Source organism: Psittacula echo, assembly GCF_963264785.1.
Source record: "Psittacula echo genome assembly, chromosome: 1".
NCBI classification, from domain to species: Eukaryota; Metazoa; Chordata; class Aves; order Psittaciformes; family Psittacidae; genus Psittacula; species Psittacula echo.
The window spans coordinates 57,705,310-57,842,965 of NC_137735.1; the positions used below are offsets into that span (position 1 = coordinate 57,705,310).

The following is a 137,656-nucleotide window of genomic DNA, read 5'->3' on the forward strand; positions in this document are numbered from 1 at the left end:
ACCACTGTCCCTTGTGTGCCTGACCTTACTGCCCCTTCCCTATACATATGCCTGCCTGCAGCCTAGTCACCTGCCAGGACAACCACTGAATTCAGTGCCTGCATGCCGGGGTACACCTGCAATGTGTCTTGAGGAGGTCACTCTGGCTGGATTCTGTGCAGGAGCCGCAAAAAGGAAGGTGGCCATTGCCCGCCTCTCCCTGGCTGGTGAGGTGCTCTTCATATGATGGAGCAGCACTGGGAACAGTGCAATGGTGCCCGCAAGGGCTTTGGAAGGATGGGGTAAGAGTGGTGTATCCCTGCTCTGCTGAAGTCAGCATCGGCGTTGCCAGAATTGCGATCCAGCATGCACAGGTGTGCTTTTCCCCTTATGTAACTCAGGAAAACAGCATACTAAACATGGCAGGTTGTTTGCAACCCATCCTGTCTTCTGCCTGTGTTAAACTTGGGAGCAAGGAGTCCTTGCCTTGCGTGGTGTTACTTCATATTGATAAAGTTTAGGGGGTTTCAAATCATTAGCCATAAGCCTCAAATTAGCCTGAGATGTGTGTGGTTCCTTCCCTCCTGCTCAGGTAAAGGCAATCAGACACAGTGGCTCTGTTCACAGCAGAGCAAAATCTCCACCGACTTCACAGGGTCCAAGATTTCTGCTCCAGCTTCAGCTCCAGATGCCAGGACACTTCCAACCCCTCTTGCTTTATTTAAGAGACCTAAGACACACAGGACTGAGGGTCTAAATGGCACGATGGTGAGCTTCTACTAACACTTCTCATCGAATTGCAGTTGACTTTAATTTTGCCTTTTCCACTCTCAACTGGTCTTAAGCTGCTTCTTAGCCAGGGCAAAACTAAGCATGAGGAAAAAGGCTTATTCAGCATTATAATTATCTACTCCCAAGCTGTATAACAAAATGGTTTGCACATTTAAGGTTTTGTCTAATGTTTCCACGTATACAGTAGTCCTATTAATGAGTATCATAGCTTCATTACTGCATATCACATTTTGCTATTTGTTGTGTACCATAAAATAACATCAGCACATCAATAACTTAAATAACACAAATGTAAACTCATTTTCTGCTTGTTATAATTATGATTTTAGCCTCCAAAGGCTTTTTGATTTGTTAGACCATTCACATAACATGGAATGTAGCTTTATTTGTTTTTCTTTTGTATATAATGAGACACCAAAAGCCCTTGTCATTTCTTAACAGGATACTAAAGCAGCTCTGTTTCATGAATGACAGCACAATTAAAGCTAAAAATCATAATAAAAAAAAAAATCTTTGTACTGTACAATCTCAAATTAAAGCAAGAAAGATAATGACAATCTTTTGCATTAGCCAGGAAATGTGATTCTCTGCCACTGGGCTTTTTTTTCTTGTTGACAATTCACAGAATGTGTATATGGGTGTAGTTATAGGTGTGTGTATATTCTATGCGGAACAGCAGCCCCTATTTTGTTGATCTAGTTCTTCTAATTGTTTAGTTAAACTACCTAACTGATACAATTTAGAATACTACATTAACACATTTAACATCAAGTTTACATACTTGCGTCTTTGAAATACTAGGAACTTTTACACATTTTATTTGGCTTTTTAAGGACTGGAATATCACAGATAATGCAATCTACTTGTCTTTGACAGAATATGGCTGTTCTCAACTAACTCTCTAAGGTCCAGAGTGAAATACGCTTCTCCTTATATCTGTAGCTGACTTCAGAGAAGAAAGAGCATCTTCTGAAGTGGTCAGTCTGATGTTACAGCACAGATTCTGCAGGGAGATGTACTTAATGAAGGGTAATTCTCTCTGGACTTTAGAGTTAAGCTGTTGCAGCAAAATTACTCCGTTTTGACTATTTTTTTCTCTACACAAATCTCAAGAAAACCCTATTCCAAGTATGTTTTGCAGTAGTATCTCCACATGACCAGAGGAGGGCACTTTGAACATCTTTGCACTGCCCAGGAGGCAGATGCAGAAGCACAGTGTTTCCCAATGTCGCACAGTCCTGACACCTCTTCCCACCCAGGCAGGTATCCTTGTGTCCACAGAATTACAGAATCCGTATTGTACCACAGGGCATTGTTCTGAAAACAGTGGGCAGATACATCACTCTCTTCCCGCTAACTAGGATTTCTTCCGATTTCACCCATTTAATTCAGTGTTGCTGCGGGTTAAATGGAAATTAACAGGTAGTTTCTAAAAATCACGAGGACAGTTGCCTCCCCCTCCTTCCTGAACATCCCTCTGCTATTAGCCCCTGGTAATTTAGCAAATATTGATTGATTTAACCCTGTATGACTTATCCTGCTGTAAAAACTCCTTGCTTTTAAGTGAAAAATGCACTTGGAAAATGAACTCTCTGAGATATGTATTGCAACAGTGCATCTTTTCACATTAAACTCTTGTAAAAGTACTGCTCCTTTCTGCCTTCTGAGGGAGACAACTCTGTATCCCAGATCTGCTCCCCTGGCAGAGTACATAGTGGAGAAATCAATCTCTTTTCTTTTCCATACATGACCACAGCGTGGAGTTCAGCCACCTTCCATGCAGAAAACCACCTTTTGGGTTTCATTTTGGCTAAAGGTATCAACCCTACATGGAAAAGATTTTAATTCTGCAATCACGCTGTTATCACAGGCAGATTTGTTTTTCTTTTTGTAACCTCTCTGCTTTGTTTTGTTCAAGTTTAATGCTGAAAAAATATCAGAAAGGATTTAGAAACTTTCTTTTAAATAAAAGTCTTTCCTCCACCCTGGGAAAACACTATGCTTGTTTAATGTTAACCTTTTTCCCCTCATTTCTTTTCTCTTCTTTTCTTTCCTTTTTCCTTTTCTTTTTTTTTTTTTTTTTATTCTTCTTTCTTTTCTCCTTTTTTTTCTAGAGCAGACAGGTACAAGAAGGAAGCTGTCTTTCACCAGCAGTCCTTTGAGATACAGTAGAATTCAGTGAGTTCTCACCATGATAGGATCATAAACTTACTGGGTTAAACCAAGCTAACTTTCCCTAAGCTGCCAAGTTTTAGCTGCACCATACATATATGTGTTTCCTTGTGCCATTTTCTTTTCTTATAATTTTGTTTTTCTTGATGACCCTGAGCTATGGCTTCTCGTTTCTACTACTAGTCAACCTTCCTTTCTTTTCTGGTTTTGCCAATATAGGCCTCAAAGAAAAAATGGCAGAAGAGCACAAAGTAGCTGAGGTACATGAGAGAGGACCAGATGATGTTCTGCACGTGGGAATGGCACTGGCCATGCTGCATCCAGGAGAAGACCAGGTAATTGATCACGCAACCGATCAACATCTGAGTGATCTGCGACAAGGTGATAAACATGGCAAACTTGCGTGAAACTCTGAAGCCAGCAGCCCGCAAGGCATAGTAAGAGTACATAACAGCGTGTACTCCATAGTTCATGGTCATGAACCAGCCACCGCCAGCCACCATGTCCTTGTAGGAATACCAAGAATAAAGTAACACAGTAATGTGATGGTACCAGTGTAAGAAGATGAGCTTCTGTTTCCTAAGAATAATGAATATTGTGTCACCTGTAACAAAACACAAAAAAAAGGAAAAAAAAAAGGAAGGAAATGAGAAACATATCGAACAATCCTGTAATTACCACAGTGCTCTCTTCCTTTTGCTGATGTTGGAGTACACACTATTTTGGAGCCACCACTTCACCTCCAGATCTGAGATCAGATCTGTCTGACCTCAGATCTGTCTGATCTGAGTGCTAGCTTGGCTCCTAATCTCTATGCAATCTTCGGAAAACCAAAATATACACATTTTCCTGTGTGGATAACCCATTTGAAAACTCCATAGGTTTACTTGTTAGCATTTTACTTGTAGTTTCATCATCTGTCGAAGTCTGAGGTGAGGCAGATGGATGCACTTGTATCGACTCTGACTGGGAGATAGTCCATTAGATACTGTGACTAGAAGAGAAATGCAGCTCAACAGGAAGCAGCACAGCACCTGAAGTCCTCAGATTCAAATGCCCACCTGCAAACTGAACCTAGTTAAATGCAGTAGATCTTTCTGAGCTACTATGCAAAAAGTTATTGCATATGCAACCTCCAGTACCAAAAGGTATGCAATTACCAGAAAAAATGCTTCTAGAAAGAAATTTGGCTTATGTTGAAATGCACATCCTTTTCTGCAAATTCATGCTGCTACTGTAGAAAAGTAAACTTTATTCTTTGTTCCTGCTTTTTCCTTCCTTCTAGTTCTCATTATTGCACTGAGCATCTCAATTACATATGTGTATATATACATGCTATTTGTTTTCTATTGTTATAGACACAGTGTTTCCAAAAAGATCCCTGAGATTTGAATCTGGAAACTTATTTCTACATGTATCTGTCCCAGGAAATCCATGTAATGAATACTAGTGATGGGTGGAACCAAAACTGCACTGTCTGCACAAGGTCAGTAATAAGCCGTAATGCTACTGTTTACTTCATTAGCTTCAAGATGTTGACTCACATTTTAATAAATAATCATATGTTCAATTTATTGGTGCTGTGCAGTTCTAGCTGATGTTTTCCAGTTTTAATAAGTAGATTTCTGTGGTTTTGCAGTAATTTAAACAGCATGAAACCAAGAGATTCTGACACAGCAAGGCAAATAGTGCCTTGCTTCTCTCCAGTTTTTATGCTGATGTATTGGTGTCCTTGTAATTTGCTGAATCAAATTCGCTGCTGAAAGGTAAAGACTTATTTTTGCTGTACACCTGAACACAGTGAGTGCTACAGCCCTTTGAGGTTTCATAAGGGCATCCTCCAAAACGAAAGCTGGGGGGCTGCTAAATTGATGGCTCCTCCTTCCCAAAACAATCCTTTCTGACACTAATAAGCCATGAGATGAGAACATATGCAGACTTCCTATTAAGTTGGCTTTGGCATGTATATCGTAAGTATTCTTAAAAAAAAAAAGAAAAAGCTGGAGAGACAGGAGTTTATAAGAATCAGGACTGGAAGAGCTAGGGATATTAAAGGAAATTGGTTTCTATTTGGAGGAAGCAGACAGCCACAGCTTTCAGTGTTTAGGGAGGAAGCACATTACTGTTCATAACTGTACGCCTCCATGTGTGTTTAAGGATGAATGCTGCATAATGGAGGCAGAACCTAACTCAAAGCTTCTTCCTGACACAGGTGCTGTTGCCCACCCTTCACTTCTGTACCCACGGGGTTAGTGACACCAGTTATGCTACTCAGATTTGCCTGCAAGTAGCTGAGGAAAAAGTATGGACTGAATTGCTCCTACCTCTTGACTGCCCTGTTACGTATAATCACTGCAATTTATTCCTTGGCTGGGAATAGGCTTTTTCAACTGCATATTGCTCTAACTTCAGCCAAGCTTAATCTCTAGAGACTAAAACATGCAGAGTTTGAGGCTGGTTTTGTTTGCTCAGTTTTTCTAAGACTAAAACAAGCTTCTGACAACACTGAGACCCTTCTTGAGCTTCCTGCACAGCCATTTCTGCTTTAAATATGAATAGCGAGAGAAAGGGAGAGAGGGTACTTACCTAGTTCGGGTGCTTTGCTTAGCACAAATGCATATGCCCAGAATTTGCTGACAGGTCCAATGTAAAAACTCTGATCACACACTGACTGCTTCAGGCCTTTGGTCATCAAAATGTACAGCATATAAGCACCAGTTCGAACAGCACCAAATATACTTCAAAACAAAAAGAGAAAATGAAGAAAGTTGAGTGGACACTTGAAATCTACATGCCATCAGTTCAAATCATTATGAGAAAAAGGCTGAAATGTGCTGAAATAATAAGTTTGAGAGAGCCTGATGCTGGAGCAACTCTGTTAGCTTCTAGGGAGTTATTCAGAGCTCAGATTTGTAAACTGGGCTGCAGCTGTATCCCCTGGTGAAAGTCTGGAATGGTAATGTCAGTGTTTTTTATTTCATTACTACAGGAATGATCCTTCACTTTTCAGGAGCAGTGGGAGACATCTACTTCAGCAGAAAACAACATGCAGAGTTTTAATGCTGACAGCTGGGAGACTACGAGAAATGAGTTGATAAAGAGCTGTTATCAACATAATCAGGATCAATTCCCTCTTCTGATTTCCTCAGCATTTTCTTGTCTTGCCTTGTGTTCTTCACATGCACAGGAGCTCTGAGCACAGACAAACCCAGGTAGGGTGCATAGATTTTGATGGTGGGTGTCAGTCAGGGTTGGTGCATGTGCTACCTTCATCTCTTAACAGGTCACTGCTAACAGAGGAATTGACTAGCTGAATCAAGTTGTAAATAGCAGATTCACTCACATCTCATCAAAGTGAGGTGTAAGGTAACAGTGTTCTGTAAATGAGAAACATTAAGAGATTTGCAATGGTATTAATTAGTGCAATCAAAGAGGAGATAGGTTCAGATAACAAAAGATATTCAGCTGATGTAAGGAACAAAGGCTTCTGTCTCAGCAGCAAGGAGCTCTGCAGAAGGAATTGCCTCGCTGTTTTACAGCAAGGACATGCTTGCCTATTGTCTACCATTGTCACTTGTTGGCCCTTCAGAAGTTGATGAATACTGGGTGAAACAAGCAGCTTTCAGAAAAATGGAGCAAAGAAAAACCCAATCTCATTTGGGGTTGAGTATGTCTTATTTTATGCCTACATCATATGCCCTTTGCCACTACCCTGCCTGATCTTATCTCCCCTTTAACTTCTTTGTGGCCTTGTCCTACTCATGAATCCTCTGGTTCCTGCTCTGCCTTGGTGTCTTTTGTGACTATCACACAGCAGCAAACCAAGCCACCTAAAACTTATGTGTAGACACATGTGGGCAATGCAAGCTACCATTTATGCAAAGTGTGTGAAATAAGGAACAGTTCATCCAAGTTACAGATTATCTGCTACTTGTCTTGTGAAGTCAGCATTCTTTTAAAAAGGTGTTTTAGAATTATCAAGGCGGACTCAAAAAGTGAGTCTGTGGCAGTTCTTACAGCACTTGATCAGAGTTGATCATGGTTTAAGTAAGCCTGCCGAGCACAAAAGCTGTTGATTTAAGTTTATATATTTTTTTGCACAAAGTAATTAGCTTTCCAAATCTGTGGCACTGATATACTCAGTCAAACCCACCTGCTGCTAAGGAGCAATGTACCTTGCTCTCTGCTGTCCCCAGCACTCTTCAACCAAGTGGAGTACCATGCTGCATGGTGTTCTTAATACTCTGTCAGATGCAGCTCAGATGGAGAGGTGTTAAGATCCTGACTCCCACACCATTACATTTCAATGTCTGAGATTTCACTGTGCCATCAGGAAGTTCAGACTACAGTGAGCACTTAAGAAGCTACTAGTATTATCTGCTACTTGTATCGTGACAGTTGCTCATGGTCTCTACTGCCAGAGGAGTTCTCTTGTGCTATGTGCAAATAAAAAACCATTCTGCTGTAGTATTGGTGTACTGAAGGAATTTAGCCAAGTTCAGCTTTCCCATTAGCACAGCCCAAAGCAATGCACACGTTCCCAGGCTTAGGCAAGATAGCTGTTGCAGTCTCTCAAGTTCATCCATGGCTGCATGCAAAAAAGTGCAGTATTCTTATCAAGTATGCAACCTGTAGTACTTGCTCTCTGTGTAGGGTTGCTCACCCCCAGAGATGCTTTCTCAACATGCTTTTCTCATGTCTTTTGGAGATTGGTCCTTTTAACTCGGCAGAGAGTGCTAAAGCCTGCAGGAGGAGTTTTGAAATGAGGTACAACTTGTTCTGTGTCTTCTCTCTAGTGTTTAACACATGCCTTTGGTTCCTTTTTCTCAGGAGTTACATTTCTCATTCCCGAGAAGAGAGAAGATCCTGACAGAGATGTGATCTCATCACTTCCTGAGGCAGTGAACTCCTCAAGCTAGACAGGCTGCTGCTTGTTCCAGTGTTTTGGGTGGTGGCAAAAACTGGGTGGAGGAAGCTCATTCAGAATATCTAATGATACATTGGTTCTCCAATTAGCAAATACCTCTGACATTAAAGTGGGGAAAAAAGGAAATTCTAAATTATGAAATCAAATAGCTGCAAGAAATATAGCTTTCTTTGTGCAGAAACTGTACTGCTTTTCTAAAATATCACTCGTTATTAAAGTTTTAAAACCAAAGACAATTTTGTGCCATGAACACAAACTCAGATGAGAAGGCTGCTTGTTTGAAAAACAGGCAAATGTTGACCTAACCATAAGTGACTGAGTATGGAAACTCAGGGATTTAATCCAGACTGGTAACAGAGCAAAATAGTATTTGCCCTGTGGGGATTACAGAGTTTCACTTTGCTGTCCTTGAGATTATACCAATGTAATTAATTCTTCCTGACTTTCTGTTTAGCAGCTACTGCAGAGCTCTCCTTGGAGTGCACTCACGCACTCACGCTCCCACACTTACTTTCTGTAATTACACAGGACGGTGGCTTCCTCTAGTTCCATGACTCCAGAAGAAGTGACTCCAGCTACTGCTCTACATGGTGTGAGTCAGAGTAATCCGCATTTTTAATCAGTAAAAAACAAGTTGCAAATAATTCACAAGGGAAGGCTTCATAAGTAAGGGGGATGGCAAAATGATTCAATTACCTAAATAGATGCCATGAGCAGGTAGCTATTTATGAGATGCGCTGCATGCCAAAACACTACCTTGCCAACAAGCACAGGCCACTGGAGACAGAAAAAAAATCTAATGCATGCCTGCAAATGTTCCTTGGACCCAGACAGCCAGGACTGCTTTTTGTGCCTCTGCCACTTAATCTTGTTTGCTCTCTAAGGTAAGATCAACCAACAAATTTCTATCTTGCAAAGACATGATGTGCAGCAGTGATGACACTGCTTGCTCAGTAATCACTTCTGCTTCATTTTGTCCTCGCCCTGCTCTGTGCTGTAGCTTTTGTGAGGTATTGAAATGAACTGCTTACCAAAGCAGTTTGTCTGGTGGGAATCATTTGCAGTGATTTCAGAAATCAGGTAGCAGTAAATTACTGTACAATTACAGCCTTTTGCAACTAGAGAGACTGATCAGAAATGAACTGCACCAGCTAATGCAGCTTTCTCATCTATTCAGACTCAAAATGTCCTACATCCTCCTGCCTTCAGGCAGTGACTTCTCTGGTAGATTAACAAATGCCCAATTGCCCAACTGATATTTTACTACCCATAATATGACCAAAATGTACCCACGAGTAAAATAAAAACTCATACTTTTCCTTCGCAAATCTGTTTACAATTGAGGCTGTGGTAGGCTGACACTGGCTGGACACCAGGTGTCCACCAAAGCCACTCTATCACTGTGGGTCAAGGTAAGGACAGGGACAATTACTGTCACGGGTTAAACAGACTCAACTTGAGGAGATTAGTTTGATTTATTATCAATCAAATCAGAGGATAATGAGAAATAAAACCTAAATCTTAAAACACCTTCCCCCAACCCTTCCCTTCTTCGCAGGCTTAACGTTACTCCCAAATTCTGTACCTCCTCCCCACCAGCAGCACAGAGGGACAGGGAATGGAGGTTGATGGTCACGTCATCACATGTTGTCTCTGCTGCTCCTTCCTCCTCAGGGGAGGGCTCCTCAGACTCTTCCCCTGTCCCAGCATGGGCTCCTTTCTCCACAGGGCTACAGGTCCTGCCAGGAGCCTGCTCCATCAGCGGCTTCCCACAGGGTCACGGCCTCCTTTGGGTAGCCCCCTGCTCCTGTGTGGGATCCTCCATGGGCTGCAGGTGGGTACCTGCTCTAACACGGACCTCCATGTGCTGCAGGGGGACAAAGCCTCACCATGGGCTGCACCATGGGCTGCAGGGGAATTTCTGCTCCGGTGCCTGGATCACCTCCTGCCTTCCTTCCTCACTGACCTTGGTGTCTGCAGAGCTGCTTCTCCCACATGTTCTCACTCCTCTCTCTGGCTGCAGTTGTGCAGGGTTTTCCCCACCATCTTAACTATGTTATTCCAGAGGCATTTACCACCATTGCTGATGGGCTTGGACAGTGATAGGTCCATTTTGGAGCCAGCTGGCATTGGCTCTATCAGACATCGGGGCGCTTCCAGCAGCTTCTCACAGAAGCCTCTCCTGTATCCCCACTGCTACCAGAACATTGCCAAGAAAAACTGAGGGCCTTAAAATGCATCCCATGCGTGGGTTAGGTGCAGCATGAAGGAAGGAAATTGAGGGCTGGGGAGCTAGCTGATGGGAAGACAAAGGCGTTAGTGGCCAAAGCCTATTAGGGCTTTCTGTTCCTTCCATCCCACTTACCAGGAGGGACTGAGGTACTTCTTTCTCAAAAGCCTGACAGGGCAGCAGTTCAACCCCAGCTGCTGCTGTAGCAGGCTCAGCTCCTCCTCGCAGTAAGAAGGACAATGCCTGTTTTTGCTAGAGTGGTTTTCTGTGTGGACCCTTCACTGCACTTGTCTCCTGACACCTCTGGACATCCCAGCCCAGGACCAACACTGCAGAATTCACCAGGGAATGTGACTCCACACTAAAAAAAATAAAAAGTTCAGCACAGAACATAGCAGCATTTCCTAAATGATTTTAGTGCTGTGATAATCACAGAGCCAAAATTCTCTGCTCTCATTTGCATCTTAACAAAACAACTTCAACTAACCAAACACCCCATGAAAATTCTATCTGCAGAACAAGGCAAAGATGGCATTGAAGGGGATAGAGGTCTTGACTATGGCTAAGGTGAACATAAAATATGTCAGCTACAAGGTACATGTCAAAAGTGGAGTTATCTATGCTCGAAAGCATGCCATCCTGCATACATAGCACCAGCAGAGAGCAGCAGGGAGCCCAGAGACAGCAAGACCCAGCTGTGCTGCACAAAATGAAGAGCTGGTAGGGACTTCAAGCAATGCCCTCCTTACCCAGACCCACATGCTGTTCAACACCCAGGCCCAGAACCCAGCTGGTTTAACCAGTCTCCCAGGTGTCAGACTATCCTCTGCCATGGGTGTGGGTCTGGGTCCAGCTCCCAGCCTGGGGCCTGGCTGGAGGAGAGAGGAAATCTTAATTCTGCCCCGACCTGCTTACATGGCAACTCACAGGAGCCCCAGCAGGTGAGTCTGTGCCCCAGGAGGGGTGGTGGAGAGCACGTGGTCCTCCTTGCCACATCGAACAGTGCTCCTGAGAGAGCAGCCACGATCACCTTATATGTGCAATCACAGCCCTCAGACTGCAGCCTGCTTGTACTGTTAACACTGAGAAAAAAATAGGAAGCAGGTTCTTTGGATGGGTTTTGTTGTGTTTTGGGGGCTTTTTTACAGAGGAAGCAGTCTGAATTCAAGAGATGTTTAAAGGTCAGCAGGTGAAGAATGCGGAGCTTCTTACACCTTCCTTCGTGACAAATCAAACCACCTTCACCTTTCTGTTCTGTTGAGCAGGAGCATTTCAGCGCCCATATCAAGTTTTGCTTCTGCCGCTGAAGAGCTGGTTTCTTAACACAATAAAATGGCCTTTCTGTGCCCTTCTGATTTAAAACCTGCTGTCCTCAGAAAAGAGAAACAAGTTGTGCTGCTAATGCTGTGGCACAGGAGCATAGGATGCACAGTGACCCCTCAATCTGACTGGTCAGGGCGGCAGCGAAGTCCAAGAGCAAGCCTAGAGAAAGCATTTAATGTAAAAGGGCAGCAGAATATTTATGTGCTTAGCCAAGCAACAGAAAACATGTAAAATACGAACTGATACTGGGAAAAAGCACAGAGAAAACTGCTATTAGAGAAACAACTCTCTGAACTAAGTTTCTTGAGAAGAAATGCAGCTGAAGCCACCTTCATCAGACAGCTCTGAACTCCCCCATAGGGCAGTTACCCCCAAATCAGTAAAGAAACCCAGAAACTCCTGGTATTATCAAGCGGCATGTACCGAGGTGGGCGCATCTCCATGTGAAGGAACATCTCACAGCTGTCGGCCATTTACTCCCTGTGCTCTTTGATTAGTTCCTAAAAGTAAGTTCGTAACAAAGCAATTTTGCAACACAACTGGTAGGTTTGCTTTCTAATTCTCTGGAAGTATTTACAGAGCTTTTCTTCACCTGATAAGGGTGAGCTGCTTTCAAATCACTCTTACCTTCTTCAGTCTCACGAAACGTAGTCCCAGAGCACCAGTACATCAACGATACGCACCAAGCCGATGACACAGCAGGGACAGGGCTAGGTGACAGCCTTCTTAAGAAACTGATGGATTTTGCTGCTGGAAATGAAACTGTTCATAGGAGATTTCTATCTGTCTCCTATAAAACCCTGCTTCAGCCACTTTGGCTGACTCAAAAGACAGTGAGGCACTTCCAGAGGATGCAAGCATTGAAGGGGCCGCTTGCCTTGCAAACCAGCAAAGAGAATGTTTTTTCCCAGCTTAGCATAGAATTATTTTTTCCTAGGTGACTTCAGATAAAGTTGGCAGACCAGCACTGGGAAATGGCCCTTTCCACTGAGGAAACACATGAGGACAGGTCCTACCTAGCAGACAGTGCAGGAGTTCCGAGAACATGCCTTTGTATGGTGACCGCATGCTATATACACTGCGGTATTATAAGAAGATATACATAAACTATTATCTGTATAGACAGGTGAAGAAGTCAGATCACAGCGTGCTTGCTGCTTTGCTAATGCTGTGGTGATTATACTATCAAACCAGTGGGAAAGATGAAAGATTTAATGAACTGCTGGCCTGCTCCCAAACTAAAATCTGTGCTTACATTTTGTGGTGGCTTCAGGCCACGCAGCAGCAGAGCACTCTGGGAAATTGCTAACCTTTATGCCAAAAAGAGAAGACTGTCAAACAAAATTTTGTTAATTAAATAAGGAGATTTTATGGGAGTCTGCCCTCATAATCTGTAAAAATAAAACCCCAAACATATGAAACTGCATTTTCTCCAGTTCTCCCAGGATATGGCTGTAATGATGGTAATTTCTTTATAAAGTTGAGCCAAAATGAAAGGGAATGTCCAGGTGAAACTGGCCATCTGGGTGGTGTCAAATGAGGAAAGCATATTAGGGTATGGTCTGTGCTTACCAGAATTATGGACCAACAGCGTACTGACTTTTACTGGTGCCTGGTGCTTATTTAAAGCCTACTGAGCCAAAATCATTCTGTGGGTAGACATGTAGCGTGTTTCAAGGCTAGGAGAAGAATTAAAACCCCAAGAGCCTGCCTGACAGACACGACATTCATTCCTCCATGAGGAGAGGATTGGCAAGACCTTCTGTCACACACCAACCTTCCAGTATATGGAAGCAAAGGGCAAGTGAGGAATACATTTCCTGGCTTATGACGGGCACATGCTCACGGAGTATAACAGAAAGCAAACGTGGGTCCTGCGGGCAATTCACAATTGCTTTGTTCTGCTTTCCAACACCCAAGCTGCTCTTGGGTGCCTGTGGACTGGCTAGATCTCTTAATTTATTGATTTATGTATTAATTATTTAAATGAATCACCTCTTAACTCTTTTTGTGGTTTGGTTTTTTTTTGTTCCAGTGGTGTGCACCTTCACGCACATCTGGCCAGCTTTGCTGGGGAAGGGAGGAGCAGCACTACCTTCACTGGGCAATGTGCAGTACGCGATGGCGCGATATTAAAAAAGTTGGGTTTTCCAGATGGATTAAATTCTCCAAAAGAGTAAAGGAATTAATTAAGCCTATGAAAATTTTAATATACAGTTTCAATAAAAGATTGACAAACTACCTAACACATGAGATGTGACTCCTGTCTTAGTTTGCCTTGACTGTATTCAAATGCAGTTCCATAAAACCATGGACCTTCTTGTAATTAAACAGGTGTAGAAACCATAAGGTTGCTTTAGGCTTATCTGTGATTGCAAAATCATGGTACTTTCACTGTACAGTGAGAAACCATACATTAAGAAACTGATCATTAAGTAGAAATGAAATGTGGGCAATGACTGAAAGAGATCATCTGGCTGTTTTTCAGTGACCTACATGGCATTAATGACTTTTATTTTGGTCTCAAAGAGTTAATGAGAGCTGTGCCTAAGTCAATGCAATATGACATGTCTTCTAATCTCACAGAAAAGCAGTCTAGAAAAGGATCTGACACCATCATCCTAAATGGTCAATGCGACACAAAGACAGCCGATATGAAATATTCATAACTGATAACTGACCAGAAGAACCAGCTTTGTAAGTCTGCACCCGGTTACCAAAAATATTTTGTTAGGTTTGTGGAACTGAGGGTTTCATCTTCCAAAATAAATTTATCAGTCTCCTGGTCAGTGAAGCAACACAGTATTCATCTAAGCAAGTGATAAAAAAGTTTGAAAACAAATAGTAGTGACCATGGATTTGGTTTCTCTTAATTCTAAATGTAATGTTTATGAGGCTTTTTACAAGCATTTAAAAGAGTGGACTTCTTAATAGTGAGTTACCTTGAAATCCTAGAGACGTTTGTTCAAATTACAACTGATGAACTTAGCCCAACTGTTATTTTTCTACGAAATGCCTAAGAAAATAATGTAGTTATGCTGTTGTTTCATCATCTTTCAACATTACTGAAGTGCTTTCAAGCATCACCAAGGTTAGTGATGGAGAGAAGACCCAATCCTGCAGAAAGACTGTTCTTATAAAACACTTGCAAAGCACTTCTCTATCTTACCTCCCAGAACTGATCCAAGTACCTCTCCAGAAGGCCCTGTCATCCAATCCACTTGTGATGAAAAGGACATCTTCATTCTCTCCGCAGAGCAGACCTTCCTGTTGCCATACCAGAATTTTGGTCTTGTCTGCTTTCCAACAGCCAAGTGACCCAGCAGCTCCAGCTTGGGCTGTCCCAGAATTACCAACACCTCAACAATATTCAGGCCAGCAACTGCTTTAGGTCAGATGTCCCTGTGTGACAAACTGCTAAGTACAAAGCTGTTCATAAGTTGAAGGTCTCTTCAAGTTCAGACTTAACTTCTTTCAGACTTCCTATGTCCGTGTTGGCATCTCCAAAACTCAGCATTGTACTAACCAATATTTAATACACCAATAGTGTGTTCATCACATACTGGATGTGTTCACCAAACAGTGAATATTCACCAATAGTGAATATTTCACAGTCCTTAATGGCCTTTACTCTTGTGATAGCCCAGTAAGGTGGCTAACCATAAGATCCATTTCAAAGACAGACAGGTGAGGCACACTGAAATAAGTGCCCCGTCAAAAATCTGTGCCTGAGCCAGAATGGGAAATGATGCGCAACATCATGAGTTGTGGTCCAGTGTCCTATCCATGCAGTCCGTTTGAGGTAACCAGAAAGAGGTCTGACCTCACTGGGCATCAGTGAAAACAGTATTATTGAATTAACAGTAAGGACAAATTTTCTACAGAGAGTCCTTCGACCTGCTATAGATTTTCTTTTCACTGTTGAAAGTTATTCTCTAAACTTCCAAGTCCCAAACTCTCCATCTTAATCACCCAAGGTACACCTATATCCTTAAAGATAAATCATTTTTAGACATAAAAAGTTGCTGTTACACCTCTCAACATCACATTTTCATTGTCGGCACATCTGACGTTTTGGCAGCATGCTTTCAAGACCTAAAAATACAGTGATGCCCAGAGAAATACAGTGCAAGTTTACAAAGCTGTGCTGCCCTAGAAACACAAATAGCTGAAAACTTCCTGACCTAGCCAGAAGACCAGACGTGCCTTACACAGACTCAGTCAAGACTACGACTTTCCCTCTGTTTTCCCTTGACATATTAGGCAACTACCTCCCCAGAAAAATAGGGATGATTTGGCCTGTCACAGCTGGACACAAACCACAGAGAATGAGTTTTGGAATGAGTTTTAAGAGCATCCCTGCTTCTATCTCTCCCTCACTGTCCTTCCCCTTGAATTTGCGTAGGACCAGACCCCTGCAGCTGACCTTGCCACAGGAGGAAATATTTGGATTCTTCTGCCTTAATAGGGAGAATTTTGCTGTTGTTCTAACTACTGTAGTTGTTTTGTATTAATACTCCCTGCTGATCTACTTACTTGCACCAGTGAACTCGGGCAGAAAATCAGGTATGGATCAGAATCCACACTGGGGGATGCCTAACTCCTTGTAACATAGGCAGGTACAAAAACCATGCTAGTGAGGTGGAAAATTCAGTGCCAATACTCTTTAAAACATCCTGGTTTTCTTTACTATTTCCCTCTGTTGATAGAACTACAAAAATGTAGGTTTTAGTCCCATTCAGCAGCAGCTGATTCTGTAGGAAGTTCATTTTAAAAGGCTTCTATTTACCCTTTGTCTATGAAGGAAAGTCTGTGAAAGAAAAGCCTGAAGACATAACCAGTGAGTCAACCACAGAGAAAAACAGAACACTGAACTGTCACTGTAAAATGAAAAAATCTCATTATTTCAAAGTCAGTCTTGCAGAAGACTGCAATGCTCACTTTTTGTGTGTTTGGGGCTTGAGACTATCATGCCATTACTGTGCACCTCAGCTGAACTCCTTTCTGCTCTATATTGCTTGCACTTTGCTGAGGGGAAAAGAAATATCACACTGGCAACCATATTTTCCTCTAACAAAACTAACTTTGGGCACAGATGCGAAAATATGTTACCAATTCTCCTCTGGTGCTGACGAACCACGGTGACACGCTCATTCTGTCTATGGCAATTTTAGTGTAAATACAAATTTTAGTGTAGAACTGTAAAATCAGAGAAGGAGGTCTGTGCTACCATATTTTACCCCTTTGTAACTGTGTTTAGACAACCACGTGCTCATTTACCCCAATTCAGTTGCTAACAGATAATTCAAAGCACAGAAACTCCCTTGTTCTCCAAGGCCTAGCCTACTGATAAAATCATTTGGGACCATTGTTTATTTTCTTACAATGGGCAGAAACAAGACAAAAATATGAAAACCCCACCTTGTTCTCATGATACATCTCCCTATGGTAACTGAACACCTTTAAAAGCACGTTTGCAAAAATTAACAAAGTAGTTATTTAAGAGCACTTATTAATCTCATCCTTTAAAAAGAACACAGAACTCTTTAGCTCATGTGTCTGAAAGGCCATAAGGTATCTATATCCTTCATAATGACTGTGCTATTGTAATTAAAAGCACAATTTTCAAAACTGTTTTAGATCAAAAGATGGCTTTAGCTTCCTAAACTCCCTGAAAGCTTGAAATGGCTAACACTGTAGTTCCCACTTGCAATTCTACTTCTCCAGGTGAGGGAATGCATTGCTTAATAATGTCCATTTTCTTCAAGGAGCTGTATGCAATAACTAGTGGTGTGCAGTCTGTGTGGCTCTTCCCTGCTTTGAGCTCCTGTGTCTGTACTGAGTGGTCCTCCTGCACGGGAGCTACTCCATGGCTCGCTCTACAGTCAGACTGCTGCCTCCACTTCCCTGCTGCCTGCCTGCTCAGTGATGCTGATTTGGCTGGTTGCATGGCCACGCTGATTTAACTGGACCGGTGAATGACACAACTAAGACAGCTTCTCCTCTACTTTTCTTTTTAATGACATGATTTCATTGCTGTCAATCACAGGAGGGAAAACAAAGACTGGGGAAGGCAGGAGTCCTTCCAGATAGCTTTAGTACTACAGAGTTCAAAATGTGGCACCATACTCTGTGCAGCTACTCTGCTCCGGGAAGCCACTGAAAACACATTTCAGATGCTGGATTGCATCTCTCTGCCGTATCTTGTTTACGATATGGTTCCTTTAGAGAGTGACAGAAAATCCCAGGACTGACTCAAAAGCTTGGAAATACACTTAGGCTATAGTCGGAGAATGCAGCAGGAACCGTATGAATGCTGTGTTAAGTACCATGCCTGTTATATATGCCTGCTATGTATTCTCTCTATATAATCCACTGCTCTGAGTAACGGAATTGGGTGCCTCCAAAACATACTTCCACAAATAGTTACCATCTCTGCAAGGTCATTAAACCACCAAGAATTTAACAAGTAAGTCCCAACAGCAAAACATTTCTTCTAACATCTTGCTGCCCATCTTCTGACTGGGAAGGAGAACACATAGGTCTTGCAGCTCACACACAAAGTCCTCCCTTGTTCTTCTTGAAGGTGATGGAGTCTCATTCAGGGAGCAGTCCAAGCCACAATATTGTTGAAAAAAAAAAGGGTAAGAAAAGTGGGAAATGAGGAATAACATATGGTTTTTTCAGTGTGGCGCCCACCCTAAAATCTGGTGGTCAGCAGTAGTAGAAGCTCTAGCTCTCTGTGCCACATGTGTCAGTAAAAGTTGTGCTGATCTTCACAGTTTTTATCACTCGTTTTGGCAGAAGACTTTTCCCTGGATAAATTCATTCTCGCTTTGAGGTTTGGGTTCAGTCCTATCAAAATCCCAAAGCAAAATTTGACTGAATTCCCCTTCCATCTCTAAAAAAGACCCCCATCACTGAAGCAAGCACACAAGCCTTGCCTTTCAGACCTTCTACTGTATCTGATCCAGATGTCTTTTTAATAGGCCTTTCAATGCAAATCAAGCGGCTTTTTTTTCCATTGGGACCAAAAACCTGAAGCCAGGCCAGCTCAGAGTGATTTTAAAATTGTGCAAATATTTTACATGGCTCTAAGAAATAATATATCATTTGTGCAGGTTTATATATCCATAAGCATATGCATACATGCCTGGGTGGTTATTAGTTTCCCATGTGATAAATTCTGGGGAGGGAAATGAGATATTAAAGTGACAGCTCGCTCTGTGGCTTTCAAGTGAGAGCAGATACTGTGCTCCTTGCATGAGTCCTTTTTTTAGTCCTCAGCAATAAATCATTCAATGTGGGGCCACTCCCTTCAGCCCTTCCCTCTTGTTGGCAGTTTTCCTCGTCACAACTCACCTTGCTCCCAAAACCACTTCTTTGTCCTTTTCATTGACAAAACTGGAAAGAAACCAGACTCAACTTACTTCCTTCCCTCTCCAGGGACCTCATTAAGCATACCCAAACAGTGACATCTCTGCAGGGCTCTGGATCAATGGACACTGTCATCTGGAGATTTTAATCACATTAACACCACAGCAGAGTAAAATCCATCTGATTTTCCCTTGCTAAAGTGGTAAGCTCAACAATTCTGCCAATTGCTGCAACTACTATTCAGAAGGCTTATTTATATGTGTGGATAAAAATCAATCTAATCTACCACAGCTACTGCCTTCCAGTCCCTCCTCACAGAGCCTGAATTCCCTCTCCAGGAAATGCAATTTGATCCCCCATAGCTGCCTTTTTTCTGTTTGGGTTTAGCTATATTCAGACAATCCAGAGGAGCAGAGTACAAAAATAATCAATAAAGCAAAGCTCTGTGGTCCAGTGGAAGAACTTGCACTGCTTACAAAGCATAGCAGAAAAACAAATGCCAGGGCTACATTCCCACAAGTGGTCTTTGCAACAGAGAAGAAGATAATTGGCAGAGGTAAAAAGGGTTATACTTGCACAGAGTCCTACAGAGAGCACTCGGTGGCTAAACAAGGGCCACCGGTTTTGGTAGAGATAAGCAAGGAGCAGTGGTCAGGCTGAAGGGCAGTTGCACTCCATCATTACCCTAGGAACATGAGAATAGCATAAATTGCTTACTAGGACACCCAGGTAACCATACACTGCTGAAAAACATGTCCCTGTGTTCTTTCAATGAATAAAAAGTAATTTTTCAGCTCTACCCACACCTCCCTGTGCCTCATCTGACTTCCAAAGAGAGAGTTACAAGCTAATCAATAGTAATTACCTATCATCCAGCCTAGCCCTCCTCAGTGTGCTGTTACCCAATGCTGCTCCCTGATTATCTGACACATGGAGGGTAAGAACTTGCAGGAACAATATTTCTTGATGAAAGCTGTTACTTCTGAAGCTATAACTCATTCTTCCATCGCTAAACGATAATTGGACTTTTGTTGCAGCTGAAGATCCCTGGCACCCTGTGAAGGCTGTATACTCACTGAAATGTTTTTCTCTCATGAAACGGTTCCCAGTTCTTAGATAGTTATTCCAGCAAGTTTGGACGTGGCTAAATTACTTAAAAGGAGGGGAAAAAAATCGATTTTCAACTTCAGTCCTGCATTTGGTGCGAAATCTCATGAGAATTAAGGAATCCATCTCAGGATTTCTAAAGTAGCCCATGAGGATTCATAAGCACAGTGTACCTCTTAAGCAATCCTTAATGAATGCTTCAGGGGCATTTGCACTTGTTCCTGTGTCATTACTGGAATTATTCTCAGTATCCAACATTATCTCAAGAAAATTTTAGAACAACTGTAATTTATTGCAGTGATTTAAATGATAATCTGAAAAAAGGGGCACATCTATTTCTGTTGGATAAAGTAAAGATACTTACAGGATCAAATGTATCAAGTTGGTATAGTAACTGTCATGTATAGCATTTAAATGTATGTATTCAGGAGTTTGAAATTATCCTAGGCAAACAAAGCCAAAAAGTAATAAAGTAAAAGATTTACCAGAGAATCAGGGCAACCAATGGCAATAGTCGTCACTAAAGCTGTAAAACAGGCAGATAACAAAGTAAGCAAAAATCTAAGCTACAGGAAAGGGCTAGCATTTGACAGAATACAGAAGGCTTAAAGAAGCTAAAAGTTATAATGAGCTGCTCAGATACACAAATTTAATGGCAATTACAGGCCTGGAGCCATTGATCTTCCTTTTCACTTTGTCCTCACCAAGGCAGTACTCCTGCAAGCACCTAGAGAAGTTCAGATCTCAGGGATTTGCCTACAGTCAGTAAATAATAAATATGAATTTTATCTATTTAGCAACCCAGGGAAGATGCGGAATGGTAGAGGCATGAGGATGCATATTTGTTTAGAATAAGTTAAACCTGTCACAAAACGGACACTCCGCTTGACACCCATGTGCAGCCCTGTATGTGAACACTGCTCTGTTCACTGCTCTTTACAGTGGTTGTTAACACACTCGTCTGCAGATGCAATATTGGATTTGATGGGTCATGCAAGTTAACACCTCTTGGTGTTTTATTCCCACTGTCTCAAGCAAGCACAAGCTGTTGTGGACTTACTCAGAAGAAAATACATGAAGATTTCTATTCCCCAGGGATTTCTGCATGGGGGAGAACCTTTTACCAGGCACATGAATCAAGTACCAAGGCTCAGTAAAATGCAGAAGTGCTGCCACAGGAGGACAGATGGGCGGTTTATTTTTTTTTGGAATGAATTACCTACTTTCTCTCCAGTACAATTCCCTTCTTAAGCAACCAGACAGATGTTCTGTTTTCCTCAAATACACTTTTCAGTCTGCTCCCCATTTAAAATGGAGAGGGAAAGTCTCACTCCCAGAGGACTCTGCTTTGAGTACTACATTCAAGTTGTGTGGTGGTGGGTGAGGGCTTCTGTCAGCTGGAACAGGGTGATCTCATGAGAAAGATACAATTCAGACAAACTGAGTTATCAACACTCACTGATTGTGAGAGTGAGGGGCAAAACAAGCACAACAGCTGCTTTCCAAATATCATATTGAATTCACTTTTCTAAGTTCAGTTTTCCAGCAATAAAGGCAAACAAGCAAGCAAGCAGAGAAAAAAGTTTTTAAAGGAAGGAGGCCCATCTTAGCACTGAAAAAAAGAGATCCTATCCGTATCTCCTGTAGAGCAGCATTAGCCAGGCCTCACAGTGGATCCTTAGTTTACTTTTAAATAGGCCTGATTAGGTAAAAATAGTAAAACCAGTTTACATTCAAAATTACTTTGATGGACACAACAGAGTCCACAGCAGTAGCAGCAGAGTGAATGAAGAGGTGAGATTTCACAATTGGACGGGCACAGCATTTTGTCATGTGGCATCAATTACGATTCTGGGAACAGAGATATTTGTCATGGGATGATCTTCTTATAATAAATAAAGCCCATACTGGAGATACATCTTTTTGACAGTACTTTGCTGCTTTTGGTCTATATATTTTTATCACCCCTACACTGCTTTTTAATGCCAGCTAGCATTTGTTTTGTATTGTATGAATTCACCCAACATAGCACTGTTTGCATTTCCCTATTGGGATTACAGTACAGCTTACAGAAAATAGATTTTCCTTCTTAAACTGGTAAGACTCATCCAATGGATTTTTGTCTTCTCAACAATCATTTTGAATGCCTACTGTTCACCCAACTTTCAACTTTTGCTCTGAAGTGGTAATGAAAAGATCTTTCCAATATCTGTTATATAAGAAAGTCATGTAAGTACATAAGGATGAACATAGTAATATAGAAATAAATTATTAAGTTGGTATAAATTACTTATTTGACTAATTTGGATCCTGAGATATGTCCTACTGAGAATATACCTTAACACTTTACAAATATAGGGACTGCTTCACATGGAATTCACTTGGTTTTGGATTTATATGAGAAGATTATTAATTCACCTTAAATGCTGCTTATTAATTGTAATGTTATTTGGAAAATATTGCCCTTTTCAGTAATTAGTTTTCTCTTTGAATCTACTGTCAGGACCTTTATAAAAGTTCAGAGTATTTCAGGACTTTCATGGGTTGCTCATCAACATATGAAATTAAGTTGTGTTTTAATCTCCATGGCAAGTGTATGTGAATGGCAGCTCTTGAGACAGACATAAATTTGAAGCATTTTTCATCAATTTTCCCACTTACAATCATGATAACTAGCACGCATTTCAGAGTCATATATCCAACCAATTGAAATCCTTTCTTTAAACTCATGTTTAGTCTTTTCCATTCAGTTCAGCTTAGGATTGAGTGCCTCACATAAAGATGTGCTTTGGACTGCCTTGTCACGAACTGTCTGCGGAACAAGCACAAACCCTTCTATAAAATGCTGCTCTGCTTGCAGTATCAAATCAATCTCCTATCAGTCTCATAAAAGTAAAGTGAGTCACTTTCTTCCAGAGAGCCTGTTTGGTTTTACATTTCAAATATAAGACCTGTTGGAATACTTTACTTTTGAGGCTCTGCTTAGCTTTGTGGTAGGCAGCTAGTGACCTTTCAGCTACATTTGATACCATTCCTACTACTCTGAGAGAAACTGTTTCCCAGGAAGACAGACATCTGGAAAGCCTATATTGAGATCAATAGATTTTCACCACTGCTACACAGCGTAGCTGAATTTAGGTTAGAATCTATGTAATATCAGGTGATGATAATAGCAGTATGGCTGTGTAGTTTGGCTAGACAAAGAGAAATCCCTCCCCTCGCTGCACCAACCATAGTTGGGCTTAGCCTCTGCTACAAATGATTGCATCACGTTGGATGTTTTAGCTTCTTTGACTCCCGTATTGACCTGACAGTGTTCCCTGGAGAAGACAACCTTTTACTATTATTAGTTAGTGCCTTGACCCTGAGACAGCTGTTGGCAGCCTCTTAAGGGTGGAGAGCAAGTGAAAATGGTGCCATGCTGCTGCCTTGTGTGAAGATGAGGTGATCAAATACATGTTTAAGCTCCTTGATAGTGATGCTACCCATACAGAGACTCCACAGACTATAAAAGGAATTACAAAAATCCAGCTGAGATGTAATGAAAACATGAAATAATGACTTTTATCCTTCTGTGAGAGTCCTGGTCTCAGCTTTGCTGATTCCTAGAGATGCCAGCATGACACTTTTGATAGGCTCCAAGTAAAAAATTCAATGAGTGACCCTAACTTTATGTTCAAAGTGGCATGATTATAAAAGCAACAACTCAGATTCAATGTGTTTTTGCAGATTTTTAACGCCAGTAATTACTCAGAAATACAGGGCTGACTGTCGCTTTCATGTAGAGGTGAATCAGCAACAGTTTCCTTGGTGTCTTATGGGACTGAAAAATGAACTTTCGTGTCAGCTTCCTAACAGCAGGTTCCCATTGACACAGAGCAGCACAGAGCTGCTCCCTCAGGACCTCGGTAGATAACCAGGCTGGGCAAAACCACTTAATTCAAGTGCAGAAAACAGAACAAAAGACTGAAAACATTTCAGGCAACAATAAACTTTGAATGCTTGAAGCAAGTCAACAAACCTGGTAGGGAGAAAAGAACATCCAACCCAACAACCCAAGGAAAATATCCCAAACTAATTTATCTGCTGAAGATTTCAGAAGATCATGTTTTCACAGTAGTTTCCAAGTGAAAAGAAAGATTTACTGTCATTGCTCCTACAGAAATTTTCACTGAGGAGTGATAACCTTTTTCCAGAGACAAAATGTTCAAAACTTGTCAACACTTCCAATGGGAAATAAAGCTGCTTTTCTGCCTCAGAAATCCTGCTGGCTGCTGGTGTTGACACAAAAGTCACTCTTGACCAAGCTCCTGAATGCTCAACAAGCTCAGTAGGGTGGTGTAGTTCTTTTGTTTATTTATAAGTGTGGCAAGTTTCCTACTGTAGCTGCTACCACATTTAAATGATCTTGGCAAGAGCAAAGTGTAAAGGATACATTCTGAAGAGGGATCGTGTCATTGCCTGGCAGGCAATTTTCTTTGTTTTGTTTTTCTTTTAAACCCAAACCACATCTTTCCAGCCTCTGCTAAGTGTTACTATTTCTGACCATTTTTGAAGCAGGTATAATGGTAGGAGTGTGAGAAGGGAGATAAACAAGACTCCAGAAAAAAGCCTCACACTGACCTTGGGGCATAAAATTGAGGGCTGTCCAAGCTGGCTTTTCTTCCTCAGCACAACCACTTAAGGCAGACAAATACATTACTTACAATTTCTGAAAGGTATCATAAAAGTAATAGCATTTCAGCATCCCAGAAAGCCAAAGAGGAAGTCCTTTTGAAGTTAAGGAACATTTTTCTGCATCCATAGTAAGCCTACAGGCAGAACGCTGCCATCTAAATCTACCTTCACCAACCTTAAGAGGAAGCAGGAACGTCCTTCAGGACAAGCATATGTAAATGAAACAGACAGTTATGCCAGGAGCCAGAAAAAAAAAAAAAGACCAAGTTACTTGGAATGTTTACAGCATTCAAAGTCTACTGCAGCTTGCTCAGAGAGTCAGTAAGGCTGGAAGTGACCAATGGCCCTAGAAAGGACACTATGGTAAAATACCAGGAAATGGATGCTCTAAATAATACTTTTTATAAGTCTTCACCTCAGGTTTTAATGAATATTCCGCATTTCCTCTGTTTTCTGGGCAAGAAGTCGAGAGGTTTTGTGTTTGGGTTGGTTTTGTATGGGATTACTAGATCATTTTTCCCCTTCCCTACTTCACTTTTCTGCATACTACTCAGCGCTTCAGAAGAGCAAAGCTTTCGAAGCACAGCCATGTAATTTTCATAATCAACTCGTCCCTGCTAGCAAATCCAGAAGTTTAAATGCTCAATACTTCTGTGTACTCCAAACCTATCACACTCCTGTTCAGCCCTTCTTTCTCTATCCTGCTGCCTCATTTCCCAATGTGCAGAGGAAAGGGTATGTTCCACAGTGCTTGGGGAACACTTGTCCCTGAATTGTGTTATTGGAGCTGATACAGAAAGCAAACCCTGCAGTGGTGAACTCCTCTCAAACTGTGCCCTTCTGGCCACTGCTTCTTGTCTGCACAAACAGAGCTCACCTCAAATGCCTACACTGTGCGGCACAGCAAGAGGGGGTCCCTCTGGCAGGTTCAGCCTGGCAGCTTGTGGCTCCAAAAAACATGAAGTCCACGTTAGATTTCACCCAGCATCACTCAGCAGCTCATGCTGCCCATGCTTTAGCTATTTCATATGATCATGATGGGAAACTCCAACTCGTAACTAATGAACATGTCTATTTCAAAGTCCCTCTAGACAGCAGTTTCACAATGTAGTGTGTATTCTTGCTAGGTTATGATTTCAGGAGGAACTTAATTAGTGCAATTGCTTACAAATCCAACATTGTGAATGCCAGTCAAAGACCCATCTCAAAATAATGTGATTTTAAAACTCATCCTAGACACCTTCTGCAGAGGATGGTTCTGCAATAATGCTTCTTCCCCTTGGATTCAAATTTAAACTACAAAAGCTTTGTGTTAAGTCAGCTGTTTCTTCGTGTCTACATTCAGTAAGAAAGTGTTACTGGAATACGCATTTTGGGATCCTGCTGCCCACAAATCACTTTACAAACTGATCCACAAATGACACGCCATCTAGGAACCAGTTCAACAGCTGCTGAAATTCAGCCATTTCTGGAACAAACGGCGACAATTGCTTACAGGACCCTAACAGCAAAACTGCATTAGACACACAGCCAGAAGTACAGCATCAAATGTAACCAGATGAAAATTAGAAATCTTCACAGCAGTTTTTGTCTGCACCTGGATATATTTTTTTAAAGGTATTGACGAACTATTAAAATCAAGCCAACATACACTTCTGCTGTTAGCATGTCCCAGCTGGATGAGACAACTTAGAAATAATTTATTTTCCCCTTCCAGAGTTTTAGAAAGTGTCAATGTGATAAACCAATTTTGGATGAAAAAAGGAACAGCCACGAAAGAAAGCAAACTTCTCCATTCATGCTTAACTTTAATCCGTAGAAACTCAGCTCAAACTATTCCCAGGCTGTGAAAAATTATGCACCATTCACAGCTGCGCAGTAAGCAAACCTGTTTTATGCACTTTTGAACTAATATAATTGGCAATTGCTATATTGGTATTTGAAAAAGATGCAGGTATCGGTGTTAATGGTTTGCAGACGGTTTCTATGCAGTTGAGTGAACTATGATTTATATTTCCAATAGGCACCGAAATGAAAGATAATCCTCAGGTCTTCTGTGTACCGTTATTAGTAAGTTGTACCACAAGTTCGTGTGTTTTTAAGGGCTATTTTATGAGCATTTGTTCATTGTTCATTTATCTTCAGTCTCTCTAAAAATTACCATATTAAGCAGATAAAGTGGAATTCAGTTTTACTCCTGACTTCAGCAACTATCAAGAATCTGAACCTGACTTTCCCCATACTTGATGATAGGGTCAACACACAGCTAGACATGTTCATCACTGAAAATTGCCTGTTGCCATGAAACCACCCTTCTGCTACATTCACAAGCTCTTTGTGATAGAATAACCAGAAGCCAAATTCTGATTACAGTAACCTAATTTATGCGTCATCAAAAGCAGCAACTTTAGGTTTACATCACTCTAATGGAGATTACAGTCTTGACTAAATGTTCCATATATGCACCCATGTAAACGCAATAATAACTGGTAAGTGAAAACAAGAGTAATATCTTAACATGCTTATTTTCCTTTGTAACTTGCATGGTAAATTTATTGCAATGTAAGTGCTTTTTCTTATGTCCTCACTTCATTGTCATCTTTGTTCTTCAAGAAGGTTATTGATTTCTCTCCTCTTCAAATGCTGTGTGATCTGGCAAGTCAAAGGGGATCATTTCAGTGATAGGAATAGATCAGGACATAACCCTGACTAGCAAAACTAAAGAAATGCCACTTCTGGGTGAGCTTGTTGTCACATTAGCAGTGCTGCTGTATGTGAAGAACCCCAAACCCTCATCATGGACTACTGTCAAAGGCAGTTGGTGTGAAGAAATGCCTACCTGAAGACGGCAAGGCTCAGGGACCAGAGCACTAATGGCTTCCTCAGTTCAAATTTTGCTCGTTTGTTCATTAGGTGCCGACCACCAAATATAAAGGCAGCATACAGAGCTGAAAACAGGAATGATTTCTTCCTGCAAAACAAAACCAAAAAACACCTGTCAAGTATTTAATTACATTAGATAGACAAGAGAGTTACATCTGGATATAACTGCCAAGGGCTTGTGTGTTTCCTTGAAAGGAAACTCTCTCAATGACCCTCCTGCAGCTCAGCTGAGGTTACTGTTAGTGTATGAACCTACATGCCTGCACATAGGGCCAGGTCCAAGTGCAGGCAAAATTGATGCTGGGGAAGTTCTGAAAAAAGACAGCCAGTTTTGGCTCCCATTCTTCCCTGGTTTCTGAAAACTGAACTTCTGTGAGGTACATAACAGATATTGCAGAGCCGACATACTTCTGCGAGCACAACACAGTTGATACGTGAACCAGCTGATCACATTTTGTGGTTCATTTATCTTTTTCATATCAATTTCTGTTTCCTGCAGGCTCCTTACTACCTGGACATTTAGTTTCCCATTGTTGCCTCCACGAAGGCACTTAACCGCATCACAACATGAAGAGCCCCATGAAAAGCGGAGAACCACAAGATATCAATAGCCCCATCAAGCAGTGACCATGCTGGGTGGCCCTGCCCTGCTGCACAAGGCCTGCGTGTGAGCACCAGTTCAGGAAACCCAGTGAATGTGCTGAAAGGCCAAGCAGGGCTCTCTTAAGGAACTTCAATGATACTCCTAGAATTGCAAGTTTTATTTTTAAAACTGCCTGATAGTAGTCCAGCTCAGCAATAATCAGCAAACGCTTGAACTCTGCTATGGTAACTCATTGTAAAACAACCATTAAAAGTCAAAAATAGACTCAGATTAGGATTCCTTCCCACACAGCACAATAATACACTAAGACCTAATGATCTACAACATTAATGGTGGCCTAACTGTATGGGTATACATTTAGGAATGGATTTTTCTCTAAAAAATCTATAATTATATTCACAAGTATCAGTGGACTATGGCTTTGAACCAAGAGATGCTGGTTCTTTTTGAACCCCCAAAAAGAAACACAAACATTCTCAAAGGTTTAACTACTTCATTAATATCCCAGACAAGGTGGCAGCGAGCTACAAGATCTTATGTTCCTTATGACACTGGAAACCCAAGATGACGCAGCATCAGACCAACCTTTGATCAGGGCATGGCATGCTGCCCACACTGCGTGTCAGGGGCAAGGTTCACCTGCATTGTGTTCTGTATAGGATTTTCAATTGGATATTTCTATGAAAGTATGTTGCTTCACCTCAGGATAAAGACAACACTGTGCTTGTGGTGCCTGATAGTGCCAAGTAGGTGCCACCTCCAAGCTCTTCCATTATGATTAGCCAGCTGGGGGTACCCCATGTCAAGGGTTACGGACAGGACAGGACGGTCCTGAAGGCCAAGCAGTATGTGCAGCACAGTACGGCACAGCATAGTGCATGCCTGCACCTGTTCAAGGCAACTGGTGCATGGATCACAAGCTTCTCAGCAGACAAAGGTCCTCCCATGAGGTCCACGAAACCTAAGAAAAGATGTAGAAGCACATCTGATTGGAAGTATGAAGAAAGCACATGCAGCCTTCACTGGAAACAGTGATTTTATGTGAGTTTGAGAGCTAAATAGAAGCAAAGTCCAAAGAGACAGAGGCATATCAGTATACATGCAGCAGCATGCCATTTTCTGTCTACTTAGAAACTCCTCTGTTTCTACTGACATATTTATAGCTCTGTGTTGCAAAACACAGGTAACTGCATGAAAATCCGACTGCTCAGTGCTCTGCACTGAGAAATGAAGACCTAGTGCCTGTGGTCCCCTGGGTGAGTTTTAGCATCCATGCTGGCTACAAGCCCCAGGGTAACTACCAAGTGAGTGCCCTCTCACCTTGTGCATTGAGATGGTCTAATTGCATGGCACTATTTATAACAACCGTGTTTTGAAAACGATAAAGCATAGGCCCTTACTCATATCATAATAAAGAAAAAAACATTCATTTTCACTTCTATGTTCTTGATTTTCAGTCAGGAAAGGGGCAGAATTACCACATTTATCAAATCTGACTGAAGTTTAGCTTGGCTGGAAATCAGTAAATATTTGTTAACCAGTTTGGGTAGTGATGAACCAACTCAAACTTGCTCATACCAAGCTGCCTAACTGTTAAGACAGGATTTATGGGATATGGGACAGGAACAAGCTGTCAGTGTGAAGTTGGACTGCATTCCCACCTCCTTCCCTCTGCAGCCTCTTCAGCAGCAGCCTGCAGAGCAGCCCACTGCCAACCTGGGCATGAGCGAGGGAAGGCAGAGGGAGTGTGGTGGGCTGTACCACAGGCTGCAGTGCTGTCCTGGTTGCCCCACGGCATCAGGAGGGACATCCTCTCTGCATGTTCCTGCCCCTTCAGTCCCATGGAATCTGGGCTTACAGTGCTCAGTGCAGACAGATGGCAATGCACACGACGAGGTATGGAGATACTTGTACACAATATATACCTATGGCCATTCGAGCGAGGTCATGTGCAGGGACCCCAGAAGAGGGATCCTGTAACCCCATACCACAGGGTGGGTGCAAACCCCACACCTCATGGCACTGCAGTGGGAAACCCTCATGCCAGAGGCAGGGAAGGTCTGTGTTGCACTGGTCCATGCATGGAGCTCCAAAGCAACCAAAACCACTGCAGGATGGTGCAGGGGAAAAGACTGCAACACAGTGCTGCCACGCAGCTGCCAACAGGATGTGGGGCTGTGCAGGCTGGCACAGGAGGAGGTCAGGATTTAAGAGCAGTAGCTAAAAGATTCTTTGTGGGAAGGCAGGCAGGTATGAAGCTGTTCAGTTCTGGATCAAATACAGCCAAGACTTCAAAGTAATGGTTCGACTTCAGTTCCAATTCAAGAAAAAAAGACCAGTCTGAATGAGTTAGCAGCTCAGGACTGTGCTCTGTTTGACTCCCTTCTTCCTGGGTAAGATACCCTACATCTTCCTGAGCAAGATACCCTATTTTTCGTGAGTTCAGTCTATTGAGGTCAATAGTTCCATTATACTAATTAAAACAGACAGATTTTAGGTCAATTTTAACAGCTTTGTAATGAGTTCAGCATTATTTGCAATGATGATAAATGGTATTCCCTCAGCATACAGCTGTCTTGGTGGTGGCAGACACAGGAAGATTTGACTGCACGTATGATGAGAACTGCAGAGAGCCGCTGTAAGCTGTTTCAGACAAGCAGAGATGCAGTAGTATCATCTCCTATCAGAGGTAAGCACAATACTGAATTACTGAGTAGGCTGATTTTGAAATTATCTCTCTGTTTTGACACCTGCTGACAACTTCTCATAACTTTCTGCATCCAAAAGACTTTGAATCTTCCCCTCTGCAGCATAATAATGGTTAAAGAACTGGCAGTCCAGGTGATGTAGTTACAAAGGGGTTGCAGAGCTACGTACTCTTAAGATAATCTGTTTAATAGCATTAGACTGGTATTAACCAGCTTCTTACCAATGTTTTTATGATGGATTTTCCTGAAAGGTTCATGCCTACAGTCTGGTTCCTGGGCTGGTGATGCAAAGCAATGGCAATCTGACAGTACAGTTACATTTGGTAAGGTTTTAGCCAAAGGCATCTAATACCAAATGAGCCTTTTTAAAGACAGAGTTTTGGAGTTGTTCTGGAGCACTGTAACTTTTCATTACTATTTTCTGAAGAGAAACTAAATAGAGCAGAATGATGACAAAAAAAATAACCTTGAAACTAAAAAAAGAAAAAAAATCCCCCAAAGCAATTCAGTAGCAAGACTCGCATCCAGTAACTTCAATGTTAGCACATTCGTATGTTTGTCTTCAGTTCTGTTCTGCAGGATAACATGTAGACATAAAGACAGGGCTGCCAAATCCTCCACATTTTTCTGGCATTTCTGTTTCTCACAGTTGTCTCCCACCTTCCTACATTTTCAGACTTCAGGAACTAAGTACTCTCTCTACTGAATACAACTCCATGTTTCCCTGTCAAAAGTTGCCAGCTCCTTCCCCCAAAAGGGAATTTTCTGGAGAACCTATAAATGCTCTGCTTGGGCTAGCGGTAACTACAAGAAAGAAAGGCAAGAGTTTGGGCTACAGGATGAAGATGTGAGGCTGATCTTCCAGGATGCTAGCACAGAGGTGGCTGTATCATGAGGCAATGGGACAGGCAGAAGCAGCTGACATGATGACAGAAACAGAAGAGAAAGGGTCAATGGTAAGCATGGAAGCAATTGAGAGGGGCTGGGGTCAAGAGATGGATGTGAAGCTGGGACAGCATGGTAAAGAAGGAGGCTCGTAGTCCCTTCTCTGCTGAAGCCCCTGGAGTAATGCTTCTTGCACCCATGTGCACACCAACAGGCTCAGGCTACCCACACTGAACACAGAGCTTTGGTCACTCTCCTGCAAAAATCCTACAACAGGGGCAGGTAGTATTATCCCCTGGACCACAGCCCGTGGGCTCTGCTTGTTCCTCTGCACTGTGTAAAGGCAGCTGATGTGTTTTATCGAGGATGGATGAAGGTTTGGGCGCTCTCAGAACCTGAAATCCTTTACTAGATCTTCCCCATGGTAGAACAGAGACACAAAAGAAGAAAAGATAATTAAGCAGAGCGAGGCAGAACCTGGGGCTGATAAAGGAACACAGAGGAAATCCACCCCACCAGGAACACAGCTTCTCCTTGTTCACAGCCAGGGAGTCCTACCCAGGGAAGCCCTCTCAGGCACCAAGGAGTGACAGGCAGAGATCAACCATCCAGCCTCAGGCAGGAAAACACAACATAGAAAGAAATAGCAACAGTAAGCAGACAGCTAAGGAGTAAGAAATCCTGACTCCCCCAGAAGTACGTTATTTATAAAATGCTTCAAGTGTACGAATTGCCACAGCATTCTAAACTAAGGGGCCAAAGCCTGAGGGTGAGCCTCAGGTGCAGTAGCATGAGACATACCAGTGTCTCTGATGCAAAGTGAAACGGCCTTGAATATTGCAGTGCTGCTGAAGGAGGTGGTGTCAGCCCAGACGCACTGTTGTAATTTTTTTTCCCTGAAAATAGAAGCCTGAGTCATTATTGTAGAGTTCTCTGATGTTAATGAGCAAACTGAAACAGAGATATGTGCTAATAAATGTAATATTTCCATAGGATTTTCTTTAATGGTTAAGGAAAACCTTTGCAGAAATGCACAAAGGACAACCTTATCATACATCTTTTAACTATCCTCTAACATGTAATACAGGATTATCCTCATAACAGCATTCATTAGGGGAGTAGTAAAGTGAATCAGTGTTAGCCCCCTCTATTTACATCCTATAGGGATTTTAGATGATTTTTCTTTTTATCAAGATGCATTTACTTTGCACAGGCAGAGCTTGTTCTAAAGCTCATTACCACTTCTTCACATGCTGGAAAGAGAGCACAAGAGGTAAAAAAAAACCTAAACCAATACAGTTGCCAGAGCAGAGTGCTTCTGGCAAGTAAACAGGCAATTTCAGGCTCCCAATGTTTTCTTTTGGCCTTCTTCATCATCATTTTTTTGACTTAAGAAAACAGATTTTACTGCGGGGAAAAAAAAAAGAGAAAAGGATACTCAGTAAGATGGAAGATAAGGGACTTTTCTTACCAGTTTCTCTCAGCTTTCAACAGAAAACAACAGCAACCACTTGTGTTTATAACTGAAACTCCTAACCTGAGAATCTAATTAAAGTGGGTTAACCTGACCAGTGTAAATCACACAGCATACCCATGTCCATAGCTTACAAGCAGTGACTGATAGCCTTGGCAAAGTTACTTTCTCTCTGGTGCTTATTTAAAAATCACACACTCTGCATGTATAAAAAAGGGTGTGAAAACGCTTCTCAGTCTCTCAGTGTTTCTACCTCTGAAATACTGTCAAAACAAACCTTTCCCTTGCTCTTCCCAGATATAATTTTGACAGAACCAGCAAAAAGAGATCTAATATGTGGCTATATAATATATGATAATATATCATATAATATGTGACTATCCCAGATCTGCATATGAAAATATAGCCTGCACTCCTAGCTTTGAGTTTCTGCAGCTGTTTCCTGTTGACCATACCAGCCTTAATAACAGAGAGAGAAAGAAGGACATGCATAAAAGCAAGACCTGTCTGATACACACAAGCCAATGCAGCCTGATTTATTCCTACAGCTCAGTATCCTTTGACATTTATATTTAGAGCAGTAACGACGACAGTCACACACACGGGTGACTCACCGATGATGGTCTTTGACGTAACAGGCCATCAGAGAATAAACAAGGATGTATCTCATACCAATCTGATCCCTTGATTTCTAAAACCTGCCTCCCAAAAGACCATTTTGGTCTCCTCATGACAGGTACTGTTGGATACATAGGTCTGTCTGTGCTCCCCACAAGGCACCCTGGAGAAGAAGAGTCAGGGCCCTGGGAGCACATCCCAGGCAGGGACTGCTATTCCCCCACATCTGCCTTTTCTCTGGGGTCCTGTTCCCATCACCCAATTCATGTCATTACTGACAGACAGTACCTGTACCTGTCCAACTCCTTAACCCACAGAAAGTAAGGAAACACAGGATTGGGAGGCTGCTAGATGGACTGCTGCAGGAACTGTCCCAGGCTCAACTTGGCCAAGAAGGATTTGCATGTGTACCTCATGCCCCGTAAGTGCTAATAGCAGAGCTAAGGCATAGATGCCCAGGCCCCCTGTTGCCCAGGTCAAAGAGGGAAAGGTGAGACCTACCAGGTCAGATAACTCTGAAGAGTAGAGAAACTGAGGCTGTTTATGGTTTATCACGAGGTCACAGCCTGCTGTGGTCCAGCTGGAGGGCCGGCTGGAGACAGCCCCAGTTCCCAACCAACCAACCTGCATGGGCATCTTTCCCAGGGAGCAAGGGGCTGTGCCCAACCAAGCCTCCCCCACATCACATTAATCAGACCCAGGAGCAGGAAAGCACTCCCAGGGCATGCCATTAGCAGGGCAGGTAAAAGCCCTAAAATTACAGAGAGGAGAAACAAGGGCACAACAGTGTGGAGGCACTGGGGAAGATGGCTCATGTCCTGCACCTCCCTGATGGTTGCATTTGTTCTGTTGAAATGTGTTTGCCAGTAGTTTGTCATACTCATGCTCGTAGAATATACATGTTACAGAGTACTGTCTGTAAACTAAAATGTGTGCAGCTAGGGATGAAAACAGCAGCAGCAAATTTTGCTTGCTGTTCCTTTGCAATGGGAAAAATGTAAGAGAAGCTTAAGGGTGAGAAACTGAAGTTAAAATTTAGGGACAATTTATTTTTATTTGTTTTCTTCCACACAGAAGTGGCAAACTCCATTCTGAAGTACATGAAGTCCTTTGTTCTTTCTAAGCCTCATATTGCCTTAATCAAACAAACCATAAACTCTTAAAAATCCGTAAGCTACAATTCCAAATATAAGCAACGTCACAAGAGAAAATTACCCCTCAAATGGAAAGGGCTTCCGAAAAGAAACTAAAACAACCCCCAAAACTTTGGGACTTGAAACCAGTTTGCCAAGATTTTGTTATCACTGAAGGCAAATTAGCTTCCTCCCTAGCTCTGCCCCAGGTTTCCTTTACTTTTAAGTTATGCTTTGAATGGTGACCCAATCAGTGCAGATGGCAACTGACGGTGTATTCACAGTGATGACAGCCATCTTCCAGTTTCCAGCTCACACGAACAGCAGTGCAAGTTGCAACCCAGCGGGCTGGATTGCTGGGGTGAGCCCCATTGTACCCTTCTACCCAGCTAACACCATTCAACCTGTGCCAAAGCCTGCATCACCCCATGCTCAATGGCTCCACTCCTCCCCAGGGATGGGCCAGCATCTGACCTACTGTTACTGACACTGATCATAAGTAACAACTGTTTTTGCACAAGCCCCCCAAGATTTGTGTCACCAGAGCTAAGAATTGACAGTGGCCCCAGAAGAATCAAGGAGCCTACTGGCAAAACAACGACTATCCCTGTCCCTGTTAGCAATCTTCATAGCAGGTCAGTGTAGTCAAAGAAACTCCTCCTGTACTGGAAGCCTCTCCTATATCCATCTGTATCACTCTGACAACATACCTAGTTCTTAATACATAGACTTGATGACAAAGCAAGGTGTCTCAGTGTCCCCCTGGACCCACCGTGGGTTTCTCCAGGCTTTGCTGGGTCCTTCAGGCAGTCGGTAAAGAGACAGCAGAGAGCAGGGAAACTAATGTAGGTCATGGGCACTGCAGTTCTGATGAAAAGCTACAGTACTTTCACTTTTAATTCCATCAATGTAAATTTAAACCTCTGGCCTCCACAGTGAAGACCTGGAGCTAGTAAACACAACTGCAACTGAACTTGGGTCTACTAACCTACATGTCTACCAGTTGAAGGCACTCTGTCTGTATGCACATCTCACCTGAAAGTGATTAATGAAGATGCTAGTGGAGGTACGTCATAGAGACATAGCATGCAAATAACTCGATCTCCATAATGCCTTACTCATTTGATGTGCTTTATCTGATCAAATCAATCAATGGTTACGACAGCTAGTAAGTTTACACTTACACTTACATCAGTGTAAGGCCTTCAGATCTGGAAAGATCCCTGAAGCAACTAACATATGTTATTTATATAGACAAGTGCTGCTTTTCTCACTGCTCAGACAGACATTTATTTAACAGGACACAACAAGTTAACACATCAATACAAATACATTATTAAAGCTACCTTTGCCCCTGCCTCTGCAGGAAAGCCTATGCACCACAGTGGTATGATCAGCTCTCTCCACCTTTGCAAATGCAACTTATAAATAGTCTTGGAAATAATGTTCGTTGGACCTAATAAAATATTTAAGTAGGAAAAAAGCAGTAATTCAAAATAAAACATGGAAAAGGCAGGGATTACAAGCGGTGTGTTGTTTTTCTCCCTATCCACTCTAAAAGACATTCCAGTGGACATTGCTCCCTTCCAGCCTTCTGCAATGTAACTTCAGAAAATGATGTTGCTACAACTGCCAGCAGATTGCAAAACACAAACAAAAACTGTTCTAATTTTCCTGAGAGCACTCCCAGCCAAAAAAGACATGCAAGATTCTCCTGTGGAACAGAACACAACCTTAGAAACAGGGCAGCCAGAAGTAATGTACAAATAAGCCTTTATGGCTAGGGTTTGGTGACCACCTTATGGAAAGGATCACATAACTCTCTCAGTGCTGGAAAATACTAAATTATCCCAGAGGAAACCAAACTAAGGGGATGACTGAAAAGCATAATGAATTAGAATATACACTTACATTTCTGCTCCCCATCTAGAAACCTAAAACAATATGGACAGATCAGAGCAAGCCAGCTACACCATTCTGTGGCCTAGATCTGATTAAAAGGGGATACCAGTCCCAGTGACATTGCAGTAATGGAACTCTGGAATAAAATGTCTTGCTCTCAAACCCGGTAAAGTGTCGCATGCCCTGTGGAAGAGAAGGGGGCGAATGGAGCTCATAAAAAATGGCATTTTGGCAGAGAAGCAAATGGAAGAATATTTTTCAGCATCCCTGCATGAAAAAAAATCAGGTAATCTGAAGAGCAACTGCCTGCTCTGACTAGTTCTGCAGTACTTTTTGATACATGATGTCCACGACTGCTTGATATACCAAATAAAACCTTCAAGGACATCTGACCCTTGTCTAAGCGCTGGGAGATCAAGTGACAAAGGATGCTAATGGAAACACTGCCACTAACCTGGACCTAACTCCTGACTGATAGGAAACCAGCAAAATCCAGGAGAAAAATCGGGCAATTTGGCCATAATCTTTTCAACCCCCTCTCTAAAACAAAGAGCCCTGATAAACAGCCATTTCCCTTCTTAGTCACCTGGGAAGCAGGTCAGGACAAATACAAAGGTGTTTCAGCAAGTGCTCGAAACTTGCAAGAGGGGGCAATTCAGAGTAGCTAGGAGGCAGGTTTACACGCTGCTACCTCCTCAGAACACAATGCTTTGCAGCTTGCCCAACACGTCCACCAGCAGAGAAGCCAGCTATGCATTAGCTCGCTACCTTATCATTACCAAATGGCATTTCCACGAACTAAACCTTGCCACTACTTATGTAAGGGCTTCATGATTAAATGGTATTTCAATGAACTGAACCTCGCCACTACCTAAGCAAGAATTTTATGCTTTCCATTCCCAGTGGAGGCTTCAGTCCCTAAACTAATCTGCTAATAAATTTCCCAGTACTTTCAATCCATTATGATTCCCATGTTATTGACCATGACCTATAGCTTCTTCATCAAATCCAGAATCACTTTACTTGAAATCAGTGAAGGCAGTACCTTTAAAGCAGACTCTTTCAAAGATAAAGGAAGAGGAAAACTGGCCTGGATCCAATTAAAATTATTTGAGGAGAGAACATAAAATACCATGAGAAACACTGCAAGTGTGATTAACCAGTAGAAGGAATTTTCCAGTTACTGAGGTTTCAGGATCTGATGCAGACAAAATTTAGAAGGCAGAATGACATTCCTAAACCTGCAGTGGAAACAAAGATGGGCTAGAGGAACATAAGCAAACACTCTACAATCACCAGCACCCATTCCTCAACTAAATGTCACAGGCCAGTTGGTTTTTGGGTGTCTCCTGCAGACATCCCACTGGTAGTCCTGAAACAACTGGAACAAACCAGCAGGAGTGGCACAGTGCAGTACAAAGTACACAGCACTAATATAGCTTATCTCTATCCTGTCAGCAGTATGCTTCTGACAGCTTGTTCGGGCTTTCCACCTCTGCCTACACCTTCACACTTGGCACGGGCACCCTTGCCTCTCTCTCGAGGTGGCAGGACCCACCAGCTCTCCCAGCTAAAGAGTATGGATCTCTCTTTTTGCTTTCAGCTGTGAGGGCTTGGCTGACTGCATCCTGCCCTCAGCCACCCCCTCACCTAATTAGATGGTATACTAAACTGCTTAGCAGTATTTCACTTTCCATCGTGGTATAAAGAGTACAGGTTACTAAAGGATTAGCAAGTATAGCATTAAAGTGTTATATATACACAGAGAGTTTTCTGTTCTAGCTCCTGCTAAATCTTGGTCACAGGGAATCTGTTAAAAGATAGCAGATGCCAAAAGGCAAGAAACCACAGACAAACAAGGTGATGAATCTGGACTACAGTAGCAGTGGCTGCATGCATGACACCGTGAGAAAGAAACGGAGCATTACCAGGAGTGAGCAGTAATTGACATTCAGCATTTCTGGCCAGGCAGACAAATGGAGCAAAGCAAGGGAATAGGAATATGTTTTTAAACAATTCGAATACAACAGTACTCTGAATTTAATGGCCATGATTGTTGAAGGGCAGAAGGGAGGACCAGATTACTGCAAATGGATAGCAAAGCTTGTTAGCATGTCAGTGATACTGTTTCAGATTTTTTTTTTTTAAACAAAAAGTAGCCACCCATGAAGGTAAAGAAATTAAATAAACGTCTGACCTTTGTTTTTGCCTAAAGCTCACATAGCCAAAATTTGTTTAAACATCTCCAAACATATCCCTTTTGCTATTCTTTTTCTTAATTGAATTTTCTACCACTGATTACCTCCATAACTTGTGGACTCTGCTCAACCTTCTCTCCATGGCAGGTTTGCTAAGTTATGGCTGGCCTATAAACAGACCTTTCATTTGCAAAGGGAATACAGGAGTCCTTTGGCACCTGTGCGCAGGATCTGATGGGCAACAGATAGGGGGAATAAAGTGATCTTCCCAAAGATACCATTTTCCCTGAGAATGCCCTGAGGTGCTTCAGAGCTTTGCAGTGCTCCCACCACAGCCTGTGCCTGCAGCTGAACTAAAGAAATGCCCAGGCACCAGTCACCCTTGCTGCCCCTGCACCAGCCAGCCCCACCACACAACTCACACACCCTGAGAATGGGCATCTCAAAGCCTTCTTACTAAACCAGAGGGATTCGAGCACCTACCAGAGACTCCATGGGCTGGGCACTCCAGTTTCTGGGCATTAAGTACACATTAACAATCGCTTGCTTTTACAAGCCTCTAGTCTTGGGAAAGGCAAATGCTATCTCTTTGAGGTTGGTAATGACCAACACAACTGCATATTTGCCACCAGGCTAACCTAAGTGTTCAGAGAAAAAGTTGCAACTCTGTGTATTCAACAAGTTTTTCCACTTTCATGATACCCTAGAGCAAATGGCAGTTGGCTACTGTTCACTGCTTTCAGTTTCGGCTGTTGGCTTTTTTCCCTTTAGCTATAGCCTGCTTTAAGATTCATGAATGTAAGCACACTATAAATACGTATCAGAGAGTTTCACAATTACACTGCGTCTGAACTGACATTTCACTCCAGCAAAGGGCAGCCAGTGTTGGAATTCAAAACACCAAGGGGAAAACATTTACTCATGTTTTAAGGACCTATGCCAGTGAATCCCCTCCCAGCCAATTGCCAAGTTTTTTCTACTTTATTTTAATTTCTCTAGCTCGCTGTGACTCTGTCCCACTGAAAACAAAAATACTTTGGAGACCTTGACCTGCAGCAGCAATGACTGAAAACACAGAAAAGTGCCCCTGTGTTTGCCTGCATCCGGGACACAGTACTGCTGTCTTGGGGCCAACTCATACCTGCACTGCAAGTCAGAGGTAATGGTCTTGGGCACTACCTCTGTTTTGGTGCTCTGGGGCGCTGAGCTGCTCTCTTCACATGGTAAGCACAGTGCAGGGGTGCAATGGCTCACATGGAGATTGCCAGCACAACCCTCCATTTCGCTCCTTCTCACTAGCCTGAATCACTGAGGTGACTGCGTGTACAGAGGGACAAGCAGCAGAAAACGCCTCTGATGAAAAGTATTCGAGTCCTCCGTCTTTTACCAAGAAGGCACAAAGTCCATGTTCAAAGTGCCTTTTGGTTCAGCAGTTTCAGCCCCGTCAGCAGCACAGCATCCTGCCGGGCAGAGCCCAGTGTGCTGCCCCAATGCCCCAACCAGCAATCCCAGCAGAACTCCTACATCCCTCACCCAAGCACAAGCTAGCAAGCATGATAGGTTGGGCCAAGCAAAAACACATTCAGTTTTGTGATTCACTGCAAATTATTTGTTTTCAGCCTACAGTTTAAGTTTCAATCCCTCTAGCTACCTAGTGTATCAGCAAAAAGAATCAGCATCTCCCTGCCTTAGATGTTCAGCAATCTCACACGATACTGATGACTTGTTCAAAGTCGTATCAAACCTGCAGTTGCAAAAGTTTGTTCTTTTGTGGTCTGAATTCTTATAAATACAGCTTTGAGCTTGGGTCCACACGTCTCAAAAATGCTGGATCCATGCTACAGCACCACTCCACCCATCCCGCCCCACTCCTGGCAGCTTTTGCCCTAAATAAAACAAGGGTGTTACGTGACTACAAACCCGATGATGAACCCCACCAGTCTTCAGTCACAAGAGTACCAGTCCTTATTACTTAAATCAGCTTGTGCTTCTTTCTTCTTCTGTCTGTGCATTTAAATATTGTGCTGATACAAACCAAACTCCCTATAGAACTGTAGGATATTTTATCCATGTCTTAAATGTGCTCTTGTTTGCTTGGATGGTGGGAAGAATAAATACCACTTCTGCTTCCCACTCACACTTGTTAAATAATACCAATACTGCAGATAAAACCCAAATAATACTGTTAATACTAATACCAGTAACATGCTAAATGGATCTGTTAAATAATAATTAAAGTAAATAGGCTCACTCACCAAACAGGTAAGTAAGCAAGAATGAGGCCCCATATAATTGAACCTTAACCCAACTGCACTGCTACATTTGCATTCACAGAAAGACTGTAACCTTTGAGTAAAAGTATATTCAAGTGATTTGGCTAAATTTGGTGCTCACAGCCTGTGCTAGACTGACACCTTTCTGAGAAGGCTTAAGAAAATGAATTGATTCTATTAGACTTCCTAAACCCTGTGGATGACCGGAGGTGTTAATAAGGAAGAGTTTGAGAGCTCCTGGAAACCAAGAAAAAGCTGCCCATCTGAATTTAGTGGCTGCAGTTATCCAACAAAGCAACGGATAAATGTTCTCAAGCAGCTGCTTCTCTTTCTCACCGTGGTATGCTGAGGCATTTTAAATAACCACAGAGTGGCTTAAACCATAGGGGTGGCATATTAAGCAACCTTCTGGCATATGTCCTGCAGCCAAAACTAAAATATGAAGTCCTGGTATGAAACTAAATCAACCTAACAAAACTAAAAAGTGGCACAATACAGGCTTGATGTCCTGAGAGCTGCTGGCATGGCTTATTCCTGTATACTAGTCCATTTTGGACAGCATGAACAGTCCTACAAAACTCCCCACATGCGGGGCTCCTTGAATCCAACAGTACTAGGGCTCCTCCATACAAGGAGAGATCCTTCACTGTTTAGTTGGTTCCCCAGCAAAACTCATGAGCTCTCCAAACAGCCTCTCTGGGGGCATGATTTTAGACCAAAAGCTGTAGCTCTTTCCTCATGCATGTCAAAGCTGCGTGAGATGTTTCAGCACCTTCATGTCAGCCTCCTGCAAGGGCAGCTTCCTCCAGCACTGCCTGAATGCTCCAACCCTCACTGCCTCTTAATGCGTCTGGGAAAAAAAAAGAAAAGGAAGTATCTCTCCTTCCACCAAATTAAGCATTTTACAAAATAGTAAATTGGGCTGGGGAAATAGATGGCTCTGGTGGGTCTGAGGAAGAGGATGGCAGCAAGAACGCTGGGATATTAAAGTCCCTGAAGCCAGCTGCCAGTAACGGGCACTGACCACTGCTCCTGGTACTGCAAGTGTATGTCGCATGAAATAAGCCCATACCTTACACTTAAGTTTCTAAATTGTTGTTTTCATGGTGTGCCCAGAGGCAAAATACAGGGCTCTGCTGTCCTTCCCGAAGCTGTCAGGACTGGACTAAAGAAAATGGAGAAAAACAAAGAAATAAAAATCTGAAGGAAACTAAATTCAGGTCATGGCTGTGAGTTGGGTCAACCAGCTACACAGTGAAGGCAGATCCTTTTCTTTCTTTCTTTCTCCCTCCCCTTCAATGCCAGACTTGTTTAACTAGATTCTCCTTGGTGAATTTTCTTTTATAATTAACAAATGAAAAGGAAACATGCTTCTCTGCATTTAAAAAAACACCCCAGCAGCCTTACGCAAGCCAATTCCATTTTTAAGACTGGGTAAAGACTTTGCTGCCTCTGCTTAAATACAGTCTTAGCTTTCAGCCTTGTTAAATTTGGGATGGAGAGGGGGCACGAGGCAGTGTCTTAAACGATTGATGATTTCTGCATTCATATGAAATTATAAACTCTAACAAGAAAACAGTAAGAAACAATCTCTCGCACACAGGCCGGGGCAAATCTACCACAACAAACACAGCAGGTGGTTGATCTCACAAGGTTTGAAAGACCGTCTTGATCCTCAGTGTGCGCTAGCCACACAAGCTTTAAATTAAAAGATCTGATGCCTTAGACAGGCTCACACAACTCTTCCCTGCTACACGTCTGTTAAAAAAAAACCTGGCAGGTTGAGTCTGCTCTCATGCAAAGGGGAAGGTGAGGAATGTATATAATCTTTCCACTTTTCTTGGCACCACAACAAACCCGCAGACGCCAGCCACTGCTATGCGTAGGCAGGAAGATGACTCCCAACCATTAGGATATCCAAACTCTGGGAGACTCTGCTTTCCAAGTGTAAAAAGGTTTGCCTGTGTCAAAGATGGGGCTTAACAGATTTGGGGGAAAAAAATCATTAAAGACCAGGTGAAGGGCTGCATGACCCTGCAGGTCCTTTACAGAATAGAACTGGGCTTTGGCACTCCTGCCTGCACTCCATCACTTCCAGGATGACTGTACTGAAAGCGGTCACTGGGAACACAGACCCAGGAGAAGAAAGGCTCAACGGTGCTTTGTATGGTTGGGTGTGATGCAAGGAGGTGGCAGGGAAGTCTCACCCCTTGCATGCAAAGGTGCATGTAAACCTGGCACCTTTAATTTGCAAAAGCTTCTCCCTTTCGCTCCCTTGCAGCGCCAACACAAACCTCCTGAGGCTGCAAGGCTGGGACTTGTTGAGCAAGATGTACAGTGTCATTCAAATAAGGTCCCTGATGAGGCTGGAGCAGCTGCAGCTGGCTCTGGCAGTTCAGGCAGCAGGGATCCCAAAGTGGCCCCTGACACTCTGCTAAGCCTGCCTCTAGCACAGTGCTCTATAAACCCAGGGGCTTTGGCTGCATGGTTAAATGCTGTTAGTTTAACGCAAACCAAATAAATTAAAATTAACATTCCTTTGGGGCTGACTCATAGAAGAAGTGTAGTCTTTTCATTGGCCTGCACTTCCCATCCTCCACGTGCTTGTCTCTCTCGCTGGCAGAACAAGGAAGCATTGCAGTTTACCAGAGACCATGCTCTCACACAGCCCCGAGCCAGGCCCAACTTTGCTCAGCACTCTGCATCCCTGTAGCTACACACACAGTTTAAAGGGCTTTGGTTCGAAAGGCAACCCAAAGCAAAATGTTTAAACACCTCACTCGGAAAACCTCACCAAGGAGCACCCATGCATGGATTCTTCTTTATTTTCATTTATTTGGCTGAAATGTGTTGCTGCATCAATGCACCGATTCAGCTGTATTTCTGGGAACTAAACAGTAAACAGTTTGCTAGCTCATTTCTAGTAAACATGTCACTTGTTAAAAAAACACAGCGTGTTTTTCTTTGGCTTGGTTTGGATCAGTGGCATGAGTTCATTATGTATCACCACAGAGTAAGAAGAGGGTAAAGACTTCACAGTTTGGTCCTGAATTGTGTACGCAGAAAGGAAAGAGAAAGGGAGCCTGACTCTTACAGATAACAGTATGTATCTGAGCTGGAAGCCCTGGTAATTAGAAGTTTTTACCAGCTGATGCTGACAAGTCTTTAGTAGTCTCAATCGCCTTCCCAGGAGACTTCATAAAGGACAGCACTGCACTGATGGCACTTGGCAGCCTCAGCCATCGCTGCAGCAGCCACTAAAAGAGCTGAAGAGGAATTAACTGAGTCACACTCTCACTCCAGGTCAGGTCAGCCCAGGTCACGGCTGAGGTGGTACGGACAGACCTGCACAGATCAACCTTAAATGGAAGGCAAAAGAGCTGTCAAGCTGGTGTTTGCTCCCAGTTGCAAAATTCACACACAAAAGCAGCACACTATGCTTTTCCATATAATTCTCTAGCTGTGACCATACATGTATCAAGAAAAAAAGAAGGAATCATAAAATTGTAAGATCATTAAGGTTGGAAAAGACCTTTTAAGATCATCAAGTCTGACCATTAACTTGGCACTGCCAAATTCACCACTAAACCAGCACCATATCTACATGTCCTTTAAATACTTCACTGGGAAGCTTGTTCCAATGCTTGACAGCCCTCTCAATGAAGACATTTTTGCTAATATCCAATCTAAACCTCTCCTGGTGCAAATTCAGGCCATTTCCTCTTGTCCTATCACTTGTTACTTGAGAGAAGAGACTGACAGCCAACTCACTACAACCTCCTTTCAGGTAGCTGTAGAGAGCTATAAGGTCTCTCTTCAGCCTCCTTTTCTCCAGGCTAAACATCCCCAGTTCTCTCAGCTCTTCCTTTTAAGACTTGTGCTCCAGACCCTTCACCAGCTGCGTTGCCCTTTTGGACATGCTCATAGGTTACTGCAACTTATTGGGCAGGGAGGGGAGAGAACAACCCTTGCTTAGGGCATGATCTGGGCAGAAAGCATCTATTTAGAAACCTGGGAAATACAGCTCAGCAACTCCAAGCCAAGCATAAATGCAGCAGGCAAAGCTCATCTACTGCCTGTCAAATAATAAACACATTTGTATCCTGTCCTCTTTATCTGCACTGGCCCAGTGGGAAATAACACAGCAAGAAGGCCAAACGCTGCTAAAATATGTGGTAAAACTGCACAGATGCTAGGCAAGACTGCATCTCTCTCTTACTGCCAGAGAAACGCTTAGGTCTGGTCTGGAGCTCAGGTGCATTAATATAGAATCCCCTACAGTTTCAGAGCACTTTGGAAAAGTTGCATGTTAGCTGGTAGATACCAGTTTCGTCATTTGCCATCCCTAACACAGACAGCAGAACTTGACAACTTTAACAATCTTACTTTATTTACTTCCGCAAGTCCCTCAGCCAATTCTTTTTCTTGATTAATCATAGAATCATAGAATTTGGGTTGGAAAGGGCCTTAAAGACCATCCAGTTCCAACCCCCCTGCATAGGCAGGGACACCTTCCACTAGACCAGGTTGCTCAAAGCCACGTCCAACCTGGCGCAGAACACTGCCAGGGATGGGGCAGCCACAACTTGTTGATTAAACAACCTTTCTTACAGGACAGATCAGCTTTCAGTAATCTCTCCTTCTGTGTGACCTCTTCATGGGTAGAGGTACGTTGAACATCTGTTCCACTTCCCTGGGGTACCTTGCGGTACCTCTAAAGTGTTTAGTGCTGTTCTTTGCCGAGTCGCTTTTGAAAAAACTATTTGAAAAAGCTATTCCCCATCCAAAAAATTCACATGGCACAGCTTCCCAAAGTGAGTTAAACAAAGGTATCTGAAGAGAAGAACTACATATCTGACGATGTTCCAGCTTTGGTCAACTGCCAGAGTCAATCCCAGCCATTTCCAACCTCTGCATTCTTAGCACAGTCAGCTGGAAGCAAGAAGGGGACAGGTATCACTGCAGGCTTGCCTTCCTACTTCCCGGAGATCATGCTATGTGACTCCTACTCACTGCGTGGAGGAGGCATCACCCCTGGTCCCACTATGGCTTAGCTTCCTCTAGAGACAAGCTGAGAAGATCCCAGGAGGAATGCTCCACACAAAATTAAGAGCAAGGCGCTCTCTATTAAAGAAAAAAAAACACAGTTTGTCTCTTTCTAGTAATTTTTGGCCTCTCCAACACAGCTGAACCCATTACAGTTCATTTCATTGGCATTTGTGGCAATACTATAAGACCATATTTGCACTGGTGCCAGGTGGTCTGTGTTGTGAATCTGCACTAACTCCTTCACTGCAGTTACTCTACAGCAGGTTTCTCTACAGTACAGTATTTCTGAAGAACAGAAATAAAACCAGAACTTACTACGAGCAAAAGTAACTGAGCTTCATCTTTGGTTTACAACAGCTCAGTGGATACAGTGTGTATGATACGTATGGAAGTGCCACCTCCTTAACTTCACTGTAGGTCACTTTAAGTATCTCGGTTTAGTTGCCCAGATATAAAACAAATACACAGTGATATTTCCAATGTCTGCATTGCAGTCTTTAACTTTGGAGGGACTCCACCTCCTGTAATGTCTCCCTAACACAGCTGTGTTTGCTAGAGCCTTTAAACACTACAAAAATAATAGGTAGTAAAGCCAAGAGGGACATGCCTGTGCAGAATGCCACAGCACTGAGACTCATAAAGACATATTAATATGGATAGATTCACAGTCATAACTAGCAGTTACTTTTACTTTATACTCATACAGTACTTTTCCTAACAGTGGGCTGTTTGTAAATGCAGCTGACTTCAGGCTGTAATTGCGATACAAACTGGTTCATCTACCTTAAATACCTGCATAACCTTGCTACTGCTCACGCCATTTGATGTTTTTACTTCTCTCCAGAAAAGCACAGTACCATTTTACAGACAGGAGGCTGTGGTACAAAAAAGATCTGGCCACATTCCTATCTCTGCTTTTGAGTCCCTTCTGTAGGGGAACGCTCTCCAATGGTGAGGATTAGCAGAAACAGATTTATGATTTCTTGCCCTTTCTCCTCCTCAATTTGCTTACCCTAGAAGAGAGATAAACATATCTTAGACTGCAGAGCAACTAATTTCTCATAGGGTCTAAGATTATAAATACCATGCTCTTGGATAATCCTGAGCAAAGAACTCTCTTTGTGGTCAATCCAGACAACTCTCTATCTGTGACTGCAGGGGAACAGCTTAATGGTTTGGATACCCATGAGACATGTCTACAAATTACTTTTAGCCTGCACCTATTCCTGGGTCTCACATGGAGAGTCTCCCCCATCTACCTGCACACGGGGAGGAACAGGCTGTTTCAGTAGCCCCAGTGAACAACTCTTGGACCATAAATGACCACATACTGAGGACAACTTTGTTTTTCATTCTTAAAGGCAGCAGTTACTTCCAAGTGTGTGTCTTTGTGGTGTCTGCAGAGCACAGGCATGTTCAGGAAGACATGGGAAACGAAGGATGACAGCAACAGCAAATAACAGTCCTCCTACCTGCACTGGGACCAGACCTGACCTGACCTACTATACTAGGTACGGGAATGATGTGGTGGAGAAATTCACACACTCTCAGCAAATTGGAGTCACTGCAGTGCTGGGCTTCTGGATTAATGCTCAGGAAACTAGGGCTGCTCTATCACAACCTTTCCTGTGATCTTGAGCAAAGAAAATTTGATGATTGTCCTTAACCACAATCAGATGCCAAATTTCCATGAAAATCACTTGAATAGACACTTTGAGGGCTCTGGTCAGATCTCCCCAGTATATCTAGGTTTCATTTCTACATATCCAAATTAATCTTGATACTGGGTTGAGTCTGACTTTATCCAAGTCAATGACAACCCTCCTGTCCCCCAACCTTTCTTCTCCTGCAGAATTTTTAGTGTCTATGGGAAGAAATGAAGTACAAATATTGCCCAAGACCCTTCCTCTACTCAAACACACCTCTGACTATTCATTTCATTAATTGATTGCACTAGGGAACTGCAGCACCAAGCATATCACATTTAGGACACATCTGCATTCTCCTTTTTAATACCTCTTCATTATTTGCAATGTATTTCTCTCAGTTAGAGGCAGAATAACATTTCCTAACGCAGACAGAATTTATTCAGAAGCACAGAAGTCAGTTGCCTGTACTAGTGACAGATGCACTTCAATGTAATTAGTTTCATGACTATTAATGAAATAACTCATTTGAACTTTCACCACTAAAATGTTAATGAGTAAGACTGGATAGTGGTTTGGTAATGGGATACAGGTCATTTTACAGTTTGCTTGTTTAGTTCAGATCTGGCCCATGTCCACCATGACCAAAGGTCATTACTACCTGAAGACTATTTGATAGCTATGCAAGACAAGTTGGCAGTGTTAAGCCCATGCTTAGCAAGAACTAGCAGAAAAGCAAAGCGGAGAAAGGTCGCTGCAGTGTGCTACTTTCACATAGCTGAGGTCAGAAAAGTTCAGTTGTTAGGATTATTCACCCATCACCTTTCACCAGCAGTGAATTCAATGAAGGCAAAAAGAGAAATAATTTGAGTTGGAAAAGTTGAGGATTTTTTTGTGTTAACTACAGTTAGCCTCTCTGACTCACTGTGCAGATTGTTTGCTTTTAGCACAATTCTAAAGAGAACTGGAAAAACAAATAAATACTAAACCCATGAAAGATCATACTTGCTATTTCTAAGTTTTAACCAGTCACTCATAAAATTCAGAAAAGCATGTAAGAGGTGAACCATGTTATTCCTGGTATATTGTACCCTATCACCACTCTAGCAAACCAAAAGCTTACACACAGAATCATAGAATAGTTAGGGTTGGAAAGGACCTTAAGATCAGCTAGTTCCAATCCCCCTGACTTGGACAGGGACACGTCACACTAGACCATGTTGCCCAAGGTTCTGTCCAACTTGGCCTTTAACACTGCCAGGGATGGAGCATTTACAACTTCTTTGTGCAACCTGTTCCAGTGCCTCACCACCCTCACAGTAGAGAACTACTTCCTTATATCTAACCTGAACTTCATCTGTTTAAGTTTAAACCCATTACCACTTGCCCTACCACTACAGTCCCTAATGAAGAGTCTCTCTCCAGCATCCTTGTAGGCCCCCTTCAGATACTGGAAGGCTGCTATGAGGTCTCCACACAGCCTTCTCTTCTCCAGGCTGAACAGCCCCAACTTTCTCAGCCTGTCTTCATACGGGAGGTGCTCCAGTCCCCTGATCATCCTCATGGCCCTCCTCTGGACTTGCTCCAACAGCTCCATGTCCTTCTTATGTTGAGAACACCAGAACCACACACAGGACCTTCAACAGTGGCAACACATACTGCATCCACTCTTTTAAAAAATGACACTCTTCTGTTTGGGTAGTGATGTAATTCAGCCCATACAGAACCATAGCCCAAAATTAATAAATTCACATTGACAGCACACAAGCGCAAGCCTTACAAATTACTGCTACCTCTTCACAGACAGTAAAATGTGACATGCAACAAAATTATTTGCTCAAGGACTTAGAGGAACTGGAACCGATTGAGTTTTTACAGGGAACTTTCGGAAGGGTAGGCACAACGTAATTACTCAAAAAGAAATTCAAAGACTGCACTCAAGCTGGCGATCCTTCTCTTATAATTCTACATTGGCTTGACCAAGGTTATGTGTCAATACCTCCAGCACCATATTCCTTCACACTGCCATCTGACTCCCGCCATTATGCTGAGTCACAACACAGCCATGTAAAAAATCCCAAACAAGCCTCCTCCTGAAGCACGTATTTTGAAACAAATAGCCAATATATGCAATAAATGCAGTAAATATAGGCAAACTTATCTTGGTTTTCCCCTTCTTTAGTGTCCTAAGAATATAGTTTTATTTGGATTAGATTATCTTCTGCAAGAGATCACCCATGAGAGATCTCACAAACCTTCACCATTCTTCTTGGCCATGGCAAATGAAATTAGAGCTGCTGAGTTTCACCCAGGCCTGTGCAGATATGACACGATGATGGAAGCACTCTTTCAAATGTAATTATGGGTTATCAATCACTCATCTAACTGAGCAGCTGTCATACATTTATGCACACATACAATATACATGGCTGGGCATCAGCAATTGACAATACAAGAAACAGCAAAGAATAATTTACTGACCAGTGTTGTTTCACATTTCACAGGGGACAGTGACTGCACCTGCCTGTGGTTTTCAGATGGCAAGATCTTTGCTGCAAGTCTGGCTTTTAAAGCGGTGCTGCTCAGCACATTTTGCAAACCAAACTCTCATAAGGTGTTTCTGACTAGGAACCTACTGGGGAGGTATTATAACCATTAGACAATTTGGAAATCTTGAGACAGCAGTAGATACGCAAAGTTGGGGGTTGGAACTAGATGACCTTAAGGTCCTTTCCAACCCTAACTATTCTGTGATTCTAAGTTAAGCATCTCACTTCATGCACATTTCAAAGGGAAACTTTCACATTACATCCTGTAGCCTTAATTCCATAGTTAGTGGCTCATGCAGGAGCAGTCTTTTTCCTCTGCTTTCACACAAATATGTGTGATATTTATTACCCTGCTGCATGTAAGATCCAAACTATTCATTACTCAGTTAAGAACCCTCCAAACTCCACACCAACAAAATCAAATGTAGTTTTCCCCATGTTACGCATGCAGCCTTCAGTAACATCCCAGCTGCTCCACTCTTTCACTAGACATCTCCAGTTGGGATACAGAGTCACCTTGCAGCCCTTGAGCAAAACCCTGATTGCACCCAGCCTGAGACAGCCTCTCTTGGTAAAACCCCTAATTTGAGCTAAAAAAGGCTCAAATCAAAAAACCCTTTGAATAACTACTACATCTTGATGAGCGGCTAGTACTTTTATCTACGAAGCCATGCTGTCAGACAGTGTTTTCATCTTAAGTAGAACCGCATTCAAATTATTTGTTTACTGACTCTAATATTTAATCCAAACAGACTGGATTGCGGCTTCTGAAACATGTTGATATTACAAGGCAAAGGTGCCAGAAGGATTATCTTGATGTAGCAAAACTGAATCTGTCTGAATTCAGAGACTCGACAGAGGAAAAGTGCACTTTTAATAGCACTGCTTGAATATTATGCTTTGATTCTCGAGAAATGGGATGTTTTATTCTGTATTTATATTTTTCCTCAAACAGCACACTATGGCACTGTTTTCCTACTGACACATCTTTTTACTGAGATGATTTCTTTTCTCTCTTTTTTTTTTTATTTCTTCAAAAGGGGGATCTTCTGCACTTCACAGTGACATTCCTGAAATAACTTTGAAGAAATAATGACCCTCCCTTTACTTTACAGGTTCTTTAATACAACATAAGCAGCTTTACAAGGCTTAGCTAGTCTCTGCTGACCTAACGGCATACTTTACTCCTACAATAAACTAAAATAAGCAGCCCGCTTCCACAACAATTGACTAATTAACACAGTGATTTTGTTGTTTCTTACTAAAAAATAATCCTATTCTTTCAAAAATCAGACATATCAAATAACAGTGGATGAGATTACTAGAAAGAGAGATGCAGACATCTTCTCAATAAGCAAATCAGTGTTGTGCTAAGGTTGTTGTGTGTCTGGTTTTTGTTTTGTTGGGTTTTTTTCAATTCCCAGCAATTTAGGGTTGGTTCTTTTTTCTTGCCTCTGATTCACTTTCTCAAGTGCAGACACTGTGTTCAAATCCCCACTGGCTGCTGTGTTTGACCGCTTGCCAATCAGAACTACAGTGTTTATAGGGGATCTGTCTGCTACTGAGTCACTGCATCCCTGCAGAGAGCATGAGGTCACTTGCTGCTAGACCAGAGCACCAGCAGGGATGGCCCGGAGCTGAGCAGGACTGTGGAAACATCTTTTACATAAGAGGCTCCTCTCTTCTGCCTGCCATAAACTTTCCTGCTTTGCTCCAGAAGAGGCCAATAATGGGCTTTTTACTGAAAGACAAAAGATAAGCTTGCAGAATTCACTATCTGGACCTATCACAACTATATGTGTTGCACTGTGTGAAAGGGAAACATACACTGTATGTATGCTGATATTAGGAAGTACTGGAGGAAGATGGCATTTAATTGGGAAAAAACAGAAAACTGTTTCCTCGGACTCAGCTTATCACTCTTGTGACAGCAGACAGCATTCAGATGTGATGCCCCCAGCCTACTTCTTTTGTGTTTGCCCACAAAGGAATCAGCAAAGATGCCTTTAAATTGCTATCATTAAACTTCAAAACTGGTGCCTTATGGAAAAGAAACTAGGCAGCACTTAATTCAGTTCAAGCTATCAGGCAGAAAATTGCATGTTGATGCAAACTTACTTCACAAGGGTTTAAGCATTTTCTTTTCAATGATCTAGTTCTATCTTAGCTGAAAATTTGGTTTCTGAAACCCAAGTGGCAGCTTTGATGAGCAGTATTTGATCAAAACCATGCCATTCTTTTGCTTCACCCATTGCCAACACTTTTTGCTTTCAGAAAAAATAAACGATTTGCTATTCATAATTGAAGCTCAATTTTTTTTTTAAATTCCTCATTTTCAGAGCTTCATCCTCTGGCTGATCAACTTGGGCACAGATTTAAGTAAATGAACATGACAATCCAGTGGGAAATGCAAGGCAATATTATCCCTAAGTACTGCTACATACATAGTATGCAATAAAACTAAGTAGTTAACAGATTAAGCATACACTCAAACTGATCCTGTGAACAACAGTGAGCAAGAGCAAAGAAAGTGAAGCAGCTTGTCTCCAGCAGATGTTTATGTGGCAATGAGCCCTATCTCCCTCCCAGGAACATCACCATCAATGCTGATAATGCATGAAACACTACGAATAAAAACCTGTATATGCAGTTAGATTAATATATTTTTACCCTGTTTCGCTGAAGAAATTCTGGAAACTCAACATGAAAGGCTTCTAGGTAGCAACTTAGAAGAATACAAGATTTTTCTGAAGATGTGACCATCTCATGAACAACTGATAGGAAACACTGATGAAAAGGGCAAAATCTCCCAAGGTGCCAAAGCATTTTACAGCGCTCTCATTCTGTAGCTTTCCATGTGTTTACTAAACCAGTTGGTGTATGTTTATATTAGTGTGATCGAGACAACACTTCAGGTTCAAAATTGGTCATTCATTCACAGCTTATAGGCCAGAAAGGACCATCGTCTAATTTGACCTTCTGAGTATCTCAAGCCCTCACATTTAATCAAGGAACTAATCACAATCACTGTGCATAGAACTTCACCTCTCAGGCACAGACCATTGTTACGCCACCCTTTTCAAGCTCTTCAGTGCTATGGATTTTCTTTCCTTTCCAGTGCTAGCATGCTGATTTTGGATAAACACACTTCTCTTCATAGAGCACTTCCAGTGCCCCTTAAAACATCTGCAAGTTCTTTCTCAGCTTCTCCAATCTCCCCAGTAACATTCTCAATGCTGGAAATATGCATAATTTTTTTTAATATACAAACTAATTTTTTGCCTTTCTTTCATGTTTGCCTCTTTGGACATCGATTTCAGCATGTTCTGTGGAAGGAAAACCTGACCTGCCTAAAACAGCAAGAGTTGATGCACAGGCACATCCTCCAAAAACGCTCTCTGAAATCACAGGACCTCCAAGCACCCTTGTATGTACCATTAAAGCCCATAAACACTGCGTGCTTGCTTTCTCTACAAAGCACTTTACCAAAGATGAAAAATGTCAAGAAAAGCTGGGATTTCTTCTGCCTTGGCTATAAATAAGAAATACCAAAGCACTCACAGGCTGAGCAGCACCAGACAAACTGTGACATCGTCAAACTACCCACAAATGTTTGACTGGAGGTCATTCTCAGCCCTTGGGAAGAAATATCAAAGAAGAAAAACTTAGGATGGCTACAACTAAAAGCACAACCTAAGACTTTAATCATTGCCCCATTGCAAGCAAGCACCAAGGCCCACAAGGGCTCCAGACAAACTGCAGCTCAGCATCTGCTTAACACATCTTTTACGTATGCTTCTCAGGTAGGATGGATGAGGAATCGAAGGAAATGCCGTGCAAACAACTCATTACGCAATTCCGAGGTGAAATTTTAATTGCATAAAAATAAAGGCCTTTGGCTTTATCATTACAAAACCAATTTTATCTTTGTCCTCTTGCATGTTTAAATTGTTCTTGATTGTGCAAGCGAAGACATCACCTGGTTGGGCAATCTCCAGCAAGGTGACATTCATTCAGCAAACACAGGTAAGAAACTGAGCTTCTAAAATGTTAGATGCACAAATGTAATTGTTTACTTTCCTGCTATTATTCGAGACTGTAAAATAAATACCATCCCTTCAATACAGCTATGTAAAAAGATGAATTCTGCACCACATACATAGATCTGAAAGGCATCTTCTTCTGTAGCGGTGGATCCAATCTCATAATTCCCATCAGGTTATCATAAAACAAGTTTTAATGAAAATTTATGGGCAGCAGCAAAGTGGCACTTCACATAGAAATTTCTAAGCCCAATCACAATATCTTCACACATGCATCTCAGTACTACTTAGAAGAACCACTTGCCAAAGAGTGCACATATCACCAGCTACACAAAAAGAAAAATATGTTTTGAGGCATTTACTTGAGTATTTATTTGTTCTTTCCCTTTCTGTGGCTTATAAAGCATTTTTTGGTAGTAAACCCTGTACTGTGTTATTTCCCCCCTTCTCCATAAAAATTGCCTTTCAGAAATGTAAATTCATCCATCCATACATCACAGCTACCTATGCTGAATAATCCAAATGAATAATCCAGCAAGTATTACAAAAACCTACAGTCTTTAATTGCAGACTTTCAGGAGGACTTAGAGAACCAGGGAACATGGTTCTCTTAGCCCTCAAGAGACACAGAGAACCACTGCCTTTGTCTTATTCTGAATTAGCACTACACAGTTCTAGAAAGATCTAAGTCCTCTTGGGCAATTCCAGAAGCTTTCTAGCTCCTGTATATGCAGTCAAATTCATCTATCAGATGCGTCAGAGTTAATGGATCTCTCAGGCCAAATGGAAGTAAGATACAATTCTGAGATCTTTGCCAGTGGCAAAACTTACCAGTGGCATCATGAGTAGAGTTGGGTAGCATTTACACCTGCCTTTGGTCTCGCTTCTTCTCAGTTAAGAAAATGGACATATCAAGCAGTTGCCAAAAGAAAGCTGAGACTGATGTTCACCTGCTGCTCTGCTTTGGTTACTGCTATTAATTATGCACAAATTCCTTGAACTTTCAAGGGTTTATGGGTATCTTGATGTCCTAGCTTCATTCTGCTGGCATCTATTAAACTTTCAAAGAACCTGCCTGCCTCAGGTGGTCTTTTCTTCTGATTTGGAGCTACATCATTACTACTGCAACACTGCAACAAACAGGGAGCCCCAAGGCAAGCAGAGCAGCTCATCCCACAGAGCTCAGAAGATTAAACATGATAATGTTTACTTGTGCAACACACACAACATCCTGTGAAACGAAAGGGCTGGGATGGGTAGCTCCGGTTCCCCAACCACGCAGTGTGAATACCTGCAGCCAGCACAAACCATAATCTCATCGATGCTTCTCTGGGAATGCCTGCAAGGAGGATGGGGCTGAGCCCATATCTGCCATCTCCCTTTCGCACATGGAAAGATGGGCACAATCTCTCTGCAACAACTCTTGCGTAACCAAGCAGTGAATCCAGCTCTCAGTATCTTCAGATTGCAAACTGAGCTGAAATACCTCTCATTACATAAGGTGGGTTGCCTGAATCAGTTCCAAGCAGGTGGGGGAAGGGGGACATAACATAAAATCAATCAACACGCCTTACACAACCTAGGGTGCAATTAAGGGGAAAATTCCTGAATGGCTCAGCCCACAGTTTTGCACAGGAAATGCAATGGAAATAGAGCACCACACTTCTTCTCTAATTGTTTGCTGTTTACATGAAACCCGACATTGAAGGTTCCCTATAAAGGAAAACTCCATAGCTGCATATAAAGGAAAACCCCAAGAGCTGCCCAGGCTAATGAGGTCTGCAAAGAGAGGTTCATACTGCGCCTTAAAGACTGTCCTCTTCTACCCTTTTCAATTCTCTCTGTCCTGGACTCAGAGGAAAAGGTTTCAATATACAAGGCCCTTTTCTATTGACCATTAAGCACATTTAGGTTTAACCATCTTTATACTTGGGAGCAATGAAGAGTGATCCGGAAAGATTAGCCAGAATACAGTGAATTCCTCCTGGCCTTGCAGGACATGGCAGCTTGAAATCCCCTGCAAAGAAGATAATTTTCTAAGCCTTTGAGATGTTGAACAGGAGGGTTTGGTCACTTTTTTTTCCCCTGGACTCATTCTCCAGTCTTCTTGCTTATTTCCCAGCTATTTTAACTGCCTAAACTATATTGAACTGAATTAAATCTAATGTAGAGTTATGTCATCATCCTAACAAATACAAGTACAGAGCCAGCCGATTCATCCATTATCATCTTGTAAAATGACTTTGAAATTTGCCTTTTGTGATAACAGTGATTGACCCTAAAAACATCACAAACCTGTGATTTTTCTCTCCCCACATAGACAATGAAATACAGAAAGAACAGATGTATCTCTGGTCAGTTCTGCAAGCATGGTACTGTAGAAAGAGCACCCAGTGTCTACAAGAGTTTGCAGCTGGGATTATCCATTGTTCTTCTACTAATAGATAGTAAAGAACAGTTACTGTAATTCTGTATTGGGTACAGAACCCGTACAGGTTACTGCATTGCCTGTTGTAACTGAAATAGCTGGGATAGCTTATGTAAAAGCAAAGATATGATTTTATCACCTTCTAAAAGTTTACCATTTAAATACAGAGCTAAGTCTGTCTCCACACTTAATTCTCATGCAAAGTCCCATGCAGAGCATCCATATTCCCACATTATGCATTGATGTTTCAATGCCCTCAGGAACTTGTCTATCTGACTTTACCTTATTTGATCTGCAGGAAAAACTTTGCTTTGGGAAAAGGCTACTGTACCTATATTTACTCTGCTATGTCTATTATTTGTTTAGGACAGCTATTCTGGTGGGCTCCATGGACAGCAATAAGCACAAGGAATGAAAAACAGAAGAAAGCCTAGTGTCTCAAGTAAAATGATTATTTTGTAACTGAACAGCAACTGTATTAGAGATCAGCTCTAAGTAAAGAAAGTACACACAGAATAACTTAAAGACAACAGTGATCTTTCTTTGGAAAGCTTTTCCTGCAAGGTGAGAACATTTCACATCTCGTTAATACCTGAAATGGTCTTGTGCTTTTTGCGTCTGGAAATCTGTACTTTATGCTTCACTTCCTACCTATTGATTCAAAACTCGGTCGTGACTGAGGAGAAGGATTAAAGTGAAATGCTGAAAGTTTTGCTACTATATTCCAGCCCACATCGCTATAATGGCACAAGTTTAAGAATTGTTTCAAGTCTCCCAAATTAACCTCATAGCATGCTTACCCAAGTGACACCAAAAATGTACTGTCTTAACACATCGCTAGAGAAGTTACAGAAAAGAACAGTAATAGTGGTTGTTCTACATTTCACTTGGAAAGAGCAACCCTGAAAGGTTTGAAACCTTTGCTGAATTCAATGAAATGAACTTAACTGAATTCAGAATGCACAGCATGTTGAGATTTTAGATCTAGTTCACATCCACTGTAAGAGAAGAGTAAGAATCAAAATCAAAGACCTTCAATATTCAAAAACCCTAATGTAGTTAAAACCAGAGCCTGAATCTTTCAGTTTGTGCATGCAGATTTGTTAGATCTTCATCCTGAGGTGAACTGCAAGCAGCTCCCAAACTCAAGAGAAATGGTACCACCTCAAGCATGACCATAGTCCAGGCTGGTATCAAATAAAATGCGATGCTGTAAAACACACAGTACACTCAACTCACAGCAAAGTGGAAATGGGGGTTTAACCCCATGCACCAGTGCCTGTGGGTGCAGTAACCCTCTATAAAGTAATGCTTGTTACATTTGCTTCTGAGCAGTGCCATAAAATTGATACAGAGCCTGGTGCTACATGAGGATGGTACCATTTTCTACTCAAGCGTGTTAAATCAGTATTTGTCATTAGCATGACTGCAGCCTACTTGATAACACACTAACCTTTGGTGAGAAGTCAAAATTCAAACATAGTTATTTACCTAACCTGGGTTAGAAATAGGATTACCATTTAAATACATTTCAAGGTCTACTGGGATAAGCTATTTCACAAAACAGTTAATGGCACACCTCCCTCCACAAAGTGTGGACACTTTACAGAAGTGTTTACTGCCTTTGTTTACAAGCCAAAGATCAAAAGATATTTTAAGCTAAACAGATCATAACCTGAAAAAGGTGAGGAGCAAGCCAAGAACGTCAGATGGACAGAGCACTGACCCGACACCAGGAACCGAAGACTCCAGCTTTGGTTAGATAGCTTAGCCTTAACCATTGAATTGATCCAGTGAAAATGCTGCAGCCCTTTATGAACTAGTAAACTGCCAGGAAGAATTTAGAGGCATACTAATTATGGTATACTAATTAAAAAAAAAAAAAAGATTGTGTTAATATTTGCAGAAGAACAGGTTTAAGTGCAACTTCTGCAAAAACTGCATGGAAAATAGCCAAACTAGTGCTTCCACTTGGCCCAAAAGTATTTTGTCATAGCTGGGGAGGAGCTAATGAACAGTATCTGTCATGTGCAGTACATCCGTGGGGTATGCACATCAGCACCTCTTTAGACTCAAGCAAATTTAAACAGAGAGGTATTTACTCATAAATAAGCCAAATATCTAAATTCCAGGATGTGCACAAATTACCTCAAGTTATTAGATGATGAAAGCTGATCCAAGGAAGGTCAGCAGGCATTAGTGTCAATGTACACTAAGGAAAATAACAGACAGAAACACTTGATAAAATATTTAGGAAAATCATGTAAGGATTATCTCTGTAAGAGAATCAGGTCTTTATCTGGCTTTGAATCTCCTCTTTTTAAGTTAGCATTCTTAACCAGCTGCTCACGGTAAAGATGAAAACTTGTCCTATGGCATTAGTGGAAGCTTTGCCTCAGCAAAGCATGGCAGAGCCAGGTTTGCTTCCTGAAACACAATAGCAAAATCGTAGCACCACAGGTAGAGACTTAAAAGCTCCTTCTGTACATGTTTCTGATACCAACCACAAAAGATACCCCTCCAAAGTCAATTGGAACAGTCAATTGGAAGATGCTTTCCAATTGTTTAGCTGCAGTGATACACCTGAAATTCTGAGTAGACCAGAGAATCATGAATAATCTTTACTTTAAAAATGAAACACTGATTCTATTTTATAATTAAAGCAGATGTACATGTAACGTGCATTTAGTTTAAAACCTGACTTACAAGATCAAAATGCCTGAATCCTGAAGTACCACCAAATCCTAGCTAGATTAATTTTTAATCACTGCAAATCAGGATAGAAATTGCCAGCTAGTAGAGAGCAGATTAAAGGTTAATGTAGCCCAGAAATTTCATTGCTGGAGAAGCACTCTCATCCTAAAATCAAGTATATTCAAACAGCACAGAAAGAAATGGTGGCTCATACTTTTTCTGCAGTGCTGTAACCAGCAGGATGTTTCTCCCTGTGAATCTGAAGAGGGCTGGAAGCATCCCTAACTAAGCTTCATTTCAGCGAACAAGGTCGTACAGTCTGTTGGGCAGCTTCTCAGACCTCCTTGGCTGGTACAATGTTTTACAGTTCATTTGAACCAAACCAAATCTGTTTCTCTCTCCATCAGCTTTCCACCCATTGCCTCTGCTGCGCAGACACATACAGGCACCCTTTTCAAAGTCAGCCCATGATGCTGCTTCCAACTAAAGCATCAGGCTCCCTTCTGTAGATAGTTTCAAATTTTAGTCCAAATGTAGAGCTACATTGGTTAACAACAGCAGAAAGAAATTCATCCAAATATCTGGGAAATACAAGTACTCTTTCAGAAAGCTGCCAAGTCTGAAGCTTTAAAACGTATCAACATACCGTGTAGGCCAATAAATAGTACTAGATTAAACATAAATGCTAAAGGCCTATTAAAGTCATTAAAATTAACTTAACAACGTAGACTTAATACCTCTAACTGCATTAAGATGCCTCAGCATGCTTGTAAAATAAACAGCTGGAAAATCTGGCCTAACTATCCATATAACTAATATAGGGATATTTCCTTGACTCTGCCCACAGCTCAAAGCCTCTTCCATAGATACAAATCTTTTCCCTCATCTTAAACAAAAAGCCAAGCGGTCAGCTTTGGGCTGGGGATGGGATATGGCACAAAGCTGTAGGATCAGAAGTTCTGGGACCCAAGCAGTGTGGGAGCAGACATCCAGTTTCCAGCCTGCAAGTGTTCTCTAGTAAGGCAACAAAGCCCCCTCCTTGACTCTCAAGAGAGTATTTTAAAGTTCGGTGGCAAAGTCCTGGTTTCCATTTTAAACTCTGCACAGAAGCAGCTACTCATCCCAGAAATTCCTCATTCAGTTGCATAAGGGGACACAAAAATGTCACCAGGAGCAGGTGCTGCAGTCTGGAGCTGGAATAGAGTTTATTTTCTCCAGCATCACTGCCCACCCCGTTCTGTGACAGAGCGCTATGCTGAAGAAAAGCTTATTGCTCAGCTTAGGCAACAGAAATGAAGAAATATCTCAGCAGAGCAGATCCCAACAGAGTACACGCTACCACTTCCTGATAAAGATAAGGCATCTTTTTAAAAGCTCTCGTATTATTGTCTATTCTAGGCCTGGTTTCTGTTTACTTGGGTAAAATAAATCTGAAGTTATGATTTACAAATAGATGATGCCAGATGCTCTTTGCCAGTAAATATAACACAAATTCAAACAAGGCTGGGATACAGAAGGAGTAATTTAATCATAGAATGGTTTGGGTTGGTTTAAGGGACCTTAAAGCTCATGTGCCATGGGCAGGGACACCATCCACTAGACCAGGTTGCTCAAAGCCTTATCCAACCTGGCCTTGAACACTGCCAGGGATGGGGCAGCCACAGGTTCTCTGGGCAACCTTTGCCACTGCCTCACCATTCTCACAGGGAAGAATTTCTTCTTAGCATCTCATCTAAATCTACCCCCTTTCAGCTTAAAGCCATTCCCCTTGTCCTGTCACTACACACCCTTGTAACAAGCCCCTCTCTATTTCCATTTTCTTTAGGTACTAGAAGGCTGCTATAAGGAAGCCTTCTTTTCTCCAGGCTGAACAAGCCCAGGTCTCTCAGCCTGTCTTCATAGGAGAGGTGCTCCAGCCCTCAGAGCATCTTCATGGTCCTCTTGTGGACTTGCTTGAGCAGGTCCATATCCTTCTTGTGTTGGAGGCCCCAGAGATGAATACAGTACTGCAGGTGGGGTCTCACAAGAGCAGAGGGGCAGGATCACCTCCCTTGACCTGCTGGTCACACTCCTTCTGATGCAGCCCAGGATACGGTTGGTTTCTGGGCTGCGAGCACACGCTGCCGGCTCATGTTGAGCTTCTCATCAACCAACACCCCCAAGTCCTTTTCCGCAGGCCTGCTCTCAGTCCATTCTCTGCTCAGCCTGTAGCTGTGCCTGGGATTACTCCAACCAACCTGCAGGACCTTGCATTTAGCCTTCAACTTATGAGGCTGGCAATCGCCCACCTCTCAAGACCATCAGGGTCTCTCTGGATGGCATCCCTTCCCTCCAGCGTATCAACCACACCACACAGCTTGGTGTCATCAGCAAACTTGCTGAGAGTGCACTCAATCCCACTGTCCATGTCGCTGACAAAGATGTGAAATGTAAAACAACAGCTCTGCTCATCATTTAGTTCTCACTGTATGGGCCCAAGGTGCTGAGCACTGCTTTTGAGAATCAGTAAAAGTAAGTGTGAGAGTACAAGCACACACCCTCCTGGTATTGTTTGCTTATGTATTTGGTTCAATACGTATTCGGTCCAATATGTATTCAGAATCAATGACAAAAATGTAAATCCAAAGTGAGTAAAGCTGGTCACACCATTCCTTAGCTTTGCCACCGAAATGCCTGGGGGCTTTTCAGGGGTTGGTTCGAGAAGCTGACAGTGATTTCCACCATGAAGAAACAGCTAACAGAAGACACCAGAGAAGCTGCATGTTTAATGGCCTCCAGCACTTACAAAAGTCACAATCAAAAATGCCAAGATTTTCAAAGTTAGAATTTCTGTTTATAAATGCTAAATATCACTGATCTCACTGAACCTGGAATACTGAAACCTGCAATAAGAAATGCCATAAATAGTTTGGCTTGAGAAAAGCAATCATGCCTAAAAAGAACCAGAAATGCAGCCCTTTCCAGGTTGAAGTTCCTTAAAGCAAAACTACCATGTCTGGGCACTCAGAAGGGTGCCTCTGTTCAGCTGCTGCTATGCAGAACCAGCACATAGGGGCTGTAGCTTCAATGCAGAGAGGATTTCGAAGGCACCGTCAGTGCTAGATTCTGCTTCGTGACACTGGGGAGTGCCATCTGCTCTCAGTCTGACACAAAACTGATGAGCAGGAACCGGCACGGAGGGAAAAAGCATGCTTCATTCGCAGCAATGCAGCTGCAAGGTGATGCTGTGTGGTACAATCTCCTGGGAATGCTTAGATAATGCTCTTTGAACCATGAGGGAAGAAGCTGTTTGCCAATTAGTTCCCTGGTAATTGGCCATGCAATGTCATTCTTTGCATGAGGATTGCTGGGAAAAACATGGGACACCATCTGATTAAAACAAGGGAAAAGAGCATTATGTGATGGCAACCTAATGAGATGGGATTCAAACTAGCCCTTAGCAAGCTGGACAAGAAAAATAAATGGTGGCCTGTTCAGAAGAGAGTAAGAAGACAGGATAGTTGTAACCATCTGGGATATCCGTAGACAAAGCCTAGGAACCTAGTCTGTAAAGGGGAAAACCCTGAAGCTGTCATTTTCCTTGCATGCTAACCTGGATCCTCAAACATTTTAGGAGTGTCGCTTAAGACCACTGGTATTTGAGAAGACATGCAGGAAACGAGCCATACCTGCAGAAGTACATAGGCATTGCACATTAAGAACAGACATCCTTTGAAGTGGCAAGAGACACCGACATTTAATGGCTCCAGGTGAAAGATCAAAGCAGGAAAGCAAGCAGGGCTCTGATGATGAAGGGCTGCTGCAGCTCACCCAGACAGGAGCCAGATGAAGCTCTTCCAGGAGCACCCTATGTCCAGGGCGGATGGTGAGCAGGGGGTTGATCACCCACATCCTCCAGGAAAAGCAGGGCAGTAGGGAACCAGCAGCTCTGCTGCAGTTATCAGCCATGGCCATGTATGGCTCCCACCCTGAAACGACTTTCAGACACAGGCTGCCTGTATTAGCATTCTCTACAGGTGAAAGCATGAGGCTGAATTTAATAGGTCAAAACACTGCTGAGGAGTAGGACCTGAAGAGGCAGTAAGGCTGAATGGAGCAAAGTCCCAGGCAGTGATGCTGGGGATGGCTCTGCCTCAAGAGCTGCATTTCACAGCCTTCCCACCCATGCTGGGGCAGGGGTGGTCAGGCCCCTGTATTCTGTTGCTATTATTCACTTACTGGCGAATTATATTAACATTTGTATCCAAATGTAGACGCCTCCTACCTCCACGGAAGCCAAACACAAACACACTTATTATACAGTGTCTGGGACACAGCCCTAGTAACAGAGATAAAAATCAACACATCCAGGGAACAAGAAAGAAAAGGCAGTGCAAGAGTGAGTCAGCAAATGTAAGCAATATGTTAGTCAGGCAAGCATTTCTGAATGCACCGCAAGGCTGTTCTCAGCGAAGTTACATCCCCGATAACCTGGACAACACATCACCCCCATGTGAGGGCCCCCCTCCCTTTTGCCAAGGGGCCTCTGCATTTTCATACTGGTATGGCAATGGCTTTAATGCCGATTTCTCCCATTGCCCTCCCCCCATTCTTAGGTCTGGGAAGTGAAAAAAATCTGTGCCATGTTTAGAAAGATAGAGACACGAGCACGGGAATCTGGTAAAGCAAAGGAGGCTGGCTGCGCTGCTGCGTCAGGTGTCATGATAAAGGCTGCAGGATTAGCCTGGTCATTTTGCAGGCCATGAAATGCTCCACTGAGCCTGTTTACAAATTAGCCTGTGGTCTGGCTCATCCTCCTGACAGCCCACAGCTCTCTGCAAAACAAGTGACTTAGTGCCACAGTGACCACCACAACCTGCCCCATCAGCGGGTGGACCTGCCCCTCTGCAGTGAGCCATTGGACAGCAGGTCTGAACCTCTCCTCTCTCGAGTCACGCACATCACAAATGATCACACCACGTTCAATGGACACAGCCGCAGAAAGCGGTGAGTGGGAAGAAAAAGCCGGTACAAGGCCAGGAGGTTTTACAAAAGTCACTGGATTTTAAGTCACCAGCAAAATTTTTTGCAATTTTTCTGATCTAAATTTTGGTTTTCTACCACTTTGAAAATGCAGACTAATTAACTCATATCCTCATACACTCTGGCGCTCTGAAGAGGATACTTGCTTTTGCAAATTATATTTATAAAGCAAAAGCTATTTAATACCTGCTTAACATATATCCATAACCTTCAAAATGTCTCCTGTGAGTCAACACATCCTGACTTGAACTGACATTTCTTTCCCCCTTCTGTTCTGCAAGGCTTTCTCCAGCATACAGTCGCTACCCCAGAGCATGGCAGAAAGCAGCCTAAGCCCCTGCTTGCATTAACTGGTTCAACACCGGAGATGGCTAGTTTTATTCTGGAAGAGGAGCAATTGCACAGGGAGGACTGCACATAAGCCAATCTCTCAGAAACAAGCCCTCTTCAGTTTAATCTTCATGCTTTCTAGTGATCCCCCACATACTACCATTGATTCCACAGCCACATCCTGCATTTACATACAAATCACAGGCATTACTGCAGGATGGCAGCTTATTCTGACTTCAGCAACACCCATATCTCTCTCTGAATCAAAGCTACAGCTAATACCAGGGCCACCTTATGTACTCATGCACAGAAATTTACATCCTTTTCCCATTCAAGTCACAGTCTCTCACTGACTTGGATGACTCCCAGACCCCAATTGTAATAGTGAAAGCCACTAGTCCCTGAAGCCTGTAGTTCTCTGGATGGATGCTTTACCCACTCTCCGAATGAAGCAGGTTGAGCAGGCTAGCCTAGGGACCAGATCACAGAGTGTTATCATGGCAGACTTGAGATCCAGCCTCAGAGGGATGTTTGTCTAATTCATAATTCAGAGTATTTGTCCCCACTTATGCAGCTAGAAGGAAGCCACTCAAGACTGCATGGGTGCAACATTTTGGGCACATGAGCCATGAACACCTCACTGTACATGTTGTCATATCAAAGGATACATCATTCCCACGTCATGCTGTCTCTGGAACTACTTTCAGGAAGGCCATGCAGGTAACCTCCAGGCAAGGCAGCTGGAGCAGTGTGGCACAGGCAGCCAATTCACCTAACTGTAGCACTGGCTGCATCTGCATGGCATGGGGAAAAGTTACCCTGGGAAGCTACTCCAGCACCAGTAAACCCAAGGCAACCCACCCTGACATCACCCTCTCATGCAATCTGGGTGACAGGAAGGCTGTCCCTGTTGCCTCACAGGCTGGCTGACATTCAAGGGGCAGAATTTCATCCAGCAGCCGGGGAAAACACATGATCGTACCATCATGTACCATCATGTTTGATGTGCTTTGCTTACTGTACATGCAATGGAACTCTCTCAAAAGTGCTGGAAACCAAAGTCTTGCTTTCTTTTAATGTCATATAGTACCTGGGAGCTAAGAGGAGAGAACTGGGATGAAAGTTAGTGGAATTGGTCATTCTAATCTGGCAAGACTTCTGCTGCTGAAAACTGTTCCAGCAGTGGCTTTGGGCACTCTCAGAGCAGCCCTCGAGGCTGTGCAGATCCACCACTTCCAAGGGATCCCTCCTGTTGTTAGAAATGTTACATTATAGAGCTTTCTGTCATTAAAGTATCTAACTTAACCAAGAATGTGACTGCGATATTCAGTAGAGACCTTAGATGCTAAATACCATAACCCTCCATGGCAATACACTGAACACAACTGTCCCTCTTTCCAGATACACAGCTATTTTAACAACACAAGAGCTACTTGAAATTCCACCAAGTCAAGACTCATTCTTGAAATTTTAAACAAGGCAAATGGGTTAAAGATGTCTGAAGCCAAACTCACTTCCCCTGTAAACAGATGCAATACGATCTAATTTAATGGAAAGGGCCCTAACTCACTGCCAGCAATAAATACGGACTGTAAGTAAGGCCATCAGGACACAGCCTATGCAGACAAAATGCTGAAATTTAATTGTAAAAGTGTAGGCAAGATACTTGTGGTCTGTCAAAAGCCTCTCCCAGTCATATATGCCATTTTAATTGATGCAAGTCAAAACTGCTCACAGTACTTCCAGGACTTCATCAAGATATACCAAAGGACCACTCTCGGTATATTACATACTTTGCATGCCTATCCTGAAGCCACCAGTGTTTCATTAAGGAATCTGCATTCCCAGCTTTAACGCCATAACACGATAGATGCTAACAAATCCTTTTTTTTGTTATCCTAGCCCATTTTTTGTCTCAATCAAGCACATGCTACTACAGAAAGCACAGGGAGGAGCTCTGCTTGTTTGCCACACAGTAAAAAGCTGTGACAGCTCTTATCGTTACTATTTCTCTCTAATCTCTGGATTGCCCATATTATCAGCCCGGTGTGTAGTTTTTCCTAAATGTAGACACAATCTCTTCATACCCTTCTAGCATCTTTTCCAATTATTTCATTTATAGTAATGACCATTTCAAAATATGCGAACTGTCATAATCATTCTACATACCAGATGCTACATTACATTTAGCCAACATATACAAGTTTAGGAACTAAACCTCTTGCATTGAAGCCAACAGAAGTTTTATTATAGACTTTATTTAGGGTTTTTCCAGCTAGTGACTGGAAAGTGGCTTTTAAAAGAGGCTCCTTTTATACCAGCATATAACATATAACAGCATATTCTAGAAACCAAGTAACAAGTGACTTCATCAGAAGATGGTAGTGGACTACCCCAATGTAGTATTTCTTGCTGTTCATCCAAAGACAACTCAGGACCAGGTCCGCACTGCCCAGCTCCATCAGCCCAGCTCCAAAACACACACCAGCAGTTTCACACCGCATGGGCTATTTTATGTGAGCACAGAGGCCTTCTCCATCCACCCGATTTGACTGTTCCTAAAGCACTGCCAGTTTGACTGTTCCTAAAAAGATGTACAGAAAATGAAAGAGGGAGGGGGAAAGGGTGATATAAAGGAAAAATCAAGTAGATAGCTGGACAAAGAAGAAAATGCATGGTAGGAAAGAAAGGAAGAAGGATGTTTGGAAATGGCTGTGGTCCAGTTAGCTCATAGGAGTCTCTTCATATTCAGTGCAGAGAAGGGAATCGTTTTAGGATGAAACTTATTTCTCTTAGCTCCCTATTTCAGGATGAGATGACTCAGGCACTTTACATAGCAGGTGACTATGTGTGGTCAGACAGATCCCATCACCGGTACCTGCAGGGTGCTCAAATGACTGAATGAGTGAACAGTAATACAAACTGCCTGTAATCACCAAATATCAGGATCTCAGACATGCAAACCTCTTGAGCAGGATCAAAAGACATATGTGGAGGAATCTGGGAAAGGCATGCACTGTAACTACCATCTTTATACAGGGCTACCATGACACAAAGACCACCTCTCATGAACATCTTGGGCCAGGTTTTGAAAATGTTTCTTTCAGTAAAACATTTTCTTTCATTTCCTAACAAGCATGAGCATCCTGCATACAACAGCCTTGCGACAATCTGGCTCTAAATGTTGCAACAGGAACACCTGTGTTGATCCTATCTTCCAAACTAAATTTTGAAATTCGTCCATGATGTGAGCGCTGATGTAGGAGGGAAGCTCTTGGAAAATGCTGGAAAGCTTATGAGAAATTCTTAAAAATAAACCAAAAAAACCAACCCCAAACCCATCACATGTGATACTAAAAGTCAGTGAACAGGGACACATTAACTCAGGACTCCAAGGACTCCTCTCAGAGCTATAACATTATTTTTACCCATGGTGTAGGCTGTCTGGAGCTGTCCTCACTCCAATGGGACATCTGCAAAACTACTCACATTACAGAGATGGTGGCAAGGTAGCTGCACAGATCTGGCTCTGACAGCCCAAGCAATAAGTTGTCTAAGCCTTTCCAAAAATAATTAGTTTTGTCTGCCTGGGGTACTACTAGTCTTAAACTAACCCACCAAGATGCTAGGGGTAAGACGAGAGTTTTTCATAGCATCCTTGGCCAGTGTCTTGCACACGGGGAATTTCTGCCTAGCATCAGAAGCCCAGAAATGCTGCAATATGTTAGATCACTGGGCATTTTCATCATGAAGTGCCAATCCAACTGAGATTTAACTCCACAATATTTACAGAGTTCTGAAACAACAGATAATGATTTAACAAAATAAACTGATGGTCTGTGTACACAAAGCCACTGCAAGAGGGAATGTCACTTCCAGACAGCTCTGTTGTGACTGGTACCAAAAATAGTATTTTCTTTATCAGACATGTGATCAAGAAAGGGTACTAAAGCACACAGAATTGATCACGTCCGATCAAAGGTTGAATCAGACCAGTATCTTGTTTCAGATAGTGGCCAACAGTAGCATCTTATGAAAAAATGTAATGGGGAAATGCCCTCAAAAATAATGTAAAGACAACATTATGCATCTCAAATACTTCTACATGTTAAACAGTTTCATCAGGGGTCTGCAATCAATGCTATGCATTCTTTTCATCCATTCCACTTAGCTCAACCTCATAGCTTCTCTTTTTACCTACAGAACGCAGTGAAATCACCAGCAGGTTTTGCCGGGCTTGAGTCAGTCACCCAAAGCATGGCGATGCCTGTGTACAAGGGCCAGGTTCTCATCGACACCCTGAAGAGGGGCTGAGGTCTAACTTGGGCCCTGGCAGCCGTCAGTCCCAGAGCTGCCATGTCAACAGAGCAAAAGGCTTTGTAAAAGTGAAGGCAGCTAATGAAGACAAGAGGATCATCATGGTGTACAAAATAGCTTGGAGTTTTCTGCTTGGCTGTCAAGCCGAGAAGGATGAAGAAACAAGAAGTAAGGAATTGAAATATAAGATGTCCACAGAATTTGCTGCTAATAACCAACATCTCTCTTGGTTGTGACCTCCAAACACATGGAAAAGGAGTTGGACAGCCAGCCCCTCCAGAGAGAAAGAACAAAAAGGAAGAAAACACAGGACTTTCAGCCACATGGACATTCATATAATGGAAATCACAAAATTCCCATTACTGTTTACACAGGACCTGCATTCAGCAGATGCACAACAGGAGACCTAGAGGGAAAACTCCCAGTTAAAGCTAAAAGGATAATTACATAAGGAAAAAGCCAGACTTTGAAAACATTTGTTAATAAACCCACTACATAAATGGGAGAGTGCAACAACTGTGGCATCCTGCTTTTGTTTATGCTTGGGGGATTTTACTATCAACTTAAGTACCTTTTAAGGGTTCTAAATAAAAAGAATAAAATAAGAAAAATAAAAAAAGGAAAAATAAAAAATCAGACTATTACTCCTCAATGATATCATTCTGGTATAAATGGGGAAAATACTTGTCCTTAATAATGCTCTTGACTGACCTTAAGTTTTATGTCCAGGGATAACTGAAACCATCAGATAGCAAAACCAACACATTCAATTTGAGAAGCTCATAATCAATCATAGATAATGTCCAACTCATTTTTCCCTCACTTTGCAGGTGATTTGATACTGAAATCAAATATTACAGCACCTCTTTTGAGTCCTCAGTTACCACAATCAAGGAGAAAAACTTCGCACAACATCCTTGGCAAGAATAAAGCATTCTTCAGTGCTAGTACAAGTGTACAGCTGCACAGTAATGCTGTAAGACCATCATGTTCTCTGTACTGTTTTAATGTAATTACTCATACAGGTCTTACAACCTCAGGATCACCTTTGTGACACGGTAAAAAAACGACTTTGAATATCCCCAGGAAGGAACTGTTTCCCATTTTACACCTTTGACACCGAAGCACAACCAGCAATTTCCAGGGACAGCACGGGTCCTGGGTTTCTATTGAAACTGGGGGACTTGGGCACCTTTTGAAGAACTGCGTCTGATTGACCAATGCCTAACTTGTACACGGTGGCTACAGCGGCATTCAGTGTGTAGTCAGGCTCCCCATGTCATCAGAAATGTACTGATCATCATTCCCCTGCATGCCTCACAGTGCATAAACCACTCTATGTACTCTGCAAAGCCCCAGGTCCCCTGGCATGAGGTAAATCTTTGACTTTCATGACACCCTCTTCTTCCCAACTCCGAATACCAGCTCTTCCCAACAGAGGTCAAGGACTGTTCAGCAGATGCAAGATCTACCCATTTCATCATTTCATCATTTCATGGCATGTCAGCTCTGCAGGATCTGGGTCCCTTCTCTAACTAAACCAAGGTCATGATGGTTTTGGAGTCCTTCCACATTGCTTCCAGTCCCTAAGTAAGCCAGGGACAGTACACTGCTGTGCCAGGTGCTGTGTAGCCATAGAGTAAATACAAACCCCTTCTACTCTAACCTGAGACAAGGTTCAAGAGGGCTGACAAAATAGCTGGCAAGAAAAAAAGTACTGGGTAGCAGTATGCAGGTAACGCGGTTACACAAATAGCTCACATCTTGATAGAATCTGAGACAGTGGAAAGTTTATTTTACATTCTAGCTGACACTAATTTACATTTTAAAATAATGTTTTAACCTCTGCCCATTTCCATTAAAATAAGAAAGCATCTAAACTCTCTCGTGATTAGACTTTCCAAAACGTGTTCTACATCATCTTGCCTTCTACAGTCCCAATAGACCCAGTACTACAAAATCATTCTCAAAACTGTGGAAACCTCCATAAACTCCCTTAAAGCAAAAAAAGAAACGTCAGCTCTGTACCCTCCAATGTCTCCAGCTCTGTACTGATAATGCCTTCGCAGAGAAGGGTATCTGCATTCCCCATCCATTTGCCCCACCTCCCTGGACCCCAGCACACCAGGGTACCAGCCTGCCAGTGCTAACAGTCCTGAAGACAGAAATACTACAGCCTTTCCCTTACAAATTTTTCCACTTTTTTATCTCTATATTGGTCACTAAGAGTCAGCAGATCAAAGTCAGCTGAAAAGGGCTTGGGACAGACTCTTGAACAAGGGGCAGAGACTGTGCAATGACATAAAGGAGGAAAAAAGTACAAACCATCCTTTTATTCCCAGTACCATTATAGATGGCTGTGGAGAAGAGACCAATGGAAAACACAGCACATAAATTTGAGAGTTAAATACTCTGCCAGACCCTTCCCTGCTGAGACCAATGGGAACATGACCATGTTTGACTTTTTAAGGAGCAGCAGATGTAGTGAACGTGAATGCTCACTGCGTTTTCAGCAAGGAGGTCAGGGGAAAGGCCACTTATGTTAGGCATTGCAGAAAGTGGAGTAATCAAGAGCCCTAATCACACAATGAGTTACATGCAACGATCTCCTGGTTACCCTGAGCCCCATTAACAAGCAACACCTACCAGCACGGAGTTCATTAAAAGACCAGGATCTAACAAATCATTGTAGCCTGTCTAGAGTGCTACTTTTACCAATTAGGGACAACCAGATTGTGTCCGTTTGAGGGAGGAGGAGAAAATGGATGTCCCCATGTAAATTTTACTCACTGCTTTTGGACAGTTTTTAATATTTCTAGGTTGCAAGGGATACGCACATAAGAGTGTCTGCCTCCTAACAGGAAGACAAAATGCACCAAGGTAAAAACCAGTGGCTTGTCATGAAGGTATGATTAAAAACTGGCATTCAGGAAAGGAATGCCACTGTGGTGACCAGGAGGAGCCCACAAACATTTGCGACCTGACAGCAAAGCAGCCAACAGCAGTTCATGTGCCATCATAAAAAACTGCTGTCCTCTCGACATGGGGCAATGACCTTGGCCAAAGATGCTCTTTGTGCTCAGGCTGCCTTCGCCTGTGGTGCAGAAGAGCCTGTGGAGGTTGATTGCAGGTTGTACTTTTGCCAGGACTGATGAAGCAGGGATGCTACCATGTAACAGAAAGGATAGTTGCCTGGTGCCACTCCAACGGCCTTAACAACACATCCCTGTGAAGCTACAGCTCGGCAGGCTAGAAAGCTGTACCAGCACACGGGGTGCCTCCCGCCACTGATTTCACATGGATTTAACCAGCAAAGGAAGTTGTCTCTCTCTGCATGGGAGTCTGTATCCACAAGCTAGCAGAAATAGCCACAGAGGTGAAAAGACTGTCTGCCAGGGGAAAAACTCCCTGTGGTTCAGGGTCAGGCCATTTAGAGGAGAAAGGAGATACCTGGGCACCCTGCACCCTAGTCCCAGGGCAAATCAGCTTCTCCCCATCACTCCTTTGCCTGTCCACATAAAGCACCCTGAATCTAGGGATTTGTGCCACCCCTTGCTATGCAGCCCATGCCTGCATACCCTTGTGCAAAGTGTATGCAACCCATACCCTTGTGCTTTCACGGTGTACGCCTACTTGACGATATGAGCTACTTTTTCAAAAGTGCCAAGACGCACCATGCCACATCTCATCCCAAACCGAAACACTCCTGAATGCTGAGTGCATTCACTCGTGGAAACGGCAAGCTCCTGAATTACTTCTTGTTCCATTCTTACAAGTTCATTATTCCCACAGGCACATGGTGTTTGACAAAGTGGAAGAGATGTTTTCACTCTCAGAGGCTTAAAAATTAGTGAAGCAACATGATGACAGATGTGTTCACACTCTAGGGATAGAGTAAGCAAAAGGCCAATGCCTACATTTCAGTGGTAGGCTGAACCCAGAAAACACCCATGTATTTATCTTCAGGATGACATTTCTGTGCCACAGTCTTTTTCCTTCTCCCCCCGCCCCCCCGACAGAAAATACCTGAACTCTGAAATGACATGTACTGTTATTCCTCATAGACTCTGTCCTTGCATTTTCAGCGAGCCAAAGCCCTGTTATACTCCATTGTATTAGCCTTTTGCTCAGAAAGGCCTGAGGGATGGAGGAAAGGAAAAGAAGCGGTATCCTCTAATCTCTGCAGCTCCAAAGCTACCGTGCACTGATTGTCTTGTCAACTTTATGGACAGTTTGCACAAGAGAACAGAAAAAAGCCCCTCTGGGGGATGAAATGTGGAGGTAGGCGCAGTTCTTGCGCTCGCTGAATTTTGCTCAAGTACAACAGTCTCTCTGTGGTAAAGAGCAACTAGTACACCTTCCCTTTGAGTCCTTGCTGCAGCACAGAGAGAAGGACAGGGTGACTGTTGTGTCCCCTCCACATCCTTCCCTGGCATTTAGCAAGAGCTCAGGAGAAGGTAAAAAAACAAAGTAATTTACATCAGTTTTTGGCTGCCATGCACGTATGCCTGGAGAGATACGTGCACAGCCTCTCACTCTTGATTTCTGCATGAGGTAAGAGTAGCTTAAGTGGATGAGGGAAGCTTGTTCTGCATTTAGGAAACAAATCTGTCTAGGACGATGGTGCTTCCGTGAATTATTAAAAGGCAAGTGTGTTTCAAATCCAAATTAGCTGACTCGCTGCTCCGCAACATCTATTTCCAGTTTTGACTGGAAAGAAAATCACACCAAAGGATAAATTTCTCTCAGTATTGGCTGTACTTGCTGCCCTGCCACATTAACATTTTTGCTAACAAAAGGTTAAAAATAACTCTCCGCACCTGGATGTTTGTTTTCAATACACAGACATTTACACTCACCTAAGGTTCGCACAGTCAATTTCAGAGTCAAGTTTGAGTTGCCACAGCCCTTTAAAACTAAAAAATGCCTGGCTGCCTTTACACAGTGCTTCTCTCTTTACTGGAAGCTCATAAATGAAAACAGACGGTTTCTGCAGCAGAGCCCCACAGCACCTTTGGGGAATAACCAGCTCTGCTGCCATCCTGCTCATCCTCCTCTGCTCCAACTCAGCTCCTGCTACTACCTGTGAGCATGGTGCTGGCTGCCAAGAGTTAAACCTTGGCTTTTCAAGGAGAAAAACAGGTGTGGGAAAAGCCAGGAGGGGCACACAAAAGGAGGAGGGGGGCAGCCTTCGGAGGGCAGGAGAGCAGGGATGGCTGGAGCTCTGCAGCAGCAGAGGAAAAGTTTCTGTGATTTTAGGCAAGCCCTGATGTGACGTCATCTCGCCCAGATAATCTCGGCGCAGTCAGCACAGGCCTCCTGCCTCCCCATTGGCGAGCCCCTCGTCAGCAGACATCTGAAGATAATTATTATTGGCCAGACAATTATAACAGGAACAACTGTCACTTCGTGCTGATGCCCGAACCTGGCGCTCTGCAGCACGATGGGAAGGACCTCGGCGGTCACTGCTCCGTTCGTGCGTTGCTGTCACTATCTGCTTTTCCAAGCACCAGCCAGTTCTTGCTGCCTCGCTGCCTGCAACCGGGAATCGGGATTCCAGTGCTGCAGCCCTTTTTGCTGCATGTCTGACTGAACTATGAATGTTCTGCACAAATACTAATGTATTTATGCACAAGAGATAAAGGACTAGAGCTACATTAATTCTCACGCAGCAGTTTAAGGCGGGGGGAAATCCCCTGCATATTATTTATTTCATCCCCCTCCCCTCTCTGAAGAAGTTTGTGAGGAGATGCTGGGAGAGTCTGATTTGAGAAATAATTGTAAGTAATTCTCTTAATAAACATTTGACTTATTCCTGATTATACTGAAATCAAACCTCCCATAGTCTGAGTACAGTAAGATAGTGCATCTTAAATTGATACTGCATCACATATTAAAAGCTACCTGGTGGCACTACATGTAAAGGTACATCCACAACAGCGTTCCCACAATATGGGAAAGTTTAACTAATTTCATGAGACTAAATGGACCCCTTAGTTCTTCAACCTCCTGAAAACCCACCATCGCTTGTTTAGGAAAGACAACTAATAGGGTGGCTCTCACCCTCAGACCAGCAGTGTGCAGGTCTGCCTTTGCAGCCTGCAACCCTGCTCTGCCCTTCATGCCTCTCTTCAGGAGAACCAGGCAATCTGGGGGCTATACCATAAGGGCAACATATAAATAAAGCTATGCATTGAGGAGGGCACGAAACATATCAGCTTGTAAGTGGCAGGGAACAGACTATTCATTTTTCTTCTATGTCAAAACAGTAGCCTCTTTACAGCACTACTCACTGGGGCCCAGGCTCTAAAGAGGTCCCAGCGCAATGCACACTGCAGGATGGGGGCCTCTCTAAAGTGAAGCAGGAACATCTGAAATGAAGCAAGAAGGACCTCATTCACTGCCATTAGATCAACTCACTGTCAGACAGGCTCCATTCGTGTCAGCCTCAGAGGGCTGATCTCCAGGGGCAGATGCAGTGAGGAAATAAACAGTAGGATGGGGCTGTGCTGAAGAAAAACCTGGGTGCCAGTGACCAGTGAGTGCAGAGGACGAGCACTTGTCCCAGGGAGCAATGGACCTTGGGACAGGCTTGGAGGACAGAGGCAAAAGAGGCACAAGCTTTGGCCGAACAGAACCAGCCACCATGATCCATCAGACCAATCAAACCAGTACCCAGGGGTAATGCCGCTACCCCTGGGCTTTGCGTTCAAGCCTTTCCAGGTTTAGGCTTGCACAGTTATAATTAAAAGGGCTTGTCAGTGCTTTAACCAGCTCAGAACCCAGAGGGTATGTAAAGGGATCCACGTCCTTCCTTAAACTGGCCTACATCTTCATATGTGACCCAGTCAGAATCCAAAGACTCTTCTCAAAATCCAAAAGACACGGTCAACTCCTTAGAGCCACTTCACCCCTCAGCACTACACAGCCTAGTTTTTATGGCCTTGTACAGTATCGAGAAAGATTTCTAAAGTTAAGCAAAATGACAAATGCCACACCTACAGAATGTGTTTACCTCCGTGTTAGACATGGTAATAGTATGGCATCCTAATTTAAGTAGAGATTACAGTATAAAATCCTACTAGCTTTTCCTGAAGCAAGCCCACTTAGTCCACCTTCCTCCCCAAAGAACGAACAACTGTGCTCATCCGTACAAACTACTACTCAACAACCTCATCTTAGAATGCTCTTACATTAATGACGCGTATGTTAAGGCTATACCTACAAAGTCAAGAAGCCACGTACTGCTATCAGTGCCTGCATAAGCAAACCTATGGTGTCACCCTGATATGAAGAAGAAAACCCTTCTTGTATGGCCCTTAGCTGATGCATTTTACCAGTTAAGTTCCCCAACAAAATTCAAGCGCTGGTACAGCAGCTTTCATAAAGCAAGTGAATAACCTGAAGATAAAGCCACATAATTTAACCTAAAACTCCAAAGGGTCTTCAGCAGCATTTTCAGGACAAGTCTGCCATGACAGTGGGCACAGTTCCATTTTGTTTCCAGAAACACTCCCAGGCCACAAGCAGATTGCCCTCCTTCACTTTCACATGAATCAAATGTAATAATTCACCAGCTCCCTTAGAGAAGGCAAAACTAGACTGAAAAGCGTGTGCACACAGACCATTGTGCCTCTTTAGCTGTACAGCAGCAACATAAAACTGTTGGTCTCTTCCTTTGAAGCTGGGAAGAAAAAGCCTGGTGTTACAGGAGTCCCAGCTGGAGACTCTGCAGCACATGAGACTGCCAGGGAGATTTTAACAACACTGCTTAGCATTTATATAGTACCTGACATCTTCAAGTCACTCGGCAAACGTTACCGAAGTCATCAAAGCACCTCATGAGAGCATTTCAGCGTTATTACTCCCTACCCCTCTGGTCTTTCCCTGCTGGAGAAACTGAGGCCTAGGAGAGGTTATGTAATAATGTTCCCAAGGTCATGCCACAAAGCGCAGCAGAGCCAAGAAGATGACACAGGAATACCGGCTCCTAGTCATGTTCTTTAATCTAAACCGCATCTCTCCTGAGTTATTTGGCTATAAAATACACTCGGGTATCCCCCCCCTCCATCCTCTTTTACCAGTTTGTCCTCTTCTGATGTCATTTTTTTTCTGGAACATGGACAAAATGGGAAGCATCCAACACTCCCAGCCCAAGAGTATCTCTGTGGTCTCCTTTTTCCTGAAACATGAGTGACGCTAGGTAACCCTCAAGAGCTAATGAGTTCACTTGCAGGTGAACGGAGACACATACACACTTAAAGGGTCATTTTAATAAACTGCATTTAGAAGCCCCCAGAAGAGTCATTGGAGGATTCTAGCAAGTCCCTGGCTGAGATCCACCTAGGATCTGGGCCCATTCTACCTTGCAAACATAGGCACCAAAGCTTGGACCCAGAGACAGTCTTATCCTGCCATCATCACCTGAGGGTAGCACTGGGAAGCTCCTCACTTGAGAGATCCAGGGATTGAAGGAACCTGAGAGGGCAGGCAGCACTGCTGAGGGAGGGCATGTGGGCAATGGGAAAGCAGGGGGCAAGCTGGGGAGAGACACCACGGGAGCAGCAAACAGGGTGAGACTGGACACCAGGTCGGGGTGGCTGGGGACAACGCAGCAGCAAAGCACGAGTGAGCACAGGCAAGGTATGAACATAAGACCCGTGCAGACAGCCAATGCCAGAAACAAGGTGTCGGGCACGTGTGATGGAGAGGAAGATCCCGGCCCGAGGGCTGCCCGGAGTACGACGCAGGAGACGGCAGTGGCAGCCGGGGAGCTCCCTCCACGTTGCCAGCCGAGGCCCGGGGAGCAGCGTGGACCGCGCCCGGGACTAGGGATGCCGCCGGGGCAGTGTGGGGCACCAAGCAGGCTACCGGCACAGCGCTCCCGTTCGGCGAGCAAGGCTGTGTGCGTGCATGTGTCCGTTTGCGTGTGCCTGTGCGCGTGTGTCCGTACGGCTCCATCTCGTCGCAGCCCGGGCAACCCCGCGGAGTCTCTGCGCAGCTCCCAGCACGGCGGATCCCGCCGCGGCTCAACTCGCCCCAGCTCCCTACACACGCCGGGAAAGTTAATAGCCGCATGGCTCCAAATGAAGTTTTATTAGGAGCTGGGGGAGGGAGTTGGAAGGAAAGGGGCTCTGCGGGGAGCACTGGCAAACGCGCAACTTATTTTAACGAGCGGGGAGCGGGAGGGACAGGCAGGGATGGAGGTACGGCAGGCCGAGAGCAGAGCCTGGGCACGTGTGCGGCTCTGCGCCGCCGGGCCACCCGGAGGCCGGGGCACAGCAGGAGGCGGCGGCGGGAGGTCCGGGCCCGCATCGCAGCACACCGAGCCGCATCGCGCCGCCGGCGGGATGCCCTGGCCTTGCGTAACCCGGCGAGGCGGCCCCGTGCACGGATGCGCAGGTAGCGCCAGCAGTAGCGCCCGCCCGTGTGCCCGCGCACGGTGGCGCGGAGCCGCACCGCGCCGCCAGGCGCACATAGCGCACACCCGGATGGGCTCAGCGCCTCCCCGCCGATCGGCGGGGCCAGGAGGCGGCACTCACCAGTTCTCCTGCATCCACTGGATGGCCGCATGCTCGTTGAACTGCTTCTCGAATTCGTATTCCTGCAAAGTCAAGCCTGACATGTTCATTGGCCCGGTGGCTGCGGAGCCGCTCTCCGCTCCGAAATGCTGCCTGCCGCCGCCTCGGGAGCCGGGCCCCTGCGCGCCCGCCTCCGGAGAGCCCCCGCCTGTGGCCTGGCCCGCCCCGCCTCAGCGGTATCCCGGGTTTAACATAGCTCCGCTCCCCTCCGCGCCTCTCCTCCCGGGCCCGCCGGTCTCCTCCTCTTCTGCGGCCGCCGCGCAGCGCCCGGGGGCGGTGCGGTCTTAGTGCCCGCCCGCCGCCACCGCCCGGGACACCCGCCCACTCTCGCGTACCCGCCGCCGTTGCCCGGTGGACGACGCCGGTCCGTACCGGGACTGCGCTCCTGGCGGGCTCGGAGGGTACCCCGCACACATACACACCTCCAGGCCCTCCAAAATAACTACAGAAATCGGAAGCCCCCATCCCTGTGTTGAATCGCTACCGCAGCGCCCTGCTCGCTCTTCCCGGCCAGCCGGGAAATAAAGAGGCACAAGCTGAGGTGTAGCCAGAAAAGCAGACGCGCACACTGCCCCCCAAAAGCCTACACCCCGCGCCCTGTTTGCGTTTGAATTCAATGTTATGCACCTGCCGTGACTGCCGCACCCCGCGGCGCTGGGCTGTCTGCCCCCTGCCCAGCCAGGCCTGGGGTGCTGCAGGAAAGGAGGTGCTGGTGGGTGTCCCCAGCTGGTCACTGTCTTGCAGAGCCCCAGGCTCCCGTCTGTGCACAGATATGTTTGGGATGTTGCCCCGTGGCTGGGGCAGCATGGGGTAGGGACCCCGGGTGTAACTACCATCTGCTCAGCTCCCCTGGCAGCTAAGGTACACGGTGTTTATGGATCCTTAATTTTGCCTTCCCGTCTCATCTACCACATGCTGATGTCTCCAGCTGAGTTCCTCTGGCTCCGTCAAGCACCCGGGACGTGCTTTACACTGCGAGCTGGGCTAAAACGGCTGTCCCAGCTCCCACCGAGCTTGCAGTTTGAAGGCAGGAGGAGAACAGCTTTTGTGTCAAGAAAGCCAGCAGATGTCAAGTGAGCAGATCCAGCACGGGTCAGCATGCTCTTGTCTCTTGTGGACTTCAGTTCTCATTAACATGGAAGTGTTTAATGTCATTAAACCCAAGCACTGGGGAGGAGAAAGAGAAGCAAAGAGAGAGCCCTCACGTTGTGGGACATCAACAGCCAACTAGTCAGATGTTCCTGCTTGCATTTGACTAGTGTGACTTCAGAGTCATGTTCTTCAGTTTTTCTCTCCTTTTTTCCCTGACAATTAGAACTTTTCTTTTTCCCTAACGAGGGCTGAGTTTCTCATGTTGTCACCTGACAGGGAGTTTTGAGCAAAACACCAAACCTCACGCTGCGCACACTGAAACTGCAAGGTGGTGCTAAATTATTATTTATTACTATCATACCCAAAGGCCTTCAACAGATCAAGGTCCTTCAGTCCTTTTCTCAAAATGATTACTGTCTGTACAGACAGGATGAAGGGGAAGAGCAATAGTGCTAGCTTTGCTTTCCAGATGAGAGGCTCTGAGAGCTGCAGGGATTTTCAAAACTGCCTGACATCAGCTTTCAGTGGCTACTGAACTTGCTGGTGGAGTGGTGTTTGGGCAAAGCTGACTTCATATGCACTCCTGCTCCAAAGGATGTGCCCCTAAAAGTCCAAATCTCCACTGGCAGGCAGTTTTTGTGGATGGGGACCAGAAGGCAGATGGATGAAGACATCTGGGGAGATCTCCAGCACCGCCACACATGACATTGGGTGGTTTGATGAAGCACAGGCTAAAGGGCTCCTCACAGCTACAGAGCTCTAGGTCTGCTAGAGCCATGGGACTGCTCCTTGCCATCATGCTGGAGGTTAAATGCTGCCCATGGCAGATATTGGCCCACATCACCTGCTCCTCTGCTAGATATAATTCCTAACATGGATGTGTCAGCTCCAGATGTCCTCACCACAGTGTGCATCAGCACTTGATCCATTAAAAGCTTCAGGTGATACGCTCATCCATTTGAACAATATCTTTGATACAGAGAGATGGAGAAATTAATGTGTGATACAACAAATGCTGTTGTACGTCAATGCTCTTTGCTTGAAAATGACTAGGAAATAAACAAGTAAATTTGGGCTCCAATTTTGTGAGAACATTTGTTGTGTCTGGTTATATTTACTCCCACAATTGGCAAGATATTTTTTTTCTGTCTTAAAAGTGGAGTTGTTACAGAGAGACCATTACCAGAAATCTTAATTTTTGGGGGAAAAAAATATCAGTATCCCTTTTTCTGCAACTCCAAACTATTTTGGATTAGAAACTTGTGTGGCTTAAGGGCTTATCTCATCTGATTATTTCATGAGTATCTGGTGCATTGAAGTTTATGGTCTGGGAGTTTCCTTCTGACAGAAAACAGTTGTTCAAAACGGAACTGCCCCAGATGCAGTTTCCAGAGTGTGTGGATGGACTTTAGAAATCCTGAAGTGACAGATTAGCCAGAGGGCATGACACCTGCTCCCTCACAAGTGGCAGCTTCCTAAAATCGGTGCCAAAGCTGGTGCAGAGCACAGGATGGAGCTGAAGGTTATGAAATGCTATGGCAAGGGCTCCTCTAGGGTTTAGATGGCCACAGGGCTTCAGATAAGGTTGACTGTTGCCCCCAGGGTTTCTGTTTGAAAATATCTATCTTAGGACTCAGCTGCCATCCAGACTCAAAGCATTTATGTGGCATTCGGTACTCATTCAGGAGTGCTGACTCTGCAAGGCATCATGTAGAAGCAAGTCCCAGCAATGCTTGAAAATCAGCTGTAACAGTTTCAGGAAATATATTAACAGCTTCAAAATGCTAAACCCCACTGGGGTTTATATGCATCTCGAAAGCTCACCACGGACTTCTCCGTTTTTTTTGATAGCTCACAGGACTTCTGCATAGGTTAAACAATTTGCAGTGAATACTCCTTTTCTTCCTGTCCTGGCCTCATGAGGGCTACCTGAAAACTCCCCCTAGCATGTGACTATCTCTCTGTAAGTTAATACCAAAGCTCAGGGTCACTTACAAAACCTGTGCGGACAATGGAAGAATGCATAAAATCTTCTGGGCCTTGAGGAGTTTCTGAGCCCTGCTTCTGGTTGCTTATACCAACTGCAGTCAAGAGCAGTCAACAGAAAAAATATAGTCTATTTTAAGGGGAAATAACTTTTATGTAATCATTCTTGAAGTAATGCATTTAATTCTCACATAAAAGCAGGAACTTGAAGTGAAAGTTGTAAATACCTTTCACAAGGAAGGATATGGGGAGAATGATGTGGTTTCAAGAGACAGGGAATACAACCTAAGTCTCTCTGCACACATACATGTGCATACCTTTTTTTTTCCTATGGGGTGCCCATCTCAATCAGTAAATAGATAGTTATTGAGCATTACTTTTTATTTCCCTCATTTAGTATGTCTTCTAAAGCTGTATAGAAGACATAGCAACTAAATGCTGCATTTTCTACCAGGTACATGTTAATGCCATTTCCATTTTAGCCAGGACCCTTTGGCTGAGTAATGCAAGCAGGTTCTTTCAGGATTTACAAAGAACTGTCTGATCAGGTTAGGCACTTGACCATTATCATTCCTGTTACTAAGCAAATACTTCTTCTTCCCTGTCACAGTGTTAATATATTGCAAAACTGATTAGGTTTCTATTGCTGTAAGGAGTAATTTTGAATAGTTTGTCGTACTGATGTATAGCTAAGTCTTGACTAAACTCTTAGCAGCTGCTGGGAAATGGGATGCTATGTTGCTGACAAGTCAACATAAGATATAGTAAGTGGCAATGTGAGTTGACACTGTGGTTTAAACATAACATCAATTACTAAAACAAACAGAACTTTAAGGAGGCCTGTGTGCTTGAAAGGTGGGGTTTTTTTTCAGCTGTATCAATTAATGCATTAAAGGATTCAATCTCTCTGTCTTCAATTTTGCCATATTTGAAAACAGAGCAACACAGAAATAATGGAAGCCATGGAAAACTGGCTTCTCCTATACGCCGCATAATAGGGAAACAATTAGGTGGTGCCATTGGATAAGAAAATAGGAATTGATATCAAGAATTAATAAAGGACCTCCTTAGGGTTATTAGCTGGTCCTGATTGGTCCTAACAAAAAAAAAGTTTCAGAAAGTGCCAAGGAATAAACAAAAAATGGCCAAGGGATGTTTATGGGCAGCCCAAGTTTACCTGGCAAGCCAGGCCTGCAAATTGGGTTAGTCTGTGCTGCTACATTATTCCTGGACTCAATCACAGACAGCTGGGAAGCTGCTTGGATGGATGCCGTGCTAAGCCTAAGCAAACCCTATGAACAAACCATTTCACTCAGGAAGTGTCATCTCATCATAAATCAACAGTAAGTACTAATCAACATCAAAATGTGATAAGGGAATTTAAAGCATAATTATTGTGTGTTCTCTCAGGTCTATAAAATAACCTATGGCTCAACATACTCCCATTCCTTCGTGCTATAGTACCCAGCTTGATCATGTACTTAAACCACCCCTGTGCTCTGTAACCACCTAGATCTAAGCTGTTCTACAATATTTTTAATGCAGCTCATGCCAGTTACAACAGAAAAGATGATGGGCAGGAGCAATCTGCAGAGCACACCGCAGGGGCCAGGCAGTAACTCCAGCGTGCAGCCCTTGTGGGTAGCTTGGACAGCAATCTGCTCCTCCTCATTGTCAGTGCTATGGCTTAGATTGGCCAGATAAAAGCTCACTGTGGTTGTTAGTGGGGTAATTATATCTTTGTCTTCACATGGTTCACGTCCTCAGCCCCTCTCAGTATTTTCTTCACAGCCATAAGAAGCAGGAGCATTTTTCAATTTGTGCTGAAGCTCTAGGCCGTGGTTTGTGGCAAGAAGTGGAAAATCTCTGCGGTTTCAAAGCACATGAAGTCTTGTGCATAAAATGCAATCCAACCACCAGACCTGCCTCATTATAGCCATTTCCATATAAATCACAGAATTTGAATTTTCCATCTTTGCATTCACTAGTAGCAGTTCTAAGCATATCCCAGATGGTATTCATTCATAAGCAAAAGACATAAGGTTTTTTCTACATTATCTGCTATACATCTGCAGACCTGTAGATTGCTTCACCCCTACAAGCCAGGGAGATCATGACACCAACAGTGTACTTACTTCCCTACAACTGTGGGTTAAAAAATATCAGTAAACCTGAGAGAAAATAATTTGACTTTCATTGCTGAGAGGTCAGCAAAAATAATCTGTTTTGTAAGGGAAGGAGGCGAGATGGAGAAGCGAAAGGCAAAAAGTTCAGACATAGGCAGGTCAATTTGGAGCTGGATGACTACACTGAACCACCTAAGTCTGCATGCTGAGGTCATGCTAAATGTATATCTTAGAGGTTTTTGATGTTAATCTATATATTTGCTTGACTTTCCTATATACGACTTTCTATTTGAATTAAAAATTGAAAAGGTGGTTGAAATACTGGAGTCTGTGCAATCACATTCTAAAGACTAATTTAATTTTAGGTTGCCATACAAAAGAGCCACAGAAGGAGAAAGCACTGCTTCAAGTGATTAGTGATGTTATTATAGGTGCCTATTTATGTGTGGGTTTGTGTATATTTTCACTGACGAGTGGAGCGATACAAAGATAACGACACGTGTGTGAACTTCAACCTTAACTCTCTGTAATTTTTCATACTTTGACGTTTTTTTAAAGCCTGTTTCTGAATATTTCACAATCTTGGAAATGAGCAAAAAGCTGACGGGCACTTTGATGAAGTAGCTGCAGAGCAAAATACTGGGCACCCTGAAAATCCTGTGGTGAAGCTTTTTTCTTCGCAGTTTCAGCCTCTAGCATGGCGCTTGCTTGCCAACTGCAATTAGGAAAGTGTCATTAAGCAAGCCTGGACTTTTCACCTGCTTCTGCTCTGTGCAGGTTTAGCTGCTCCCAGAACCAGCACAACTGATAGTGTTATCTGTCCGTTCACTCCCTTCCTTAAAAAAAACCTGATAATGCAACAGTGGTATTGCCAAATGTCTCTCAGGCTCTATCCCAACTGTCACAGCTTGCAGTACATGCAGATCATGACTCTGCTACAGGGTTCCAGTGCCCTGGAAAGTCCTGCTGACCTCAGCAGGGAGAAGATGTGGTGGCACACTTGCTGTCTGAGGCAGTGGAGCCTCCAGTGGGATTTGGAAATAGTGCTCAGCCCACTCACTGCCCATTGGAAGATGAACACCATCACTTGGTCTCCTTTAGCAGGAAAGCAATAACAGGATTAATTCCTGTTAATTATTGCTTAATTAGTCCAGTTAAGATTATTATTACTTACCACTGTTATCAAATGTGAATGTGCTACAGAAATCCCATGCAGAGATTGCCAAAATGAAGGACAGGACTCAGTCATCAGTTATGCTGCCTAATCTCCCTGTTGCTGCTGAGATCATATGGGTATGCACAAAGGCTCACTGATTTCAAAGGGGAAAAAGAAGATCTCATTCTTCCATGCAACATTGTGACATTTAAGTCTACAAATATTGATTGTATATATTTTAAGGAATTACAAAAAAAAAAAAAAAAAAAAAAAAAAAAAAAAAAAAAGAAATCACCACAAACGAAAAAAAAAAGATGCTTAGGCTGATTCTTCAAAACTGAAAATGGGAAAGTATTTCTCTTGGGGTTTTTTCTCAATTAATCAGATGGACTAAACCCTGCAGTCAGTAATGAAGGGGGTGCAAAAGCTGGGTAAATCTTTATAGTCACCTCCTCTAAAATCTTTCTCTTTACATAGCAAAGTCACTTGTTCTGTGCCATCTGGAATCTGAAAAAATAGTCTATAGAATAACTTTACTTTGCAATTTAGAGTTGCATGCACTTTAGAGTACAAGAAAGAAAAGTCCTACATAAAAGTGGTTGCACAGTTGTGCGGAGAATCTGTTTCTAAAAAGCTGCCTTTAATTTTTAAATATATTTTTGAACATCTTTGGGACTGCACAGGTATTTTCTGGCCTCAGAAGTGCTTTTTGTTGGCATGAAAAAGTGCTCTATGTTTGTATTAGATTGAATACGCGAAGAAATATGATTTTTGTAGGAATTCAATAGGGTCAAGGGAGAGCTTTTGTACTGTATCTTCAGCCTGCTGTTGCTATTTCAGAGGTATGGGGAAGTCTGTGGGCAGGCTCTGCCACTGCTACTCAAGCCTCTACTCAAGCTACTCAAGGAATACCCCTTCTCCCAGGCAATGTTCTATCAGTGTAGCTGGAGATATGTTTTGTCATTGATGAGGACTCTAATGTCAGTGACTTCAATCTCAACGCATTTTCAGGGAGACAGGTGCCTGGTACTGCCATTTGAGGAGTCCTCCAGTATTCCTTCTGGCCTCCAGCAGCTATTCCCATAAATCCCATGTCCTATCTGCTGGCCCCAAGGATGTGCTGGATATCCTAGCCCACCCACCTGTGGAAGCAGACACCTTCAGTTGGGTACGTGACCATGCCTGAGTGCCACAAGCTGTTTGCATTCCAAGAGACAAGCCACAGGAATGACTCTTTTGGCGTCTTCCAGTCATTTGGAGGATGAGTGCTATTTGGGAAGTGTTCCAAAATAACAAGTCATCCTGCTCTCTGCACTCCAACTGATTGCCACACTATCAGGCAGAGACTGCTTGGGTGGAAGGGTTGAGCTAGCTGGTTGCCACAGAAGGGGAGTTTCTGCTCCCTGCTCTCCAGCTGGTCATGCACTCATCCTGCTTCCCCAGCCCTGGCAATCCTCTCATCCCTCTATCAGCTGATTCAGCTCACTATAGTGGGTGGGTTCATGACCTAAAAAAAGCCCCAAACAAACAAAAGATCAGAAAGAAAATAAATATCTTGTGTAGTGAATTGCATTGGGTCCTTGAAGGGTCAGGTCTGTCTTGTGGAAGGGGAAAGTAGTGTGGCTCATGGTGGAGCTGGAGTTGGGATGTCACCTTGTGCTCTCTCAAAGGGGCAAAGTGAGCCAGTGGGTTGCAACAGAGTGCTTGGCCTAGAGGCCGTAGGATGGGCAGTGGAAGAAAAACCACCTGCTAAGTATGGCAAGGGTGCTAAAATGTGAAGTGCTAATTCTCTTTGGGTTTATGTATTCCTGAGCAGACAGACGGTTTCTCAGTTTCAGCTATCTGCTTGGTTTTATCTTGTTTTACTGCTCCAGTTGTCACCTGTCCATCAGTCTGTAAATTGTGGAATGTGTGTTGCTACAGCCAGGTATTGACCAAGGATAAGCCTGCAGCAGGGCAAGCTTACAGCAGGAACAACTTCTCACTAATAGGAGCCGAGTGCATGAAACAGGTTAGTCCTAGGCTGACTATGTTGACCAGAAGGAGGCAAGTTCTGGTTTGCTCAGCTTGGCTAACTTGCACTCAATGTAGGAGAGGGCTCCATTTGAAATTATTCCAGTTTGGAAATTGGGGGATTCAGAGTTCTGGTATTAGGGGTTAAGCCATAAGTTGTCACATGGACATAAGGTAGTACGTGAATATATCTGTTTAAGTATTACTCAACGTGAAAAAAGGTGTGATAAAATGTGAAGCTATGAGTTTCTTCAGCATTTTTAAGGGTCAGATATCAGGAAAGATCTTTCCAAGGATAAAAATTGCCTTTCCATAGGAAGAAACAGAAATATACCAATGTCTTTGATCCCATACTCCTTTTTACAGTCATTTCCCTCTCCCCTTTCCAGGATAATCCCGAGAAGAGAGGTGAGTTTTCTGGCATGCCCATATGATTATCAAACAAAGGTTTGAATATGTGAAGGTCACATATGACCACTGATCACCATGAGGACCGGACCAACTGAAGATTCTTTGCTTTTCCATCCAGGCCTCTTCACTAGTTTCCTTCAGAAGGACAGTGAATTAATGCATTGCTTATCTGAGAACCTCATCTGTTCAAACCAACACCCAGAAGACAGGAAATTTCATCACTTGCTCTATATGTGTATAACTTGGATCACCAGAAAGTCGTGTCTTGGGCTCTAAGGGTCAAAGTGCCTATTCTTAATTACAGGAATCAGCAGAATATTTATTAGATGTGAGTCAGTCCCCACAAACAGACATACATAAATACCATTCACAATTACACTCCAAAACTGTGAACTTAAAGATTTTTATTCATTTAGCCTAAATGGGTCAATGGCAGTTTCCAAGACACTTCTGACAAGTCCCTGCTCTGCTGCAGTTTTAATCTGAAGAGCAAAACTGAGAACTCTTCCATCACAGCAGATACAGCCAGACTAAATTCACTATTGAGTGTTAAAAATTCGAAGAGACTTAGAAGGGAAGTGTTATTTTACATACAAAGCATAATTACTATTTTGCTTATCTGCTACATACATTGTCCACAAAACTAAAATGTGCTGTATTCTTACTGTTAGTAGTAGAAATGCTTGTCTTTGACTTGTGGTCATCAGTTAAGAAAGACCTAGATGCCATAGAGCTGTAGCTACGTGTTAATTACTGGCATGTTGTATAATACAACGCTTGTGCTTGCCATGATGATCTACTGAGACAAATAGAGAAAACTCAAGTGTGCTTTTAATAACGCCACAGAGGGAGAGCCTTAATGAGATAATGCAGCTCTAAAGTGAGCATTGGGAGGCATCATAGAAAGAAGGGCTCCTTGAGCTCTTCCTTGCACAAGGAAGGTGCATCTCCTGATTTATACCTCCTTGAAGGGTGTGTATCAGTTTCCCTGCACATGCTGGCTCTAAAGAAAGAGGGATGCCCTTGCTCTTCTTTGTCCCCTTAGAAATGCTGCACAGGCTAATGGAGGGCAAAGGGGACAGAGCTGCCCCAGGTCAGACAGTAAAGGTCTTCATACCTTCCCCTCAGTCCCCCAGCTCACAAGTAGACTAGGGACAACCGCTACAAAAAATCATCATCTTACAAGTTAGAGCTTGTGGGGTTTTTTTCTGCTTCTTCCAACACAATAAAATTAATCATTGAAGCACAGTGGTCACTGGGTAACTATTGAATAAGTGGAAGGCTTTTGCAAATAAAGAACAAGGGTCAAATTCTGATCTGAGTCATAAATCATGACCTCACATCAGCTACTCCAGGTTCTAGTACTGTATCAGTTGGAAGAAGTGGTAACCCTCAGTTGCTACCTCAGGAAGCCTGCCTGGTGCACACATCCAAAATAAGGTCAAAAGTAAGTAAAAATCACTGAAAAAAAGTGATGTTCAGGCTGTGTTATCTTCCTTTCACCTGCCCTGCCCAGGTGATCGATCATGTGCTCTGATGCCAAAAGCAGATGCTGGGCTACTTTTGAAAGTAGCAGGGGCAGTGTGTTTTTAAAGGAAAACCCCAGTTCCTTTTAGAATGCAGCTGGGATCGGCAGGAGCCAGCCCTTCGAGCTATTGAGGTATCTCTGCTCCCAGGAGCATCCTCCTGATGCTGCTGTCTCCGCTCCTGCCACAGCTCCCCACTCCTGCTGGGTGGCTGTGCCCTCTGGTGGAGCCTGTATTTTGGACGTTGTTGGGTAAGGACCAGCCCCAAAACCAGGCTTGGGCAAAGGTGCCAGCAAGTGCTAAAGTCCAAGTAAGCCACCCACAGCACCCTTGCCCTCCCACCAGTGTCTGTGCCTGAGAGCCGGGTAGGCTGTGCCTTCCCAGGCTGCTGCTTCAGGGATGGGTCCGGTAGCAGCTCTACCACGCAGGACTTAAGTCCCTGTTGGTTTCAACAGTTTCACTGAATAAAGCCCTAAGCAGTCCTAGGGGAGAGCACCCGAGCTCTGGCAACGTCTCCCAGGTGGATTCTAGGCACAGAGTGCAGAAACACTCTCTGTTGCTCCCTCTCTTTTCCAGTGGGGTTTAATTCCTGCAGTCTGTACAGCAATTTCCAGCATGCTTTCTTGCCTGGTGCCCACTCCAAATCTCTCCTGTGCTAAATAGAAGGAAAGCAAGTGCAAGTCTTGGGAGTGGGAAACCCCAACCACAATAAGTTGGCCCTACTGCCAAGCTAGCTCCTAGTGTTGCTTCCTCCTCAATTTGGCAGGAAGAACCAAGGCTGTTGCACCAAGACATAATTTGGAGTTTGGCTCTGTAAGATGTGGACTGTGGAAGGCTTTTGTCAATGCTTCACTGGATGTTTGAGCTGTGCTGAGTTCGTTACTCAGTACCATCTTTCGTACTGTCCTGAATGTTGTTAGGTACTTGCAAGTTATTTGTTTTTGTGCAGGGAAACACAGCTCTGACAGAGTTAAACGAAGCAGATAGAGCAAATACAATGCTCTGCCTAGGCGACTTATTATTTATAAACCTTAGGGGAATGAACCTAGTGAAATTAATTGTACTGAAGGATGTCCTGCTCTGGAAAATGGTTAGGTAGGATGAGGGGCACAAGATGGATAAAGGTACTTCATGAAACTCATTTGCTAATAAAAGACAGATTTGGGTAAGAGCCAGAATTACTGGGTCATTTTTTTACTGAGGGTCAACCACTTCAGCTGTGTGGAAGCCAGTGGAGGTCGGGCAATTTACATCAGCTGGTCTAAGTCTGGTATGAACTCCATCACAGCTTTTCCTCTGCTGACAGCAATGTAGGGAAGGACTCTATTTCACCTTCACGTCCAGTGCAAACATCTTATATCATGTTTTCATTAAATGGTTTTATGAAGACCTCCTAGAGACTAAAACGAATAAGACGTGTCACTGACTTATTCTCGCTGAGATGCATTTATTGATGCACGTGATCTGCATTTTGGGTATAGTTTCTGCTCTCACACACAAGAAGGGGTGTGGGATCACCTTGAATTTACCTTAGAATAGCTAAGCATTCCCAAGGGGAGACTCCTTGGTAGGGAAACTGTGCTCCATGATAGTTAATATTCATGTACACAATTACTATGGTCTACACGTAGTGATGGGAGAGATTTTGATCCACTTGCAGAGTGATACTGGAAAATCCTCCCATAATAATAGCATTCTGGCATCTATAAATTAAAGCTTCTAGACTGGCTTGCCATGGGCAGTCTGAAGTGTTCCCCCAGGAGCCCTGAAGCCGATGCTGTATGTGTCCATGCTGTGGCTAGTACCTAGATAAACAGCTCTTGCAGCATATCAGACCCACAGCTTATGTAGGTCACAGTCACTGTTTCACTCAAATAAATAGGAAGCACAGATATTTTTTTTCCATATTTGTTCTTCAGCCCTCTTGTAATAGCAGTCTTTAGGGTTTTTTCCTGGTGCTTTTCTTCTACAGACTTTCCAGTTAAACTTCATTTCCCAATGTAGTGGTCTGAAACCTGTCACCTCTCAATTCACCCGACATTAGTAAGCCTTGATTTTTGAATAGTTGAGGGAATAAAGATGACAAACAGAATAGAAATAGTATAGGATAAAATATTACTACAAAAATCTAACAAAATAAAAAAACAAATATCAAACAAAGCAGAAAGAAATCACATCTTTCTACCCATCTGCACACACATACTCCAGAACCTTTCAACCACGCTTGGCATTTTGTATTTCTACACCACAAATTTTTCTAAGCACATTGGCCTAAATGCATCTTTGCTGTAACTTCAGTGACATTAATGACTGGCTTTCACAAGGGCTACATTTAACCTCAGCAGCCCGATGCACTTGTTGGAATCAGCACTGCTCAAAGGAAATCATCATTTTCGGTCTCAGGCAAAGTGGTCAAACTGACTGTGAGACTGTACTTTTGATTTGTACCACCTGGGAAGACGCTTGGAAATTTCCTGTGAAACTCTGCACCTGAGTGCATTTAGAATAAAGCCCTGCATTTCCATAAATGCTCCTAGGCTTTTTCTTTCAGCCCTTTCTCTTTTGTGATGGCCAGGAAGATGATCTGGAGTCAAATCAAGCCCTTTTTGAAAACACTGGCAAACTCTTCTCATCTGTTTTTTCCTTAGAAGAGCCTATGCTCTGAAGTAGAAGGCAAAGAGCAGGGACAAAAACTACAGAGGGTCTGTGGAGAGAGGAGAGAAAGGAAACCAAAGGAAACAAAAGGAAAAGGGAAACCATCCTTGGGAGAGTGTTAAACAACTGTATTAATTGAACTTTGTCACCACTAATATTTTGCCAAGAAATACTTTATGAAAAAATAAATTTCTTTTCTATGCCTGTTTTAAACAACCATAAACCTCACTTTACCTTACTAAAGATAAACAACATTTACCTTTAATGTCAAATATCTGCTAAGTACTTTGTAAAATACAGGACATGTGATAAAGTAGTATTTTGTATATTGCAAACAGTTAATAATACTGAAATGAAGTAGGACCAGAGATCGATTCAGTGCTGTATATTATATATATCATGACTGTCATAGACATGCCTTGTATTTTTGACAGCTGAAACTAAGGGCAGTTTTCCTACTGCCTTTGGAAAAGCATTCATCTACAATTTCAGCCTGGAAGGTCGCCATCTTCTTTTTATAACAGGAGAAACCATCTTTACAAAAAGCTGTGTGGTAGCTCGAACTGCAGGGACGACTCAGCCAGTCTTCTACTGCTGAAGATGGAAATGCAGGATTTGGTCTTCTATAGCGTATCTGTAGCCCCTGTCCTTCTGCTAGTCATAATGACTGCCTTGCTCCAGCATCTGTTTCTTCACTCTTCTCACTTCATTTTCAGAGCCAGGATGACAAATGGCGACCTCAGTCAGATGTTAGGAAACTGAGGCCATCATCTGTTGGTTGATATCTCAGTAATTCAAATAATTCATAAATAGAACTGGCATAAAGATCTTAACTGCAGAAGACAAATCAAGTGCAAATTTATGAGAAGTAATGTTAAAGCCAGGCATAGACATGTAGGATCTATCTAGATTACAGCATGAGCACAGCTGTATCATAAACTTTAATTATTGAAAAACAACAAGAACAAAAAAGAACAAGGCTGGATGAAATTTTGTTAGCAAACACAGCAAAGTCTAATAGAGAATTCTGTCTCAGATGTTCACACATGAATTCAGCTGATTAGGTTGGATCTGCACTCCCCTCTGTCCCTAATAACATATCCAGACTTTCGTCCAACACCTTTGAAATGTACAGCTTTTAAAAGACCATTGCAGACCAGCTTCAAGGTTCTGTTCCTAGAGTCTCTCTGGCCCCACATGCCTGCCCTGGGCTCCCCCCTGCACTTCTCTCTGTCCTGCCCCATCCTCCCTGCATGTCTCAGGCCCCTGCTACTACTGTGGATCCTTCAGCCTGCACTGCAGATATGATAATGGGAAGCACTGACTAGCTTTAACTGTAGGTTTCCTTTCTGGGTTTTTTCTGCCCATTCTTGTGAAAAGGAGTCCTTTTACTCTTTCTTTCCACGTCAGAGTGCTGGAAATAGGTACTGCCAGAGCCAGCTTCAGCTCCCCTGTATGTGAACGTACCTAATTAAACCTGCATGCAGGTACAGTTGTAATTTGTGAGGTGTGCACTGAAGCATGCAGGCAATGATCTCGGTGTCGTACTTGACAAGCAGAACAATAAGGTGCTCTCCTGTGCAGCTCGGCTGCCGACAACTTTCTCAGCCCTGCCAGAAAGGCAGCAACCCAGATTTTACAAAGCAGGGTTTTGCTGACGAAGGTGCCAGGCTTTTAAGAGCTACATGAAAGCACCTGGGTACTGGCAGAGTTGGTACTGATATATTCCTACTGCGTTATTATGGGGTACTCAGTCTGTAAGGGTTATGGTTATAAGGAGCCATAAAGTTAAAAGGTCACGGGGAAAAACATGTTTTTCTCCACTGAAGATAGCGGTTGAAGCAAGTATTAACTTCAATGGGCACTTAAATTCTTCTTAAGATCTGAGGGAAGCAAATATATTTTCCATTTCATTCAATAATAGGTGGATCCTGTGGAATTGCTCAGTATTTTCTGAATTTCCACTTTTAAGATAAAATGCCAACTGGCATTTGAATTTTGGCACAGAAAGCGTGTTTTCACTCATTCCACAAAGGCCTGTGGGTATTATTTTTTCATAGCCAGCTTTCTTGCACACTTGCAAATGAATTGGATTCCTGTTGCACTGGCAAGTCCCCTTCAGCAAGGCACTAAGGAGTCCTTGAGAGCCTTGGGCTTCAGGACTGAAGGTAAATCATCTTGCTCCAAAAAAGGAATAGCAAAAGCAGCATGCATGATCATACTGGCCTCCAGAAGTTGAAAGGCAGATCAGTTTCCAGCTACAACCCTTCTTTGCAAGTGAAGGTGAAGCCAGGGATCTCTGGGATCAGGATGTTCATCTCACCAGAGCCAGGCTGCCAGTGTCAGCCATATATGCCAGCAGGCTGCTGTCAGTGATGTGTTCTGGTCACTAGCGACTGGGATTATATTTAAATTAACAACCTATAATGGAAAGATTTTTTCCTTCTGCTGATCCCTAAAATGACCTGAGAAACCTGAAGTTATTAAGGCTCATCAATGGTAAAGTTGAGACAAGCACCTTCAGTAATTAGCTTTTTATTCCTTAATGGAATCTGATCACTGTCCTAAACCCTCCCTCCTCTGTGCTTTGCACTGTGCGTTAATTGTTGTGTGTGACTTTGTGAGGGACAATCAGCATGTTGCTGAAATGCTCATTTTGTTTATAATTTCATTAAGGTATTATGGAAACATTTCCAGTCTATTTTCTGTATCTGTTATCTTTGCATTCCCAGGTAATTTAGTTAACAGCAACGTCACTGAGAAGAAAAGGATCAACCCTTTGATCTCAGTTTCTTTTATCAGACTCAGAAATACATATGCTTTCTACTCTACGTCTAAGCACAAAATAGTAACAATTAAAGGCCTAGGTAGAAGTCACAATCTGAAACATCCTCTGTCCCACCTTCTGCCCAGTGGGAAAGGAGGAGGTCTGCAAACCACAGTTGCCATTTCAGTACCATTCACACTGCTACATACTGGTTTTAGCAACAGAAACAAAACAAAAAGCATAGAATTCCTATTATACAATACAGTATCCACATAACTGGTGATAAAATGATCAAGCCTAGCATATACTCTTTATGCTAATTACGTCTGATCCCTTATAAATAACCTAAGTTGAAGTCTGCTGCCTCATAGGTATAGAATATTATCCTTCTCAGGGAGAATTTTGTACTTCTTAACGTACCAAAGTCTCAACATGTGAGTGACTACTATATCTACCTGACAGCGCAAGAAAGAAATTGGGTCTGCACTTTTAGGCAAAACCAGGATTTTGCTTCTTCCTGAATTCAGTCTGTCCCAGGTCTAGTAAACAGCTGAATGGAAAATTGATTGGCAAAGGAGGATATCCACCAAGAAATGTGGAAGACAGAAGCACTGTTAGGATTGTAAAAGTCCATGTTCTAGTATCAGTATCTCTGAATTTTGCCTAATCCCAACTTGTGCCTTTAATTACTACACTTAAAAAGCAAGCTAACAAGATGCATTGAGCAATGGTAGCTGTAATTGTGCAGGAACAATTTATGCGCTTATGCATTTGCAAAACCTTTCAGTGACTCTGACAGGAGAACAGACGCTTCGGTTCTGTAATGAGGTGGTGGCTGATGAATACTTATTTTTCCTTTGGTACCTATCTTGTCTGCTTTAATTGGCTGCTTGGGAATGCACTTGGAATCCTGGCAGCAGAGCACTGACACACCGTCTCCTTCACCACGGCACTCTGAAGTGCGGGTGGATGCCATCAAAAACATTTTCTTTTTAAACCTGAGTGGCAGTGGGCGAATGTTGGAAGCTGTCCATTAAGGACCGATAAGGCCGATACATACGATCCTATGCAAGAACTTCAGTTTCTCTTCCTCTCCTTTCTCTGCCTTTGTCTGCCGGCAATCTACCTTCTTTGAGGTAGGGAGTACTTTTTCTTAGGTCATATATTACCTGGCATAGTGGGACTGCCATACAGAATTAAGGGAAATAATAATAATAATAATGATAATAATAATAGTCACTATCATCATTATGATTATTATTATTATAACAAGAACAATTACAACACAAGACTGTCCTAGAAAAAAATGCTGACCTCTAGGGAACCTGAGTTCTTCTGCAATAAATACATTTACTTCCTTCAGAACGGAATTTGGCCTATTTTGGAAGATATTGAAACAGGAAAATAACCTAATTTCTTGGAATATGAACATTCCAGTGGGAAAGTTTGTCGTCACTACCTTTTAAAAATTGGGCTATGAATTTTTCTCTTTGACGTTTTCCAATGAAAGCTGATAATCAGTAATTTTAGCCATCTTCTGGTAAGATTAGAACCCTCAGGGGGAGGGCAGAACAGAGAGGACTCTCTTTTCATTACAAGTTGCTGAATTAACTGAACCTGAAATGCTTTGCAAATGTGTGCCCATGCCAGTGAAATTTAGAAAGCAAGCAAGCAAAATCTCTTCAGCAGGTTTCTTGCCTGTCCCATTTCCTAGTCACTTGGCAGCAATCTTCCCTGGGGAAAAGATGCCAGGGAACCTAATCTGCCTGGCATACAGATCCCCAGCAGGCAAAAATTTTGGGGACTTCCATGACTGAAGGCTCTAGCAGAGTCTGCTAAGCAGATGACACTAGTCAAAGCTAAGAATGCCTTCAGTGCTGTCATGGGGGACTCCAAATGTTTTGGTTTTCCACTTGAATTAGGGCAAAATCAGACTGAACTCTCCAAATCCTCAAAGGTATAGAATTATATTTCTCTGCATAGATTTTTGGTTTTGAACAAGTCAGTTGTTACATTAGTAAGGTATTTCTGAGTGACGGTCAGAAAGTCAATTAGAAATATTCTCCAATGGTAAAAGCTTGGCTTTCACTATAAAAGGTTCCCCTGCCTGTCAGCAAATCCCAGTGTTCAGCACATTGTACTTAAAAGCATAGGGTGCTTCTATAGGCCTGATTTCCCCCTCTCTCCCTTCCCCTTTAAAGGTTAATCAACCATAGCAAAACAGAATTTCCCCTCCATAACAAAGGCAACAAGATGAAAAAATAATTTAATTTTCCCTTGTTTTCTTCTAGTGGCAAAGCTGTTAGCACTGCCTGGACAATAAAATACCAGGATTTATTAACCTAATACTAACAAAACCTAGTAGTTACAGGAAAATTGCTGAATGAGTAGCAAGACTATGCAAATATGGTCCTAATGGAATATTCTAGCTGCTGCAGAATTTAAGAAAATAGAGGTATGATTGCTTTATACTGCCTCTGGGCAACTGCTAATTGCACACTGTAGTTATGTCTCCTTAGCTATTCCAGAGGGTAGGTACAAAATGAGAGTGAATCATAATGTTAACTCAGTGCAACAAGTATGCCACATCTTTTTATTACAAGGACACTTACAACTTGCAGGTGTCCAGTCAACAGCTGCATAAAGTGTCTGCTACTAGTCCAGAATCAGTGCAGATGCATCCACCTGCTTCAGCAGCTGCAGGCAATCTAGGGGCAGCACAGAGGCCTGGGTAGCTATGGATATTGCCATGCTATGGCTGAATCCGTGGATAATAGATACTAAATCTGCATGTGGCAGATATGAAAACTGATGAAATTGTGACTGATGATGTGATAGAAGTTACTGCTATGATATGAAGGGAGCAGCAATTTGGCATTGTGGTCCCATAACATGTTTGTGGCCTCATCAATATGTAAGGCAAAGCAGCTGCTGTAATTGCAAATGACGGCTTGGGGTTTATGGGTTCCTGAGGTGTCTGAGAAGACTTCTAATTCATAGACTGACCTCGTTTCCTCTTGTACCAGAAAGGAGGATTTCATACACCAGTGTTTGCCTCAGCAATAGGAGGGAATATCAATCCTGAAGCCCCCTAAGTGATGAAGAAACTTCTCCCAATCACTGCTTACCCCAACCAGGACTTGTGATAGCAATGTTGAATGTTCTGAAAGGTGAGGAAGAGCCTGGGCTGTGCACTGTGCTGATGGGGGTCATATTTGTACCAAACCAGCATAGGAAGCCTGTCTGTGGCCTCTTAAAGGAGGAAACAATGCTTCTCCATGCAATGACCATCCTCATATCACACATTCTCCTGTTTTTCCTTCCCCTGTATAATATAATTCTTTTTAACGATTAAACATTTTGGATAATTTGAAAATATCTACTTCATTTGTTTTTCAAAGCACCTGCTGCATTTTCTCACGTATATTAGACAAGCATTAGGTGGCAGTATGGATTGGACACTTTAGCATGGAGCAATGGGCAAGATAATTTGTATTCCTTATTCAGTTGTAACATGAAAAGATGCTCTAAACTTTCTTTTCTGTCTGAAAAATGGAAGTGTAAGTAATGATCCACTGACATCCTATGAGGATTAATTAGCTGGTCTAGCTGGTGCTCTGTGGATGAAAAATGCATTCCATGAGTAGAGAGATGGTCAAGTAGAGAATTTTTCTTTGACATCAGTTTAGTGTCACAGATTTTGTCCTTGGTGCCTGCAGTGACACATTTGATCCATAATTCAGCCCATACATTCTCAACTGTTCTATTTTTAGATTTTTGGGAGACTGAGATTGGAATTTATATCTGAATCTAACTTCCCAAACCACAGGCTGACAGGACTGATCAGAGCTAAGTGCACAATAGTTAGTGAAGAGCTGACAAAGGACTTTCATAAAGTCATTCCGAGTTAAAGATGGAAAAAGTCTAGTGGGTCATCTAATTCATCTCCCTGACTCTAGAAGGTTTTTCTTTATTGCGCAATTTTGCTTGTGCTGTGTATAAGCTGGCAAAAATGCTGTTAAAATTTTTCTAGGAAAATTCCCTGTCTGACAACCAAGGAAGGCCCAGATTTCCAGATCAGTTTAAGCCTCATTTTCAGCTCATAACTTTCAGCAACATGCCTTAATTCAATCCACATCACTTTTCAGTGTGCAAAGGGATGTTTGGCTAAAGCCAGTAAAATATCAAAATACTCCAGCTAAATTCTAATTTGAACGTATTTCGACCCACATCTGGGTTCTACTTGAACTCATTTCAATGACTCCAAAATTGCCATGTATTATTGATATTTCAAGGTGCAGAGGGGTATTTGTGTTCCCAAGGAAGCGGAACATTAATAGGTCAGCTTCACCTGATGCTGTGCCTGGGAACTTGCAGCAGACTTCCTACAGGAGAAAGCCTGTAGGAGCTTAGACTCTAAACTTGTGTTTTTACACCTGTAATACAGAGCTAATGCCATCTTTTATGCCAACATATCACACTGCAGACTCATTTCACTGGCTCTGTGCTCCCACCTTTGCATATTTCTTATCTTTCTGCATAGCTGGTCTGTACAATTTTTCCTTCCTTTGGATTATTTCCATCTTTTCCTCTGCCTGAAGGATTTCATTTGCATATTTTCACCCCAAATCTCACACTGTTATTCTATGTCTGTGTTGTTATCATATGCAGCTTTTTTTATGTCTCTTCTATTTCCTCTAGGGCACTTAGTTATACTTTCACATCATCTGCAGTTTCCCTTACTCTTACATTAATGAGGACACTTGCATAAAAAGCGAACCTAACACAGATCCCTACCTTATCCATTTTCCTTTTAGGATTCATTTCACCCTCATGTGTTTCTATGAAACCCCACTCTTCCCAGACCTCCTTGCATGGCAGAAAGTTACTTGGCTTCTCTGCTACTACTATTGCTGCATGTCTTACTCATGTTATTTGCCCAACCAACCCTTTTCACTTCCAATATTGGATTCCTTTCCATTTTAGCCTCAAACACTGGAATGTTCCTGTATCTCTCATGACAGCCAGTGTGCTGCAAGATGCCTGTTTTCTATGTACATGTGACCAGGCTAGAAAATTTTCTTAACATTCAAAGCCATGTAAAGAACTGATCTAGACCCTGACCCCATGCTTGTATTTATGAGTGTGCAATTTTAACTCAAGCATTTTGTTTGAGATACTCTCAGTAGTTTTCTCAGATTCATAGCTCCCAAGGCCAACAGGGGTGACTCTTGAGCAGCAAACCCCCATGTTAACTCTCATGTAGGTGTAGCTGTAAGGAAAAAAAAACAACTAAAAATAAAGTTTTAAAAATTGCTACCATAAATTTTAATGACAGCCTCACTGTTAAATCCTGTGTCTTATTTCTAGTCCCATTTTTCTGGCTTCAAGACTGCAAAGAGCCATCACCAAAACATTTCGCAATTGTAAACTCTTATGGATTGCAAATAAGTCACCCTTTAACTTTCTTTTATAATAGATGCTACCTCCTAGATCCAGGATTTTCTGTCTATAATAAATATTTTCCAGCTTCTTAATTGTGTTCATAACTCTTCTCTGCCAATATTCTTCTTGAATTGTGAATGACAGAACTGGTCACAGTATTCCATTAGTGCTCTCTCCACTGCCAAACACAAATATCATCACTTTGTTGTTATTTGAGCTACCTCTGTTTATACATCTAAGGACTGCATTAGACACTGCCCAGTCAAAGAGAAGCTTATTACTTAAGCAGCTCAAATTACTCTTCCAATCCTTTACAGAGACTTTGCTTTCTGGGTTGCAGGAATCTTTCTTCCCCTCATCTTTATTCTAAATTGCACCCAGATTGTGTATCTGTATGATAAACTTCAGGTTAAGACCTACATTGTTTAGTTTATTCTCAATTTACCCAGACAACCATGTTGTTCTGTATGGCTTTTAAGCCCCACGTTGCTGTCATTCTGAACTTTATTGGTTACTAGCAGTTAGTCAGTGGCCAAGAAGCAGTTATCAGCTGACCGCTCTAGGAGGACATGTGCTTGCTCATGGTTACCTGCTTGTAGCCGTGACTGAAGACCTGTCTTCTATCTTACTTTTAAGACATCCTATGATAATTTTTTAGCATTTGTATTTATTATTCAAAAATTATATAAGATCTAGAAAGAGTCTTAACACGTTTCAGTACATTATATACCAATGCCATCTAAATTTATCCTATCTTTATGTAGCAATCTAGTTCAAATATGAAAGTACCCATTTAAGCTATTTAATAAATAGTAGTAAGTATTAATTATAAACCCATTCATTCTCCCTTTATTTTTTTCTTTTATCCCATTTAAAATATTTCACCCAGAATCAATGTCAGAATGAGAACTAGCAGTCGAAAGCATCTGGGTCATGCCATCTTCTCATTACAAACATTGGCATAGTGCTGGAGCTTCCTCTTTGTCTAAAAAGCTAATTAAAATTCATTCTAGAAATACTGAAGTTCTCAACCAGCTCATTTAAAACTCCTGGGTGTTGAGAAAGCAAAATAGTGCCTTTCTCTCATTTTCATGGAGATTTTTAACAAAGTTTTTACTAAGAAATGTCAGACTTGTTTGGGAGCACAATGAAATTGTCCAACAAAACTGTCAGTGGTGGCTGTATGGTTCAGGTAGGTGCCCTCAAGATGTCTCCCAGCTGCCACCTACCCGTGGAAGCAGTAGTATCCCCATTGCTTGTGTACTTCTCTTTCTGGGACTAAGCTCCTCTGAACAAACTGGTAATTTTGCTTGCGTATCATACTTGCAAAACCAGCTCTCGCAGGTGTCCTCTGAATGAACATGTCAAGCATCTCCCAATAGCCTCTTTAGTCTGGGCCTTGCACAAAGCCCTCCATTCATCATTTCTAGGGAGGTGCCCAGGCAAAGGCACACACTGCTGGAGCTTTTTAGTTTGATTTGGTGAGACAGGAGCTAGTTGTGATCCTTATCTCTGGGGGATGTTCTTACTCGAAGTGTTCCAACTGGATTCCCACAAGCCTAGATTTAAAATGAAGTGAAAGCTTCAAGCCACGCTCCCTAAAGCATCCATCCCCACAGCTGAGGCCAAGGCCAAGCAAGGACTTCCCACTGCTTATGGCTCAGTTCTCTGTGTGGTCATGGATGCTCAGGGCCTGGTGGTTAGCATGTTCCAGGCACATCCGTAAAACACTTCCTGGGAATTCAGTCTCAAGGGAGGGTGCATTTCCCTACCTGAACTGCCTCAAATCATCTTTCCTGATGGGAAACACAGGAAAGAATAAAAGAGATATATAAGACTTCAGAGTTGATTTAAGACTAAAGTAAAAGTAAAAATAGAAATAAAGGTTTAAATCCTGTTCATACATGACCTGGCCTCTGTCTTTATTCAGCAACCTCTGTGTCAAGAAAATGATCAACAGGCAGCAGAAGGGGAGAAGAGGGTGAGGAGCTTAAAGCCTTACAGAAAGGGTGGATGAGAATAAATTATATAAAAATAATCCACCTAAAAAATAAGCAGAAAAATAATGCTAATCCTATTTAGATGTGGTAATTCTCACTATATGTTTTATTTAGGAACTGTAATCCTAGAACAGTAAATAGTGCTATTCTTTACCCTCCCGTGAAGATAATGTGGTAGAAAGAAAGTTATGCAGCATGAAAAAAAATGCACACTAAAGGAAGAAATTGATCATGTAATTAAAAGAGATTTTTTTCATGGAGCTTAAGAGTGTTTTCAAACAGTCTTATGTAATGGAGATTTATAAGGGTTTGCTTTCACAAAATGTATAGTACACTAAAACTGAGGAAAAAATTACCCATACATGCTATGTTTCAACTATTGACATTGCACAAACAGCCTTTGTCAACTGTAAAACCAGATGGTTTCATCTGAGACTTGTTAACAGGAACAACTGCCGCTACTGCAACTGAGATAGGCCTGTGTATGCCTCTGTGAACGTGAGCCACACAAACTCCTCATTTGCTGCTCAACTCTTTCTGCACTAGTTCCAAAGGACTATTTAGCAGTCCTGGTGGCCCAGAAAGGCCCTTGTGGTTTCCACGCTCAGCTAAATGCTGTCCTGTGGGGTCCAAGTCTCTGCCCATTATATGCTAACTGAGACTTGGCTTGGGGAAGGAAAAGAAATGAGGAGAACTGTGGCTGGGATTAAAATCAAAGGTAAAAATTCCTAGCTGGCCAAAAATCTGAATGAGCTATGTCCTGATATTGTGCCAAAACAGGGCTCTAAGTTAAGCTGTAAAAAACCATAAATACCTACTACGGTTTTGATCTGTCACCTAGCAAAAAGCAAGTGATTGTTTTACACAGTGAAAAGACCCTGTTCTTGGGTTTATTCACCCAAAGCTTGATCACACCCTACAGGGCAACAATTAGACACAATTACATACAGAATTAAGCAGATCTGACCTATGAATTCAGCCGTTGCAATAGCTCCTGCTCAGGACTCACACTTTTATTCATTTAATAGTCAGGATTTGGGTTTGACATCTCAATATGTGTGATAAAGTATACTATAAAAACACCTTTTCTCATGAGATATACCACAACCCTCTCCTTTGTTGTGATGGTGGCATTCTGAGAGCAGAATGCACAGATTTCTTACTCTCCTGGTTCTGCAGAAGACCACTGGTGGCATAGCCATCTGCTCCCATTTTCTTTGGGAGGTATATTCAATGAAATCATCACCCAAGACTGCCTTGCTAGACCATGACTTGTAGCTTTCTGCATGCACATAAACTCCACTGCTCACTGGATCTGCAACTACCTGAAGTCCTGTGTCAAAGGTATAATGCTTTAATCTACTCCTGCACCTGCAAAATTGAAATTCCTCCCTCCCATGGAATGGCAAATCTCCCCATCCAGGATGCTGTGCAAAACAGCTCTGCTTTAGCTTGGTCCCTACGGCTTGACAATTTAATTTTCTGAATCTTGAGTAGTTTCCACAGCTATCACAAATGCCAGCTAATTCTGAGCAAAGCATTTGATGCTTTTGTTATCCATTTTCTAAAGTGTATTAAGGAATTCAGCAAAGCAGTGTATAATTTAGGAAACAGCATTATTGCAGTCTACAGAGATTGAAAATGCAGGACTGAAAGTCACAGAAGTGTGTAACAATGCAGAAATAGATATGCCTTGATGCGAACATATGCACATGTTCATGAGTAGTGCTACTCATTCGCGCTTTGTGTGAAGTGGCATATTTCTAGCAAGAAATGCAGTGATTTACTTCAATGGAAGATATGACCCATGGTTATAGGACATGCAAGAGCATTTTACAAGTCTCTGTTGATGGTGAAAGGCAAAATTCATCAGTATTTTGGTCTGACTTTTCCTTGAATCTGGAAGAGAGCTGAAGACTATTCTTGCCATCTAATTTGAAGCTGATAATTGGATCTAACTTATTAGTGGTTTTTCAAGTCTGCACTTTGCTGTGAATCTCTGAAGGCTTTAGGGTAACTGCTAACTCATCTGCACCAAGAAAAAAGACAGAGAAGGACAGTTCTGGGTACTTTAAGTACCCTCCTCTTTTCACCTCATCTGCTGAATGAGCACAACCAGAAATCCAGAAATGCCATGTCTCTTCCCCAGCAGCCCCCTGTGTGACGCAAACACTGAGTTGCAAGCATCCTTTGCCTCACCTAGAATGAGGAAGAAAGAAATAGCCCTTGAGCAAATGGAAAGATGAAATAGCACACTTATTCATTCAGGGTACCTGGCACTGCTATGGGAGGCAGTACTGCACACTCACATACATACACATGCAGACTGATGACCTTGAGCTGCAGCAGAGGCAAAAGTGAGATGGGAGCAGAGAAGGATTTAGGATCCTGAGGGGACTTGTGGGCAGAGGAGTACAAGCTCATTCTAGGAAAGGCAATTTCTAACCGTAGTTTCTAACCACCCGGAAATGCTTTTCAGCTTCCAGTTCCCAGACACAACTCCTTCCAGTGCAATCCTGCTGTGTACATTACACACACAGCTGAGGTGAAGGCTGAGCTGTAGCATCATTATCATTGCCAATGCTGAAGGCTGCACAGCTCAGTGATTAGCTTCCTGATAGCGACTTAGATGAGCTAGGGTTTATGCCTTTTGGGCAGGCACCACTGCCACAACAGAATAGTGCAGATGCACCTGAGTTAGAAACTGTTTAGGTGAGCTAGTGCTGCTAAAGCCGTATCAGTTTTACCACTGCAGCATAAAACTAAATGTCGAAGTAACCACTCTGCTACTCATTCAGCTTCTCCAACCTGTTTTGCAGCACATTCAGCACTTCATGATGTTGTGAGTACAACACACAGATGTTATCTGCTGTGCTGCAAACTAAGCCCTCCTGAGCCAGCTGGAGACACCACTACCCTGCAGTGCCTGTTGGAAGTGAATGGAGAACCTGTGTGCCTAACAATTCACATCTCTAGTCTGCTTCTGTGCAAGAAGGATACTGAGAATTGTTGCTCACCTTTGTAGTGCTTTAAGGATAATAACATAAGCAATTTTCTACCCATCAATTACATTATGCCTTAGGAAATCGGTTAGTGCACAGTGAATCTGATTATGCAGGACTGGAAACAGTGTCTACCCACAAATCAGAAATAAAAATCTTGACCTTATCTTCTTGCTTCTGCAAAGGCCATCTGGTGGTCAGCTGGGCATTGGTTATGCAAGTGATGATGTGCACACACCACAGAGAGGCTTTACAGAAGAGCACAGCACTGCAGCAGAGCTCCTCCAGTCCCTGCTTCACATCTTCCAAAAGAGTGGAGCAAAAGTCTGCTCTTCAGACAGCAGTCATGTGGACACTTGGCAGTATTTACAAACCATCACTATTTTCTCAGTGCCCTTGCACAAATACATGTGAACTTTTGTCAGCCATTTTCCAAAATTATCTGTTCTATTACTTTGAAAACCTGTACTTCTGTAGAGGCCAAAATACTGCCAGCAGTCATTAATAATGACTGCAAGAAGAAAGGGGAAGGACTGAGACTTGCTCCTAGATGGGCCATAGGATACCTGCTGCTTGAAGAGAGAGGGCTGTCCAAATTAAAAGCAGAAAACCTCTTGGTTTTTGGGTGGGTTTTGTTTGGGGTTTTTTTAGAATATAATTGAAAAAACCTCTGTTCTTGAATTCGAAGCAATCCCAGTTGCTGTGCAATTATACCTTATTGCAACCAGCCATTTATATGCAGGATAACAATCTGCAAACAGCACTAAACTATCAGAGAAATTTTGATATTCTTGAGTAACATGGAAAAATTAGGCTGCTGTTCAGTTTTCAGTCTGAAAAAAACAGCAATCCATCCTGCACTAGGGGAATTTAGATTGCATGAGGCATGTGCTGGCTACTTTTGAACTACTGCACATTTCAGTATAGAAGCCCCGTCAGCACTTTACATTGTCAGTGGGATGCCTGGCTAAGAATTAATTCCTGAATTAGATGGCTCTTTCATATGATTACATGGCAATCAACTCCTCTGCTCATGGCCAGTGATGACACCGGTATCAGTCCCTGCCAGTAAAACCTCTTCTTCCCTTTCTGCACACTGGCCTGTAGCTCCTGGCAGGAGCTCTGCACTGCAAAACAGGCACTAAAAATCATTTTGCTGGAAACTGGGTGGCTCAGGGAAATGTCAATGAGCGGCTGCCTTTGCTTTTCAAGCACTAGCAAGACTCCAGCTGGTCCCTTCGTATCCTAGTTAAAGGCAACTGAAAGCAGCTACCATCTGCTTGCAAAATGTTTCTCTCTGAAGACTTGATATTACCAGTCAGTCATAAATGCCTGTGTCCGTACAGACTACGTATTTCATTTTCAGCAGGCAGTTTAACCAATCTAAGGGGCACAAAGATACCTGAGTTACAGATTTAGTCTGTGAATAAGACACGACTTTGCCTTGTCATTACCTGTATGAAAAAATCATGGTGCGAGTTATACAACGTAACTAACAGCACTCCAGCTTCTGTGTAAGAAGACAGGAAGAGACGACTGTTGTCTAGGCAGAAGACTGCCTGTACCAACAAGCTGAATTTGTCTTTTTGGCCATCTAGGCACAGGGAGAATAATACTTTGAATGTACCAAGGACTTGTCCTGGCTTTCTAACAGAGCAAGGAAACCGAGTCATGGAGCCTCCGTCTATGCCTTGCCAAGAACAACATGCCAGAGGAGATCCCAGCCCCTTCTTACCTGCTCTTGAGATAGTATCTTGTAAGCACATGTCATTGGCTATTTAGAAATTTATATTCCCAGCACTTTACACTTCCATTTACAGCAACTTCTTAAACAAAAACCTGATTTTTGCTGTTATTGGCTCAGTTCCATTCCCATTTCCAGAAAAAAATATGAAGTGACTATCACAGGGTAGATGTTCTGCTCCAACTTGTACTCGAAAATAAGCTTTTTTCACAGTTAAAGCAGACAACTGAATGGAACAGTCAGAACTGGGGCTGAAATTGCATTAGCTGCTCTTGTAGGACAGTGCCCATAGCTGTCCCTGAAAGCAGTAGTACAGATCATCCCTGGGTGATCCCAAATAAGTAATGGTTGGAACTCACATTTCTGCTAATTACAGATAGACATTTTAATAGAATACAATCATAGAACTGTTAAGGTTGGAAAAGATATTTAACATCATCAAGTCTGACCATTAACCCCGCACTGACAACTCCACCACAAATCCATGTCCCTAAGCACCAAATCTTCACAATCCTTTTTGTGAAGACATTTTTCCTAATATCCAATCAAACCTTCCCTGGTGCAACGTAAGGCCATTTCCTCTTGTCCTGTCTCTTGTTACCTGGCAGAAGAGCAGTCTCTCCTCACTGCAACCTCCTTTCAAATAGTTGTAGAGAGCGAGAAGGTCTCCCTCCCCTGAGCATCATTTGCTCCAGACTAAACAATCACAGGTCCCTCAGCCATTCCTCATCACACTTGTGCTCCAGGCCCTTCACCAGCACCACTGCCCTTCTCTGGACCCACTCCAGCACCTCAATGTCTGTCTTGTAGTGAGGGGCCCAGAACTGAACACAGGATTTGAGGTGTGGCCTCACTAGTGCCTAGTACACCGGGATGCTCACTGCCCTGGCCCTGCCGGCCACACTATTGCTGATACAGGCCAGGATGCTGTTGGCCTTCTTGGCTGCCTGGGCACAAGATGGCTCATATTCAGCTGGCTGTTGATCAACATCCCCAGGTCCTTTCCCACCAGCCAGATTTCCAGGCACTTTTCCTCAAGCCTGTAGCGTTAAATGGGGTTGTTATGACCCAAGTGCAGGACCCAGCACTGAGATCTGTTAAACCTCATACAATTGCCCTCAAACCACCATTCTGCCTGTCCAGATCCCTCTACCCTCCAGCAGATCAACACCCAGCTTAGTGTTATTTGCAAACTCACTTGATCCCCTTGTACAAGTAATTGATAAAGAGATTAAACAGAACTGGTCACAGTACTGAGCTCTGGGGAACACCAGTTGTGACCAGCTGCCAACTTGATTTAATTCCATTCATCACCACTCTTTGGGTCCAACCATCCAGCTGGATTTTTAGAATCATAAAATCATAGGATAGTTTGGGTGGTAAGGGACCTTCAAAGGCCATCTAGTCCAACCTACCTGCAATGAGCAGGGACACTTTCAACTAGATCAGGTTGCCCAGAACCACATTCAACCTGGACTTGAATGTCTCCAGGGGTGGCACATCTACCACCTCTCTGGGCAACCCTTTACTGTTTACCTTTCACTGCTGTATTGTATCTCCAGGAGACATCTAGATATTATGGAGATGAACCCAACACTTGCTTGTGTGTTTAAGACGGAATAGGATAGCAACTGAAGAAAAAGATGAAAAGATCAAGTAATGAAAGCGAAATTACATTTCTGGAATTGCTGCCCAGTTTTCTCCTCACAAATTGCACACTGAAATTAAAAAAACCCCAACAACCTAATATACAGCTGGATACTATATATAGCTGAAGGGTATTATATTAAATCACTGTATACTAGGTACAGCTAAATGCTGTGTCATTCCAGTATCTCCTACAGTGTTTTAAGTGGAATATAATTAACTGTTAACTATTGGTTAGTTAAATAGTTTAGTTGAAATTAAATCAATGACACTTTCCTTCTTTTTCCAGAATGAACATGCTCTGCAGTATGAACGAGTACCTTCTTTGCTTTAGGCCAATTGGATATTTACATCTTGCTTCAAGCATGCGAAGATCACTTTTGCTGCCATAACTCCTACTGCACTGTCCTGACAAAACCACATCCTGACTGCTATTATATAGTCCCAGTGGGGAAGGTGGATTTTGCCCATGTGCACAGCACTGTCAATTAAGGAATAAACTAGCAATAATTTGGAAATTATGGTATCTCCTACTTCCACTACAGAACTTGGCATCGAAGCTGGTCTGGCTCAGCAAGCTTTTTCCATTTAAAAGTTCACTATTAATCCTTCTTAAAAATAAAATAAAATAAATTGAGAGATGTTTATCATACCATTTTATCCATAGTCAGTAAGAAGGTGCATTTTCTTTTCCCAGGACATAAAGATATTTGTAGCTAAGCAACTTCCAGGTTTTATTACACAAAAAAGCCTGCAAAGTATGATGGACATTTGAACCAGGGTTAATTCCTTGCACACTTCCATCAGTGTGAATGACAGGAAGCTTGGGAGGTCAATGGCCTCAAACAAATGCAAGCACCTCATGTCTTCTGCTTGGTATGGCTGCTTGTTTCAAAAGCTTATCTAAGAAACAAACACTTCTGCAGTGGCAGAAATTAATGGGATTAAAAATAAAATCAAATTAATTTTGTGTTCAAAGCTCCTTGACCAGCAGTCTGGGAGAGTCACTGGAAATGCACAAACTTCCTCCCACATTTCCCCATAAATATGCCTCAACACTTGACAGACTGCATTAGTAAATGGTGGATTTGTGACCTTGAATATCTCAGCTTTAAATCAGTGCCTAGCCGTACTAACAAGCTTGCTTTATATAATCAGATAACAATAGATGGCAAATTCTATTTGCTATCAGACAACTAAATGCAAAAGAGTTACATCTGGTCTACTCTGATTCCTTGAACAGTTTTATAGCACTGGCTAAATGCATGGCATTTATAGCAACTGTACTATAGCAAACCTATGGAGACCTATTATAAAGCAATGAAAAATACTGTAGCAAAATATTTGGCTTTGTTTCTTTTTGCCTTGCTTGTATCTCTGCTAGCACAAACCCACAGCCCTCCCTTGCGACCAAAATTGTGCCACTGTCTGGATAGAAGCACAATATAAATTGAAAGATTGTTTTCTGATCAAAACTGCAGGGCTGTGTCTGGAATATTTAAATTATGGGGATTGCATTTCTTCACAGCAGCATCTCATGACTACTAGCTAACTTACTGCTTTTTCCAGTTGCTGAAGCTTCTCATGAGATCGTCTCCCACTTGAAAACCCAACTTAAAACAGAAAGGTATTATTTTGCTGCTAAAAATTGAAATAGAGAAGTAGCAAAGACGTGGTACAATCACCGGGCACAATATGCACGAGCGGTCTGAAATGTATGAATTTACTGAAGTGAAACAGGAAGGTAGCATAAGGGACCTATGGAAGCATTGTCATTCCAGGTTCTGCAATCCTGCTGAACGTTTCAAAACCAACTTGGCAATTTCTTCTATTGTACTCACCTGACAGACATGCTGCCTTTCTGACAATTCAGTGGAAGGAGGAGGATAGCATTTACGATACCACCATCTGCGTGCAATTCTGGCATCCGAGAGACAGAGAAAAAATGGAATGACCTAAAATAAACCATTTTCCCCAGTGAAGCAACTTAATAAAAAAGGGACTAGTAATAGGCTGTCTCTAGACTTTTTTGTTTGTATTTCTTTAGATTTTTTTCCTACAGCCTGCCTATAAACCTTGCCAGAGTATCTGGACTCCCTTTTTATTTGGCAACAGATACGGCAGAGAGGCCCTTACATCTAATATAGCTTAGAGATAAGAGGTGATAATGCATCTAAATGAAAGTGTTGTAGCTGAAGTTTGCTTAGCTGCCCTGACTCCCTCCGAAGCTCCAGATGTCTCTAACAGGCCCATGGTGGGGCACACCAGAAGCAAATGATAAGGGACACTCACTTCTGCAAAGCAGGCAGAACAGAGCGGGTAGGAGGAGCAGGAGCTGACTGACCTGCTCTAGGAAGGCCCCAGAGCTGGCCAGCAGGAGCTGCTCTGGTCACCTCCTCTCCCACCAGTGTCTGACATGCTATGCCAGCCTTTGCGGAGCATACAAAAGACCCTGATATGTGTTTTGATTATCTGCTGTCTGGCACTTGCCTTGAATCTTTGATGCTAACACTTGAAAAATAGCTGCAAGTCTGCTAAAAAAAGTAATGTTTTGACAGTGCTGAAATTCAAACCATACGCTATTAACTTTTACTACTACTTTGTAAATAAGAAGAAAGCTCTGAGAATGACAAAGTTAATCACATACTGCAGCACCAGCTCTTCTCTTGGATGCTCTTTGAAAACCCAGAGAGTTTTGTTATCCAAAAATAGTGAGAGTCTCAGGAGTTGACATAATAGTTGTTTCCTGCAATGACCTATTTTCACCAGAAGCTTAAAATCCCCAAGCAACCAAACCCCCCCCCCCAACAACTGAAAAACACCTGTATGAGCCTGGTGAAAATAAGGAGAAAGTAACTTTGCACTCAGTGAAAGGGATGCCCCTCGGTCCAGTGCACACAGGGTCACTCAGTTGTCATTGCACAGCTCCTTTTGCTAGCCTTGAGAATGAAACACAGCAGCACCTCTTTGCCACTGAGGCAGCTGCCACTGCCAGCTGGACTGTCCCAGCAGCAAGTGTAAATCAGTACTGTAAGGAAGGATGCATGACAGTTTTTCTGCTTTCTCCCTTGTGTCTTTGAAGGCCACTGATGATGCCAGTAGCAGGCTGTGTTTCACAGCTTGAACACATTTTTCTCAAGCTGCTCTAATAGTCAGGTGATTTGGTGGAACCTCTTTCCCTTCTTTTGCTGCTGCTTAACTCACTTTTCTCTACTGTCTCCTTTCAACTTTACTCTTTTTTCCTTCAGCTTTCTGCTCCTATGTCACTTCTCTTTACCTTGCTGAGCCCTCTTAATAAGGAAACAATTTAAATAGTTGTAAGTTTCAAAGGTAGTCCAGAACATTATATATCCTTGTCAAATGCATTACAAATTTAAAGTTGTGGATTAATTAGTTAGCAATTAATAAGGTAGCAATTCCTTCTCTGTTTTATTAAAGTTTAATTCCCACTAGTTTTAAAAAAAAATCCACTGTTTTTCTCAGCTTGTGTTCTCACAGTAAACTATATTTTCAGGTATAGTTTTAGTCTATGTGCAGAAATCCCAAATCTCTTTATCTTTGTCCAAAAGAATCCAGCTTAGAATGCAGCTTAAGTTCCTTTTGCAAATATGCACAACACTGTCATATTTTAAGACCAAAAGAGCTGTTCTTTATGGACAAAAGCACAGTCAATATCTTCGGGGTACTTTAATGAGATCTAGTCCCAGCTGAATAAATTAAAATTCAAGAGATAAAATTAAATTAAGACTCATGACACCAGGCTCAGTGGTGTGGTTGACATGCCTGAAGAAAGGACTGCCATCCAAAGGGACCTCGACAAGCTCAAGAAGTGGGCCCATGTGAACCTCATGAAGTTCAACAAGGCCAAGTGCAAGGTCCTGCACCTGGGTCGGGGCAGTCCTGAACAGAACTAAAGACTGGGGGATGAAGGGATTGAGACTAGCCCTGAGGAGGATTCGGGGGTACTGACGGATGATAAGCGGAACATGACCCAGCAGAGTGCGTTCACAGTCCAGAAAGTGAACTGTACCCTAAATTGTATCTAAAGAAGTGTGATCAGCAGGTTGAGAGAGGTGATTCTGCCACTCTGCTCTCGTGAGACCCCACCAGGAGTACTGCATCCATCTCTGGAGTCTTCAATACAGGAAAGACATGGACCCGTTGGAGAAGATCCAGAGGAGGGCCACCTCCCTTGCAGGTGGGAGTCGCAGCATGTCCCATAAGGTCCCAGGTTCAGACACTCTGCAGGATCTGCCTACCCCATGGTACCATCTCAACCAACACATCCTAAAGAAAGTTTCACAGGTAGGATCTGCAGAACGGGCAGCTATAGCCCAGACAGTGACATCTTAGTTTTGGCTGATTTGTATTCCATTTAGAGAGGTTTTGAGTGATTCCTGAGGTCTTAGGGGCACTTAGCCATGGGAGCAACTGAGAGGGAGAAGGTCATTGCTCTTGTGCACAAGAACATGGTTTGAAATGGCCTCTCACATGGTTTGGTTTGTTCTCAGCTTCTTTTTCTTTGGAATTCCTTTTTTTTGTTTTTTTTTTTTTGCCTGTTCCAGATAGATGACTAGAGCCAGAGGAGTGATCACACTGTGCAGATACTACAGAAAACACAGAATAAGTAATACTTAACACCTACACACAGCTTTTGTCTGCAATGTACATTGCAAAGTCTGACCTTTTGCTTTGTAGTGAGCCTCCCGTAGGCAGACCCCCACAAAACTGAAGAGAAATTAATGCAAGAAAGCAACTATCAACAAAATACAGACAATCACTGTGCTTTAGCTATTCCCAGAAACACAGCTATTCACAAAAAGGGAAACACACAAGGCTAAAGGAAGCAGTTTGAGATCCTGCCTCAATCCTGCACATACAAAATGACTACAAGGTTGTATTTAACTCCCGTTTATCTGACTGAGAGTTACTGTTTTAGCAAACAAATAGTACTGCTGAAAGAAAGATCTGTGCCTCGAGATACTGTAGTGGAAGTGGCAATTAAGAGTAGATAGCACATTGCCCTCTTTATGATAAACACAATTATGTAACATTATTATGCAGTGATATTTTTCACAGCCTGCTTTTCCATATATGCCATTTTAGAAACACAAATAACTGGAGGTGTTCTTCCAGATAGATTGGACTGCCTGAGGTTATTCACATACCAGAGATTCAATGCTCAGAAAGCTTTAAATAAACTGAGCTCAAAGAAAAGCACAGAAGTCGAATGCACCATTAAAGAAACACAAGAAGATTTATTTTCTCAAGATAGTACTCTATAGAAGTAAGCACAAAATGAAAACAGTGGCTTCCATGATAAAGGATGCTGCTATATGGGAACAACTAACAGTGAGCTACATGCAAATTGCTTTCCACCTGCTTCTCTTTTGTTCACCAAGCAAAAAGGGGCAGGTTTTCTTATCAGTTCTCCTCAGTCTCACAATCCTTTTTCTTTTTTGTGCTAAGGACAGAAACAAGGACAATGGAATGTAACATGTAATAATCACCTGCACTGAATTTTTTCCCCTCAGCTGTGTTGTGCTATCTGACAGCAGAAAAACAAAGGGTGGAGGATACACTGAAAAGGGCAATTTTTTAGTTTTGATGTAGGAATAGGGAGAATAATTCTGACAACTATTAATGAAAGTCTGCTGCTTGATTTGTAAACTAAGAAAAGGATGAAAAGTCTTGAAAAGCTCAGAAAAGAACTCAGACTGTGTAGGTCTAGTTAACTGTACTAAATCAAAACAAGTGTAGAACTTCACAGAGAAAGGGAAGTATATGAGTAGTGCCTTCAAAATAGACATTTACAGTCAGGATATTTGAGATAGATCTTTTTTAACCTCCTTCAATAAATTCTTAGGTTCTTCATCTGTATGACTCTATTCTGAGAGTTTAGACTATGAACACCATCAGTTTTCAGGAAACTGAGTGCCATTTTTACAAGCTCTAAAGCAGTATTTCTCAAACCTTTTGCAGATGGATCTCTTTTTGTGGTGCCTTCCTTTCTAAATGTTTACAAAAGCCAGGAGAAAAGCTGCTTTTAACTGCTGACAGAACATCAGTCACACCAAGGTGGATATTAGACACAATTATAAAGATCCCAGACTCCTCCTCTTTGATCCCCAGTGATCACAACACGCTGTCTGAGACACGCTGACTTCGAGTTTAAGAAATAAGAAGTTCAGTAGTGCAGCTTCTGTTTTTTTCTGATGTTCATAGGACAATATTGTCCACATGAAGTCCATCATTTCAAGATAGATATAAAGAAGATATAAATCATAACTATGAGCCTCCAGAAAGTCGAATATTTCTGGGACCACTGTGAACAAACTTAAAGCCCAAGACAGTTCTGCTGTTTAAAGAATTCTGTGAGGATTTGTGGAACCTTATTAGCAGGCAACAACTATCTTTGGTATCAGTGCTAGCCCAGACATGGTCGGGTTTAGCAGGAAAGAGATTCTGTGACCTAGTGAAAAGTATTAGGGGAAACAGTCTCAACCCTTGCAGAAGCTCGCACGAGTGAACCAACCTAGAGCAGCAGAGCTTAGAGGGGAGACTGCAGTGTTTAAAGGGTGTTATTATACAGTTCACCTTGGACTGTAGATGAGATCTACAATTCAATACATCATAAACAGGAACTTTTAAAGCAAGAAGCAAAAGTTTACAAATTGGAAAAACGTGTCACTGAACTTCAATATGGAGGCTGTTTAATGGGTTGGGTGAAGGGATTTTCAGCTTTATACAAGACATTTTTATAGTTGGGCAATGTTTGTTAAACTTGCATTAAGTTCATCACTGGTGTAATCCCAATGACATTAGGCATGGGAATGTAACCCTTGGTTGGGGCTATCCAGTTACAGCTTCAGTTAGACTGATTTCCTCACCCTGAGCCTAGTCAGGGAAGCACACAGATCCAGATCTCAAAGAGAGACAAAAAAAAAAAAGATAAAGTTGAGTGAAGAGTGATGTGTCATTTAGATGCCTACACCCAAAATTGAAGCCTTGAATTTGCAGTTAGGTACTAATGCTGGAGACCCATTTTGTCCATAGATAGATATTTCATTGCTCCCCAAGTCTTGACATGGCTGAACAAAACAGCTGTAGACAGTGCCCAAGAGAAATCAGGGTCCAGAAGTAAGCAGTTTTCTGGTTAAAATTCTCTGCAAAGCTCAGTGAAGTAGATATTTCTGGATGCTACAGAAATCCTGAAATCAGCCTCCACAACAGAATCTGACTGAAGAATATATATATGTTCCATACCATTACAACAGCTAGACAAAGCAGCTGTGGGCTCATCATATAGACGAATGGTAGGATTTGAACACTTATAGACAATCTTCAGGTTATTTATGGAGAAAAGAAAATATTGCTGTGTAGAGCCATTTTTTGGGAGTCACACCAACACGTAAAAGTGTGCTATTTATAGAATCCAAACAATGGATACCATATGAATACATCATACAAAACAAGAATGAAATTCAAGGATCAATTTACTGCACTCCATTCACATTTTTATATTTATAATGATTTTACTTGTGTTCAATCAATTGATTGCATCTACCTTTTATCTAGAGGGTAATTATGTTAAATGTATGCCATTTATTTATACCGTATTTAAAAACAAGTTTTTCAATCAAAAAATAAATGCTTTATGACAAAACCACTGAGCATATGATAGTCACCTGAGGTTAATGGGTACTCAGCTGGGAAAAAAAGAGGTGGAGGGGTTATTTCCAGCTTTGGTATCTGGAAAAAATCCATTCCCAAGCCAAATCTTAAAATTTGTATTTGCATGTATGAATAAAACCTTTTTTTAAAATAGGTGCAATGATGTTAAGTGATCTGTCCTTATTTCTTTTCCATACTATAGAAAAATCCACAGCCGGACACATAGGATTTCAAATTTAATGTAAAATCCCCATTCCGGCATCAAATTCTGATTTTATAATTTGAATAGAGCTTCAGTAACTGAAATGACTTCAAAAGAACCTGAAATTGCCTTCACAAGTCTCTCTCAGTTTCTTTAATCACATTTCAGTCATTTATATTATAAGAATTGCTGAAGTATGTTACATGTAAATTCAAACCTGGCCTTTTGTACAGATTTATAATTGGAGATGAACATTCAGGAGTGATATAAATAGCTATCACAACCTAATTGAGGGCAGCCCCAGTGTAAAGAACTGAGAGGTAAGAATGAGACTACACAGGGATCCTTAAACTTCTGATTTAAAAACTAACTAATATGATTTATTCTGAAAGAAAGAGAGTGATAAGAAAGAAAAAACTCTTCTGAAACAATTTCAGGGTTTACAGCTGAAAGAACTCTGTCACCCAGACAAAATAAATGGGTTTTTGCAGTCAGGAAAGGAATTCAGAAAACATGAGGAAGGTGTCACCTGACCAATTAGATCCACCAAAATTGTAAAATCTCAAAGGTCATGACAATTATAATGACAGTGCTAGGAGAACTAATTAAAAACTTGAGAACTGATTTCCTTGAAGAAGCAAAAAGTGAAGAAAAGACAAGAAAGATATTGCTATCATCAGACAAAGATGTATAAGGTTTTAGGGAAGAGAAAAAGAGCACACATTAATTGACAGAAATTAAGGAAAACCCAAAATGTTCTGGAAATGCACACTGACTGCAAGAGAGATTCATGACTTACTGCCTTGACATCAAAGCCTTATCTGTCCTGAAGATGATACACTTGAGAAGTTAATCTTAGGCTAAATGAAAACTTAGTTATTTTAAAAGACAGAACACTTAGTAGATGAGAACTCCATTCCATCTCCTTGCAAGTAAAGTTCAGGCTCAGAAAGGGAGAAATTCCGCCTGACCGTTAAAGATTACACTCTTGGTATTTGCTATTGATAAGTGATAAGACACTAAGGTGAAAAGTTGCAATGCAGATGCATGAGACTGATTTGCTCCAACAGATTTGAAAAGGAAACTTTTTTAAAAGAACATTATTTTTTAAATGGAAAACTAGGTTGGTTAATTCTCTGTATCTTTAATGACTTCTAAAATGCAGTTTGCAATTATAAGCTATTCGTACCTGTGAGGAAAAGGAAAAGATGCAGTGTGATTTTTATTATATATGCTGACACTGTAAATGTTCACTAGTTCTACCTACAAACATCAATTCAGTACAACTACTCAGGATATTTGGGTGTTAAACTCTAACAGCAACCAGTGGGTGAACTCTGGAAATCTACTTCACTGCTTGCCTTTTAAGAGTATGGCAGATAGGTTTTTAGATATTTGAATGAGATTTTTATGGCAGCCAAAGTGACTTCAGAAAGAAGTCAAGTACTTTGGAGAGCAGTCTGAGGTTATGGGCCAAATTCATCCCTGGGAAGACTAGCAAAAGCTAGCACTTTTATTGCCATCAGATAACACTGACTAAGTCTTAGAAGGTGACATGGAGAAGGTTAAGCACAACAATAAGGAAACATAAACCCAAAGACAACTGTAGCACATCCTTCGTGTATCAGTTTAAGAACTCTTACCAGTTTTGGTAGGTTGTGATCAAAATTCACTGGAAGAAATGCTCCAGGACAAGAGGAGACCTTGACTGTGTGTATAAAGGAAATGCTGCTATTATAGACTACACCTAGATTCCATAGAATCTCCTAGAATTTCTTATTCAAATTAAATCATACATATCACTATTTGAAGCAATTGCTACTGAAGGTGTCATACATTTGTAAGACAGGAAACTCTAACATGAAATTCTTTGTAAGATGAAGCAAAGAACTGAGCAGTATCACAGCTCACAGTTAATATTAGGTCCTTAATTACATCAACTCAATTGGGTCAATACAATTGTAATGGGTCTAGAAGGGAAACAATGACCTGAAAACTGAGATAACATTTTTCTATTTCATTATTTTCAACACTTCTATTAGAACAACTAAAAGGAAAAGTGTCCCTAGCCAGAGAGAAATCCAGGGGAATATCTCATCATATTTGTCTATACGTGACCTACATACTAACCTAAAGTTAAGTAGCAAACATGGATACTTCAGAGCTTTTCCTTCAGAGAGAACATTCGCAACAATCAGCAAATGCACCATACTGATATCACTGGGAGGTGGACTTTTCTAGTATGGTGTCTAATTAAAACTTATCACTGAGGTATGAGCCTGAGCTTCACTGAGTGCTTATATGTCAATGAAGATAATAAATTCTTATTTCTTGTAGAAAACCAGCTAGCCTTAAAGGCCTCAAAAAAGGGTAACAAGCTGTGACATTCTATAAATGCACCCATCTAACTTACAGTGCTAAACCAATTGACTGAAGATGTAGAAATTCAAGGTTTTGTGTCCTTTCCACTGAAAAGACCAACTGTGGATTTTTTTTTTTTTCCAAGAACAGTAAGTGCTTCTGGACTTTTTTTGTCCCTTAATAAACCTTATGGAGAGAGAAGAAAAGGTTAGGAGCACTGGTGTCAAAGGGAGTAATGAAGCGGTCTGAAAAAGAGCACTGAAGAATGGGAATGATAGTAGCCTCTGAGGATGTAAATGCTCCTCATCTGCTCCCAGTTCCCAGAGCGGCTGCACAAAATGCACTGCTCTTACACTGATTTAGGAGGATAGACTAGATAACCTCTCAACTCTCAGCCCTATTATTTTTTATGAATCAGCAGAAAGAGAAACTCCCTTCTCATACAAATCTCAGTTCTTGAGGCTCCAAATTCTCATTTTTCTTTTCAGGTGTTTATATTATATAAACACAGGAATCTTATCATTAGACATAAACCAGACCCAACATAATTACAGCACAGATCAGTTATCAGTAGATTCTGGGGCCTGCCACTACTGACTTTCTTAGAAGAGAAATGCAAACACATAAAATACATATGATGCAAACCTTGTCAAACACATACAAAAAATTAGGAATAATTGCTGTTGGATTTGCTCATATGTAATTTTCCCAGCTTTTGTCATCAAGGGAAGCCTGTTTTGTTTATGTATTATTCTTGTGAGCTAGGAAGTTTTCAGGGTATCTACAGTTACTGCAGTCCCAAAGTGCCTAAAAGATAATATTTTTTCATTCCCAACTTCATCTTTATTCATCACACAGTACCCTATAATTACACATACTCAGAGATTTTAATAAACAGATTTTTACTGCCACAGCCATCTTCACCATATAAAAAATGTCTAGTCAGGCTGGCAAGCTTCCCTTTTCTTAGAACTGTTTTTACTGTGTATTGAAAATGAGATTGTAAGACAGCAAAACCAGGTTCAGTGGGCTTTTGCTGAGCACATGCTGAACATAAAGGTTTGCACCATGGCTCCTGACATTACCAGCTTTCTTCAGGCTGCATCATGTGGTCATTTATGAAATCCACTTTGTGATCACTTCTGGTAGTCCCAAATTAGCCTCCACTGTTTTGTGCCGGAAAATAACCTGCCAGTTCCTTGGAGAAGCAAACCAGCAGCACCATGAACAATAAGCTCTCCAAAGTCAGACATACATACACACGTTTCTTGTTTCAGCCCTGTCACACAAGCTACAGAGATCTTTAACTTCAATTATTTGTAACTGCCTGGAAATCAGCATTAAATGTCCATATGGGAAACTTGACAAAGCTGTCAATAATGCTTGCTTCACTGTAGATTTATGCCAAAGAGCCTTCTGCTCATACAAAATTAGACAATTATTTTAATTTTTCATTTCAGTTCCTTTCTAAATATTTTAAGAAGAAAGAAATGAGCCTACAGTGGGGTAAAAATATAAGACAAGGATGTAGGCATGAAGAAAGTATAGACAGCAATAAACTAGCAAGCATAACACTGTATCCATTACTAAGCCCCTGGGCACATATTTGACTTAAGCTGCTTCTGGCAGCTTACACATTTTGCACACAATTTATAATTGAACTGTGTGTCACTAGTTTTGGAGTTTAGGCAGATTAGGTTTAGCATTTTCAATAATATATAGGAAACACTGGAATAATATACGCTCCCATAGCACTACTATAAACCCAGAGTAATGAAATTTAAACCAGTAAAATGTATGAGTTTGCAACTGGGATGTTGAATTCATTTACTGCATAGCTCTGCAGTTTATTTCTGAAGTAAAACCCAGGCTCTGCTGAAGTCAGTAGGCATTTTACCACCTACTTCAGCACGGCCCAGATTTTAGCCTTATGATGTGTGCTTGCACAGCAGAGGAAAAGAGACAAACAAAGTGATCAATAGGATGTTTTTAGTTTCACGCTCTTGGCTGAAATGGACAGAGCTGGTGAAGGAAGACTCTATTTAGACACTGCTAGTTTTTAAATGTGGTCAAGAGGTCTAATGCGGTACCCTGCAGCTGTGGCTAAGGAAAGGAATTCTCTGCTGTCCAGGGAGGCTCCAGTGGAGCAGGAAAAGTGTCGCCCTCCTGCGACAAGCTGTGGCAAAGGCTCCTTCAGGCTGGGAAGAGATTGCGCACTGCCAAAAGAGAGGAGGCATTACCAGCCCCGACCCTTCACACCCAGCATCTGCAGGCCAGAAAGCAGCAGGCTTTCCAAGCAGACCAAGGCCCGTTTCTCACAGCCCAGATCTGGCACCAATGGAGTGCTGCTCCTTGGCAGTGTCTGTACCGATTAAGATCACTGAAGCAAACAGGGAAAATAAACTGTCCTCTCCTCCCTGAAAACAGTCTCTACAGTGCTAGGGTTAAGCAATGCAGAGAAGCTGGATCCCATATACTTTCTTCTGGGAATTCCAACACAGATGCGTGAGTCCCATGTCCATATGTGGCTTCTCACCAACATACAGCTAGTGTAAATGGTGTGGAAATACTACTCCCCATGCAATCACAGCTCTTTTAATCACTGTGATACAAGCACTTGTGTACAGAAAGTGCTGGAAAAGCTGGTGTTACCCAGCTAAGCCATTTACAGGTTTTGTCCAGAACTGGATGTGTTTTCCTCCTGGGACATCTCACATCCACTTAGGACTGCAGGACATAAGCAGTTGTCCTAACCAGACTGTTGTTCATAGAGGAGCTTGTGATCCATGCACCAGCTGCCTTGAACAAGTGCAGGCACATGCTGTGTTGTGCCATACTGCGTTGCACATACTGTTTGGCCTTCAGGACCATGCTGTACTGTACATATCTCTTAAACCTAAACTTAACTGGTTAATCTTAATGGAAACGCCTGGAGGTCTATTTCACCTGACACCAGGGATGGTGCCACCAGCACATCCATATCTTCATCTTCAATGAAAGCAGCATATTTTACTGATAAGTCCTATGAAAACTCTGAAGACTGCAATGCCAGTGAGTCTCACCCCTGACAGCAAGACTGCACAGCGTACCATGCCCTGACCATAGGTCAGTCTGACGCTGCATCGATCTCGGGGTTCCTAGTATCAGAAGTGACACAAGATTTTATGACTTACTGTCACCTTCAGCGCTGAACCAGCCCTCCTGGGGAAAAAAAAAAAAAAGAAAAAGTAAAGGAGTTATTTTGACATCCTCATTTTCTCCTGCCCAAATGCTCCTGGAGGCACATCAGGGAGGCTAATTAGTGCTATTCAGCAAAAGCAAGGACAGGAGGGTTTGATTGTAAACTCAGCAAAATAGCTGAGTTTACAAACTGGTTTTTCCCCTTTACATCCCATTTTCGCCTGCTTCTTTGAAATTTACATGCTTATATCCAACCAGCCAATAATCCCACCCTGCATTTGGACAGCCAAAATTACTGGGTTAGACACTCAAGCTCATAGTTCACTGAGATCAGGTTTGATACCAAAGCTTTTTATGGAGTCAGATTCCAGGCTGCAGCTGGGAGAGCTATCCTTTTCTGAAATATATCCCACCGAACTTAGCAATGATACAGAAATACAAACAGGCCTTTGCTTGCTGAGGAGTGCAGACAAGATCTGCTGTGTTTAATTTGTCGCTTGTGATGTAGGGGAGAAATGGCTATGAGCTCATAAGAAGAAAGGAAAAGTCAGAGAAAAATTGATAGCAGATATGTGTACACAACAAACTCACATCTTCCTTGACTTCCTGGAAATCTGACGTCATTCTACTTGCCAGTCACTTCAGTCTGCTACATTTAAAATGTTTCCCTTGTATTTGGAATGGTTCTCTGAGTCCCCAGTTCAGAAAAGACCCTGAAGTATCTTGAGATGAAAATTTCTCAATTCCTCAGCTGGGCAGCTGAAAAGTGGAAATTCGGGCATTTGTGTATGAGTTTCTGTGTTGTGCTAGCCCTCCAGCCGCTGCAGGCTGTGATGTGGGGAGCTGGCAAGATACAGTAACTGGCAGAGCTCCTGCTCCCCAAGCATGCAAGCGAGCAAGGCACACACTGTCAGCCTCAGCACCTGCTGAGTGGGAGCAGAGATTGATGCAATGGCGCAATATCCATCCCATCACTTGCAGAAATATTTTCATCTATATCCATCACAAAGCTGAAGTTGAGTTTCTTTTAGTCAGTTTTCTGGTGACAGCTAATGCTGTTTATCATCCCTGTGCAACTCATGCCCTAAAAGTTCTCTGAACAGCAGTGAGTTTGAACTGCAAATTCTCTATTGTAAATTCACTTTGAGCACCTCACTGAAAAATGTATTAAAGAATATTACCTATGATAAGTGAGGTACCAATTTGGAGAAATTTACTTTGCCATAACAGGTTCTCAAAGGTGCTTTAAAGCAAAATCTAAGACCATTACTTTAAACATACAGAGTTTAGTTGTTACTGCCTGCTTTATGCTTTGTGCAAGGAAGTGCTATGGCACAAACTGTAAGGAATCCTATTTTTGTCAAAAAAGAGCCTGAACAACAAACAGTTAACACTTCCCAGCAAATAGGTGCATACACCACTCCTGCCTATAAAAGTGGCCATGAACAGCAAGCAGTTGGCCTTAGTTTATTATTCTTCAATAGAGTGCCTCTTGAAACAAATGGCTTTTCAAAAAGGAGGAGTTCCAGAAAGCTTGGAAGTCTTTAAAGAAGGCTTTCCTATTTTCCATGTTAAACATAGCAGCGCATTTCTGCCCAAGAGACTTGTTAGCGCAGCTGAGAAAAAATGCTTGATAGAAAGACATAAGCCATCAACTGTAAAGATGGGCTCAGCTTTAGCATATGGAACTGAATTAAGAAAATAAACTTCCAAGAAGATTTGCAGGAGACACTGACTTTCCATTCCTACTCTTCTTTAAAGGCTTATCATGAATCTTTTCTGTCTTGTTTGCGTATCTTTCAGTAATTACCTCTTTCCATCATTCAATTGTATGCTAAGCTCCATACTACTTGATATTTCCCCCTTTTTATTCACCTGGGTTTCCTTCTCTTATTTCCATTTTGTCTTTGCATTTTTAAATGTCCTTCAAATTCCTTGAGACTTTATTCTTCCAGGCTGCTCACACCCTGAAATGGTAGGCCTGACAGTTCTCTGTGCCTGTGATCATCTTTCTCTGGGAGAAGATTGCTTTTCTTTTCTTATACTAACAACTTTCCCATGGATGCAGACCACAGTGAGTCTTTTCTTATTCCACTTCAGAAAAGGAGAAAGACAGGACTGGTTTTGAAAGAGAGCAAGAGATAACAGGTATTGTTTGTGTTTCTTCACATACACTGCTTCTCCTCCGATGATGAACATCCCAATGGTCCCTAGGTCCTTCAGTCATTTCCCTTGTGGCCTCCACTGACTGGTAAATCTTCCCTTACTTTGACATTGAGAGAAGAGATACCTCACAGATGGTCAGAGGAGAAAAAAAGACAAACCATGGTGGGATTAAAACTACAGCTTCTTAATTATTTTAAGATTGGAGCAGTTGGTGCTGCAAGAAATCAGCCACATAACCTGTTGCTTACCAAAAGGGATTCTGCTAGGGTGATGAACACAACAACCCCATCTTTAAGGAGAAGCCTGGATTATCAGGTTTCAGTGGAAAAAAAAAGTACTTTAAAAAATCTACCTTCTGCCTTCTAGACTGCCAAGTAACAGCATTCTGCAGAGGTAGATGCAGAAACAAGGAGACACTGAGTGGCTTTATACTGTGCTATCGTGGAACAACAACAGACAGCTTTTTTAGACTTTCTAATCCATCAAGCTCTCTCACCACACACATGCACACATGAGAAATACCTGAAGGCTAACATCACTCCTAGTAACACAAGACAAATGCCTTTATGCATTGACTGTTGAACAGTGCATGTTATGCAACCTGACACTGCACACATGGCTGAGGGAAGAGTTCAGAGGAAGAAAGGTTTTGCAACAGAGACTTGGTCTAGTTGAAGTGGCAGAGCAGTGAGATCAGCAGAGCAGCGCCATCAGGTGCAGCTGCACAGAGATTGCTTGTGATCCCTGTGACTGGCCAGTCACACAGACTCCTACGACATTTCTAACTGAGGGACAGGCACCGCATCTCGTGCAATGTATAGCAAGAAGCATTTTTTTATGGTGACAATGCAACTCCTTGGTCATGACATTCTCCTGGTCTGCTTTGATCAATAGATATCACTGGCTGTTTTACAGAAATACATGTTCTTTCCCACCTTGCCTTCCACTTAGTTTCCCCTAATATCACCCTGGAGACTTCCTATTCATAGGGACATACATTCCAGGTCCAGAAGAAGTCTTAAAGCTAAAGCATTGTTATGTCCAAGATTAAGAAACTGAAGAGAGAAGGCTGAGATGAAAGTAACCATTTCAAATGTCCTATGTAGCATCTCAAAACACTTTCAGGTTAGTAGAAAACTGTGCAAAGGATTTAACAGCATTATTGTGGTGGGAAATGGACAGGAAAAGTTTAAAGTGGAAGAAAACCTCAGAGCACAGGCCAGCAAGCACAGATTCAGGGCTGTCCTTGCTGGGTTCGGAGCACTGGGGTTGAGGTAGACCTAGCAAGGGAATGAAACTGTCAGCATACTGACTGAAGAATATGGTTTACGTCATCTCTGAAATTGAGTATCATAAAACTAACAGGAGATGGAGACCCATGGTGTTAAAAATAGGATATTTACGGGCTCTTTGAAGTGTTCAGATATACATTTGAAAAGCAAAAAAAAAAAACCTCAAACCCTAAACTCAAGATTTCTCTCTTCATGTGTAATTCCTATTGTTTATGGAGTATTTGAATTTGTTTTTTTTTAAATCTTGCTGTCTCACGAGTATAGCTGAATCAGAAGTTAACCTCTGGAAACTTCACTAGCATCTAAATGCTTTGAAATCTCAGGGATTTCCAGATGAAGCACTTGACTTTGTCACTACATTTTTATTTTCCTGAAAGTAAGGCTGATTTTTTTCCCCCTCTTCGATAGATATCAACAATTATCTTTAAGAAAAAGATTGTTTTGTGGCTGAAAGTATGGGCCAGGACCCTTGAAATCTGCATTTATATTCTGCTCTGCTATAGGTGATCTTTATGATTTTGGGCAATTCATTTGATCTTTCCTTGGCGCATTTTCCCTTTTCTAAACTGAAGAAAATTGTATTTCCATACTTTCCATAGAAGAGTTATGAGCATAAATGAATTCGTCTTTATGAGGTACTAAAGGGATTCTGATGAGTACCATAAAAGGCTGACTTACAAATAAAACCCTCTCTGTGTTCTGGTTTTCCACTGATATAGCTGTTTTTCTCTAGTTCTTAAAGCAAGGACATTTTTTTCCAGGGTAATATTTTTCACTTGTGACACCTCTTGATTTTACCTTGGAACAATAAGTACTTGTACACTGCAGTCGCAGAGATTATTTTTATGCACGATATGCTATATATGAAACTTTCAGTGTCCTTTATAGCCAAACAGAACAGAATAGTTTCTTTCAAGATTTATTCTTAAAGCCTGTGAAAAAGCACCAGACTTGCAGCTGACTAGGCTGAAGCATAGCACCTTTACACATAAAGCAAAGAGAGCATGGAAAGCAGAGAGAAAGAAGAGCATCACTTCTGCTTGCCACTCAGTGAGCCACTGAGTCCTAGGACTCATGGGTGAAACAGCAGAATAACATCAGTATGTATAAACTCTGCCTTCTTACTCCATCTGTAAACCAGAGGTTTGTGGGGTGTCACTCAAGCTATTTTCAAATTTTGGGTAACAACCAACAAATAAACAAACTGAGCTGAGGTCTTTCAGAAGAAAGAGAACTATTCTTCCTACCTTTCACTGACAAACTTGAACCACTTTGTTAGCATAAAACCCATGAAATCTTTAGCAGAATCTATCACACAAGTATTAATCCCTACTGGTAATTTGGGCAGTTGTCTGCTTCTGCCCTACCTGAGGGTGGAGCTGCACCTATAGGGATTAAGCAGTTGTGGTGTCCCTAACAAAACCTGTGGGGTGCTTGGATCAGTCCAATTTTCTCCATGCCTCATCATAGGCGTATGAGACATTGGTCTCACCTGGGAACTACTTCAGCAATTCCTTATGGAAGAAAGGCACACATTATAGTCAGTAAGGTTTAAAAATTAGGGAGCAATGCCATCTGTTTATACTCAGTGCATTGCCATGGGATCCGACTAAACCTTGTTACTGTCAGGTTGGGTCAGAAGAAAGCCTTGGGAAGTGTTGCATCAATGGAAAATGTTTATCCTGCTACCAAAAAGCAAAGAGAATTTTAGCACCAGCTTTGCAGAGGAAATCATGTGCATAACTGAAGTTTCTTTTGTTGACTGAATGTACTTATTCCTGTATGTTTTTTTATGATGACACCAAGCGTTATGTAGAAATTATCTACACAGTGCTATTTCAAAGTTCACATAAGAAATTAAAGCCTTCAAAGTATGCAGGGAAATAAATCTTGACTACTATAAAAAGCAGCTTTAAAATAACTTGAGAAAAGAAAGCAATTCAAAATCTTTTCCAATGCTTGAGCACTATTAGGATAATAGGGAGCTGCATGACACCATTCAGACAAGCAGATTGTTTAAGTAAGCTCCTAATCAGACGAATTCAGTCAGCCTTCCAATTATCCTTCCCTCTGAATGCCAAGCTGGTGAGAAAAAGCATTGGAAGAAGGAAGCATTTTAAGCCATATACTGCCACTTGCAGGTCAAACTATGTTCATGTCAGCTACATAAAGCAAGGATAGAAGCACACAAATTCATAGGCATGTAATGCAGGGCTTCAGTAAGAGATTTGCTAGAGACGCTCTGGAAGAATTTCTGGCATCCTCTCAAGATGGGAAGTTTGAACAAAGCTAGCTTTGCTGCCAAGGAGGAAGCGCTTAGCAGCAAGCACATCTCTTAGAGTAACTGCGGTTACGTGTTCAGGTGACTGATAGCACAGCAAGATGTCCCAGTTTTCACAAAACAAACATGAATGCACAGAAACATTAGCATGTTGAGAAAATGCTCTTGAATGACACCAACAACAAATGACACAGCATGCAGTTAGGTTAGGACAGCACCAGGGCAAGTCCTGGGCTTTGGGAAAAGCACACATGCTTTTAAGCCATCTCAGCCTCTCTGACTCTTGGTGCCAGTCCATGCTGACAGGTCTGCACTGTGCTGAGAGAAGCATTCCTTGCTGGGTGTCTCTGCTGGCTCAGGCTTGTGCCCCATTCTTCCCCTGTGCCAAGGAAGAAGCCCTCATAGATTTGGCCATTGTAGATTTGTGCTCTGAGCTACCTTTATATAAAAAAAAAAGCAACTGTGAAGCTATGCATGCCAAGGACTTGAACCCTTACCTGGAGGAAAACCAGCAGTTCAGGCTGTGAAAATCTCCTCTAGGCGCCACATACAGAGGAAGCAAAGAAGGACCAGCAGTCAGGAGGGAAAGGAGGGCAGTAGACCTGCCATTCGCAGACCACCATGATGCCTGGAGCCTCAGAAGCAGGCAGAAGGCCAGGGTGACACTTAGTTCAGTGTGTTCCACTTAGCACACTCCTCAGGCTGAGGTCCAGCAGAGTTTTACCTCAGGTGGCACTTTTAAGCTGCTGGCTGCATTTGAGCAGCCCTGCAGGACTTCCATACTCTCCTGGGCCTTAGAAACTAAATACAGCGATAACAGCCTCAAGACTTTCACCGCAATTTATATTTGAAGGGAATTCACAGACTTTCTGCTGGTTTGGAGGAGGCAGGGAGAGAAGAAAAATGAGTTCAACATATGCATCCAAGTGGTGGCCCTCATCTCGCAGCAGAGATGCATTCCTGCTGACATTTTAAATTAATAACTTGTCAGTGGAGCCTGAATTACACTGTAAATATCATATTACTGCACATCCATATTATGCCTACATGATTTCATCACAATAAAATGACAGCATAATTTGGGCTGATGTAAAAAAAGTAGTAATAAGTGAGAGATTATGAAAATATTAATTGCTTTCCAGTCAGTCGGGTGACCATGCACTGTACCACCTTCAGTGAGGAAAGACAGCCTGGGGTCTATGCTGCTGTACTCTGAGCTCCTTAGACAAGTGGGAAAGAGAATATTTTGATCCTGCTGAAAGAGTGACTGAACCTTCTTGGTTTTGTTTTTGGGGTGCAAGGCCAGCTTATTGCACTACAGGGAAGAAATCGCTGTGTCTACTGTTTGCATGAAGTATTTTGAATAACTGAGAAGCTAGGAAGTTTAAATTCCACCAAATTAGGTGGAAGTGAACAAAATGCTGTGGAATTAATTGGAAATGGTAACCGAACATGCTCCTTGATGTAAAACTTAATTGCTCCATTTTAATATTAGATTATACACTTTTCGTTCATTTACAGAGAGATAATAATCATTGAACTTAAGCTCAAAGTCATTACTTATTATTTTCAGATCCTTTCATTCTTGCAATTTTTGTAATTAGGGATTTTGTCTTAAGTATCCTAGAACAGTTATAAATGGTTTACATTTGTAAAGGATTCTCCCTGACATATTTTTCCAGAAATTTGTTAATTTGTACCATGAATTAGAATCCTGCTGAAAAGGACTGAACTTAAATTATTTTTAAAAAGCAAATGTGCTACATATATATGCATACAACATTAACTTGGGCACTCAAAGTATTGTGTATCCCCACATTTATTTTGGGGGTTTTATTATGGCTATAGTATAGTACTTACATTTCTAAGTATTTTCGTAAGTCAACATTAACACAAGTACAACAGCATCTTAGGCAAAATAACAATATATTAATATTCTAAACTTGTACTTTTTATCATTTTATACTGTTAACCTTTCCAGAAAAAAAATATAAAATTGATCTCTACTTGGAATAAATATATTAAATTGTATTTTAAAAAAGTTTTTCAAGAGCAGATGAAAGGATATTTGAATTTAAAAGTCTGTATGTTTTCAAGCTAGACCTTACTTATACTTCTATGTCAGTTAACTCCTCAAAGGTATACATGCTTGTCACTCAAGCAACTAGTGGAGAGATAAGAGTATCCTCACCAGATTTCCTGAAAAGTGCTTTACATAGCCTGCCTGTTTGTAACTCTCTCGTCAAGAGGGACACAAGCAATATAAACACATTTGTTTTGCGCACCACAAGGTTCCATTAGTGAGCTTTGGTTGCTCTCACGTACCTCAGACCGTCTGGTTTGATGCCACAGGCATCAGAGAACTGTATCTGATTTCTGTCACCAAAGGGTGTGGGAAAATTACAACACAGGCAATTAAACTAAACCTTGCTCTGTAACCTGAGCACAACTTTGCTTCCTGGAGCATGGCAAGGCAATTTAATTCTCTAGAACCTAGATTTGCTGAAGCTGCTTTCAACTTTCTTCCTCTTATAGTTCAGCTTCTTCTCATCTGTTTTGGAGTCTATATATCAGATTGCATTAAAATTGACCCTACAAATGAACCAAAAATAAAACTTTCCAAGTAAAAATAAATAAATAAATAAATAAATAAATAAATATCAAGGATTTTGACTCCTGCAATGAAATGCTACTGAGGAAATTTTAGGATATTAAGAAAAGCCCTGAACCCCTGGAATTCTGTCAGGTCCTTAGGTTGCTAATATAAATTAAGCACAACAAAATAAGAGAATGTTTACTTCTAAGGTTTCAGACAGTAGTTGCCACATGTTTTTGAAAAGTGTACTGTGTGCATCTAATTATGTGCCCTGTCCCCTTTCATGTGTGATCAGGTCACGCTCTCAGCTCTCCATCCCAACAAAGAGTCTATTGTTAATCTTCATGGACATGCCCACTATGCAGGCCACACTTTCTTCTCCTTTCATGGCATTCATTCTACATCTCTAGCTTCCTGTGCTGCCTAGAAAATCAAGTATGTAGATATTCCGCTTTAGTGGCCCAACACCTTGTGAACCAGAGAAGTCAGTTTCTTTTTGTGAGGTTAAATTTCACTGGATTTTTGTGCCATGAGGGGAGAACCTGTTACTGACTAGAGAACCTGAAGTAAATGTGCTCAGCAGAAGGTAATTTCTTTATTGAGCAGGTTTTGGCCAAAGCCTTCCCTGAAGCCCTAAGACACAGTCCTGTAAAAATAAACTGAACCCCCAGAAACACATTTTGATATTTCTTCATCTATGTTCAAGTCACAATTATCACACAGTCTCCTTTGGAAGATTATGGAAATACTCATCTAAAGCCCCAGCTGGTCAAGGTACTTGTCAGGGATGTGAAAAAGTTGAGAACTTGGACTCAGGATTCTTCCATTGCAGGGGGAGCTTGGAGCTGTCAATCGCATCTGGGAGGAGAAGGTTTTGTGGAAGAAATAGCAGAGGGCTTATAGCAAAGTAGAAAATTAAAGTTGAAAGTTGGACACTTTGCAGAAAGAATGGAAAAAATTCTCACATTACTGTGCTAACCCTGTTGCAGGAGGCACTCCGCATGCTTTCAGGTGCCAGATTTCTAACACTACATCTTTTTCTCCACCATGGAGATCATCTCTGGCCCCAGTCCAGGGCTGAGACAACACTCCAGTTTATTGCCAAGATGAGTAAAAGTTGATTTTTTGGGGTTTTTTTGATGGAGAAAATGCAGAGGAGACATAACACCATGAGGTTGCAGTTTGAACTAGAGAGAACACAAACCAAAACACAATATCTCTCTTCAAAAATTGCTGAAACTCAGACTAAGGTTTTAAAGGTATGTCAATTTTCCAGCTTATATATATGTCCAAATTACATTAACCTTAGGCCACAGGCAAACAGATTACAAACAGCAATCGGTATTAAGAAAACAAAACCATTCCAAAGAACGATTTAAAAACATCAATAAAACAGGCTCCTAATCTAAGAAATGCCTTAACCTCAAAGAAATGCTTCTGAGGCAATTCTTATGAATAATAAGCAATTCCATGGGCACCATTTAAAGATAAAAATATAGTGGTGTAGTGTGAAAATGACAAGAGCACTTAAAAGCCCTATTACCTAAGAAAGGAAGAACAAAAATTAGGATTTTCCACAGGTTACAGCAAGAACAGCTTAAGCCAAATATAATGTATTTTTGTACAGAGAAGAGCTAATGTTTCACTTTGATTTTTGATGGATAGAATGAGGTAGCTGCATTTATTATTAGAAAGAGCCTGCATTATTAGAAGAAAGTCATGGAAGGAAGGAACTTAAGTGTTTAGGGTCAAGAAGCAGCTTCATCCCTCTGTGTATTTAATAAAAGACATTTTTCATGGTTTAGTTGTTTACTTCTTGGACATTCTGAGTTAATAGCTACTTTGAAGGTCGTTATTATGAATGTGAAAAATTACTTAAAACTATAACTTTAAATGATGGAGAATTAAATTAAATGGTCAAGCATCTCAGTTTAGCATAGACATTGGTACAAAATAAAACCCTAGATCTAAACAAGAATGTTTTTCTTAAGTAACTTAAAGAAGCATTTCTGATTCTATCACACCTGCTGTATTAAGAGCAAGGCATTTTGACAAGTATCTTTGACCAGGTAGAGAGCTCGTATAAATGTTTCAAGGCAATCAGTAGGGTATGAAGTCTGGGACTATACAAGGTCATCAGTTCAGAAGGGTGTAGTGCTGGTTTCATTTCAAGTTTCGCAGATACTGATGCATTACTTAGTGCCCCACTTCCTGATACCAGGAATGTCAAGTTCAGTCGTATGACAAGAAAACCTGTAGTCTTTCTAATTTAGAAGGACAAGTCTGGAATTTCATCACGTACACCTAGAAGTTTCCAAAGACAAACTGAACCTAACATGTATTTTCTAGGCCAGATCCATGTCGGTCGGAACCTCAACCCTAGTGTTTGAATGTTTGCCTCTTCAAGCTAATTCTTGTAATTTAGTTTCTTTTTGCAGCTGCAAAGTGCATCGTTTTCCTTCTGCATCTAGCAGGACAAGATGACTGTTGCAGTGCTCCACTCTTTGGACTGATAGAGAGCCAAGTTCTCTTTTTTTTCCCATGTGGTTAACACAAGAGCACAGGCCAATGACATTGAATTTCTCTCAAGACCAGCTGAGAGCCAGCATGGCCAGCTCCAACCCACATGTACCAAATCAATCTGGACTTGTTCTGACTTCTGAAGAGCCCTGTGGGATTAGCTCCATCATGTTCTCTCAGGTCTGAGGTTATGGTCCCTCAAAGCCAGATTTGGACAAATAAAGTGCTGCTTCATTTGATCTCTATAGAGGCTAAGCTAATAAACCTAACCAGATCTGACCTGCTTTGCACAGAGTCTGACCAGAGGTTTGCATCCAGTTTTTCAGTCAGGGGTTTAACAGCTGCAAGGGAGAGCTGAGTCTCCTGATGCTAAATCCTGTGGGGTACTCAGCACCTTCTCTCTCAAACACTGTTTCTGAGGCCTTTAAAGAACAGGGCAATGTCCCTTTTATTTTGTTCTTCTAGTTTCAAAACCTGTCTTAATGCTGTACTTGTTGCTTGGTCAGCCAAATGAGACTGTGATTAGTGTAAGTCAATGGCTCAGAAGCCTGGGGTTTAATACTTCATATAAATTCTGGCACCACTCAATTTCCTCAACAACATGTTCTCAGAGTTGACTGAAATTCCAGGGGGTAAAGAAATGTTTCCACATGTTAATAGGATACAGGAAATGCCAGCTCTGCCTCTGCAAAGTTTCTTTAACCAGATGTATAATTTTTCTCATTAGTAAACTGAAGAGGTATGCATTTTCTGTTACAGATGCAAATGTAACATTTTTATGGATCAGTAAATAATTTTCCACTGCAGTGTAAACAGGCTTGACAGTTTGAATCTGCCATGAATTTCAGTGATAATTATGCAAATGCCATACAATACCAAAGGAAAGCAATTTCTTACATATTCATGTGGAAATATTTATATTATAATTATTATAGCAAGATTCAAACTGTACTGACTATAAATGTTTATGACAGCTCTATTCTGCATGAGCAGTAAGTAAAAACTAAGTGCTGTCCTTCATAGTTGTGGCCAAAATAATTCCTACAAATCATCCTCATTAATCTAACTCCGGGGTATGGCTGTGCACTCTATCCACAAGAGCTCCAACAGCTGAGTATGTACTTCCGTGTAGACTGCCAGAATATGTCACTACCACCACACAGAGTTGCTTGGAAACATACTTGCTGACATAATCTGAAGAAAAAGGCATTATCAGTGATAACAGCATCTTGCCTTTTCTGGGCCTTTCAGAGTTGCCAGGAAAATTCTTCTCTCATCTGTATGGCTGCAGATGAACAACATTTATTGTCTTCAAGGGAATTTCATATTTAAAGGCCAATTCACTATGGAGGGTGATGAACTCACAATGCAAGTGTTAAAAATGTAACACTTCTGTTATTGTAATAGTAGACCTTTTAGATGGTCACATCTTACATGACTACCAGGTGTAGATTAGTATTGGGCACAACATTAACCATTTCTGCCTCTGCACTTCTTGGAAACCCAGTGTCAGACCATTGTCAACCGGCGATATGTGGGGATACGCTGGGGAACTCTGCACAGCTGCTTGTGACAAGGAACCCTTTTTTGAGGAAGGCCTGTCTCCAAGTAGTAAAGTATTCCCCATGTCATAGCAAGAAATCAAGCACAGGAACAGTCATCTTCACTACCCTGAGAAGGTGCTCTGAGGTAGCGATGAACCTCTTTCTTCTAAAATGACCAAACTGGGTCATCATTATTAGCAAGAATGAGAATTATGGATCCTGCCCCCAGACTGAAGGCTAAGAGAACTCATTAAGAATTCACCAAAGTTAGCTGGCCTGCAACTAACACTTACTGAAGTTTTCTGGTTAGGAGTGTATTATAAAAGGCCTGTTTGTAAATTTTTTGCAAGAATGGAATGTTTTGATAATTATTCAAACCTTTGAATCTTTTAAAAGCCTCATTAGACTTCAATAAAATCTTCTGGTTTATGGGACAGAGGTTAAGAGATATAATGAGGAAAAGATCTCCCTAAGATAACATTCATTGGAATCACAGAAGACGATGAAATAAGGTAAAAAAGGAGGGATGAAGTTAAAACAGAATCTTCATCCCAGTTTCCGGAAACCTTACAGAGCCTTACAGATAAAACACCTTTTGTTGTCCAGATCCTTGTTTGTTCCAGTTCTGTAAGGAGATGTTAAGGTAATATTAGATCTTGCTTCCTAGCATCTTTTTCCACATACATGACAAGAACAAAATTCCTTACAATGTATCCAAACTTAAGACTAGTGATATGAGGAAAAGAACTAAGTCTTTAAATAGTGTTTAAATTCCCCTTTGTAAGATGACTTTGCAAATTTCAGACACACAACTCCCCTAGTTGAAGCAGCTTTAGTACTTGTGATACAGACCTCTCAGAACAAGGGTTTCTTGACTCCTTTAAATCCAATGTGATTGTTGTCACTGAATTTTTGGCCATCTCTGAAAAAAATACCAGTGTCATTATGCCGCTAGTTGTTGGCTTCTCTTCAATGTGTAAAGGACCTGGTTCTTTCCTAGTAAGGCCACAGTGCTACTTGTTTCAATGAGAACCCACTGAATTCATTACTTCCGGGGTACCTACAAAACACGTAGAAGTGGCACAGCCATTAATAACCCTTTTGAAGATAAGGAGAATGTTTTTCACTGAGGTCCCTAGAAGAGCAAACAAGAATATTTACCTGTACTTGTTCTCTGACCCTTTCACATTGCTATGAACAGGATTCCAGTTTTTTATATTAACTCACTATTGACAATAAGAAGCCTTGCCTCTATATCAGGCCATTAGCACAAGGCTGTATACCATGAGTGATGTGCAAGCCCTTAGACTGCAAAATCAGAGATCAAGAAATGGATTGGCAAGGAAATAGACCCTTGCCTCAGAATACTTCCTACAATCCTCCTTTTATCTAAATTGGTCTTCACCAGGGAAAGTTAAAGTTTGTCACACCAAGCGAAGAGTAAAAAACTATCACATAGATGGTATAATCTTTACTGCATTAATCCTGTTAATGATTATCTCCCTGCCAACTGATGTCAGCAGTAAATTACAGAACAGATGACATCTCTGATCTGATCTCACCATTCCCTCTATATTATCATAGACATATAGAATATATTATCATATTCCTTAGTGTTGCAATAGTAGAGGCTATTCCTGAGCTGAATTTATGTTAAAGTTTTTATGGCTGCCTTCAAGTTTTGTAAGACTAAACTGTATTAGCAATAACACTGATCTTTAGCACAAGGATATCTAAGGAGCAGAATATACTCTGACCACATGAAACATTATTGCATCCTTTAAACCTAGATTACATCTCTTTAAAGTATGAAAAGAGTATGTGCAATTTTCTGATATCAGTCTGCACTGTATGAATAATACTTGGTTTACTCAGTACAGAAAATTCAGTTTGATGCACTGGGTATATCTTACTTTGGAACATACAGGAAATACCCTTTTGCATCTGCAAATATCTCTGTATTTAATGTGCTGTAAAAGTGTCTAAAGAATCTAACATAAACATCTGAATTTTAGCATGGAAACTGCAAATTCAAACCTCTACCTCCAGAAGATTTTCTTGCTATCCTTGCATTCAGATTGAGTTAACATGTCCCTCAGCTAGTCAACACCTTAGGAAAGGGGACAGTGTTCAAGAGGAACATACAAAACAGACAGAAGGAATGGGGTGCTCTGGTCTCTTGAAGGAGCACCCCTTTCGCCTTTTGAAAAGGAGCACATTCTAGTTAGTCCACGGCAGTACTAACAATCAGGAACCGTCAGCTTTGTTGGCAGGAAGCAAACAACCTCTGTACCACTCTGGGGTTCAACTCTGCTCAGGGATCTTCTTCCCTCTTGGACAGTGACCTGCAAAGGCAAGGAGTCTGCCCCAACCTCATATCAGCCACACAAGCAAATGCTGCCCCAAGCTCAGATTACTAGCTGCAGCAAATGAAACCCTGTCATCCCACCATAGCAAAATCCTTCTCCAGCCAAACTAGAGCTGACATTCTTCATTTCGGCAAAGCTTCCCTTCATTAAAAAAAAAAAAAAAAAAAAAAAAACAAACCCAAAACAAACCCTCACCAAAGATATCATCCAAGATTTCTTGGCATCGTTAGAAACATTGAATCTTGCCCTGACTCCCCTGCCCTAGCACGTATTAGCCATTTCAATACTTAACAAAAATCAAAAGCTTCAGATCAGAGCCAGACTACACTAACAGGCTTTTGTGGCCCTGACCAGCCCCAGCTGGGACCCACACCCCTACCTATTGGAGCCCTATTTAGGATCAGGTTGGGCTTTTATCCCATTTTTTAAGCACTGTCACAGTCAGTGCCTGGTTTAGAATTCTCACTCTATGGACTCACTTTCCAACCTGACCTCAGCCCTCCCTCATCACTATAGACACCCACATGGTGCACTGGTGCTCCATCAGAATTTACTAGCATGCTTTCAAGCTTGGAGCCCAGCATTTCATGGCAAGGCAAGCTGTACTATTTGCCATGTAATCTGATATGAAAAACCTGAAAGCTCCTTAAAGAATATGTTTTATCATTTTACTGTATGCCATACATCAACTGCCACTAAAGATAGTATTTTAGCCCTGTGCATGGGCAAAGGCTTCTAAGCATCTTCACTAAACATCTTTCTTCTGTAACTGCTCCCTCCTGAAAGTTCTTTAAAAGAAACATTAATATTGCCTTCTGGAAAATACCAAGAAACACAGTCATGGCATAATGGAGTTGAGAAGAACAACTTCAAAAGAGGTAAGAAAGAAACTGATGTACCTCTCATCGCTTTGGAAAAATTACTGCAACAGGAATAGTGTCAGCAAAGCATGAACTGAGACTTTACCGTTATACTGTAGA

The 137,656-nt window shown here is 42.2% G+C and overlaps 1 protein-coding gene across 1 annotated transcript; it reads right to left on the bottom strand.

Annotated features, from left to right (window-relative positions):
- Positions 1-2,577: 2,577 nt before the first annotated feature.
- On the bottom strand, positions 2,578-78,971 carry ELOVL6 (ELOVL fatty acid elongase 6; the record flags this gene model as incomplete). The annotated part of the gene is made up of 4 exons (XM_080628409.1): positions 2,578-3,547; positions 5,530-5,681; positions 27,424-27,555; positions 78,883-78,971. 4 exons carry the CDS (start codon positions 78,969-78,971, stop codon positions 3,123-3,125), a joined length of 798 nt encoding a protein of 265 aa, XP_080484535.1. The 3' UTR covers positions 2,578-3,122.
- Positions 78,972-137,656: the final 58,685 nt, after the last annotated feature.